The sequence below is a fragment of the Microchirus variegatus genome, assembly GCF_963457635.1.
Source record: "Microchirus variegatus genome assembly, chromosome: 2".
In the NCBI taxonomy this organism is placed as follows: domain Eukaryota; kingdom Metazoa; phylum Chordata; class Actinopteri; order Pleuronectiformes; family Soleidae; genus Microchirus; species Microchirus variegatus.
This window is the reverse complement of record NC_139803.1, coordinates 11,406,349-11,550,527: the sequence shown is the minus strand read 5'-3', so window position 1 is coordinate 11,550,527 and position 144,179 is coordinate 11,406,349. Positions and strand designations below refer to the sequence as shown.

General features: G+C 41.1%; 3 protein-coding genes across 3 annotated transcripts; all 3 read left to right on the top strand.

The window, feature by feature from the left end:
* Positions 1–23,653: 23,653 nt before the first annotated feature.
* Positions 23,654–78,859, top strand: LOC310939504 (homeobox protein PKNOX2-like; the record flags this gene model as incomplete). Its single annotated transcript, XM_083904274.1, has 12 exons — positions 23,654–23,740; positions 50,388–50,494; positions 52,913–53,049; positions 53,850–53,861; positions 67,845–68,016; positions 70,334–70,519; positions 70,645–70,780; positions 72,929–73,026; positions 76,981–77,100; positions 77,488–77,564; positions 77,917–78,092; positions 78,594–78,859. Exons 2-12 carry the CDS (start codon positions 50,411–50,413, stop codon positions 78,857–78,859), a joined length of 1,464 nt encoding a protein of 487 aa, XP_083760400.1. The 5' UTR covers positions 23,654–23,740; positions 50,388–50,410.
* A 5,999-nt stretch (positions 78,860–84,858) lies between these two features.
* LOC310944526 (pannexin-3-like) lies at positions 84,859–91,546 on the top strand (the record flags this gene model as incomplete). The annotated part of the gene is made up of 5 exons (XM_083910327.1): positions 84,859–85,042; positions 89,452–89,594; positions 89,816–90,030; positions 90,341–91,092; positions 91,488–91,546. 5 exons carry the CDS (start codon positions 84,859–84,861, stop codon positions 91,544–91,546), a joined length of 1,353 nt encoding a protein of 450 aa, XP_083766453.1.
* A 9,765-nt stretch (positions 91,547–101,311) lies between these two features.
* LOC310944723 (coiled-coil domain-containing protein 157-like) lies at positions 101,312–105,968 on the top strand (the record flags this gene model as incomplete). Its single annotated transcript, XM_083910531.1, has 10 exons — positions 101,312–101,559; positions 101,657–101,810; positions 102,469–103,153; positions 103,226–103,303; positions 103,390–103,550; positions 103,663–103,839; positions 103,924–104,092; positions 105,242–105,486; positions 105,562–105,626; positions 105,722–105,968. The coding sequence occupies 10 exons, from the start codon at positions 101,312–101,314 to the stop codon at positions 105,966–105,968; spliced, it is 2,229 nt and encodes a 742-aa protein (XP_083766657.1).
* Positions 105,969–144,179: the final 38,211 nt, after the last annotated feature.

The following is a 144,179-nucleotide window of genomic DNA, read 5'->3' as shown; positions in this document are numbered from 1 at the left end:
GTCACATCTTGTGCTGCTTTGCCGTGTGATTACAGCAACACGGCGTTCCAGTGTGTCTGTGCTCGTTGAACATCCTGTGTATGAAAAGCAGCCCATAATGTGTCCATGAGTGATTGACTGGACAAGACCTGCCCTGCCCTGCAGAGACGGTCCTCCAACAAACTTTCAGAGAAACGCTCCTCTCCACACAATTATGTGAGATGAGCGTTTGAACAATGAATGTCGCAGCATGGAGGAAGTCATACAAAGGCTTTAGTCATTAGGTAATGATTTTAGCATCAGTGCTCTGATTGCTTTCCTTTTTTTTTTTTTTTCCAGTCAGAGGAAATGAAAACCCAGCAGGGACACATTCCATAAACCCAGTCGAAGTCGCTGCATAGAATGGAGGAGTCAAATATGGCTCTGTTGTTTCAGCAGCAGGATGCACACACAGATACCGTGTTTGCTGTGGCTGAAAAGGCATCTAAAGAAAATGTGTAGGAACGCCTCGGCCCAGTTGTCATATTGTGCGCTTCTGCAAAACATAGATCTGTCGGACAAAAAAGCTAAATAAACATTAATCGTACATAAATACACTCTCTAATTTTACCGCTGATGATCCTCAAGTAGACTAACAAACAAACCAGATTAGAAAGCAAAACAGAAAAGCACACATAGGCTCACAACCTGGTCTAAAAGTCCACATTACGCAGTCAATATTTCACCCCATATGGTTTCATATGGTATTTTCTGACACAGAAATTGTTGTAATGTTCATATCTACAGATGCCTTTATCAGTACAGTTGTATTTTAAAGGTGCATTATGTAATAAATCTAAAGAAACTGGCCATAAAATCCTCTTAATATGTCACAGGGACTCAGGAATAATGTTCATATAACAAACTCACCAACAACAACAACAGTACAGGCAAAATATTTGCATTAAAACAAATATTTTGCAGACTGCAAATCATGTTTATGTTTTGAAATCATGTTTTGCCATGTTGCGCCACCTACCGCCGTCTACCAATCATTGCACTCAGTAGAGTCTCAGCTGTTGAGCAACCACGGGTTGCCAGTTATGTCAGAAAACGAAACCTAAAAGACCTCAGTATTCATTTGGAATTGGAACGTAGTAACCGTTTTTGGCCACATTCTTACATATAGCACCTTTAATTGCTTTTGGCTCCCTTTGTCACTCCTTCTTAAATAATCTAATCCTAATAATAATCAAGAATGCAGCTTATTTGGTTGGGAACTTACTTTTTATGACACAGGGTTGCCTGGCAATTGTTTCTTTATAATATCACAACGTCCTTTTTCATAAAAACAGGCTTGAAATACCATGAAATGTCCGTAAAATAACCCACAAAAGTGTCATACTGAACTGTGATCAGCTGCTAATACTTTTACCCCCGACTACTTGGTGAACGATCACCATCCATGGAACAATTTGACATAATGTAACATTCAAACCTCTTTTTTTCTTTACAGAATGTACAAATGCAGCATTTCCCATTGTTTACAGTAAAGATCATCAGTGTTTTCTTGTAGCCCAGGCTGAAAAGGTTTCTCCCATCCTCTTTTGTCTCTAGTGTTCATATTGTTGGTATGAATTGCTTTTGATTTCATAATTTTTTTTTGCACGAAAAGCAATTAAAACGTGTTATTTATAGACACCCGTGCTTGTTATTTGAGGATCAAGCACCAAATCAAATTAGCAACTACTTATTATATATTCTGTATTGAGAGACCTTTAACAAGACTCCCCAAAACCTCATTGTGCCTTTTGGTTCTTATCTCTGGTAGAATGTAGATAATCCTAATAAATGAGTGGAGCTTCACACGGAGAAATGCGAAGCCTTGCCAGTAAATCCTTGAACTTATTATATTTGAGAGTCTCGGTAACAGCTGAGCTGGACGAGGTTCAAAAATGATGGTTGATTTGGATTCAGCAGCAGATCATGGCACAGAAAATCCCAACCAAGCACTGTGTCGTCGCCTCGTGTGTGCTTCCCTTTTGAAAGGGAATAAATGCACCATTATCTTTCACAGTGGTGTACTGCTACTGCCATGAGTTAATCTGTTGACCGTAAATCGTTCCAAATACTAATTTATGTCTGTCAATTTTCAGGTTGCTTTTAGCGAAACTGCTGTTGTATTATAATTTGGCCCATTTTTTCTTCAACTTAAACGTCAAGTCTTTCTATACTGCAGGTAGAGGAGCAGCTGGTTTACCCCCCCCCCCCCATCACTGCAGTGCTGCTGCCAGCAGGAAAGCTGCTGTTGTTTCTCCTCCATGACTCAGACAACTTATTACGGAAGTTGCAACTTCACAGCCGAGTGCGCGTCGACACAAGCTATTTTCAACAACACGAGGTTTCAACCTATATAGACACTGTGAACAATTTAGCCATGCAAACTACTATAAATAAAAGTTAATATGCACATTTAAAATATGTACAGAGACTCAGGAATAATGTACATGTTAATGTACATTAACTTAAATTGGTCAGAAATCTATCACTCTGGGTTAGGTGGGGTCCTTCTCAGAAAGTGGTGCCACTCGACATCCATTGAATAACTCCTCCGCGCAGATATCGCATCTTAATGAATGGGTAGAGAAACTTTACAAGTTGCAATATACTCGTCACTCAAATTTGCTAAAAAACACACCCTGTGTGCAATATTTAGTAGGGTTCTTATGGCAGGAATTGACTCATAAATGTGTCTTTAATTGCTTTGAAATCAAAATAATTTGCTCTTTGTAGCTTCGGAATAAACCTTTCATTTTGCACTTAACACAAATGAAGGAGAGCGGCTCCGCTCACGTAAACCTGATGCACAAGCCGACAAAGAAGAAGGAGAGTGGAGAGTAGGTTGTGGGTAGTTCCCTGATGTAGTGTAATTCTGCAGTTTCACCATTAGATGTCGCTAAACTTTACACACTGGACCTTTTTTTTTATAAATTAAAACACCCTTTTCCTCAGGAGCTCTAAATCCTGAGGAAAAGGGTGTCACCGGACATTGCCACGGTGGCCGAAAAAAGCTTTTCCAACACTGGCAGTTGAGCATTATATTGACTGAATATATCTGACCTACTCAGAACACTTAAATGTTGATAGTTGAAGTTAAACCTTTAAGGTACTACTCAACCATTTGGTCGACCACACTTTAAGTCACTACATCTCATTGAAAAATGAATCAAGCTGAACTCACTAACACTTAATGTGACTTCTGAATGTTGTACTTTATGAATTATGCAAACCAGGTTTATTATGAACAGACGTCTCAACCGTTTGGTAGAGGCCTGTATCTGTAATACTGTACAGACCTCATTTTTCCTTTGCTTTTTTCTTTAAGGTGCGTACCTTAAAGGGTTAAAGTTAGTAAGATTTCTTTACCCGACAAGCTCCGTCTTCGATGCTCACTTCAAGCGTATTTTATGGCCGTGATCAAACCTCTTTGGAGATCTGGTCAAGCGCTCTGCCTTTGCTTGGCCAGACTGTTTTGGTATCGTGCAGCACAGCAACTATCCCCCATCTATGCAGTAAATATTGCCTGCTTTATATACAGTACGTCTATGGATTTGAACCGCGAGGCTTCCTGCCAAAATAGCGTTGTTTTGATTGCGACTATTGTTCTACGAAGCAGATGATTGGCTTCTGGGAAGAGGGGGCGGGACATTTGTCCTACTCTGTCATCGTTGGCGCTATGGATTGTTCTAGTAAAAATGATGTTGGTGGTTTGTGTCTACTTTACAGTGTGTGCGGTCACGGACTCTGTGCCACGAGTCTTCCTGCCAAAATGGCGTCGCTTTGCATGACAGGTTCGCGTGATGCCAGCTGTTGGCTGGATGATTGGCTTCTGGGGAGAAGGGGCGGGACATTTGTCCTACGCTGTCAATGTTGGGTGTTATGGATTGTTCTAGTACAATGATGTAGGTGCTTTGTCTCCTACTGTACTTGGTCTCTGGTTGAGCTTGCACAAAAAAATGGCCAATAAAACCCTCATACATTTTGTGGGCGGGGCTTACGAGCATTGACAGTATTAACAAAGAGAGGAGCTGCAGACAGGTTTGGTTGATACAAGGTGACACGCAAAAAAAAGTGTGCAGCAGAGATGAAAAATGATCCTCTTTGAAGCCTTTTCAAACAAGCGCCCTCTTTGATTATTGGTTGCGGTATTGAAGTCTCCGGCACTTTTGAGTCGGCGCTGAAAGTTGTGACCTCCAAAGGCTATTTACCGGAGCGCGGCTCCATTATTCAAAAATCCTCTCCAAGAGATATTATTTAAGTGTTCTGCCACTCACGTCTCATCTGAATGTTTCAGCCTATTGCACTGCAGGACACCATTGATCTGAAGGACAATATTTTCACTCATGCTGGAGCTGCTCTTTTATTTTGACATTAGACCCCCCCCCCCCAAAAACAAAATAAAAGTAGCTTTCTCTTCAAATCCATTTGTATACCTCGCTGTTAATCTCCGAGTGGTCTTCGCAGGCAGGCGATGAAACACTTGTCAGTGACTAAGTTCTCTGGTTGAAACAGCAGCTCATCAACAGACTTTAGCGAAAGCACTACGCGGTGGCAAGGACAGAATAATTTGCCCTAATGCTTTTTAGCGATCGCTCTTATTAGCTGCAAATGACTTCCTTTATGTAGTCCTGTCCCCTGCCATAAAAGTGCCATGATTTTATGACAGCACAGGCTTCAGTCAAAGTGCATTTCGTTTTTTTCGTTTTTTTCTTTACCGAGGGAAGGCTACATCTTTTATGGTGTTTCACAGGACTTGTCGCTCTTAAAATATTCAAGGAGGACCACACTGTTTTATTCCACTATAATATTTCATTAAGTCTTATAGCTTCTCGCATGTCTCAGCGCTGGATTCATAACAGTGCCCTGAAGATTCTGAAATATCCTGATGCTGTAATACAACTGTTGGCAAGTCGCTTTTTACTGAAAAAAAAAGCTGCTAATGCCCCATGATATGTTAACACTGTAAAAGTATTGTCATTGTAATTGAGTGTTAAAGGTGCCATATGTAAGAATGTGGCCAAAAACGGTTACTACATTCAAATTCAAAGTACCGAGGTCTTTTAGGTTTCGTTTTTTTGACGTAACTGGCAACCCATGGTTGCTCGGCAGCTGAGACGCTACTGACTCCAATGATTGGTAGATGGCGGTAGGTGGCGCCATATGCCAAAACATGATTTCATAACATAAACATGATTTGCAGTCTGCAAAATATTTTTTTTGATGCAAATATTTTGGCTGTTCTGTTGTTATTGGTGAGTTTAGTTTGTTATATGAACTTTTTTTAGGCCAGTTGTTTTAGATTTATTACATAATTTAAATTAAGTCAGCTGACAACATCATGTTGTTGTAAGACCGTACATTTCTTATGCTTGCACAGAGAAAGACGGCGCTCATGTTGAACTCGAATTTTCACGAAAGGAATTCTTCGCTTTTGATGCTTAAACATAACCACACACGAGTCAGGAAGTGAAATCGAATAATGCCCCGACGCCATCTGTCATTTATATAGAGTTCCTGTGTCGGTACTGCGTATAAATACTCGTATGTATTTGTGCACACGGTATATTTGTCACCTCTTAAGTAAAGTACAGGTCTATAACTAGTTTTATTGACACTCCAGTACATTATTACGGTACGCCCATTTATTGTAAATCATATTGAATTCATATTAATTGTCAGTGAAGTCAGTTCATCTGTGCTGTTGTGTAAATTTAAAGCAAACCTCCTGTTAAGACAGCCTTTGTTTTTGTTGCGGCTGTAGTGAATTACTGTAATGGTCTGCACAGTTTTACAGGGAGAGTTAATTAGCGTGGTAAATTCACTTCCCTTTTTTTTCCCCCCCCTACTTCTTTTTCTTTTTTTGGTCATTGATGCAAAGGACACAGCTTCATATCCAAACTAACACGTCTATGAAAAACGCCATTTGTGCAGAATCACACCCGTGGAGTGATTATTTCTGAACCGTCGGCTGTCCGGACGAGCCACGTGGTGCGGTGCCGGCTGTTTTTGGCTGCGTTCGCCGTCCTTGCTTTCTCCTCTCTCCTCACTTCATTACATTCAGAACATTATGACTTTCCTGAGAGCGCAGACGGAAACGCGAGTGCCTCCCACATTAACCTCACTTTCAAAGCTGCGGCGCACATGCAGACCGTGGCGATTGTCTTTTAAAGCCTCATTTTTTTTAACCCTTTCGCTTCTCTGTTTTGAAAACACTGCCGGATCTTCATCAAAACGTCTCTTTACTACAGCGCAGCAGCTGTTTCGGTGTGAATTTGACAACCTGACAGTCCTGTTAGAAATGAATCGGTACAGTGAGTGTGAGCTGTCCTCTGTTGTTCACTGGTCTCAGAGTATCCTGTTTTGCCCGGAGCGTAGAGTCTGTAAGTAATCATCATGAGTCAACTACAACAGTCCAGAGGAGGCTGGGACTGGGTAATGGGAGACAGAGGCTTCCTGATTCCAAAGACCGACGATAACGTGTGTACTCCTGAGTCACTTAAATGTGGTTTTAGTTAGATCTCAGTCAGTAAGATGACCCTCCTTTTTTTAGAAAACGTACAAATGTGGGTTGTTTATCATTTTGGGTTGCAGCACAAAAGAATAGTCATCCTAATGTTGGCGTGTGCAAGAGTCACGTGTAAGGCAAAGTGAGGTCAGTGAGATCAGACATGTCACGCTTCATTGAAACAAAACGAGCACGATTCTCACTTCCATGACTGACAAAAGCAGGTGTGTTTTTGCGACACAGAAGCAAAAATACAGGCAAACGCCTGAGGACCGAACATTAGTCCAGGGTGAAAAACGCCATGGTCCCAACAATAGAGGCCCTATGCCACTTTCTTGCTGCCAAACGTAACGGTGAAGTCGGAAACCGTGGAAGCACACGTTTAATGCATTTGTGAGTCGAACGATGAAGTGAAGGTATGAGGAGGAGGAGGGAAAAGAATTAGATTGTGATGAATGACATTGAATAAATTAGTTTAATTTGCAGCAGCAGAACACAATGGTTGATTGTCAATTCAATGCTTAACAGCATCTTGACAGTAGGCGGGCCGGATGCTGGGTGCAAGCGGTGTCTGTCATGGCTGACTTTGTAGCAAGGCTCTGCGAACGTTGCGACAAGCGATAACTGTGGTGTTTGAAAGTACAGTGAGAAGAAGGTATTTATGTATAATGTAGCCACTCATGTTCACAGGGTGTTGTAACCTGTTCATGCCTATCGGGGGCGCATACAGACCACACAGTGTTCTTTGAGGTGTGAAGAAGAAGAAGCTCGTTCCGTAGTAGACGTCGTGTTTTTACCTGCAGCCGTAATAAACAAGCAAGTAGCTTTACCCTACAGTCTGTGGACACAACAATTTGGAGTCATTTTTGGTTGCACCGTATCCGACAATTCTCATTTTCGGCTGTATGCAGATTGCAGTGTAGCAGAATACGATGACGCCCTGTTTTGAAGTTTTTTTAGTTTAGTTTAGTTAGTTTTTAGTAAGACGCCTCCGGTGTTTATGTGCGAGTACAATAGGGGTGGGAATCCTCACGATACGATACATGGCCCACGAGACCAATAATATCGCGATACGACGATATTGCAAGACAATTGTATGGAGATATGCCCCAATATTTGTGTACGTGCAAAGTTAAAAGTGCAGGAATTCTAGAACGTGATTACAAACGTGCATAAAGTCTTTGTATTGAACATGGATGGGTCATTCATTCTCCGCCATTATCATCACTATAAACTCCAATCTTCTTCAGCCAGGTAAATTCCGCCCAAGTTCACCTCATTTTTTTTTTACTTTACTTTACTAGAGCTCTTTAATCTGTTCAATAAGATATCAATATTTGCATGAGGAAGGAGGACGATATACCACCAAATCGATATTTTGACCCACCCCTGGTGTACAATTTGCAATGCTAAATATTATAGGGTATCTCTTCTGATTCATGGTGTAGTATCCCATGATTTGGTGTGCAGCTTGGATGGACACAGGGCCTCCGTGTCTCTTGATGAAAACCCCCCTGGAAATCACGTACAACAACAACACATAACAAGCGAAGTCCTGTTAAACTGCAGTTCAGGGGTCAGGAAAAGCACATGTGCAACAAACTACCAATTACACTCGCTCCTGATTAGTGTCACTTTCATAAGAACAGCTTCCAACTTTGTTCGCAAATGACCACTACCCGATCCTCATCTCTTAAATTTTATTTTTTTATTTTATATACAGTATTATCACTATATATCACTATTTCACAGTGTTTTTTGACACACACATACATATAGATCTATATATAGAGAGATATGCAAAGCATTTCCCCTGTTTATTCATTGTTTTATTTGCGTTTTGCAGCAGGGCTGGCTTCGTTGTTAATTCCCATTTTCTTTTTTTTTAAGTTTCCAAAAGCGTCCGTCTGTCCAACCTCGCGAGTGAAATTGCACATTGAACCCTGCTAAAGTTGTTTTTTTTTTCATGTCACCACACTCCCATCACGCAAAAACACCCCGGCGAACCAAACAGTCGCAGGAAAAACCCAAGTCACTGTGGAGTTTCTGTTTTTTTTTTTTTAAAGGCGATTTGCAGTGGCAGGCTTGTAATTTGTGAAAGAAAGCAGCGCTGTGTTAAGTATGTTTGTACAGTAGCGCGGGCTAACCACACACCGGGGCTCTGATTTTTTTTTTTAGAAGTGGTGATATTTAATGACTCTGCAACACGCGTCTAATTTACAAGCACCGCGTCTTTCACTTTAGCGTCCTCTCTGATTTGCTGCCGCCGACGAGACCCGAGGCATCGAGTCGTGTTGCCTTTCAAGTCGTAATGTAAACATGTCAGATTGTCTGGAGTGTGTGTGTGTGTGAGTGAGGAGGCTCGGGGAGTGGGCACACATGCACAATTATCATAACAGACATATTGCTGCTGTAAGTGAGCTTATGCGACAAGCAGCTGTTTTACAAACGGTTCCCAAGCAGGTTGTGTACCGTTATTGATTGTTTTTTTCCTTCTTAACAATTAATCACTAAACGCGATAAAGGCCTGTGCAGTGTCTGCGTTACTGTACGTTTAATCAAGGAAATATTGCTGAAACATTATCAGGCAGTGCAGGCATGATTCCACATGGTAATTGCGCCACTGTGAGCTAAGGGGGGGGGTAAAAAAAAAAAAACCTTCTTTTTCAAACCAAGACTTCTTTCCACTACAAAGAATAATTACTTTTCCCAACTCCTGCGCCATAATTGGTTACTACTCTTTTATCTTATCTATGTGCGCATAATTATCACAGTCATCATATTAGATTATTTCATGCATAATAAATGAACTCAAACTGTGTGTGGGGTAATTAGCATGTTGGGATATGTGCCACGATAAGAGCTTTTGCTCTCTCTCTCTCAAAGACAGCATTGTTCAAGAAAGTCATTCCTGAAAAGTGGGAGATGCAGCTTTTAATATCAGCCAACACATACATATAGTATTAAATGTGCGTTTGCATGTATATTCACTTCCACAGTGTCTGTTTTCATAGGGGAATTCCCTTTGTAGTGAAATGTACCTCGTAATTTATACGTCACTTGTGATTTAAGGGCAAAAGAGCAGACGTTTGGTTTGCATGCAGGAGACGCATTAAAAAAAAAGATAAACCTGTACGTTACCTGACTTTGGCAGCTGTGTTCCGCAAACATGTCGTCCAATCCAAACCACAGATGTTGCATTTAGTTCAGCAGGCTTTTTTTGTTGTCTTCTGCTGTGGATACAAGCATCCACTCGAGGTTTTCTGTTGGTACTCCTTGACCCAGAAAGATAATTATTATTAGACTTTAGTGACCCTAACCCTAGTCTGTCAGATTAAGTTATATAAGTCAATAAATGTCACTTAATTACGGTGGCCGACAGGGGCAAACACACTGCAAACCCCAAAACACCAGCAAATAAGAAAACGCCAGCAATTAACAAAACACCAGCAAATAACAAAACGCCAGCAAATAACAAAACGGAAGTGCTCTGGGTCTGTAAATAAATAAAATCTACAAGGCTTTGTTGAGAATAAATACAACAGTGACAACAAATCAATCACAACAAGGCAATAAAAGCAAGGTTACAATTGAGGTATCCTTTCTAAATGACGAGATGCAATTTTTCTTATTTGCTGGTGTTTTGGGGTTTGCAGTGCGTTTGCCTCTGTCGGCCACCGTACTTAATCTTTTTTTGTACGACTTTTTTCACACATCAAATGGAAAACATTAGCGGAGATTCTACGTGGGTTGGCGATGCATTATATTATATTAATATACTGAATAATCATGCTATTAAAGAACATTAACATGTGATAATTATTGTAAGTTAATCAGTGCCAACCCCCACATTAGGTACACATACAGTATATATCCATATATTATAGTTGCACTCAAAGTTTTATCGTCATATATGAGAAATAGTGATCAATGTGTGGATCTTTTTTTGAATAAAGCTCATCAGAGGCGTTAGTTTCAATGTTATTTTTAAATAAACTTTCCGTTTTATTTTAGATTATTTTATAATATAAATGTGAGAGGATTCGCAGATTGTTTTTTTTTCTACCGAACAGAAACGTGTGCAATATTGTAACGGCACCAGATTTTTAGCACGGCCATAAAACAACAAACCAATTTGCACGTTGTGAAAGAGGATATTAAAATTTGCGATGTGAGTCAATTAATTTACTTAGAAAGAATTTCTGGCACTCTGAAATTTAATAACTGTTATACTTGGCACTCGTCTCAGATTTCAAAGTCTTAAAAAAAAAAAAAAATAGGTCTTGCAATAGGTCTTGCAACTTCATCAAGTTATCATTTCGTTTTGAATCGCTGTAAAAGCAGTTCTGTCAGACGGTGAGTTCAAGTACGTATGGAGCAGAGGAACTGCGTGCTCTTCCAATTCACACGAGGCAAACGTGCTCTTGGATGCATTTCCAGTTTTAACGCTGCCCTGCTTGGAAACCTCTCAGTTGCCGTTTAAATAGGGCAGCCAATCAGGACCCAGATCAGTTTGCAGTGCAGCCTTAGCTGAGCGTTAGTGTGAACTGCCTATAACGGCATAAGGACTTTTCAAAATGCAGCGGCTTACATTTTTACAACCTCATTAAAAGGACTTTATTGAACACTAGTGAGAAGTTATGTGCAGTGTATAAATAGAGGATCATGATGTTCAAATTAGCAGTTCAAGTCTATCTATCTATCTATCTAACTATCGATCTATCGATCTATCTATCTATCTATCTATCTATCTATCTATCTATCTATCTATCTATCTATCTATCTATCTATCTATCTATCTATCTATCTATCTATCTATCTATCTATCTATCTATCTATCTATCTATCTATCTATCTATCTATCTATCACTAATTAAAACATACTGGTTTTGATTGAAAGGAGAATGTAAGGGCAAACTATTCCCACCGAGTCTCCATAGATACATTAGTCATTCACGTAACCCACGCTATTTCTAAATAAAAAATGCGGGTCGGATCCCCAAAAAAATTACAAAATATCAAAAAATTAACATTAACGAGTAAATGTCTGACAAAGCGTCTTGGGGGAATTAAAAAAACAAAGTTTAGAGGAGAATTAAATTATCACAGTCTATAGAAATATGGTCTGAAGGAATAAGCAAATAGCACACGCAGTCACGCGCCCACAAAAAAAAAAACACCTCCCACTCCCTGTGTAACTTCATAAAGGTTTATCTGCAGAGAGTGATGATGGTTCTGTGCTAAAAGCGAGATCCAAACAGCTGCCGTGCATGCGGATAAATGCGGCAGCTCGGGGGAAGGCGGTGCAGTGTCATGTCTCCTGTACTCTTGCTGAGAGAGTGGAGAAAGATTTCCATCCCACCGCTCCACACCGCTCTCCACTCCACTCCCCTCCTTTTCGCCGCTCTCCTCTGGTCAAGGTCTCCATACCCCTGGCGGCATGTGTGTGTGCCCGTCTCCCTGCTGGCACTGCTCTGGCATTGCGACAGAGTCATTGTGGTGCAAATGGGAGCGTGAAATGTGATAGCGCTGATCGCGGGTCAGATTTGTTTGTTCGGCTTTTGAAGGAGGGCAGTCTGCTTGGTCAAACTATCCTCTAAGTGAAATCATCCTTGTGTCCTAAGTGGTTTTGCGGTTTGGTTCAAGTGCTCCATGCTGACACTGAGAGATTGCGCGGCGATAGCAGGGTCTATGTTACTGCATGAGCACCTTAAACGCGTAATTTAGTAGCAATTTGTTCATTTGGCACTATTTATTTTGTAGTTTTAGACAGACAGAAACCGATTTAATACATATACTTCAATATACATCACAAACACATGTACTTCTTATAACTTATATCTACAGATATGATCTAGAGACCTACAACATGACATCTCAGAAATTAAATGGGTAAATCCGAGACGGATAACGCATAAATTAGTTTCAAACTTCCTTTTTAATACATGTTATTCAAAACTTAGACACATATATCTTAAAGGGGCAGTTTGGACGGGGTGTATAAAGTACTTGTGTGTTGAATCCAGTAGTATTTACATGATGTATCTGATGTATGATCTGAAAAATATCACTTAACTCTTACTGTTTGCTATATCTTAACCCTTTAAGGTACTACTCAACCATTTGGTCGAGCACACGTTAAGTCACTATATCTCATTGAAAAATGCTGAATGTGACTTGTTCAGAATGTTGTACTTTATGAATCACGCAAACCAGGTTTATTACGAACAGACGTCTCAACCGTTTGGTAGAGGCCTGTATATGAACTACTGTAGGGTCTAATTTCACATTGTATGTATATATATATATATATATATATATATATATATGTGTGTATATGTTTTCTCAGCTGTCCCTGTTCACATCAAAACAATGCGTAAATCTTGTTCCTGTCTCTCACTTCAAACTTGCTGGACGCCGTCTACTGTATTTGACACACTGAGTATTCATATGACTCTGTATCATATGAATATATATTCAAATTTATATTCCTACCCTGAAAACATGTCCCGTGACCCCAGTATGGGGTCCTGACCCCGTCTGGGAGTCATTGCTCGACTGTATTTATTTACAAATGAAATCTTTTAGATGCATCTTGTATGGCTGAATGTTGCATACTGTGCCTTTATTAAAAAAACAAAAACAAGATGTAAACAGTGTTAATGAATATTCCAACCGTCCTCCAGGCTTAGTAACATCAACAAGCATTTACTGGAAATCCAAGTTTGTGAAATCGGCAACACGAACAGAACGCGAGAAAAATAAACTTGGGTTATGTTTTTGAAAGAGTCATTACAGGCACTGAAGTAGAACCAAGAAACCCTCAAATGAAGGCCTTGATCAGCCATTTTACATAGCGTTAATAAGTTCACAACAGCTGGAGATCTGTGTGATGTGAACAGCTGCCTGTGGAGATTACACTTCACTTTGTGTGCCAGAGGAAAATGAAACTGACTCAAAGCTTTAAAGAGCATGACGCGTCCCACAGCGATGTGCGTGTCACGCGAGTAATGAACACCGAAACATTAAGAAAGGGAAAAGAAGGGAGGAAAAAAAAAAATGACTTCACGTGGATTGCCCGTAGAGTTGTTAACCAAGATCATTTACTTACTTCTTAAATCATATATCGGTTTCAGTAAAACAAAGTTTGTACAAAAGATTTAACATCAGTGGTCCGTTTTTTTAATCCAAAATGATAATAATTATCAACTGGTGTTGAAGGGATTCAAGGTTCCCGGGATCCAGGTATCTTTATTATCCCTGAGTGGCAATTTGGTTTACAGCTAGCAGTCACACAACACAACAATAAAATAAACAAAGAATAAACTGATAGCAGCAGGAATAATTTACATTTTGTTCTACATGGCGGTTGGCGTCGTCTAGGTGACGTCCTCAAACCAGCAGACCGCAGTTGAGGACCGGTTACAGCCCGAACGAGATCTTTTCCTTGCCCTAACCCCGGAAATAGTTATCGTCTCTCTTATTTCCTCGTTTCCAGTGGTTTAAAACACTGAGCACATTGCTATGCACGTGTTTAGACCTGTCATTGTGGTTCAGAAGTCTCTGAATTGCAGGATGCATGATCCTGATACAGTGAGGAAACATCCAATCCAATCCAACTTTATTCATAAAGCAACAGCTCAAACAAAGTGCTGTACACCAGCGACAAATAAAATACAGAAACATTAGACCAAAAAGACCGAAAAACATACAATAAAATGGACGGTACAGCAATAAAATACTCTAGATCACTGGTTCTCAAAGTGCGGCCCGTGGGCCAATGGCGGCCCGCAATGAATTACAGCTGATAGTTTTAATCCAGGAGCTACTAAGCTTGTGTCCAATGTTTATTGGACATTACTGTATACAGACCAATGAGTGTAAACAAAAATATTTACCTGGTTTCTATATGGTGAATTTTAGTGTATTATTGGGTTATAAGCTGGTAATAAGTAGGTAGCTAGTAAATATATGGTAACAGAAATGTGTTACTTGGTATTAACCTGTAATTAGAAGGTAAGAAAAATGCCCAAAATACTGGGTAATTATCCAGTAAATTGCAAAGCGTTATTGTATTAATGCTTAAATGACATTATATTAAAGCTTAAATTAGTTAATGCTAAACTGTAGAACTGAAATCTAAAATGATTACAAATGGGATTTCTTTCTGTTTTTTTTTTCCTTTGGCAGCCCTCAGTCCAATGTTGGGTTCCTAAATTGGTCCTCAGGTGTCAAAACTTTGAGAACCCCTGCTCTAGATATTTATAGAATGTATAAAAACAACACAAGTGGGACAATAAATATTGGAAAAATCAACATCTCATACTAGGTCAAAGGCCAAAGAGTAAAAACATGGGTTATAAGATCGGTTGAAGACAGAAACACGACAAATATCTCCCAAAGAATCTCTTAAAAAAAAAAACATTGTGCTTCTTTAACTCATAAGATTAACAACCAGGAGTGGACGCGTCTGTCGCTTAGAAGTACAGTATATGGCAAGAGATGAGGGACAGTTTGCAACCGCCATCTTCAATGCGAACCAAACGGATCCAAAAAAATACACTACACTCTTAGATGTTCTGTGGCGCACTGCTGTCCTCGCTACCCCTGCGGTCAGTATGCAAACTGCCAGACATTTAATACAGATGGCAGAGCACCTTTAAATTTAAAGACACTGCTCTCCTTGCCTTGGAAAAGCACTTTGTATTTAACTGCGCGGCTATAGAGCTGAGGGGGCCTGTGAAATAAGTGGTGCATTTCTAACGTGTGAAAATGCACAGCTGAGACTTCAGAGAGAATACGTGAGCATCAGTAAATTCTGCGGGCTCAGTCCGCGGGGACATAACGCGTTATTACGAGGGCGACTGCAGACACCGGCGCTGAACAGCTGAAGCAGCACCGGTCGGTGAAAGAGTTAACTTTCTTCCTCTGGGCTCTCACCGGGAGGGCAGAGTCGGAAAGAACGAGAAAAAAAAGAAAAAAGAAAAAAAGGTTAGCTCGCTTCAGACACTGATGGGGAATTCCTCACTGTCTGTTCTGCCTCAGCTCTCTCTGCCAAGTCCATTGTGCTTGTTTCTTGTTCAGACAATACGAGTGTTTACTGTAAATTCACTGGTTAAACCCAAAACCCAAACTACTTGACATAATGAAAATGATAGATTGTGTGACGGCTCAGGTTCATGTCGCAAAGATTGCCACACTGAAGATCTTCTTTACTAATTCCCTATGGAAGAAAAAAGGCCAGTAATGCCATAAAGTACATTAAGTAGTTTATCGTAAGCCGTAAATGCCAATTTCAGACATTTGCGTATGCAGTCTCGGTCTCCGTCCATCTCCATCTTTTGCGTATAACACTCAGCTGTCACTGTTCCCTCCTGCGTTTAAGTGATATCTGTACATTCTAATTTATTATTTATAAAGACAGAGGTCGGCTGCCACGTCATGGCACATCAAGTCCATAACGTAGCACGTCTTGCTCAGCTGCTGGTGAAGCTGAGACGTCAGGTGCTTCTCTGTACACTTGACTGTCGATGATGAATGATTGTTAACATTCGGCTTTAACACTTTTACGGTGTTTTCCCAGCTCTTAAGTGCGGATGAGTCATAAGGAGCACGATGGGTGACACTTTTCTTTCTGTCTTCCTCGTGTTGCCAGGCAGCTGTATGTGGAAGACCCTCCTTGGAGCAGGACAAATACCTTATTTTGACATTTTGGGTCAGGTTTCTGTCACGCCCGTTGGCCTTTTTTTTTTTACTTTATATATGTTCATGATCACTTAAAGGTCATTTACACAGCACATTTGTAATCAGGAAAGTGGAGAACTTTCTGTTTCTCCTTATATCAGGGGTCTCAAACTTATTGAGTTGACTTATTATCATGTTATAATGAAAACATGGCCCAAAACCTCACTGTCTTTTAAACACAGTGTGTAGCTGATGCATATGTTTGCTTCCAATGTTTTTTATAACAGTAATAATAAGACATTATTCATCATAAGTATCCCATTATTAAATGTATCGCATACAACATTCAATTACATATATAAATACACTTGTTAGGGCCCGGGCCACGAATGGCAGTGGCCTGAAACGGCTCCTGGTACGGATTTTAATTACAGTTGTCCACACTATTATTTCTGTAATTTAAAATAACTGTCTCTGTTTTTGATATTAATACATTAAGTTTGCATCCTAAATAGTATTATTAAAGGTGCATTATGTAATAAATCTAAAGCAACTGGCCATAAAACCCTCCTAATATGTCACAGAGACTCAGGAATAATGTTCATATAACAAACTGAACTCACCAACAACAACAGTAAAGCCAAAATATTTGCATTAAAAATATATATTTTGCAGACTGTAAATCATGTTTATGTTTTGAGTCTCCGCTGCCGAGCAACCACGGGTTGCCAGTTACGTCAGAAAAAAAAACCTAAAAGACCTCTGTATTTTGAATTTGAATGTAGTAACTGTTTTTGGCCACATTCTTACATATGGCACCTTTAAGTATACATGTGATATCATGATGCAATATTGTGAAAAGGCCGGCCCCCTCTTGACCACAATAGATGCACATTGGCCCCCAGGTCTTTGAGTTTGAGACCCCTGCCTTATATTAACTGCATTGGTCATGATGTCACCCATAGCAATCTGAACTCCCATTCCGAAGCCTTCACTATTCTGATTTGTTCATCAGCTGAGCTCTGATTGGATGATACCAGCTGTCAGTCACACTGGTGTCCACTCATGAGCCATACATAATTATATATCTATCTAATTTCCTTAGTTGCCCCTTAGTGACTATATTCCCATTTGCTGGTTGGCTTCCTAAGGAACCCAAAATACTTTTTTTTAATATAGTCTATTGTCAGGTTGGATAAGAAACAGGAAGTTGGTTGGATAAACATTCGCCGTGCTGTCGGTTGCGTTCAGACTGAAAAATGCCATCGACTCCGAGCGTCTTGCAGCACGCCGTCGACAAAACTTGCAGTTGTTTGTTGATCCGTGGCTGCACTTTCACCTCTTGACACACAGTTGGCACCTCGCTCTAAAATGGCTGTGCACCGCACAGTAGACTTGTGAGGAAAGGAGTCGCTCGCGGAACTCCCTTACAGCTGCAGTAGTTTTAAAGCCAATCTCGCAGCGCTGAAAGTTACACAGCTCCCTTTTTAGAATCTGATGACGAGTTCCAATTGCCTGTTCCAATACAACTTCCTGATTACTTGCATCCTTGTTAATGCATTTGTGATCTCAGTTTGAAATACACTGCCCTTCCTTTAGTGAAAAATATTGGCATTGGTGTTGATTTTTTTTATCCTCCTGTTGAAAAGCTTGATCCACGGTGTTAGCGTGAGACTCCAGTGATGAGCACCATCTAAGGAGAATATACTACCCTGGATCTCGGTGTCATTGAACACCCCCAAACATCACAGAACACTTTAATGTTCCTGCACCTTTATTCTCTTTAAACCTGTGATTCTTTTTCACATCATTAACCTCCAATTGGATAATCTCTTTTTTATCCCACTAGTCTGCACATTCTCCCCCCCCCCCCCCCCCTCTTCTCTTCCCGGCACTGCTTGATTCATTAAAGAGAAGAATCCACTGGTGGCGATAAGGTTTTAAACTTTCTCTTCCAAAAGTCTGGAGGAAATTAGACAGATCTCTTTTTGTTTGCTCAATCCATCCTGACTCATCACGCAGTGGTATTTTTAGCAGTTAATTCCTGTTTGACCCCCCCCCCCCTCCCCTCCCGTTTCCCCCACAATTATTCACTGGGGGCTATCATATTCTGTCAGACAAGGAGGAATGATCGATGTCAGCGTTCAGTTAGGAGTCGATTAGTGGCGCGGACACAAAGTCAGAGAACCTCGTGTCATGCTCGAAGTTGTAAATGTAGTTGTGTGTGTGTGTGTAACAGCTGGACAAAAGTGCTCAGGTTGATGTGTGTGTGTGCCGTGTTTTGTCTGACACAGCTGCCTGTGTCAGCTGCACGCTCATTAAACGTTGGGCAAAAAAACCCACGGTGACGCCACACCTGCTCCGGTTACACCCGTGGGAATATACCTGCCATTGTCGCTGTGAGCTCCTCGTAATTCCCGGGAATTAGCCTCAAACGGTTGAAGTTGCGCTGGCTGGGATTAAGAGATATATATATATACGGGAAGCGAAGTTTCACTCGCTGTTGAATGCATGGGAGAAGAACAGTGAGCGAACAGTGTGTGTGTTTTCAGCCCGCAATGAGTTTACATTTGCATTTCCTTTGCCGTAACCTCTCCTTGTATTAAGATCCTATTGTCCCGCATGTGTAAACATAGCCCTCATGTACAGCCAAGGTTGCTTCTTGTACAATAGTGTAAATCCCCCCCTCACCCCCCATAGTGTCTGATTCCTCACTGCTCAGGTGGCCAAGTGACCTGATATCCTGTTTGTCAGGAGAACAGAAATATTTCTAATTGTTGCACATCCTGCCGGTCACTGATCTGTGGCACACGCAGCTGCCGGGCATGAGGACTTATTTAGCCTCCATTGTATTGAAAAGAGCGTGAAAACAATCGTTCTGTGCACTGAAGTTAATCTTCATTCGCAAAAAGATGAATTTGAAGTGTGAAGTTGTCGGTAATGCGTGGGAGATTCCTGCTACTTTTTTTTTGCGCACATGAGCCTTCACATTATCATGCAAAATTAATTATTTGCCTCCTTTTTTATGTCCTCCTGACTCTTAGTGCAGTAAAGGAAAAAAAAAAAAGGTGCCTGTGTTTTATTGAAATGAAATTACGCCATAATGTCACTTTTGCTATTAGCACTGAGAGTCTGTGCATACCAATTGATCCTACTGTTGTCATAGCAACATGAACCACTAAACCTCTGCGCAGCTGTTGTTATGGAAGCTCTTGAACAGCTGGGGGGCTATAGCTGTGGAGGGATTGTGGGAAATGGGTCTTTTGGTCCTCCCTTCACACCTTGACCCCAAAGCTAGCGAAAAAAGACAAGGATTTGGGAATCTTAAAGACATCCATCTGGATTCCTCCCCTCGACTGCACAGAGCCTTCACATGATCGGAGTGAAAGTTTTAGGCAGGAAGTTGTGAATATTCAATCATATCTGTGCCTCCTCCAAACCTGCTTTGCCACAAATGCGAGCAGTGAAATCAAATGAGCCAAATGAGAGTAGATTCTCTCTGAGGGGCCTGAAGCATTGGAGCATATCCCATTATTGATATGAGCAAATGTTGTACACGGCGCAACAATAAAACAATCATTTCACAAGAAGCACAACTGAGTCCAATTCCTTCAGCCATATTAAAGCTGAAATGTAACCCAAGAGCAAGGTCTCACTCTCCCACTGTTTGAGCTCATGCACATTTCAATAATAATGTTCTCATTCTGTCTAAAATGACAATTATTAGTTGCTAATCTCGAAATGTTTAATTTACAGTGATGGAAAAGCAGCAGCGGCGTCGCAAATGACACAACTTTTGTTGCTGAAACTTTGTTTCCAGAAACAATTTGACAATAAAAGATATATTAAATCATAATAATTGTCTACAGGCAACACAAGTTAAAATCAAGGAAAAGGAAATGTTTCAATTTGTAAACATTAAAGGTGCATTATGTAATAAATCTAAAGCAACTGGCCATAAAATCCTCCTAACATGTCAGGAATAATGTTCATATAATATACTGAACTCACCAACAGTACAGCCAAAATAATCACATAAAAAAAAATGTTTTGCAGACTGCAAATCATGTTTATGTTTTGAAATCATGTTTTGGCATGTGGCACCACCTACGGCCATCTACCAATCATTGCAGTCAGTAGAGTCTCAACTGCCGAGCAACCACCGGTTGCCAGTTATGTCAGAAAACGAAACCTAAAAGAAACCTCGGTATTTTGAATTTGAATGTAGTAACAGTTTTTGGCCACATTCTTACATATGGCACCTTTAAAATTCAAACAAAATCAAGAATACAAATTCTAATAAATACAAATTAAATGAATAAAATGAATTAAATCAAAAATAAAAGCATGAAAGGCTTTCTGAAATCCAAAGTACGCTTTGTGAAGTGTTCCACAAAACGTGGAGCTCATGCAAAGCATTAAAAATAATCAAATTTAAAATCAATTTTAAAACGTACCAGGATCCAGTGTTAAGACTAAAACACTTTGTGACATGATCATGTGTCTTAGTTCCCTGCCCTGACAGTTTTATAGAAATCGCAGTGAACTAAAAATGTACAATATTTGTCTGCTACTGCTGCTTCATACATCATCTAAGGTGTGTGAGGTAGAAGAAAATGAAAATAAATTCTCTCAGTGTGTACCTGTGTGCACATGCAGTGGCTGCGGTGCAGTGAGTGATGGTGGGCAGATTGAGGAATGCTAATGTTTCCTCTGTGGCTTCTGCGAGGAACACGGTGATTAGACCTCCAGCCCCCTGGGTGGAGCCCCTCGCTCGCCTGGGCTCCCGCTCTGATTTACTTTTTGACGTCAACAGGAAGGTCAGTAGGGGTCCCATAGGGGTCATGGAGGGATGGCGAACGGCGGGCGTGTGTGTGTGTGCGCGCTGGGGGCTTTAGCACACGGAGACACGCACCTCCAGAATCTCAGACGGGCTGCGGGGACGGCCGAGGGAGGAAGGCCCCCTTGGAGCTTAGGGAGGACTTCGAGAAGGATTACTGAGCAGCTAAAATGTTTTCTTTGTGGATGAAAGAAACCTAAGAATTGCTCTCAACCAAATCCCCTGTTTTCTAATGGGGGAGGAGGGGGGGGGGGGGGGTTGTCTGACAGAGGAACTCAAACTACATCCTAAACATGTCTACGTTTTCTCGGGGCCTTGAGCTCAACATCATTAATAGACACGACTTTCATGAGCTCCAGGTTTTTTTTTTTTATTGTTAAAATATTAATGCTATGGCGAGATTACATCCCCCGGATTAATAACATTTCATTGAATTATGAAGGGAGGAATTCAATCACCAGTGTGGGAATTGAAAGACTCAGTGTGCACACACACACACACACACACACACACACACACACACACACACACACACACACACACACACACACACACACACGGTGAAATACATTTAAATTTTTCCTCCAACACTCCATGGTGTCATATACATTTATTGCACTGTAGCTCTCATGAATAAATGCATTGAAATGCTGTATAAGACTATCCTCTTTTTTTTTTTGCTGTATATTGAAATAAATACAAATATATATATAGAAATAGAAATAAACATAATAACTAATAATGACTATATCAATTAAATAACTGTTTATTTTGTTACCTTTCACACGGCTTTATGATCAGTTTCATCATATTTTTGCAAGATAGTGGCATAAAATCGTAACGATGCATTTTAAGGAGACGACTACAACCATATATTTCCATTTTAAAATAAAAACGGTTATCTCTAAGTAATCTGCTTCAATAATAATACACTTGAAAATGTGTTACATTGGTGTGTGCTGGTCGCCCTAGTTTCAGGACATAAGAAACAACAAAACACGTTTGTGAAAGGGCGATTTGCATCGTCGCAATTTCGCAACGGTTTGTGCTATCGGAAAAATTCCAGCGGTTTCTGAAAGCTAAGAAGTTTCACGTCAAAGCCCACATTTGGTTATTACGGTAATTTCCCTCGCGCTGTTGCAGGATGACGACAAATCAGCGTCTTTGTCACCAGAGAGGCCTGTTTTTGGACATTGAGACAATGTTTTATACTATTCAAATTTAAAATTTAAGACGCAAAATCTGGTGTTCGTGTACAACTACGGTGTTTTTTTTCTTCACTTTAAATTGTTAATACACTATTTTAACGTGCAGTAAATTGTAAATAATTAATTTGTAGTACACTACATTTGTAGTGTTACTGGCACATCTCCTTCACAGCTGATAGTCTATCAAGACTAAAATGACACATCACTTTTAGTGGTTTGAAAACTCCAAACCACTAAAAGTGATGTGTTTGCAGACGTCGTGCATAACCGTGACAAATGCGATACATTTTAAGATGAAAAAAGTAGTTGTGTGGATGTAGCCCTCAGTCTCTTTTCATTCTAACCCCCCCATCCTCACAGGGCCTCTGGTAGTAGCTACCTGCCACACACACACACACACACACACACACACACACACACACACACACACACACACACACACACACACACACACACACACACACACACACACACACACACACACACACACACACAGTAGTCCCTGCTGAGCTGTGCAGCTCTGGATAAATACCATCCCTTCAGAGGCTCAGTGTTAGCAGATCGCTGGAGGTATACGCAGCCCGCTGTGAGGCCCAGCCACACTCCCACTGTTCTGCAGGAGCTTTAAGTGAAAGATCAGGTGTCCGGCCCTGAATGCTCGACTGAACTTAAATCTGTTGCATGTGTGCCATGACTGTGTGTGCAGCGCCGTGTGCTCAATGTGGATCAGACCAAGCAGACAAGTCAACTCACTTCTCAGGAGGATCTATAGGTTTTTCGCTGTGACACTGGGAAGTTCTGTGACAAGTACAAGAACATTCTCAAAAATTGTTAAAGCAAAAATGTCATTCGTTGACATGGGTAGATGATGATAAATTGGGCCCCTTGCACAGCATCCATTTTGACATGTTTTAGTAGGAAAAAGCAATCACTCAACAATGGCTCTGTTCAGTTCATGTAAGCCAAGACGGTGTGACAGTGAGCCAGCGTGCACCCCTGAAACCGAGGAAGCCAAATGGATTCATTAATGTGATTATTTACACCTGCAATTTTCCCTACTGTGACCTGTGTGTGTTAAAATGGCCGCTGTGTGCAAAAAGGGGTCCATTAGACCACTAGGACCGTAATGGACCTCAGTGGACTGATGGAGTTAACCTTGGCTTGTAGTCGGGTGACAGAGAAAGGAAGTGAATTAAGCGAGTTGCCCTTTTACGCACACAACCACAGTGTCCAATTTTAACAGCAAAACCTACTCGTTCGGGATGGTGTTGGGTAGAGAGGACATGGGGATGTCTTATCAGTTTCTTTAAGCCGCTTAAGAACCATTCATTCTTATTTTCTCACTAATATTGATGACTTTATTAAACTGCACTAATGTGGATCATCGATATCTATCAACAGGTTTTGTGTGGAGAGGTGGATACTGGGCAACGGAGTAGACGACAACACACCGAGGGCTGCTGCATTGCTGTGGGCAAGCTAACAGTAAGTGTTCCCTCCCGATTGTTTTTTTATGCTGTATGCATGAACATAATTTGGATTATAGTCGTTGAAAGACTGTCACTAGCAACATACTGTATCTGGAAGCGCTAATGTGTTACTTCAGGGGGGCCAGCGCCGGGCTTTCATTTAATTTAAGAGCACACAATCAAAAGTAATTCATGCCATAAATGTGTTGGCATGCTATGACCCACGGTTAATGACCGCCCTGCTGCGGTTCACTCAAGTCGGCCGAGGCCAAACAATCATTTCAATCACTTGAGCATATTTTCTCTTTTCAAAATCTTGCATGAGAATTTGAATTTTTGTGCTCATTTTTTTCCCTGTAGCTTTGTTCCGTTTCTCATAATGATTTCTTGAAAAAAAACAACATTATTTATTCTTGTCATGAGGGAACTAAAAGTAAAAAGGCTGAAATAAAAGTTGATAACCTTTCCTATCTAATGATGGACAAGAGCAGTATAGTCGGTGTTTTGTCGGTGTTGTATTGTATTGCGAGTGATGGACCATTAATGTCCACTAATGTTTTTTTTGGATGCCCATGACTGGAACATGAGTTCTTCCCACAAAAAGCACTCTGTGAGGTACACTTTGCTTTGAAATCACCAAAGCAGAGATGTAGTGCTTGCTGCCAAAAGCTGCCTCATAGATTCTAAATAATTTGAAAACAAGAGACTGCTGAGTCAGTGAGTGTAATGTTAAATAAATCAACTACCATGCCAACAATTTTTGTCACGAGAGTAGCTTCTGTAAAGCTAATATTTCATAAAACAAAACATATAATAGGCTATCACTTTTAATTTGTGTCCCCTTGACACCAAGTCTATGGTAGTTTCTGTGGTGGTCAAAGTTCTTGTAATCTATCGAATGCAAGTTGTAAATGCTTTACTCGACAAAGTCAAAGTCCTCTGGTCCAATATGTTTGCATCTAATTGAATATTGATCTGAAGAAGTGAAAACGTTGTTGAACCTGTCTTTTGTTTGTATATCCCAAGGCATAATGAACTTCCTTCTGGTGTATCTTTTTTGAGCTCGAGTCATGATCTCTCCATAAAACAGAAGAGCTACTGTCCAAACCCACTGGTGTTTGCATTAGCCCACCTTTTGCAGTACCCCAGAGGTCTATTTGGTCCTCTGTATAAGAATAAGCCTGGAACCTGAGCCAGGATTTGTCCAGTTTATATTTAGTCTAATCAGGTCCCAAAGTACTACTGACTGTCTTGCAGGAGCCTTTGAAAATGTACAGTTAAATTATGTTCACTGCTGTCGCCATTATCCTGCTGTCAACTTCTTCGGCCAGTTAACTTTTGTCCATGGGAGCCTCATTCTTTTTGAGCCATGAAGTAGTGAGTCATCTGTTGATAATCATATCCAAGGATGACTGTGTTGATATATTGTCCTACTCTTAATTCTTATTTGGCCTGATCAATTAATGTTTTTGGTGCCTAAATGTGCCCCAAAAGCTGTGTTCAAATTGTTAGAAAAAGAACAACAAAGGCTTCAAAGTCCAATACCCTATAGATGGCCTGCACTGCATCTTGGGAAGGCGCTACAGCCCAAATAACAGCAACAACCAGCAACGTCTAGTCTGTAGCCGGAGGAGGTCTGGCTACACTAAGACGTTTGTCTCTTCCTACACACAGGCAGGACTAATTGCACAGCCAGTCTTCATGTCCCCCTTCTCAGCCCCTGAACATACCCCTCACTTCCCCATCCAAAAAAAACAAAACAAAACTCCACCACGGTTCCCCACCAAGGATTGTTTTACACCTAATTTTGTTAAACTTAATGAGATTTCACTAATTAAATCTCCTCCTGGTTGGAGATCCCCCTGCCCCCCCTCTTCACTTTCCCTCCTACATTTAAGCCCATGGAGAAATTGCTTGTAGGCCAATTTTAAACAAATACACTTTTTTTTTTGTGGGTTGCACAAGGTCAGGCCAGTGTTACTCTGCGAGAGTTCCAATTTCGTGCCACGCTGCTCTGCTGCACCTGTGATCGCCAATAGGTGTTCAAATCTGATTTCGCCTGTACGGGCAGAAAGTCGACTTCATCTTGATGCCTCTGTGACATAAAGCTGAGGTGCTTACTGCGGTTTTTAAGAGACTATTCTGTTACTGCTGGCAGTTTTCTTCAAAACAAGACTATTCTGAAACAAACCAAACTGCCTTCTACGGCAAATCCCCCAAGTGAATTCATACTGTACATGACAGACCCTCACTAACAAAATGCACACATTGCAGATACATGTTCCTAATAATAACCCCCTACATTAGCCACATTGCCATGCTAAAAGGGAAGTAATGAATGGTGGGGCCATCTCGTTTTAAGTGGCGAGGCCTTGGAGGTCATTGTTGACTGTAGCCGCTTGCCCTGGCATTGTGCACAACCCTCTGGGACTCTCGTGCTGACTATTGTGGGAGCCAGTCTCCCGTTTCCCGTTTGAGCCCTGGACACCTGCTGCCAACTTCACAGCTCTGTTCTTCAGCCAAAACGTCCATTATACCCCCCCGCTCCCTCCGCCCTATGCCCCCATGTCCACCACTGCAGTCCAGCTCCCCCCCCCATCCCCTTTCATACACACACACAAACAGACACACCCCACACAGGCTGAAAAGCCCCTTGTGCTGTGGGCCTTGGGTGGATGAGTGGGCAGTGTGCCGGTTGCAAGATGCTTCCTTGATGAAGGCCTGCGCTGATCGGGTTTCTGCCACCTGTCATTCAGCTTAGGAGGCAGGAAAGGGGGCAAGAGTGGTTGTGAGTGCTGGGATTGATTGGGCGAGGTGAAGGGGGGGAGGGTGCCATGGCAATCTGGCACGATGTCGACAGCCTGTTGTTATTTCAATGCAGCTTCTCAGACTTCTCAAGTTGTCCGTTTTGTACATGCAATGGTGTGGTCCCTAAGTCGAATAGAAGTGATATTTATGACTGATACTAGACTAGATACCCGCTCTGTTGGGACGTGACCGTACTCGACATGACGTGTTATTTACAGGACAAATTCCCGAACGTAATGCATCAACTATTTTTTGATATTTTGGGAAGCACGAGCTCTGGTCAGGACTTTGCTGCTTTGGGCTTGAGCCAGGTTCAAACACAAACACACTCAGTCACGCTCATGCTGTGAACATAATCTGTGTATATTAATCCTCGTATGTCTGCATTAATAGTTCATTTACTGCTTGTTTTGAATACAGTATATCCATATTAAAATGCACAAAAGTGTACACAAAACATTGGTGAACATCTGATTTATGGACATTTGATCATTTCGGACTGTGGCCATGTCATTTCAATGTACATAACCGGCCATTTAAGCCAAAAATATTGAGCTTATGAGTGATCCTTCCATGAACAGGGGGGTTGTTTAATAAAGACTCTGCAGGGTTCAGCACTTAATGGAAAGTCTTGGCGAATGGAAACGAGCATGGAAAACATGAATATAGCTTACTTACATACATAACTGACATTATATGGTCTGTATTTATATAAACCTGGTGTTATTCTAGTCTTAATGACCGCTCAGTGTCATAACATTACAGTTCTGAAATTCACGCACAGCAATACAAAGCTTTTTTTATATCATCCAAACCACTGGCACAGCTGTCAGGAACAATTTGTTCTTGGCCAATGAAACTTCAGCACAGGGGCGTGAGGGGATCTCCCGATCAAACTACCAACCTCAATCAAAAGTGATGACACCTGGAGTACAGATGTAGGAACTGTCAAATAACCAAATAACACAGGACCAAAAACACAACCTTACCCCGAATTGTAGTAACAAACTAATACAACCTGCTGTAATTCATTACAGGAAATTCATCTCGCGAACACAGCATGCAATTACAAATCAAAAGCTTGTGGAAAGCTGGCAGTTAAGTGTGCGGGGCCTCATTTATCCTCGCTCACGGAGATGAATTAATTTACCTTCCCTCCTGAGTTAGAGTAGCAGGTTTTTCACTGTTGTGATTTTGGCCCTGCCAGGCTTACGTGTGCATTCTGTGAGCTTTTAGTTAAATCAAGACATCTGGAAGTGCATATTTGTCATAAATACTCTTTTAACTCTGGGAACTGCGAGCTCGATGAGTTTGCCATGGAATCCTTATTTGAACGTGTGGTCCGATCAGTCATGTAGGCCGCCATTTTGAGTCCCGCAAAGGGTAGCACGCACACCGTGAAGCTCCTATAGCATACCGCTTAGGTAAATATCACACCATCTCTAGCTGAGACTAAGTCTGCAATTTGGCCCTGGATTAGAGGGATGATATAAGGTAATAAACTGATCTTGAGGTCTAAATCTGACTTTAATCAAATACGCCTACAAGCGCCTACGCCGTCTTCCTGACCTCTCTTTTTGGATTCACACTTAGGGTCTTCATTATTGTCTGATCCCATGTTTTCCTACATCACACTCCTACACTTACCCATCATCCTCCAATCCGTCCATATCCATGTCTCCCTCACCCAGGCTCTTTACCCCGCCACCCCTAATTGTAATTATGTTGATTTAACCTAGCCACATGCGGCTCCCTCCCTGCCATCTGAATGGAAGCTTATTAGTTGGAATTTTTTTTATATACATATATATTTATTTATTTTTTCCCATTTCTCTGGGTCCCTGTCGGCATTTCCAATTACTCTTGTCGTGCGGCTGTAATTGCCTCCATGCTAATGGCCGCCAGACAATCGTGCTAAATGAGGTGAGGCCGAGAGGCTAGGAGCCCGACTTCATTAAGAGCTAATGGGATTTTTAAGGGGGACTGAAGACCCAGCTCATCAAAAAGAGGGCAACGGAAGGAAAACAAAACAGATGGAGGGGGAGAGCCAAATCACCGCCATTCGAAGTTAGTCCGCTCCTTTTTCCCCGACTCTCTGATGAAAAAGAAGGTTACTCTTCTTCTACAATACTACTACCTAATTATAGATAAAGACAATATGACTGAAAGGACTCTACAGTGATAGCGACTGAACATGATAAATGGATAAGTTTGCCAAATTCCTCTGGCTGTCCAGTTGAACATGAAAAAGGAGTTATTTTTATGTGTCTCTGGCTCTCGGTAGGTGTTTCAAGGCAGCTTTTTCATTAATTGGCAAGGTAGCTGCAATGGGAATGTATAAATTATATATTTTAGAAGTGAGCGGACAGTCCGGTCCAAGTCCTCCCACACTCTTCACACTTCATTTAGAGAGGGAGAGACTCAGACTCACACAAACACAAGTGATGCATGCGAGTACACGGTTTGAACACAATGAGAGCACAGCAGTAATACGGTACTGCAAATCTGCATGGGTCAAAGGCCAATAAATGCCAACAGAAACCCTCTAGAAATAATTTCAAGCTGAGAAATCTGTTGTTGTTGTTGCCACATGACAATTTCGCTTTAATACCGGTGGAAATATCTGTTCTTGTACGCGATAATGTCAAATCGGCACGCTTTTAAAGATAATTATAACACTGGGAGTAAAGAAAAATGTAGATATGCCGTAGATTCCAAACAGAAAGAAAAGCTTATGCTACTAAATGCTCAGTACAGTTACATTAACAACATTCTCCATTTAGACCAGTAAACCAACCCTTCACAAAAGTAACGATCCCATTCTGATCCGTCTGCCCTTGAAATGAATTGAAAGGCGCCCATCCATCTTGGTGTAATCGCTCCCCAATGGAATACAGTTACACTGCGTGATCTGCAGTCGCAGGATCAGTTGCCCTACACTTTAATTTGCTGCGCCATCTTAAAGCTGACACGGTTTGTCTGCCATCGGTTTCAGCTCAGCGGCCTCTTTGGCTCCCGTAGATGAGTGGGCCTGGCAAATTCTATTACACGCTGAATAAACCAATGTGTTCACCAATGAGCAGAAGGCATTATGGAGTCAGTGGGGTAATGGATACTGTAAAGCAAGGGTACCACAATCACAACCCAGACTCAGGTTCACGCTGTTGTTGTCGTCAAGTGTCTGGTTTGGTGGAAGGAAGTGTGGGAAAGTATTGGTTTGTTGCAGTTTTACATCATGTCAGGTATTGGTCATCAAGCTAATCATTACACCTATATTGGTGAAATGATGATTGCAACACTCCAAATCCAAATTCCAGCATCATATCCAGGTATGCATTTGATATTTTGAGAAAACAAGTGTGATGATTTTCTGGTTAGGAAACATAACATAATTTTAAGCAACAATTATGCATTTTATACCACATGTCTGTGTTTTTTCCACTTTTGTTGTGAGTGAGTTGTCAGTAATGTAAGTTTATTAGTAAGTTTCATCCAGAGGACCTGGCTGTATGTTACAGTGATGCCAGCTAAACTATAACTACTGTATGTTTAGATTTCACACAGCATTTGATTCACAGGGTAGGGGAAATGCTGTGGTCCACAGGGTCAGCGTTCATTTAAATATTGCAACCAAAACCACCGTTCCCCACCCCAACCATGATCGAGGTACTTGTGCCTAAAACCAGCCACACTCATGGTTGTGAAGTCTGCTCTCTGGGGGTGACAGTTGTGGGTTTTGTACGTCTGCCATCTTCCCCCGACCGCATCCTGGAGACTGCTGCGCTGAATAAATGTAGCACTTCATAAAAAGTTGGACAGTAAAAAACCCAACAATTTCAATCCAGCTGATTATGTCCAGTCTAGATGTTTAACAGCATGAATATATTCCTATACTAATATAGTATACTATGTGAAAAAGTAGTTTTTTTATCAGAAGTTAAGGGCTTTGCAGTGATGCCAAAGGAGGTAATTATCTCTTTGGAGGACAGTATGCAAATAGGCATCCCAGAGTCTATCGAGAGAAGTTCAGGGATGGACACAGAGTGGAAATTAGGTCAAGGTTGTGATATTACTACTACTCCTACAACTACTACTACCAGTAGTTTATTTTGCTCTTTTTGACAAGACAGACTAAGCCTGAAAGTGGGAGAGATTCAAGTGATTAAAATAATATGTTTTTAAGACGAATGGCAGACCAAGAGGTTTCTGTAATGGGCTAGGGTTATAACACGGTGTCATCGTAGGAAAATCACAAATGTAAATGAACTAAATGGATATTGTCCGAGTTCCATTTAGCTTCGTCAGGTTCAGGACCTGAACCGAGCCATCACATTAGAATGGCTGTTCTGCAAAGGGTCCATCACCTCCAGCAAGGAAGTTGTTTTCTTCTTCAAATCGTGATTGTCTGTCTCTTTGTGAGCAGCGGGACTCAGGAAAGTTAAGGACAGATTTGATTTGATTGACTCTTCTTGCGATGTACTGTCGCTATTTGCCTGAGGAAGAAATGATTAGATTTCGGGCGATGATGATGATGATGATGATGATGCGGATACACTGTGGGTAACTGATTGGCCTTGGCGGAGGTGTACGCGCTCTTGAGTGCTTTCTCTCTTGTATACATCTGTGGCATAACAACAGCTGTGTGGCAGCTCCAATAGCCCCCTTTGTTCTCCCAGAAACACAGCGAGGAAACCTTGAAACACAATATGGAACAATATACATTAAAATGCATGATTTCTTGAACTGCTCTGGTAATGAGAATTATAACTCTGAAGCATTACAGTTGGGAAAAAAAAACCTACAAGCTAATAGGCGCTACATCACGTTGACATGCACGGAGCTCAGTCAGGTCTTCATTACACTGCACAGACAGAATGAACCTCCTGTTTCCTAAACAATCCACCAAGTCAGGCAGATGTGTCTAATCATTTGGGCTGCGGGCTGTTTTTGTCTACTAAAACGCTGCTCCGGCTGCAGTGATGGTGGGTTGATGGCTGTGGTCTATAAGGCCTGGCCCTCGTAGGAACAGCTGTCCTACAGCTGCCATCTCTTGTGCATTTTGGGGAGGAAGGAGGGAGGGAGGGCTGGGGGGGGCGGGAGTTTGAAAAACAGTCCCAAACCTCCTGGGTCAGAGCCCTGGTATGGCGGTCTCCCTGGCAACTGGAGCTGAGACCGCGGTGTCTCTGTGTGTGTGTGTGTGTGTGTGTGTGTGTGTGTGTGTGTGGCAGTCGGGGCGGGGGGGGGGGGGGGGGGGGAGAGAAAACAGCCTTGGCCACTCAGAAGCACCGGAGGTTAAGGGCACTGAGTCGATCCTCACTTTATCTGTGTCTTTCATTTTGAGAGACTGCTGGCAATGACTTTGGTTTCCCAGAGATAATATTGGGGGGCGCAGCCACAGTTGAGAACAAAAACTGTCATTTCATTTCATTTATTTATTTATTTGTCCGACCACCAAACAACCACATTTGGTCGGATGATTAATATTCTTTCTTTCACTCTTTTGTTTTCTCTAATGATTCTCTCTCTCTCGAAAAAGCTCAACGCGAGGGAATGTGAAGCTCCCTGAGCACAGGGGCAAGATGTTGTAGAAGGAGAATGTGAGTCTGGGAAGAAAGGAGTATGGAGAGGAGATGGAAAAGAAGGGAGCACTGGGGGATGAATAGGAGTGGGAAAGTGGATATGTGGAGATACTTGGCTTCAGCCCCATCAAAATAGCGGTTGTCATGCTAACTTAACCTTCCCTTTTCTCCGTCTGTCTCTCCCTCTGTGTCTAATTCCAAACCTCTCACACGCACTCGTTAAAAACAACTTTATTGAGAAACAAAGTGTTGTTCATTTACACTTTTCTACATTGCTTTGAAGAAGTATAGTTCTTTCTCTCAAATTTGCATCAATAGGTCATTTTAAAGTTGTTTTTTTTGCATCCACGCCACCTTTGCCACCTCTTTTCCCAGACAATGCATATATAAATACAGTGTTTCTCGCCGCACTCCCGGTGATTATCATATAGATGTTTGCAGTATTCCTCGCACTTAAAGTACAGATTATGGCGCCCACCAACCTTCTGTCCAAACACATTTGATGAAACAGCCTGTTGTGCCTGCGAGAAGCGCTGTACAGTGCATCACAATACGCCAAAGACAAAAGCACGGGAACAGGCGTTAGCGGTGACACATGAGCAGTCGGTGTGTTTTGGATGAACGAGGTGTGAGGGAGGTGTGTGTGTGTGTGTGTGTGTTTATTGACATCAGCCACATTATAATTTACTGACTGAAAAAGAAAATTTCCTCCAGTGTTTTGTAGAGCAGTGGGTTATGAAACCATTCGGAAAGAATGATGACTTTAGACAAAAAGGCCAAAATTGTGCTGGACACATTTCAGTATTTGGTGAATTGTGATATGAAGTTGAATATGTTTTGGAGCTTCTTCTTTTTCTATCTAGTGATCGAGGTTGCAGAAAAGGCCCTCTTGTTTATACATTTATTTAGCCTTAAAGGTGGATTATGTAATAGATCTAAAGCAACTGGCCATAAAATCCTCCTAATATGTCACAGAGACTCAGGAATAATGTTCATATAACAAACTGAACTCACCAACAACAACAGTACAGCCAAAATATTTGCATTAAAAAAAATATTTTGCAGACTGCAAATCATGTTTATGTTTTGAAATCATGTTTTGGCATGTGGGGCCACCTACCGCCGTCTACCTATCATTACAGTCAGTAGAGTCTCAGCTGCTGAGCAACCACGGGTTGCCAGTTACGTCAGAAAACGAAACCTAAAAGACTTTGGTACTTTGAATTTGAATGTAGTAACCGTTTGACCACATTCTTACATATGGCACCTTTAAATTAACCACATTATTCACACTGAGGACAAGGACCTGTTTCATAACCTGACCAGGATAAAGCAGCAGCAGCAGCACAGTTACAGTAAAAGTCCGGAACATAAAAGTGAACATTAAAACTTGCTCATTTGTATCTTAAGTTTATATGTTCATTTAATTTTTTACAACGTTCCTTGAGGACCACGCTAAATTATTAAACACGTAAGACATAAAAACGCTCTTGCGCGGGGAAGAGATGTGCTTCTCTCTTTGCAAGATGTCAGATGGTTGTGATGATGCTACTCTGCTGAAACGCATCCAAATCCTCACTTCTGTAAGATTAGAAAAAACATTAATGTAACTGCTTTAGGGTAAGGAAAGGAAGGAAAAGGAAAGGATCTTTGTTGTCATGATACAACCGAAGCTGCACAATGTTCTAACCTTCATACGTGTTTTGATGGTTGGGAGGAAACTGGAGAGCCCGGAGAATGCGCACACATTTACCCTCTACATAAAAAAAAAAGGTCCGGGACTGGGAATCGAACCCAGCACCTTCTTGGTGTGAGGGTAAATTATTTAACAGGTTGAATATTTACTTTTACAATCTGTTGCATTAGGTCTGATGATTTCTATCATATCTTGAATCCAGTCCTTGTGACGCCAGAGCTGAATTGATCGGATCTATACCCACACCTGTTCTTTGAGAGCTGCAATCTCTCATGTCTCATGTAAGGAGTCATCTCGCCAATATAAACATTTGTGGTTTTCACAGCAGGCCAAAGATTTCTTGCTTCTTCTTCCCCCCCCCCCCCCCCCCCCCCTTCTCTCCCAACATTTTGGACTTTGTTCACTGCAGCAAAGCTCTCCGTCAGACTGAGGTTTCTTAGCTACAAGCTTCTCCGCGGCGAAACGTCGTCTCTTGTCAGTGAGTGCGGTTCTTGTGGACGCTATTCGTCGGACACCGAACTCCGCTCTACGTGTTAATCTTTTGATCCAATAGCGTTTTGTCCTTGTAACCGATCCAGTTCTGCATGTTTTCCAAGTGTAGTGACACAGACGTTGACCTTCTTTCGTTTTTCTTTTTTTTTTATCACAGAGACCACAACCCACAAGCAAAACACACTGACTTTTTTTAAAATGTATTTTAGCAAAAGAGTAACTTTACCGCGTCTACTTTCCTTTTCTTGGAAGTGATGCTTGTCACTGATGACACAGCAGTGAATTTTTGGGATTTTGGTGCAGTGAATGAGTGGTTTACATAGTTGGAACAGACTGTCTAAGGGGGATATAAAGTGGTAAGTGCATTCTTAAGAGAGCGTACTGAAGCTGGTGCAGATTTTGTTCGGTTTAAGCGTTTTATGAAGGGACTAAAAATCAGTTTTTCCTGATGTTTGCAGTGTGCACGGTGCAGTCACCTAAGTAAGACAGTGACTGTCAGCACCTTCAAACAACCGCACTTCAACTTTATCACTGTCGAAAAAAAAAAAAAACACACACTATAATGAAAAAAGTTGAAAGTAATGCAATATTCATTTGAAATAGACTTCATCCATATGTTTGCTGCAGTGCGCTCTCTTCTGCCTCTGCCTGTAAGTGCACTCTCGTGGAAACCTGTAAGACACGCAGACAAATACTTAAACGTGATGGTTTCTTTCTTTCCTCTCTCTCCGGGTTGGCCGTACCCGACAGGGAAAACACCAAACATATGACGGGCTGGACTGGTGTTTCCATAGTAACAGACCTCATGTGAAAAGGTCACTGTCAGAGGTTTCTCTCAGGAAAAAGGCAGAAAGATTATAGGAAGAAGAAGAAGAAGAAGGAGGGAGTGGGGGCAAGAAAAAACAAAACGCTGTGTTTTAATGTCCGGATTCTTACTGAACATTCCTCTTCCTCCCCGCCCATGAATATTCTCACAATGATAAAAAAAAAAAAAATGTAGGATTTAAATAGCACAATTACATGCCTGCAAATGGTGAGAGGCCCATCTCCTTTTTTTTTTTATTATTTCTTTATTCTTATTGAAGTCGGGAATTGAAAAGGGAGAGTGGTCGACAGCCTGCGTGATGCCTGAGCTTTGTGTTTCAGTGCAGATACGTCGCCTGCCTGCCCCCTCAATCACTGGCAGACTCCTTTTCTCTCTCCCCTCCCCTTCAAGTCATTTTAATTAAGTCAGTCTCACTGGCATGGTAGGCAAAGATAATTGGAGAGGGTTTTTGGATGCCATTTACTCTAAATGATGCCTGTTTCTTCCCATTTTCTCGCCTTTTCTTCACTCCCACAGCTTCTCCCCCCTCCTCCCTGCTCCTCATCTCCTGGCAAAGAGTTACCTATCTTCCCCATCCCCTTTTTTCTCTCCTCTCCCATCTTATATTCAAATGCGAAATATGGATTAACCTCTTGTGTGTGGCGAGGGGGAAGACTTCCTGTGAATTGCAAATTTTGGCCAATGCTGCAATTTATTTGAAATGGCAAATCCGGCAAAGCAATTTGCGGGGGGGAACGAGGGTGTTCTTTGAACTTTCCTCATTTAAAAAAAAGTTTGTGTTCTCTCATCGCATGGGTATCATATACGAGCAGGGAAGGGGGGGTAAAGTGAGAAATGTCTGTTCCACAATTTAATGAAAAAGTACAATTGTGGAAAAAACAGGACGGGCTTTGATTTTTATCTTTACGTGTGTGAACGAGGTGACGGCGAGTGCTTTGACGATCTGGTGAAGCTCGTAGTTGTCTTAGTGTCTCCGTATTAGCGCTACATGCTTGGAGTTGTTATTAAAGGGATAGTTTGTGGGAAGTGCGGAGTGAAAGAGGCAAGAGAAAAACACAGATTTTTAGTCTTTGTCAGCTTGAGTCTATGCTAGATATGTTCACCATGTTGTCTCACTATTAGACAGTGTTTATGTAACGAGAAAATAATGTTTATGTCACTTCCATTGGCAACAAAAAGACATGATTTTATCTTACACTTCAACTATGTTGTTTTGTGACTTCTAAGTTTGAAAGCCTCTAACTCAGGGGTGTCAAACTCACTTTCACTGAGGGCCACATCAGCATAATAGTTACCCTCAAAGGGCCAGATGTAACTGTCATACAGAATAAATGTAACCAAATGTAATGTTAAATAAAGGTAACTACTCCGTGACATTGCTAAATAACTTTCTTTATTTATTACTTATTCAATTTCACTAGTCGCATGATGCATATACAATGATACAATTATGCAATCGCTATGCATTGTGGGAAATGTAGTTTATGGTTAACACACGCCTTAAATCAGCATAGACCTATTTTAACACAGATTTTTAAGACCAATTAATGACTTACGGGCCACATCTGGCCCCCGGGCCTTGAGTTTGACACATGTGCTCTAACTGTTTCTATCAATGGATTATATTGTCTAACACCAGGTAAAATGAATGTACACATTCTTAAGATAGCATATACTTAAGCTGACGTGAGCCTTTGTAAAATGCATAAAATCGTTTCCCCGATGTCGTCACTTGGAGGCACATTTCACTGATTTACACAGTCACCTGCATGTGAAACACTGATTACATCCCAGCCCCCTAAAAAGTTCCATACTATTTCTTTAAAACCCAATTACCTTATTGATTACAGCCTTGTTTTATGGCGCACTTGAGCACATCGGGTCTAAATTTACTCCGTAACATGCTGTGGGCCAGAAACGCAGGAGCACATGAGTCGTATCAAGTGACTTCGAGCTACGATTGATTGGCGAGACTGCGCACACACACGCGTGTCCTTATTAATCCGTGTGTTCGCGGCGCCGCCCGGCGTTTGCTGCGGTCCAGAAACACTGGATGCGAAACCGTGTGTAACTTGTCAGTGTGGGTGAGTGTTAAGTGTGCGTGTGGTACTCCCAGCCATCAATCAGGCAGGGCTGGGCCCTGCTGCTGAAAGGGGGCCACAGTGGGCCACCCATCCAGTCAGGGCGCTCTGGGGAGATCTGATGTCCACAGTGCTTTAATGCGCTCCAGATGTCCCTTCAGCTGAGACAGAGAGAGAGAGAGACGGAGAGAAAGAGGGGGAGGTGTCATGGGGAGGGGCGGTAAGGTTGGAGCACCTTAAAGCAGCTCAGTCCGGCTCACAGAGTGCAGCTCTGGCTCGTCAGTTGTTCTCCTCGATGGGTTTGTTGTTGAGGCACCTGCAGTTTTTGTCCTTCGTGATTTACCGCACGACAAATTAAACTGTCGTCGTGTACCCTCTTTGTTTATTTCTCTCAGTCTTACGTGGCTTTGTCTTCCTTTACATACCATTATCAGGCAGGATAAAACACTGGGTCACTGACATCAGGAAAAATCTGGCTCAGTGCACCACCTAAAGGATGAAGCAAGTAGAAGCCATTTATTCAAAACACAGAACAAACTTGAGTGGCCAAGACCAATTGTCATCTCTTAAGAGAGAAAAATGAAAACAAAAAATGATATCCTCAGTAGGCTGCTGACTCTTAGCCTTTACTCGCTGACCCGACATATTTCTGTTCCATTCTCAGTCCTGTTGCTATTTCTGACGATAATAAACTCACAGCAGCAATCGGGAGACCTTTAATAGTTTGCACAACGTAGTATAAATTTTCTCTTCACATTTTTGTAACTTAGTTTCTGTTGTTTCTATAGTGAAAGACTGCATTTGTAATACATTGGTCAGCGACTCGATACACAATGCAATGAACCACAAGACAAAATTAGTCAAAACGCTTTATTTTCTTTATGAAACGGAAAACATCTTTTCCTCTAATCTGAGACAGATATGATATTTTAAATTTGACCCGGAGACTTACAGTCTTTATTTTAGGTTGATGGAGACTTTTTTTCTTGTTGCCCCAAATAGAAGCATTGAGGAGCTCTGCAATCATACCTTGAAGGTTGTTGTCTTTTGTGGGGATTTAATTAAATCCGTATCAAATTAAATCTATTTAACACTTCATTTTTTCACCGATTATTAATGCTGTTAGGGTTGTTGTTGTTGTTATTATTATTATTATTATTATCCTTGCACTCGTCGTCCAATCGGAGGCCCTGGTGCTTCTGACTGGACGTGTTCTAAATATGTGTCTTCTGCTGTGTGTCTTTGGGCAGCACTGATAGGTGTTTGAGTTCCACATTTGAACAGGTTTTTTTGATGTATGTTGGTTGGGAAGTTCATCATGATTGGTGAGCACATCTGCTGTTATTTTTTTTCGCGGCAGATAGATTTTTTTGTCTCCTGTGGAAGGGAAACGGAAGGATGGCCACTGTGGACAATGGTGCTTAGATATTGGATGTGGATGAAAAGTGATGTTCATCACTGTAACAGCAGGACAATGACTTACATAACTGGCACTTTGACATACGTGCAGGTAGCAGAGAACATCTCACAGCCTCAAATGCATGGTGGACACCTTTTGCTGCTGGTTATTCGCTGAAAGGGAAAATTGTGGCAGGAGCATTCCTCTTTAAGCTCCCTTTTCGTGGTTGGCGGATCTGCGCTTCTTCTGCTGACACCCAGCGTCCTCTTGACCTACATCCCAACGTTGCATTCTTGTCTTTTGCTCCATGTCCTCCCTCTTCCCTGACATGCGACATCTTCATCTGCCTCCCCTCATTCTCATGTCTTTTCTCTCTCAGTCCTCTCACCCTTTTTTTTGTCTCCCCACTACTCCTGCATGCATCACTGTCCACACATCTCTGTCTGTCCTCCCCTGCCGTGTAGGCTCCCTATGGCTTTTCAGGTGGGTGTGGGGAGGAGGAATTTAATATGGGTTTGTTTGGTGTTTCCAAGAATTCCATTTAACTGCCGTCTCTCTTTGCACCCCCCGACACTAAAATAAACAGAGGCTGTCCAGCCAAGAGCAGCAAACACCACTGATGTTGGCCTCACTATTTGGTCTTCACATTTCAGAACGACTCCACTTCATTTCTTGTTTGTTTCCCCCCCGCGACTGTCTGGGTTTCTTTTCAAGATGAAGCCTCAGCTGTGCATCTGCACCTGCGCGTCTGATATCTAAAGGCTTTCTGATGGTAGACGGCTTAAATTTAAGGAGCGTTTGACAGCTTCTGGGTAAATCAATAGTTGTAAATCAACCCCCGTCGCCAAAAAAAAACCAAGATAAAATTGTCAGATAACATTTGTGTTGGACATATCACCAGTAGTGATGCAGTTCTTAGGTATTTGGGGCAAAAGAGCGATGTAATGAGGACATACTGACGTCTTTTTAATGTCCGTAATTTTTTTGTGGCCTTAAACCGAACAACGTTTATTGTAACGAGGAAATGGTTAAATCGTTTCCTCATTTTAGCTGAAAGTGCCACAAGCGGTCAACGCAGCACCATCAAGAAGACGTTATGGCACGTTTAAGTAAATTAATTTTGCTTCATTAAAATCTGTTCCATAATTCGCCCAGGTTGATCTAATAGAGAATATAATAATGTGGAGCTTAACCTATCTGTAATCATCGTGTCAAGAGCAGAACTTGAAAAACGGAAACTTCTCATTTGTATTACTCCATATATAAAGTGATGTTAAAAGTGATGAAGTAAAGTGATGTATGGCTTTTATTTTTTTATTTTTTTCCTGTATTCTTTGCAATAAGCAAACACAAATCAAGAGTGAGATGTTTATGGTGTTTAAGGAAGAAGTAAAAACGCTAACAAAATAACACTTACCCAATAAAACCGATAATGTCAATAATCGGCAATGTGGTATTTGTTCTACTTAAACCACTCACTGAAACATAAAGAAAGGATGGCGGACAGTGATACTTCATCCTAATATTACTGCAATCTTACATGATGACGTGACATGACAACACGCCAGCTTTTTTTTTATTAGACTTAATAAATAGAAAACACTGGTTTCCAAGTGTTTTGCTCAAATCTGGGAACCTTACATGAACTATTTAAGACCTCACCTTTCTGCCAACTGGCTTTTCCAGATTTTTTTGGTTTTGTTATGATTATATAACTTTTCAAATTTTGGTAAAAGTGAAAAATCTATTTAACATTTAATTAAAAAAATACTACTACTACTATTTCTACTTATAATCCCTCCTGGAAAATGTTAAATCTAAGTTAAACAGTATTATAGTGAAGGTGTAATAAATATGTTTCAGCTGTTTTAATTGAATCGGTTCCATTATTTTACGTGTTTGACTTATATTATATTCTGTATTCTATACGTGTTGTGTATGATCTAACTAAACTGTAACCTGCGAGGTGTCTTGGCCACATCTGCCCCATAAAAGAGATTTCTATAGCAAGGATCAAGGAAGAAATAATACATAAATAATAAAAAATATACATGTTTTTTGATACTAAAATAGCCTAAATGCATTTTAATGCTGTTATGGGTACATGCTGGTTTATTTTAACATTGTGATGCATTGTTCTTTTATGGAGAGGATGTAACCATTAAGACGCTATCTTTTCCTAACCCTTACCTTTTGTGCCAATAACTTAAAGGTGCCATATGTAAGAATGTGGCCAAAAACAGTTACTACATTCAAATTCAAAATACCGAGGTCTTTTAGGTTTCGTTTTCCGACGTAACTGGCAACCCGTGGTTGCTCGGTAGCTGAGACTCTACTGACTGCAGTGATTGGTAGACGGTGGTAGGTGGCGCCACATGCTAAAACATGATTTCAAAACATAAACATGATTTGCAGTCTGCAAACTATTTTTTTTTAATGCAATTATTTTGGCTGTACTGTTGTTGTTGGTGAGTTCAGTTTGTTAAATGAACATTATTCCTGAGTCTCTGTGACATATTAAGAGGATTTTATGGCCAGTTGCAGTAAATGCACCTTTAAATTCAGGTTATAATTTAAGTCTTGATCAGGAATTGATACCGTGACGCTCATGTCCTCATTCTAGCCAAGAGTGCTTGAAGCAGTTGAAACACTATCACATTGATATGCATGCAAATTAGTAATGTTCGCTCCTAAATGTGCGTTAACATATACTGCGTCTGTGGTTTTAGGGAAAAATACAATTGCAACATGTGAGCCTGGGGACTAGGTCGAGTTTTCACAAAATGCATTAGCTGTGTTTCCATAGTAAGATTAATATACTGTATATTATATATATATATATATACCTTGTTAGCTTTGATTTTTACAAACATATAAGGGAAATATTCTGATATAGGACGATTTGAACTCATTTTGTATCGATGTGACACGACTACGATCTAATCCGCGAGTCTCGTTGCCCCTCGCCGGTAGCTAAAGTCGTCCGGGAGTGTCACGGATGGTACTCACTTACTCTTGATAAAGACGGGGGAAAAGTGTACAGATGCTGTGACAGATTAAGCCGCGCACAATGTGTTTGACGCCGGCGAACACGACAGCTGAAGCAAAGCGCCAAAAGTGTCAGGCAAAGGCTTCAGAAGGGGAAACTCTATGAAGATTGCATTTCCGTTCCATGAGCCCGGCTGGTCCAATTTCACCGGGATTTTTTCTACCTTCAATGTTTTGATGATTATCAGCTTAGCAGAGGAAATGCTTCCTCCTGTATATGTGTGTGTGTATGTGTGTGCCAGACACTTTGCTGTGGAGCACCTTTCAACATTAAAATGGCTTAACTGATTTTATTGAAGGAGGTTGTATCTTCTGCGTTTCCAGCCTTGGGATTTGGGAAAGAACTAGAAGTTGATTAAGACTTAATTAATGAAGCGGTTCGTCTTCTGTACGTCTTTATATATATTTTTACTACCAGTTCCATCATTTTAGTGATCATTCAGTTTCCATCATAACTTCATTTTTGCGTGTTATACCTCAAACACACCAATGGCTAATTCACCAATGACCTCCCAATCATGTGTGGTCTTGTAGAAATATGGGATATAAAATTGTAATATCATTGGAAAAGTGATCGACATTGAGTGAATAAATCTCGAGATTCTCAATCCACTCGTCGTCGTCGTCTTTAAGAGCCTTGCACCATCCCAGACTCTGTTGCAGTGCTATTTCTGTTGGGTGGAAGTAAATGCACTGTTGGCACTATCCACTCTCCCCACCCACACTCATCCCAGGAGTGTCTGTTCATGTGCGTGTGTTTGTTTTAGGAAATGATGCAGTGCCAGTTTGTGTAAATTTATCTGTGACGGAGCCGGAAAACGCGACGAGGTTCGACGAAGCAGCTCTGAGAACACAATCGGCTCGCTGCACGCCACGCGTACGCCGCACAGGCAGTCGAGCGTGTCCGCGTTCTTATTTGTATTTATTTGTATTTTTTTTTTATATAGGAGGATTGAGGATCGTGCTGCAGCAGCCTGTTGGGAGCAAACAAACCTTCACTCTGGCATATTTGAGTTGCACGGAAGCTGGTTTCACATTCATGAGTGAGATCTGTGAGATAGATCTCTCCGATCACAACTTGTGGGTCATTTTAGCAAGAAAGTCAGTGTTATTGAGTGTTGTGACACAATATGTAGATATACAGTGCATGTCTATATGGGTAGTATTCGAAATTTGTATTTTTTTGCATGGGTTTTCTCCAGGTTCTCCTGTGTCCTCCTACAGTCCAAAAACATGCAGATTTGGGGATGAAGCAAATGCATGGATGGTTGTTGTTTGACTCTATGTGGCCCTGTGATGTCCTATGTCAACTGGGATTGGCACCAGAACTCCCTGTGACCCTCATGTGGAGGATACAGTGGTAGAAGATGGATGGATGGATGGAATTGTCAAGTTTTTTGAATTTAGGAGAGGTTGGGTGTGGCAGTGGCATTTTAGATCTTCACCAACCAGCAGATTTCATCCTGCAACACTGTGCATTGTCATGGATTTTGCAGTGTTATGAGGACATAACTGATTCTTCATCTGGCAGCATGTATGCTATGGGAAAAAAAACATGATCTTGAATGCAACTACAGGTTACTCACTGTGCCTGAACTCAATATATTCACAGCCAGGAACAGTTTATCAGCACAAAAAAAGGGTTGAAGTTGAGCTCACGTCTGTGGTTTGCAGAAATGTAAAATGGCAGCTGGAGGCTGAAGTGCAAACAAACTAAAACCTAACCTGACAGAACATAAGAGACACATGGATGCAGTCCTGTTTTTATTAAATTAGTAATAATAAATAGGTTAGAAACATGCAATCCTGGATACACATGGTTAAGGATGCAAGAATCGTTTACCCGCAACCACAATATCAAATATTTAATTCGTTTTATTTTACCCTCTAACAGAAAAAAGAACTCACCTCATTAAATTACTGGCTTTTAATGTTATTTCCCCCCTGTCCTCTGGGAATTACAAAAAAAAATGTCCTCCATTCTGTAATTTTACCACTTTCTCATCGACTTGAGACATTAATCTACTTTTTTTTAAAAAGCAGGAAGGAAGACAATCAGCCCCGGAATCTCTAACATCCAAACAAACATTTGCATAAATACAAAGAAAACACAAGAATTGCAGTCAGATTGGAGCACCGACACCATTGTCAGCAGTTCGAAAGGAAGAGATGAATCTCGCAAATTGTTACACCCGGGGGAAATCCTTGTGTCTTCATTATGGCTGTGGGGCATATTTGAATATGTGAAGGACGTTCATTAAGAAGTTCAGTGTGAAACAATGAACGGGAAAGGTTATAAATTTAAATTCAAGCATAAAATGTCATTGGAAATTGAGAAGGACGAGTCAGTGGAAGCATTCGAGTGAAATAAGTCCAGTGAGTGAGGGGAGGGAAATGTCAAAGGACTCGGTGTTCTTAACTATGTCAACAATCATTGGTTTAATTTACAAATCACAACAAGTTAGACGTTTATTTAATTGCCATTTTTCCTCTTGCTGGACTGCTGAGTGGAGCCAAGCCCAACTCCGGTCTGACTGAGCGTATACATGCAGGAGTAATCGGACTATGAATCGTATTATCCAAGTTATGTTAGTCTGACTAAGACTAGCTTGATTTTAGTCCAACTAACTTCTTTAAAACCTAATTATTGTCTTAGTCTGACTAAAGTTGGACTTTTAACATGCATGTTAACGCACTGACTGTGATGGAGCCCATTGACCTTCAAAAATTCTGACTTTAATTTGTGATCATTTAATGAACTGCCCTTTGTTTAATAGCTAACTCCGTAATTATAAGACTTAGGCGTAGGGACAGCATTTGACTGGTGAGTTGTGCTGCTCAGCTGATCAAGTCCCTCGCATTTCTGTGCGACTTTTCACATCACGGTGCTCTGGATGCACTGTTCACAACAAGGCAGCACCTAGCAACTCTAAAGATCTCTGTCGAGATATGAGGTCCCTCCCTCTCAAACCCTTAAAATGACTTCTTCCAAACAATGCGGTGCGGTAATCCACCGTGCCTCGCCACCTTCGCCTGTGATCTTCCTGAACCCCGCGGTTAAGCCGCCAGTCGATGCCGCATTGAAACGTCCTTCACCGAGCTCCACAATCCAACGCCTTCTCTATCTCGTGGAGGACGATGAATCCAATCAACAAGAGCGGATGAATAAATGATACTCGTATGAATTGCAAGTGTGGGTTGTGCGAGGGGCAGGGTGTTGTGAGGCGGTGTGGAGGGAGGGCTGCTGGCTCAGGTTAATGAGGTGGTCTGGGAGTGTGGACTGGACCCTGACTGCAGTATGTTTGGAGCTCTCTATAGCCCGGGGGTTATTTGTAGCCCTAAGACCACTGGTGTGACTATCTTTGCCTCTGGCTGTGAATGCACTCACGCCTTTGAGTGCACATGTGTGCAGATGTATGGTGTTCTTGCGTGGAAGGGCAGGACACTTTGTGTGTGTGTGTGTATTGCCCCCAGGATGACACAAGTTGAAGCTTTGCTATCTTTGTATTTAGTGTTCGCATTAATGTACGGTGTGTTTGCATTCATGCCCATTCCTGAGCGTGTGTGTACGGGGTATTTGCGCTCCGATCTGTGTGCTTTCCGACTTCCGTGTTGAGTGCAAGCACAAATGTGTAAACAGGCAACCCCACCCCCACCACCACCACCACCACTGTCCCAGTCTCATTACCATTCCACTGTTCCCTCCACCAGTTTACTCAACACCATCAAGGCCTTGCCTCCTGGTGTTTGCAGTGTAAATCAGGCCTGACAATAAGGCAATGATTAGATCCCACTCATATTCAAAAACACCTGATTTATTTATTCATCTTCTCCTCTTGCAGGGCATCGCGATGCATAATGTTTGACCAAGGTGACATGCTCACTTCCAAATGCTATTCATTGCGTCTGCAGGTCAAACCTTTAACTATCAAACAGGACAGATTAAATGGGATTTTGATGGGGGAGAATGTGCAAATGACGGCACCCAAAATGTTTTATTTGATGCATGTGATATCACATCAGGTGTCAGAATGGATACAAGTGCTGCAACCTGAAGCATAAACTGTGTTTAATTGTATATGCTGATGATACAGTATTATTTATGGAATAATTCTGAGAATCAGATCCAATCCATCACTTGTCAGCTTTGCACTGTTGTTGTTTTTGTTGTTGTTGTTGTGGCTTTCAATAAATTGGCATAGGGGATTGTGCTAATTTGTTTCAGAATTGTAGACTGCCCTTGTAAAATTATAAATTATTTTTCATCTCAGCAATGCTGTGGGTAATGAAAGCAAACGGACTGTCTAACTGTCTAAGGTGATTGGAGGATTTTACTTGTTTGATGAAAAACAGCATGCATAATTTCAAGCCCCAACCCCCCCCCCCCCCCCCCCCCGAGACCAGCTCGGTTGGTGATCAATACTGATTGATGTAAATAAATGTATACAAAGATAACAACGTGATTTAAGGGCAAAGTCTGGCTGTTCTGGAACAGCGCTTTAATGAGAATCCAGTTGAAATGAGGATCCACAGGATTCAAAGAAAGCTGTTAGTTCTCTTTCCATTAAGCCGTTTATCAAAACCATCTTCCATACTTTCTGTGAAGGCCATTCATTATTACGTGCTTTATGCTGTGCATCAATAATTACACACATTGAACACAAAATCATGTCCCAGTTAGTGTATTTATTTATGTATATGTACGCACATTTATATATCTACCTACCTACATACCTGCATCCTTTTACACCAGTTAGGGAAAACATATTTATTTACATTGCTTTATGGCTACATGGTAAACAGTATTATCATGAACAATATGATATAGATCAGGCATTTACACTTAGCATTGCACTCCATACTCCATACCAATCACACTGTCATTTCGAAAAGAGGTTTATCAAACGGTCAACTCAACAGCATCGTTATTTGCAGTTTCACAAGTGTGCAATAGAGGAAATTTGGTGCGACTGTGTCAGCTCTGGCACCTCTCTCCACCCCTCTCAATTTTGCAGACAGCGAAGTGTTGATAGCCCCCACATGAGAGGAGATCACATCTTTATGTAACACAAGTCTTTCCTTTAATGATCATGGTGCCAAACTACTGCCAGGTCACGATCTAGAGTGCAACACGCGTGCCCCAGGATGCTGCTTTCATGGGTTAAAATCACAAGCAGGAAGTATTCCCATTCTACATTTTAAAAGGAGTTCAACACTGTGCAGTGAATTCACCTTCAAACCAAAGCAGAGGTTGGAGTGTGGAGGCCAGAGGCAGTGATCCCATCATATGTAACCAGATATGGATTTTCATTTCAATGTGCCTGGTAAATGGAGAGAAACCGCAGCTTTGCCACTGACCAAGCTTCGCATCAATATCGAGCAAAGGGGCCTGTTCTGTGCTAGAGAATCGCTGGAAAATTGAATGGTGAATAGAAGCGTTTCTTACTGCACAGAATCCAATAAAGAAAGTAGGAGTGCCTTAAATCCAAATTCGGAAAAGCCTTTGATGTTTGTTGGACTAATTTTATGCCTACTTCTCATTTTCCATTTTATGCTTGCTTTGAATTTTGATTGTGACTGCAGGCACTTTTCAATTGATTTGCATTATGAACTGTGTAATAATTTAAAGGCCTTTGTTCGGGAACAAACACGCTATTTGTCCGCCAAACGAATTTTACAACTTATTGTGTAACCGTACACCTTTGGTCGATCCAGAGAGGGTGGTTGTGGGATCTTTTTAAAATGTTTTTATTATTATTGTGGCTGTTGAAATCAAATGTCATCTTTGTCAGTGTTTCTTGCAGTTTGTCTTGATTGTACATTCACATCTCTGCGGCCATTGTTCGTCATGTTTTTGTGCATTTTAGGCGTCTCTTTGTGTTTATTTATGGATGCACGATTGCCTGCTCAAATTCGGCGTTCGGTGGCTCATTCCTTCGAGGGACGGCGGAACTTGAGAGGCCGCCTGAAATACTGCGCAGTAATTGGAATTGCTTTATCTCCAGTCTCATCAATTAATGTGCAATTTTCCATTTAATCACTAGCACGCTCGCTGCATTTGCAATTAAAATGAGGACTGATAACAGAGAAGATGCCTTTCAGCTGATACCAGTTGGAATGAGAACAGAAACCAGGAGACGCAATCAGTGCTCACAATGAATCGTGGAGACACGCACACGGAAGACGAACAAAATGTAAACAAACACGACGCAAAACACTGATATATAATGTTGCCCTGAATACATGCACAGCACACACACACACAGACGCAGTGGGATATGATAACATGCACAGATGTGCAGTGAAAACCCTAAATTAGAGCTCATCAATGAAGCTAAACCAGCATTTGACATCAGAATGTTGGCAGCGGCGGGGTCGGGGTTCAGATGTTAGCTGTTTGACTCGTCTCAGACTTTTCCAGACAGAGACTTTAGCCAAGGTCTCGGTCTGAGTGCGCGATGAGCTCACCGTCTCGGGGAACATCTGCCATGTATCGTCCTGACTCTAAAGCATCACTTCCTGTCTGGCTGCAGGAACTTGAACACCACTCAAGGAGCCTTTTTTAAAATTTATTCCAGCAGTGTGGGGCACAGATGTAAGTTACTGGGTTTTACTGAGCAAAATTTACCATGAAATCACATGGATACTCAACTTAATCCCCGTTTTATATGACATTTGAAATTGATAAAACGGTTTACTAGTGTCTCTCTTTCCTTAAACCTGATTTATTCTCATCAAGCAACATTTTGCTCTCATGTTACACACCTGTAGAATTATCTTATGCCACTGTCTATTTACCCTGTAGCTCTCTTGTTAAATGGATGCACTGAAAGGTAAAGTCTCTTCAACTTCACAATCAATAATAAAGGTATTTTCTGTTGGCACCTCTAAAATCAAAGGTTAGACATCTACATTACACTTCATACAATATTTTTTGATTGTTATTATAGTTTCTTCTCATCATGCCACAACCTCATAACACTGCAAATCTCTAGCTTTAGTGGTCTGGTGGATTTACAGGTTTTTTTTCGCCCCCCCCCCGAGGCAGCAGCTTTTCACGGATGTTACAACTGGTGCAAAGATTTCACTCAGATGTTCCAGTTCTATTTCACTAGTTTATAATCTAGCCATTTTCCTGCAGGTCAATACCGTTCAGTCCAAGTGCACCGGTCCATTGTAATTGCAGCCTGCCTGCCACAACCACTAAAGGCTTTATGTGGCATTATGAGGCATTTTTCCAATAAGGGCAGTAGCTCAAAGAATCCAGTGAACACTTGGCCTATGAAGGAAGACGCTTTCCCCGATTCTTGATCCCCAGCAAGTGTTGAGAGCACCAAATTAAACCGTAGTGCTCGCCATTTTCATATTATCGTCTTGCAAAACAAAGACAGGTGTGATTCTGACACTAAATTGCACTATTTAAGTGATTGTGGTGCTTTTTGGCTGAAATATGGAAGTGACAATGGTAATTATCATCTCCTGGTCATGCATGGGGATAGGTTTCGGCATAAAATGATCAGAGCCTGGAAAAGATCTTGATTTTTTCCATGCAAAAACAACGGGATGTTGTTCTGTGGACATCTTACCCACTTTCTTACACGATGTCGGTGACCCTTTCACCCCCATGAGAGGAGTATTCACATTAAGATAATACATATTAACATATAGTACAAAAAATTATTTCCCTCCACAGGATCTACATATTTACCACCACTTTGCAGAAATGTAAAATAGCAAAGACTTTTCTCTGTTTGCTGAGACCAGGGCTTCATTTTTATCGTATGTTGACGCGGTCGAATTCTTCCATCCTCATAAAGTCTAACCTCACATTTACCACCAACTCCCGTCAACCTCCTCGGGTCAAATAGCTAATTTACAAGACATTTTCACGCAGTGCCTACACATAGGTTATATGTAGCTTAAGGATGCAGCACCTGCTGTGCTTGCCTATAGTATGTCAGGGCAATGGTAGGGGTCTGTGTGTGTGTGTGTTTGTGTGAATGTGCGAACACAATTAGCTCATTCACTGGGGGTGAAGGCAGTGGTTACAGCGGCATTCCACAGGGTACAGCTCTCAGCCCTGTGGGGTTCCGGCCAATAGCAATTAGCCTGTCAACAAGAGCCTTAATTAGCCCTCTTGATTGGCTTGGTAGCAGTGCAACAAACAACAGCAACAGCAGCAGCAGTAACACATCGAGACGAAGACCAAGGTGACTCTACCGCGATGCTTTGCTTGAAAGCCAGCTGTAATTAGTGAACAAGCATAGCTGTCTGTAATTGGTAAACAAGTAGTCGGGTTTGTTTGCGGTGTCATTATGAACCTGCTGGTATGTAAAGTGTTTCTGTAAAAGGCTCCATGATTGAGTTTGTGTTGTTCTGTTTTCGTTTTCTGCTCGGAAGCATTGTGCCGTTACCGAGTATTGATACATCATCCTGGGTTTCTGCTTCAGCTCGATGCAGTACATGTAGAGGGAGACAGACGGGAGATTGAGGGGGAAAAAAGTAATAATGATAATAATAAAATTTGTAAATTGAGAAAGGGATGGGAAGTGGGTGGAGAGGAAAGAGATGTTGGGTGACAATCCCATCTCGGATTAATTTAATCATAGCAGCACCTGGTGGCTGCTGCTATAAAATAAAGTTTAATCACTACTTGCTCGTGATTCATGTTTTTGCTTTATTTTTTATTTATTTATTTATTTATTCTGTTTGTTCCTTCTGTCTCTTCCCTCAGTCTCAATGTGAAGCAATCCCATTATGCAACATGCATCCCCAGCACCTGCAGTGACAATGATGGCCACCCAGAGTGTTCATCCTCCATCGTACCAGGAGAGCCAACAGGTCAGTGGTCATATGGCTCAAACACAAAGCAATGCCATGGGAAATATTAAATGTTTTATGTTATCTAGCTTATGCAGAAACAAATACACGTGTGTCATTTCTGTCAAAACATTATGGATTTTTATGAGCTGTGATACGTGTACCACCACTGGTACGTGAGGTTCCCTTGACTTCCCTTTGCCTCCATTGGCAGCAATGTTAAATCAGTAAATCATGAGTAATATTATGGTTTTAACCACAATTGCAAGAGAAAAATCATATAAAAGATGCCACCAACTGGTCAAACATAGCCTGACTCTCAGGCGATTACCCATCATCGCATGGAGGTGAGGTAGAGCAGGTTCCTTTGACTGCCTCACCCCCTTCCTCCTCCTCCTCATCCACACCACCTCTGTCTGCTTGCGCCCAGAGGATTAGTGCCAGGGGAGAGCTCCCGAGCTGCAGTCTGCGCACTTGGCAAATGCAAATGAGAGCTAGTTAAGTGTGAAGAAGCTAATTTATTTTCCATTTGGGGCTGGGATTAAGACTTGAAGCTTCTTCTCACCCCACCCCGGAAAAAGGGGGGGGGTGGTTGTTAGACTCATTTCCTCAGAGAGAATGAATGAACGAGAGAGGAAAGTGGGGTAAAGGAGAAGAAGATAGTGGTTTGTGTTTGTGAAGCATGTAACTTTTTTTTTTGGCCACCCCCGCAGCAAAGAAAACACCAGGAGACGTGAAACGATTCTCTCTTGATTCCACCGGTTTTTAATAATTAATATGGTTGAGCACCTTTTGAAAGTGAACAAAGTGCTTTGACAGGCAGAGCAGGTGCAGGATACTCAGAAACGGGAACCAAGGCTGCCGAATGCAAAGCACCGCATGTCAATATCAGCAAAAAACAAAAAAGAGATAAAAAGGTAGAAGTACGACTGCAAGGAAGACGTCACAAAAATTGCACATGTTGAAATGCTGATAGTGATTTAAAAGTCCGTGTTCGTGCACACTAGGTCACAGTGATCTAAGTTGACCAGCTGTGAACGCACTTTCTGAAGCGTCACCGCGCTGTTGGTAACTACGAATTGAATATTTGACGGTATAATTTAACAGGAATCTATATATGACCCGAGCACACCTTGTTCAATTACTGTAATAATCTAACGCGGTTCATGCATCTTGCCTAACAGCTTCATTACAAGGCCACTGACCTGTCAAGCAGCAATTATTCATTCCGGCTTCATCCTCATTTGTAGTCTGCCAGTGTTAACAGCACTCTGTACCGTACTGCTTTTGAAAAGTGATTAAAAAATTACTTAGACCCCACAAGCGGCTGTAAAGCTCGCGCTCATGGGATAATGTGATCGTCTGAGGGTAATCGCACGTCAATAAGGGTGTGTTACAGATTTTGGTACAATCGGTTTCAGGCAACTTTAAAGGTGCATTATGTAATAAATCTAAAGCAAGTGATTGTAAAATCCTCCTAATATGTCACAGAGACTCAGGAATAATTTTCATATAACAAACTGAATTCACCAACAACAACAGTACAGCCAACATATTCGCATTAAAAAAACCTTTTGCAGACTCCAAATCATGTTTATGTTTTGAAATTGTGTTTTGGCATGTGGCACCACCTACCGCCATATGGCAATCATTGCAGTCAGTAGAGTCTCAGCTGCTGAGCAACCATGGGTCGCCAGTTACAGTACCTCTCAGCTACAATGGCGGAGAAACATAACTCAAAGACCTCGGTATCTTGAATTTGAGTGTAGTAACCGTTTTTTTGGGCCACATTCTTACATATGGCGCCTTTAAAGGTGCATTATGTAATAAATCTAAAGCAACTGGCCATAAAATCCTCTTAATATGTCACAGAGACTCAGGAATAATGTTCATATAACAAACTGAACTAACCAGCCAAAATATTTGCATTAAAAAAATATTTTGCAGACTGCAAATCATGTTTATGTTTTGAAATCGTGTTTTGGCATGTGGCGCCACCTACCGCCGTCCTATCATTGCAGTCATTAGAGTCTCAGCTGCCGAGCAACCACGGGTTGCCAGTTACGTCAGAAAACCTAAAAGACCTCGGTATTTTGAGTTTGAATGTAGTAACTGTTTTTGGCCACATTCTTACATATGGCACCTTTAAATGACTAATTCAAACAAAATACATACCATATTTTATAGAAGCTTGCTTTTTATTTCATTTTGCTGGACTGGCTAATTTGATCGAAGGTAATTTGAGTTTGACATTGTTATAATGGCGGCTGGTTGATCGCTTTCACACCACAAGGAGATGAATCCGTGTATCATTCGTTTTTCAATTTCCGATATTGTGCTCAGATGAAAAAAAACAACAAAAAACATATAACATGCATTTCCCGTTTCTTCCGGTTTCGATTTTTCATCTAATGCGTGATTGTTTCTTTTTGTCCCCAGATGACGGGCACCACTCAGCAAAACGCCAAGACCCCACAGGTCCACATCCCAGCAGCCACTGCAGCAGGAAATACCTCTGTCAGTGCGACCCTTGACCCTCAGGCCCAGCTGGAGTCTGACAAGAGAGCTGTTTACAGGTTGGTTACCATGAAACACAACGTGGCACTGCAGGGTCGACAAAGTCCACCCTGGATGAACGATGCGCTAATCTGAACTCCAAAGTAGACGCTGGATCCTCTCAGGAGTACAGCTAGGAGGAAAGCACCACTGTGTTACTTTTTTGCCTCTTTGTGAAACAAATGTCACTATTTTGCCCCACATTTGTCAAGCTAGCTTTGGTAATCTGCACTATATTCTGCCCTTGAGTTTCCCTGCACTTGCTCCTCTATTGGAATAATTATAGCATTTTCTCTCTATAGCCCCTTGCTGGCTTTACGAAAATTGTAAATTGACTTGATGTGCCACTTGCCAATGAAGGCCACAAGCAGTGGTGCTGTTTTTAATGTGCTCGCTTAAATCAGCCATGACATGTAAGCTCTTGAACATTTTTACTTGAGGGCGCATCCTTCAATTCTCACGTAGTATCGTTCTTAAAGCAAAGATAACCTTCAGCAAAAGCTTTTCCCCCCCATCAAAGGCAAGCAGAGGCTTCCATTTTCTCTTTGAATTTATTAAATTAACTTGAGAGTAAGCATTTGATGTGGCAGCAGATGCAGCAGCTGGTATCTTATCATTAGGCCAAAAACAATGGGCACAAATGGCCAACACGCTCTCAAATACTTCACAGTGTTGTAATGGACGATAAACGCACAAATGCTTTAAAAAAAAATGATATCTGACATTTCTTTTTGGGTAAACAGTTGTTTTTGTGTGAGGTCTCAGCATGAATCCAGACCTTAATTGTAAAACACAGTTTATTTCTCTTTCACGCCAACAGTCATTTTCAAAGGTAAGCATCACACTCTTCAAATTGTAAAGACCTTATTTTGGAGTCAAACTACGGCTTGAGGTGGAGTCACTGGACACGTTTCACGTTCAAGTTGAATTCCTTTGTTTTAACATGTTTGTATAGGATAAGGCAGGGTTCCATTTAGACAGTGGGCAGTATACATTTTGTAAATACTGTATAAGATAATGATCCCAGTATATTAATTTAACACACACTCAGGATTCAATCATTTCACTTTTATTTTTTTATTGAAGGCTTTATTTACATTCAACTGGGAGTCGGATTCTGATTTCCACTGTGAAGCGTTTTGGCAGCATCATGAGACAGCTTGAGTGATGTGTTTGTCTATTGATGAGTTCTCTGATATCCCAAATATTAAAAATATAAAAAAGTTCTTTGACACTTTGTCAAAAATAAGAAAGGAACAGGAGCAGAACTTAAGGCAAAGCCCCAGTTGATAAGCGTGGGTATGCTTTTACCTTCCTCAAGTAGACATTTGCATGTAGTATGATAATATGTATGACATTCTAAACTTTTGTAAGCTGTGACTTGTGTTTTTCCCCCCCCCTTTACTTCTTTCACATACAGCCAAACACCCAAATTGATGTCCATAACAATTGTTGTATGCCTTTCTTTTCTGTGTGGAAATCCTCGTAGACATCTTAGGTGTAGAAAATAACAAAGGGAGAAATAAATCACTGAGCAGTGAAATCTACAACACCAGTAAAAAGAAAGAAAGAAAGAAAGAAAGAAAACAACACACTGCTTTCTCCTCTCTTAGCTTAGAACTAGAATATTGATGCATCCTTATAATGAGCTTGTATTATCTATTTATGAAGTAAATTATTCAAAATACAGGCACTTTTATCGTGCTGGGTGATCTCCTGCATGGTGTATTGGCTGCACACCAACAACTACCTAGTTTTGTTCAGCCAAATGCAAACTGCTGCGCACTGTCTGGCGCGCCCCCCCCCCCCGTCCAATAACTATGACGCTGCAGACTACATCGTCGGGGGCCAACGGTCGATGCCTCCTCGGGTTCCAACCGCGGGTATCCGCCACTGCTGTCTGAGGAGGCGCGAGCCCCCGCGCTCAGGCCGGAGGCGAGCTCCTGTAACGTCCTTAGCAGCTCCTCTGAGATACAAGGCGGCCTTTGATGTTCGCAGCCATGTTTGAAGCAGCTTGGTATGGGGGCTGGGAGTGGGATTTTAGATCAGTAAATCAAGCCCCACCCCTCCTTCCTTCCTTCCACCTGCATGTTTTTTTGTTGTTTCCTTGTCTTCCCTTCGCTGAACAGAAGATAGAGAAGAGGAAAAAAAAAAGTTCCCAGCAACAAAACAACACAAACGACTGTAACAAAGGCTTTGACATTATTTAATTTGCTTTTTGGAACAGCCATGTAAGCAAGGCAATATGTCACCTGTGTGTGTGTGTAACTGGTGTTCCGCATGTCATGGGGACCTAAGTCTGTTTACACAGCCACGTTATGGGGACATGTCTTCTTTTGGGGACAAAAAAGTCCCAAAAATGTAAATGGCTATATTTTAAGGTGAAGACCGACTAGGATTATGAAATGTCCTATGAAGTATGGAAACCAGTGTGTGTGTTCGCAATGAGGACATCTTGGAAAAGTGAGGACATTTTGTTTGGTTCGCACAACTTTAAAGGGGTTTTTCAGACTTGGTTAGGATTAGGTTTAGTTTAGAATTAGTAGTTTGATCCCCAGCTCCTTTAGTCTTTATGTTGGAGTGTACCAAATTGCTCCACATCCTAAACCCAACTTAGTAGTTTATTCGTGCAAACCTATATATTATGTATATTGTTGTAACCATGACAACTAACGTTTAGTACACCTGTCATTGGTGCACTTTAGTGCTTTGTAGCCAGGAGTCGTCACTTGTGAGGTTGTTTAGATTGCAGGAATAATTGTGCCGTTTCATGAATTTAGTGCACGCTGGCAGAACAAAGTCTGGTACACTTATGATGTGGATAAACAGACACAAACTGTGATTTAATCTGTCATTTCGATGAAACAGCCCTTTGAATCCTCACAGTTTTATGACCTCAGAGTGGCTTTTTTGACTATAACACATTTCTGTCTCCCGCAAATCCAAATAGTTGAAGTCGAGCAGAATTGATGTGGCAATAACGTTGTTTTTTCCGAAGGCAACAATTACAACAGCAGCACTTTAATCCAGCCATAAATGAGGCAAGCTGCTGTTTATTGTGTTTGGACGATCTTTCAATTAAATCTCTCTCCATGAGTCTTTTTTGCCAGATGAGTTATGCCACAAGTTGTTGAAACTCTTCTGTTTGCACCTCTTGTACATGTTAACTCTAACATCTGCACTCGAGTTAATTCCACAGCCTTTTCGCAAAACTGACCCAGTGTTTTCCATCAATTATGTGGAACTGTGGTGGTCCGCTCTTTTCTAATTTGTCCTAACATTGTACTTTATTGGTATTTATTATTATGTGTGCTGGAATCTTTCTTTCTATTGCACCACTTTTCATAAGAGTCCACCACTAATTATGTTGTTGTCTTGTACAATGACAGTAATGGCTTTATATTGTATTGTAAGCGATCTCTAACATATTGCTATATTGGCGTTGTGTTTGCTTGCACGTGCTCTATCTCACTGTTGCATGCCTGCACTATCGTTAAAAATAAAAATATTACTATCCATGCAGAAAGCCATACCTTTATTGCCCTTATTTGGGAGTTCTTGCAGCATGTTATTGACACTTCATCTGGGCAGCACTTTATTCTTGTGTGGTGTTCGACAACAATTGGCCAGAAATGAATGCAGAATTGTTGTCATTCCATATGAGGACTTTCTAGAAGTTCTGCACTTGGGTTTCTCGTGATGTTCAAAATGTCCTCTTAACCACCTCGAGAAAAATATCTGTACCTGTACTTGTAAAAACTGCATTGGCCCTCATTAAAAAATGGCAAAAGAAGTAGCTCATGGTCTACTTTGGTAAAATATCTGTTAAAAACCTCCATGATCTAGATTGTGTTTCTCCATGACATGAATGTCTCAGTTTCAGGATAAATCAAAGAGAAACTTTTATCATATACAGCACGTTAGTGGTCATCTCTTCTCATGAGGTTAAGCTTTTTGTCTGTGTATAAATCCCCCCCCTCCCCCTCACCAAAAGGTTCATGACAGGAAGTTAACAAAAAAGTCCTTGGGCAAGACGCTGACCACCCAGACTTCATGTTGTAGCCTCCTCCTGATATACAAAACACACAACACTGCTGTTGTCACATCTCGGGTCGTAATAACTATAACAAGTCAAATTTATTTCACATGCTAAGTTATGGTTTTGCCCCTTTAACAACATATTTGCTGTAATATGTGCAGCGCAGAGTTAAAAAAAACGTCCACTAAACCACGTTTTAAAGCGTATCAGAGTCTCCGCCGTTTACTTTTTACGGAGAGCAAATGCAGCTGTATATCACCGGTGTCTTTATGTGACACAACAGGGACAGCGGGGTAAAATTATACCATGATAACTTGACTCGCTTTGCGCTTAAATGGCGCTATGGAGACTATAGAGCCAGCTGAGTCTGTAAATGTGTGTGATGGCCAATTAAAACGTGGTGATCAACGGTGTCAGTGGCAGCGATCGGGCTCAGGGAGCGACGAGAGCCGAGGCTTCACCAGCATGTGCCGTCGATATGACTATTTGCAGCTCCCTAAGTGAAATCCTCGCTGTTCTGTTTTCAGATAAAGCGACGCAGAATGGGATTCTGGAATTATTTTCGTCTCGTCGAGGCGCCGATGACTAAACACACCTTGTTACCTTGTTATAAAACACAATTAAGTTTGACTTCTCAAGTCGTCGTCCCCCACAGTGAGTCAAATTATCCAAAAAGCCACAAATAACGCTTTTATTTTAACCGACGTCTGATCTCGCCAGCTTCTGAGCAGTGCTCATATGGGGGCTGTAGACTTTGAAAAGAGAAAGGCACAGAGAATCTCTACCATTTCTCTTTAATTATTTTTTGCTTGAGAAGTGTGTGTGGGCTTTAATGTTTCTTTTCGCTAATTGCTAGAATGCCAACTTTATGAGGAGATGTGTGCTTTCCTCTCTCCCTCGATCTGCCTTTCTGCCTACTTTGTTATTAGCAGCGGAGTAAATGTGTGATAGGGTAATTAGCCTAATGAGTTGTGGCATTTACTATAAAGATCCCCCTGGATTCTATGCATCTTATTAAAAAGCTGGTAAGGGTTTTGTTTTTCAGCTTGCGGATGTGTTCACAGTTGATGGCAGCTGATTCAGTTCAGAGATGTAAAAACATGCTCTTAATTGAAAGAGACAATATAATAGTTCTCCAAAGGTTTTTATTTTTTTAAAGGAACACAAATGTGTCCTTGTGATGCTTGAAAATATCTCAGGTAGAACAACCGCTCTTTACCAGGACGTGCCGCTGTAAGCCGTAATCATAATTGTTTCTCTGATTAAAGACAGAGTACGGGATTCTGTCACATTCAATGAATCTGTTTGTGTGCAGGAAAAAAATGATATTGGAAACGGGTCAAGTGGCTCAGACTGAATCACACAACAGCGTTTCCCACTCAATCAGCGACAACACTTGTGCACACGGCAAAAAGGAAGATGAATGAAATGGGCTGTGGGATCATGGGAAATTTAAATCTGGCGTGTGCTAACAGATAGTTCCAGTTTACCAGGAGAGTGAGTAGAATTGAGCAGCGTTGATGAGATACAGGTGGTGACGCCGGAGCTGTAGCTTTAGCCTCTGAAAAAATGACCAGGTTTAATTGTTAAAGGCGCCATATGTAAGAATGTGGTCAAAAACGGTTACTACATTCAAATTCAAACTACAGAGGCCTTTTAGGTTTGTTTTCTGATGTAAGTGGCAACCTGTGGTTGCTCGGCAGCTGAGACTCTACTGACTGCAGTGATTGGTAGACGGCGGTAGGTGGCGCCACATGCAAAAACATGATTTCAAAACATAAACATGAAATGCAGTCTGCAAAATATTTTTTCTTTAATGCAAATATTTTGTCTGTACTGTTGTTGTTGGTGAGTTCAGTTTGTTATATGAACATTATTCCTCAGTCTCTGTGACATATTAGGAGGATTTTTACGGCCAGTTGCTTTAGATTTATTACATAATGCACCTTTAAATTTGATAACGAATGATCAGGATTTTTCAAGGTTGGTTTCAAGAGGTACTTTTTTCAAAGTTAGCATGAGTTCCTTGGTTACCAATTAGTGACTGAAACAGCCACATTTTAAGATTATTCTCACTTACCAGAATCATGCACTATTCAGAATCAGAACACACTGTAAGAAAACATTGATTTCTGAGAAAATCCTCACAGGCAGTATATCTTCATACAGAAATATTGATAGTCACCAAAAAAGATTAATATTCATTAAATGTATCCTTGAACTATTCCACTGAGGACACTATTATGGATATAGTCACACATAACAAAACCTTATAAGCAGCTTATGGGACAGTTGTAGGATATTTGCCAGATACTATTCTGAAGTATTTTGTTTGCATCCGAATGTGAGGAAATAAAATGGGTATTTTTTTCTGTGTTTTTGAGAGTGGTGGGATACTTTTACAAAGATGCCAGTGTTGCAGTGCAGAGCCCTGTATGGTGCATATTATCATTCACTCCTCTCCATAGTGGGTCTTTGCTGAAAGCCTCTCTCATGCTGGTCAGCCTGGGTATTTTGCATTGAGACTGGATTTAAGGGTTTGTGTGCATCTGTGGGAAGGTTAACATGCTGTCATGCTAACAGTTCCCCACACTACAATGGATGGAAGAATTTATTCAGCCTTGGGTGTGTTTATGCTTGTATGTGCACTTGTTGTTAATGGAATAAAAGCAGTAAAAAAAAAAATTTGAATACCTCTCATGCCGTACGCAACGGGAGGGAAGGCTTTCAATTTGACACATCCAAAGACAGCATTAGCCACATTTGTGCTCGCCTATGTGTTTGTCTGCCTCTGTAATGCACCATAAAGTCTGTTTATCCTTGCTGCCATAATGCGTCAGTGCATCCTCGACCACTGTGCCGCTCCTCCAGCAGTAGAAAGACGCTCACTGTCTGACGGGCTTAAAACAGGCCGCCCCTTCACCATTTAGCAGGTCAGTGCATTGTGTTGCTCTGTTGCCGTCAAATGCTGGATGTGTCAGAGCTCAAGCAGTTTTATTATAAGCTGTTTCTTTCAGAGTTTATGCGAGTTTCAGAACCACTTGACTTGGGATATAAATGAAGTAAAGAGGTTTTTTTTTTTCGAAATGCAAATCAATGCGCTGGCATAAGGCTTTCTTGTTGGTTTTCTGTGCCTTTATTTAGCGTTTCAGTGGTGACTGAAAACAGTGGCTGGCCATCGGGGGGAAGAATGTCAAGTACTGCATGACCCACTAAAGCAGGGGTGTCAAATGTATGGCCCATGGGCCAGAAACAGCCCACCACATAAGATGAGTTTGTGAAAATTTCACAGTATGATTAAGCATACTGTGAAATATTACATTTTCAGTTTGTGTGAGTTTTGTCCCTTTGTAAATGGTTAACTTATGGCATAACATTGTTGAAATTGCACTTATTATATGTAAAACAAAGGGAAGCATTTTGAGTGCTTGTTGTTAATAGGTTATCATGCTATTATTTGACTGGTCTGGCCCACTAGAGATCAAATTGTGCTGTATGTTGCCTGCTGAACTGAAATGAGTTTGACACCCCTGCCCTAATGCTAAATACAGATCAGTTAAGGCCTACACATGCAAGCAAGAACAGATCGATTTCTTCTCTGTCCCATTTCAGAGTTCTTGTTCTACAACTATTTTGCGATTAGGCAGAAATTTGAAGTGGCCGTGACTTCTGCACTTGGGTTTCTTGTCAAGTATGAAATGCCCTGACCAGAACAAACTTTGTTCTTGTTCTTGCCACCTCGAGAAGAGGAACAAATTTCTCTGTGCCTGCAGTTTATGTACAGGCCTTTCGGCGATACCTAAGTGGAAACATCTAATATCTGATGTGGGGTTGCATGTTCCCCTTGGTTTAAGCACGACTTTTGCAATTTGTCCCATTTGTGGCAGTAGTTTGATGAGCTGAGGCATTTTGGTGACAAAGTCTGAGGCTTGTGAAGCCCCTCTTGACATCCACTCTTCCATCCCTTCCCGTCCGCATGTGGAAACTGCATTTTTGCAGCCTTTCTCTTCCCTGATAGTGTAAGAGGCAGCCGCAGCAGCAGGTAAAAGAGCAAATTACACTCAGATCTGCCGAGACAGAATGTTGTTCGATAAGTGTTGAGCTGGAGAAAGTAGAGAAGAGTAAGTGTGAAAAGTTGGTGAGTGGGTGTACCGTACACGTATGATGAGGCCAGTGGTGACCAGTGTCAGCAATGTAGCTGTGAAGTAGCTTCTGCTGCTGCTGCATGCGCAATAGAGAATGTTTATTTTGGACTATTTATCAGTAAAAAGCTACAAGACAATGTCCCAATTGTCAGTGCTGCTATGTGTCCTGGTTCACATAGCTGTTCTCCATTATTCTGGTCCATCATAAACAACTGCTGACAATCCTACTATTTTATGTCGAACAATATCTGCTATGAAAAAAAGTCTATTACACCAAACCAAAAAGCCGGTGGTGCCTTGAGGTCTTTGGACAGTACTATATATTACTGTACACACACACAAACACACACATATATATATATATATAGACGCGGGGCTGTTAATAATGTTATCTCTGCACACCTGCTTTGAACAGGAGGCAGAATCCTCCACAGGCACATGGAGATTTTGCACAAACCAAAGACTTACAGCCCTGGATGCACCCTCAGAGAGAAGAGAAATGTATGACCAGATAGAGAGTGAAAGGGAAAGTTTGAAAAGGAGACTTGGGTTTATTCAGATTGTGTCAGTGGTTCCTTGTGTGTGTTCACGTACGAGTATGCTGTACACAGGGTGTGCTTCAGACATGTAGCCCGAGGAAACGGGGGCCTTGTTGGGAGCGAACCCAGCAGGACTCTACCACAAACTGGCTGCTAATATACATGGGTACAGGAGGCCTGATTAGCTGGCAAACAGTGGGGGGGGGGGGCAGAGCAAGCAAGGGCGGGAACTCCATCTCCATCTCCCCTCCTCTCTCTCTTCAAACCACACTTCCCCTTGCTGAACCCCTTTGGTGGCCAGATTACTGCGAAAACAGGCAAACGTGTCACATTCCGTGTGCTGCCGTGATTCGGGCATCTTTTCGTGCACAGTGCTGCATCTGCAGGTTCGACAGAAAACAAAAAAAACCTGCACCATCCAGGCTAATATTGAGGCTGTAATATTGCATCTTTGGTCTGCAACAGCCTCATGAGAAAAAACATAATGCAATTAATGTTAACTAAAATGGTCTGATATGGGAATCTCTGGCAGTAATCCTACAGAGACCCATCACCTGAACTCTCCTTTATTGAGCTTTATAGTTAGTTCTTCAGCTCTTTGTTTATTTGTTCATCTCTCAGTGTACTTTTCTTTTTTGCCACAGCAGGCAGATTTCTTTGAACTGAAAAAGCTGTGAAAGGCCAGTGTACTCCAGCCACTCAAGAGCAAACAGCAGGCACACGCAGTCAGAGAGTTGGCAGGTGAACACAGTGATGCATTTACTGTTTAAAAACACCAGATAAGCATCTCCTTCAAGAGTTGATAGAGGCTAAGAAAAATCGCCGATATGAGAAATCAAGTTTGTACCTAATATCCACGCAATTCTGGAGTTGGTACACCCCGAGAATGAACGATGATTTATGGAAACCAAGACAAGCAACGTATAATTTCTAATAATTTCTGATGTTAATCCAATCAAGAAATCCCTTTCTTGCAGCACAATAAATGTCACTGAATACGATCAACTGTGACTTTACAGCAGTGTGCTTTCAGGTGTTGGTTTTTAACCACGACGGCTTGTCTACTTTTACCTCTTCCAAAGTGCACTCTCTAATCAAACATCAAAAAATCGAGCTGCACCTTATTTCCCTCCTCGGCCCAGGATTCCACTGACCATAAACCAGATGCCACTAAAGCTGCCACGTCCCTCACCTTCATGTTTAAGTCATCACATTCCCTGCTGGTCTCTGATTCTCCATTTTGGGCTTTTCGTCGGGGACCGTGCTGACTCCACTCACTGGCCGTCCTGTAAATCGCTCTTTTATGGCCCTTGTAATGATCCCCCAGTCGGCCATCTCCACTCCGTCGCACTGCAGATAGAACCTGCCGCTTTTGGCAGCCAACATGGGAGAGCTCAGTGTGGTGGGAGGAGGTAGTGGAAGAGTGGAAAACACACTCTCACACACACACACACACACACGAGGCAGATACATCCGGCTATGTTCTCGTTCATAAAAATGCATGCCTTTTCACACCCCATCTACCTTAATCCCAACTTCCTGTGTAAAGGTCACAGAAAGTGCCCAAGGCGAGGTTTTTTTTTTTTTTTTACCTCCACTTGGCGAGGTCTCACTGTGCTCAGTGGCATGTCATCAAGGGGAAGACATTGCCTCGTGTAAACCCTCATAACCCTGATAGCATTAGCCTTTTACATGATTTATTCCAAACCTGGCTCCGATAGCAATGGAGCACAGGGGTAGTGATGAGATTTCCCCTAGAACACCAGCTAATTTCAAACATGGACAGGGCTGCTTCTTAACTTATGCCTCGTCCTTTCTTTCAAGATTTTCCACTCTTTTTTTTAAGAAAACAGTTTAATGGCGTGTTTACGAAATCACCTGCTGAGATACGATGACATGTGTGGACGTGTCCATGGATGATCATCATTGTTGAGTGATGGGCTGCGTCTGGCTTCACATCCACTCAGTTTAGTCTCCATTTTTGCCAAAATCATGCTTCAGTTTAGCCGTAAATTTTAGTTAAAAAATAAAACGAGAGACAGTCAGCAGCTCCAGGACAAAATGCATGACTTGTCTCGCCTAATTACACATTTATAATTCATACAAACATCAGACTATGAATCTGGCCTGAACACTGACATTGGATTCCAATCTTTAATTTTCTTACTCTGCAATACTTTTTTAATGTGTGTGATGTGAACCACACATTGATGTGGGTTATAAGGTTTTATCTTGACATAATTATAACAGTCTTCACTCTCTTTGTTTATGGAACAACAGCTTGATCGCACACGGGAAACAGCTCAGTTTATTCCGCTGTCGCGCCAACTGTCACTTTTAATTTGGCGAAATCGGTTTGTTTATAGCGTGGTTATTTGTGTTTCACAATGCATATGTTGTGAATGTTGCGTATACCTGTCATAAAGAGAGTCTGAAGCGTTACCCACAATGCCCCTGTGTCCTCAGGCCCTGCCGCGTGCCACATCCCCTTGACAGCAGATGTCTATGAATAGACGGGTTAATTGCGCTGTTCTTTTCCCTTTCTTTTTTTTTAATGTCCGTGTGATGTCTGTGTTTATGACACAGATCAACTTGTTTCATGACTCGACGTGTCACTTTTGCGCGTGTCCGTATTCTCCCGCGTTTATAGATGCAAACACTCGTGGAAAAAAATATGCAATGTATGACATTTAATGATGTCGCCTCATTGGCAGAATTAATCTCTTTCTGTCATAAAAATACTACACAATGCGAGAGTAAATATCTTGTTAAGACACCATCTGCAGTGATGAGAGTGACCCTATTTGTTCTCAGTTATAACCCCCCCCCCCACCACCACAACCCCACTTTACCCAGCCACATTCTCCTCCACCCCAACACAAGTACACATTAAACAGACAAGGCAGAAGCTCTCCACTCTGCACGTGATAGCCCCCCCCCCCCCCTGTTTAGTATTCCTGCCACGTCTGGTTCAGGGAGCGGCATTAAATTGGGATCAGGCAGATTAGAGTATAATATAGACGACTATTAAAGGCTGCAAATGAGAGCCATGGGTTAGAGCCTGAGCAGGGGCCCAGTCTGCCTCCATGCCAGTGCAATATACCCTCACCATGACAATGACTCTGTGGGAGGTGAAAATTAAAAAAAAAAAAAGGAAAAAAAAATCTCCAGTTGATGATCATTATTAAACAAACAACCACCATCAATTGAAAAAAAAAAAAAAAAAGAAAGATAAATTGGACTTATTATTTTACATTATTAAACCATTATTTACCCAATGTTGGAAGTACAACCAGACAATCACCTGCTTTTATCACAGATATTTTATGTCCTTAACCCTTTAATATCTAAGCCGCATAATGGACTTTTTTGCTTGTTTTAACCATAAAAGGGCCAGAAAATGTCCCGTGAGTAAGCGATTTTGCTTATTTTTCCAGAATAACCTATCTTGCAGCTATTTACAATTTACTGCATGTTAAAGGTGCCATATGTAAGAATGTGGCCAAAAACAGTTGCTACATTCAAATTCAAAATACCAAGGTCTTTTAGGTTTCGTTTTCTGACGTAACTGGCAACCCGTGGTTGCTCGGCAGCTGAGACTCTACTGACTGCAATGATTGGGAGATGGCGGTAGGTGGCGCCACATGCCAAAACATGATTTCAAAACATAAACATGATTTGCAGTCTGCAAAATATTTTTTTAATGCAAATATTTTGGCTGTACTGTTGTTGTTGGTGAGTTCAGTTTGTTATATGAACATTATTCCTGAGTCTCTGTGACATATTAGGAGGATTTTATGGTCAGTTGCTTTAGATTTATTACATAATGCACCTTTAAGATAGTACATTAACAATTAAAAATAAAGAAAAACACTCTAGTTGTGCACAAACACCAGATTTTGGGTGTTTAATTTGGATTTTGAGTCCAAAAACAGGCAAAAAATGGAAACTTGTTTACAGGCGTTATTCCCACTCTCTCCTCTTTTGCGACAAATACGCTGATTCGCCGGCTTCCTGCAACAGCGCGAATGAATTACCGCAATAAACACATGTTGGCTTTGACTTGCAACTTCTTGGTTATGGTAACGAATGGTAAAGTGCGCTTGCGGTTTTAATCATTAATTCTGTTATAAAATTTCACAACGAATGATTTAAAGTAGAATTCCGACTCATTTGCCCTCCTTTTGGCTACGTTTCCAGTCTTTAAGGAAATCTGACCTGGCTCTAAAGGCTTTGACCAATCACAGGGCAGCACAGAGAGTGAAAGGACACTCCTATAGGCTGCTCTATTACGCCTACTTTGCATACACCTCGCTGTGGTGGAAAGGTAGCTACTTCATTATCGGTAACAACTGCCTCCTCCCTAAAAATAGGAAAAAGTATTTAATTTCATCAGAAAGTGTTGTCTTTCACGTATAAAAATGAGTCAGACAGAGAAGGGAAGTATTTTTAAGGCCTGTGGATGAAACTACAAATCTAATGTCTCTTTCCTACTGCCTCTGTGAAGGTTCTTAATCATCCAGGTCCATGGTCGTCTTCAGGAGTTAACTGGAAATAACAGTGACGAAAACCAGTTCCCTGGTTATAAATGTGTTTAGGTTCAGAACACTGAAAGTCAATCTTCTTCCCAACTTATCATAGAGTTCTGTCAGCCCGGTCATTAGGGCAGCGGCTTTCGTTCGAGTGGAAATATTTGATCATTTTGGCGTATATACCAGACGCAGCGGGTGCAACATGGACCATTGCACAGTGTATCTGCGGGGACCTTATGTGAGTGACATTCTCTATAAAAGGCAGATGTTAACAATGTAGGTGACACTGTGAAGCCTCAGCGCTGCCGCTGGACCGTGTCCTATCCACTTAAAGATCCCTTTGCCTGATCTCTTGCAGAAACATGTGCCTATACGTTCAGCATGTCCTTTAGAGGAATGTCATGGAGCCGTCGCACTTATTAAAAGCACAGTGAGGACAGGGGGACCTGAGGAGAGGAGCTCGTACTGGAGCTTGAAATTCTTCTCTGTAGTGCAGAGATAATGGTAGGAGAGTACCAGAGACATGTTTATATAAGATCACATCAGAGATTCACCAAAGATATATTATTCAGTCTAAGTCAGTTTCTCTTGAAGAGTGTCTAATCACATGAAGTAGGCTCTGCAATTGAAGATTATCTTCTCGATTCATTGATTAGTTGTTAGTTAGTCAATAAAATGTCAGAAAATGTTGATCGGTGTTTCCCAAACGTGAAAATGATGATGTTCTCAAATGTCTTGTTTCATCCACAAACCGAAATTATTCAGTTTTTAATGATTTCTTTGTTAAATGGGGCAAAGAATCCAGAAAATCAAAGAACTTGAGTAATCATTCTGGTCCTACATAGTCAAATTAATATAGATATCTATGGCAAAGATGTAATAATGCCATAAATTTAAAATAAGGTAAAGGTTGTGTTAGGATAAGGTAAAGACAATAGTGTTTACTCATTGACTTGAACTTGAAACAAATGGAAATTATTGGACGTAAAAAAAACATTGTTTTCAACAAGAATGAACCCTTAAGAATTACCTTAAAATAATTATCTAAAATTTTGGAGTTCCACTGCATGTGTGTGTTGTATTTTTGCCGGTTGACGAGTGGGACAGGAAGATATACTCCGCTCCAGCATTAAAAGTGTTATTTTCAGAATAAAAGCCCCCCGTTTTTGTAATAATTGTTCTGTTTTTCATCACTTTCCTATTTTGTCTTTTATAAAGTATGTTTAGTGTCATCCACTCAAAATCAAGGAGGGCCCTCATATCTCAAGTTTTTGCAAGGGTATTCTGGCGACCTTGAGTGTCTTGAAAGGCGCCTCCAAATATAATGCATTATTATTATTATTATTATGTGGGAGCTCACCAGCTGAGGTTAATATGAAGGAGAACCATTCAGTTGCTGTGCCAAAAGAATAAAATAAATGAACTGCACAACTGTAGTGAAATGTTAATCCGATGCTCCTGTCCCTGCTTAATGTGTGCCAACATTTACATCTAATGCATGCTTATTGATTTCATACCGAAGTCAATCTCCCTCTGTCTCTCTGTCTCTTCTCTCCTCAGACATCCTCTGTTCCCCCTGCTGGCATTGTTGTTTGAGAAATGTGAGCAGGCTACGCAGGGATCTGAATGCATCACGTCTGCCAGCTTTGATGTGGACATAGAAAACTTTGTGCACCAGCAGGAGCGAGAACACAAGCCCTTTTTCAGCGAGGATCCAGAGCTGGACAACTTGGTGAGTTTTTCTTCCTTTGGCAATGACGCCATGGAGATTTGCAAACAGTGCTGTTTAAAACTGTTAAAACTCTGACATATTAACAAAAGTCCCATTACACTCTAGCCATTGTCACAGTGGTTGTCACTGCCGTTGAGTTCACACAGTGCTCATTAAGTGTATCAGCTCCACATGACTCTCTCAACACAGCGGTGTTTAGGTCTTGTGTTGCCCGGCAACTGTCTGACACCACACATAGGGAAATGATTTGTTTGATATAGTGCTGCGACTAACGACTATTTTCATCATCGATTAATCTGGGGATTATTTTCTCGATCCACCGAGTAATCGCTCGACATCGAGAAAGCTGTAAACTAGGCTGTAGTATGACTTAAACCCAAAGATGCACCCACAAAAAGTTTCTGAAGTTCATTTCAATCCTCTCCCAAAAAAAGCTTGTTCAGTATTTTCACAGAATAGTTGCTTCTTGGAAAAATGGGCAAAATCACTTACTCACAGGACATTTTCTGGCCTTTTTCTGGTTAAAATAAGCAAACAAAAAAAGAAGCCCAGACAGACATTTTGAGGGTTGGGTGGAAGACGTGGAGCTAAAACCAGTCAAGACAAGAAAATGAAATAAATAAAGAAAGAAATAGAGTGCACTTCTGCTGTTACAGTAGTTTGGGGTGGCACGCTGACAAGTGCTGAACACTCAATTAAGCCTGCATCTGTGTGTTTTACGAGGCCCTGGGCGTGGGCAACCCTCCCAGAGGGCACTAACTCTTCTGCAGAGCAGCGACGATACAAAGAGACCTGACTCGCTGTGAAAGATGCACAAGTTACCGGTCCCTCGATTAAGCGCCCGCAGTTTAATTAGCGGATTGATAACGTCTCCAGCCTGATGTGCACTCTCCTGTCCACCCTTGAGACTCTTGAGTTGACCTTGAGAGGTGACTTTGACAGAGGGGCTCCAGTCGTCCAGTCAGACCCTACTTCCTGTTAAGTGTCAGTAAAACAGACAAATACTATCTATCCATCTATCCATCTATCCATCTATCCATCTATCTATCTATCTATCTATCTATCTATCTATCTATCTATCTATCTATCTATCTATCTATCTATCTATCTATCTATCTATCTATCTATCTATCTATCTATCTATCTATCTATCTATCGTCCTATCGTACTATCTATCGTACTATCTATCTATCGTACTATCTATCGTACTATCCATCGCACTATCTATCACACTATCTATCGTACTATCTATCTATCTACCTGAGGTTCTGTTTGCAAGTTTTATCTGTAATCTAGGTTTTTGAAAATACATTATTATTATTATTATTAGTAGTATAAATATGATTATTATTATTATTATTATTATTATTATTATTATTATTATTATTACAGCATGCCAAACTATAACCCTGGCTCCAAGCTGTTTCCTAGCAACGCAACTCCAATGAAATGGTCTGTTGATGGTCAGCGTCGTCTTCTACCTCGTCTAATATTCTGGCAGCTCCTCTCTGACCCCTGCGTTTATTTCATCCCATTATTATTATTTGAAAACGTCAGAGCCGAGTAATATTTCCTCTGTCCTTCAGCAACTTCACGGCTGTCCACACACACCACAAAACTCCCAGAGGAAACTTCTGTGGCACTTACTTCCCTCAGGCCGTGTGTCTCTCCCTCCCGAGACCCCAGATGCTGTGTCATGATCCGAATGCTGTGTGGAAGTATTGGAACATAGTTTGCAGTGACACAGCAAATTCCTGTAACTGCGAAGAAACATTTTACACGACAACTGCCATGATGGCAGTAGCGGGGCATAGGAAAGCATAAAATAAGTAGCTTTTCTATAGTTGAAACAACAGCTGCATCTCACGGTCATCATTTATTGAAAATGCCCGTGAGATGCAGGTGACGGGTCATAAAGGTAACGAGCGCAGTAAATTAAGGTAAATAAACTCGTAAACTTTAAGTTTTATTGCACGTGGGCATTGTTTTTGAGACCGAAAAATGTGTCAACTTAAATGATTAATAGTTGGCTGACAAATAAATAAATAATTAAGTGGCCAAAATCCATAGAGGGAGTTCCTTACGAAGCTGTAGGTTTGCTGATTTATCCAGGAGAGAGGATGACCTGTTGCTGTTGAGATCTATATCCATCGATGATATCATTTCAACGTTCAATGTTGTTACTAAAAAACATGTATAATCTGCAAAGAGCCTATAATTGTGTTTTAATAGCTGTATTCTTCCACGAAACACCTTCATAATGAATAATTATTGGAGAATTGAGTTGTGTATTTTGTGGTTTGTCTGCTTCCCTCAGATGGTGAAGGCCATTCAGGTGTTGAGGATCCACCTCCTGGAATTAGAGAAGGTCAACGAGCTCTGCAAGGATTTCTGCAACCGCTACATCACCTGCCTGAAGACCAAGATGCACAGCGACAACCTTCTGCGCAACGACCTGGGAGGACCCTATTCTCCGACGCACACCAGTCTCAGCATGCAGCAGGTCAGGGTTTTACAGTTCTTTTACGACATCCCTCATCCGAGTAGTACATCCCAACACCCAGTCACAAACAATAGTCGTCCCTCTTCACGTTTGCTCACTAGTGTCTCTCTGTGATCCCCCCCCAGGAACTAATTCAGACCTCCTCTCCATCCATGACCTCTGTCTCCAGCTCTGTTAACCCTTCAGGGATTGTGGTGCCCGCCGGGGGTCTGCAACAAGGCAACGTCGCCATGACTACCATCAACTCTCAAGTAGTTTCGGGTAAGCATATGATGACACACACACACACACACACACGAACACGCTCAAACCTGACATAGTCACATATAAGATTCTTTATTGCCTTGTGTTAGTTTATAAGTACAAGTAGATTTTCAAAGTTTGCAGTAGTGATTTTAAAATAAACTCGGCGATACGTCTGACGTCCATGATACTGGTATTAGCTCAGGCTGTTCTGCCCTGATGCGCAGTTTCATTTTACAGTCTGTGGAGCTTCCTCATTAAAAAGTCACAATATGATTTTTCAAGTTTCCATTAATACACTTGCTTGCTTTCACAATGCACCCTTTTCCCTCTCTCCAGTATTATATCAGTACAGAATATACTGCATAGTCCTATTGTCGATGGATATGGAATTTATCTTGTCTGGATACATGATAGAATTATCATGGCAGGTGGTAGCAGATTATAGATTACTTATATTAAGTGCCAATATGGAGTTCATTTACTTATCGGATATTGGACTAATGAAACCTATTCAGATTGTCGTTTTTATCACTTATAACATATGGAATGATACGATAATGTGAGTTATGCACTTTTGTGCTTGAGATGCTAACTGTTTCCTCGTATAAAACATAAAAAACAAGGTTCTTGGTGCAAAATCATGAATTTGGCAATAAGAAAACACTCATTGGACACAGAATTTCATGTCTCATCTTTTACATAGCAGCAGCAACAACGATATTTCGAAAAGAATCAGGTGTCAGTCAGAAACATGCTCGTCATAACGATAAACCCTTTTTTTGCAAGAAATGGAAATACAGTTACACTTGGCACAGACCATGGCTCCACTCTTTAGATGATGCTCCCTGGAATTGCCAAGCAGAACGCCCAGCCAAACAGCGAGTGCGATGCAGGAAATCCCCCGTATAAGAGCCAGCTTAAGCAAGACATGAAAAACATTTAAAAATCTGCTGATCTCTGATCTACAAAGATGGAGGCTGGGGTAGTGGTGGTGGTGGAGCTTTGCCAAAAACAGAAGTGAGAGACAGCATGAGTACAGCAAGAACTAAGTGAGGGAGAAAGTGTTGGAGTCTGACCTGTGGAGTCCCTCAAAGTTCTATTTTGGGACCGGTTTTGTTTTCCCAAATAAATGCTGCCAATAGATAAGTGACATTAAATTCCACAAGTTGGGAGTAAATTACATTTTGAAGACAACACCAACACACCAAGCTGGACCAAAATTGGAATTTATTGTGAAAACCAGTTTCACAATAAAGCTTTATAAAAACAAAACGGTATGATAATACACAACTCCTAATATGGACATCCTGTTGGTGGATGTTAAGGTCACATGTTCAGGCTTTACAAAATGTGGTTTTTTTGTGTGTTCTTATGTGTTGTTGAGTGATATAAAGTTGCAATAATTGTAAAAAAAATATGATTTATCTTTATTTTAAACTGCGACATATTTCCACATTTCACAAATTCAATCGGATTTTAAAGATTTTGAGCACTTTTTGCTCAGGTGTGTGTATATAGTTGGTCAAAATAATGTATGTTTTTTTAATAAAAAAAAAAAAGGATATAAGATACATATTCTTGTAGCCTCTGCATAAACTGTACGTTTTAACACAGTGATGGAAAAAAAGCAGCATAAATGCTCTGTGTTCTAAGGGTTAAATAATACCCATGTTAGCATTTGTTGACATGGACGTCTGACATTAAATGTCAACCTATGTCACAGCTGTAGTGACTCATGTTTAATGTACACGTGTATTTGTCACAGTCTACACGGCTGCTCGATTCTTTTAATGTCAAGCCTCTACAGTGGAATGTTAATCCTGTCCTCCGGAAATCTCTTTTAACGCGAAATAAATCAATGCCTCTGTCTTTGATCACTACACAGGCGGAGCTCAAACAGACTGTGATAAGAGTGTCTTGATCAAGCTTAATTAAGCCATCAGCCAAAACACTCTGGCTTCTTCTTCTTTCTTTTTTTTCCCGGGTTAAAGGGAACTAATGCACCTTGAATTTAATCATACACTTTCTTGTTCGCCTTGTTTTTATTCGAGGGGGCTGGCAGGAAGTTAGTAAAGCTCTGGTGGTTGTGCGGGGATGTGTCTGCCAGCCGCTGCCGGAAAAAAAAACCCACTTGATACTCATGATGGCAAATTATCCCTTCAGGTGGGACCCTGTACCAGCCGGTTGCCATGGTGACATCACAAGGGCAAGTGTTAACGCAGGCGCTGCCGCCGGGAACCATCCAGATTCAGAACTCACAGGTAACGCCGCCGGGGCTGCTGATGCTTTGGCCGACACTTCTCGCAACACATTCCCTTTCCCTGTGCCCTCACCACCCACTGACTCGGTTTGTTCTTATTAAACGGGGCCTCTCTCCATCTCCCGGAATGCCCCTGGGCGCCCTTTTCATTGTCTCTGTCTGAACACGACCCCCCGCTGAGGCACAAAATGGAAATTGTTTATTCCCATTATGTTTGGGGGGGCGCTTACATCTCACTGTCATGTACAAGCGGCTGTTTGACGGATGTCATTTACTAAATCGCTTAACTTCATTTATGGATCAAAATGTGAAGACTTAATCGGATGCAGTTGGCGCAGACGTCGGACAGTATTGTTCGACAACCTTTTTGACTCCTGAGGAGGAGAGTAAAGTATTATGGACAGGAAATATTATGCTCACAAATGTTTTATATCCTCCCTATGAAAAGGGTTTAGGGCATACAACCCCACATGAATGCCTGGAATTGGATTTTTTATGACACAAGGACACTTTTTTGCTTTTAGTATTTCCCCCATTTTTTTTTTTATACACTTAAGTGTCTTTTCTCTTTGAGTGGAGGTTGTTGTGGAGATAAAATGTGCCTCGTACCCATCGCTGCTAATCAAAAGTACCTACTGTACGTCGCTGAGGGCCACCGTGCGTCATTGAAATGAGGAGGTTGTAACGGTCTTCATCGACTCGGGGGGTAAAAAAAAAATGACATTTACAATGTGTCTGTAGCAGGGACATTATCACTGTGGGGGGGTGAGAGGGTCACTTTCCCTCCAGTATAGGGGAAATTGAAAATTTGCTCCACCCACAGATGTTAGAAATGCTTAGTCATGTGTCCTTTAAGAACTTAGGTTGTCACAGTGAATACACCGTATATATACATATATATATATATATATATATTTATGTGTATATATATATGTGTATATATATATATATGTATGTATATATATATATGTGTATATATATATATATATATCTATGTATATATATGTGTATATATATTTATATACATATATGTATGTATATATATATATGTATATATGTATATATATATACATATATATATATATATGTATATATATACGTATATATATATATATATATATATGTATATATGTATATATATATACATATATATATATATGTATATATATACGTATATATATATATATATATACATATATATATACATACATATATGTATATAAATATATATACACATATATATACATAGATATATATATATATATATATATATATATATATATATGTATATGTATATCTATGTATATATACACATATATATATACATATATATGTATATAAAGATAGATAGATACATCTTGTTTGTTGGTTTACTTTGTCTAACCCAGAGATGCAACAGATCTGCGACTGGCACATATTTGGGCACGTTTTAGATTTTAGAGCCCGGAGTGGAAGAAGGAGCTTGTTAAGACACGTGTCGTACGCAAAGGTACTCGTAATATGCGGCACATCAGTGGAGCGTGGCTCTCGTGCTGTGTCTCTTTCCCCTCGCTAACTGCTTTTGATTAAGTGTGATTTTCTTTTTTTTCTTCGACATAAAGCCGAGAAACCACTCTGCAATCAAATCTATGCATCCATGTTTTATTCATGAATCGTTTATTTAAAAAAAACAAAAAAAAACGAAGAATCAAAATCAAATTGGGACAATTTCTGAATCAAGCACCCGTCTATAATATCTATGTAGGAGAGAACTATTGTCTGGACTTTTTCCGTTTTTTCAGACCCTCATCTGTCAGGAAAGAGCCGATCAAGAGCAGAAACCCCTCCTCCAAACGCAGGGGAACTTTGGGCCACTTGAGCCGTTGTTAGGTCTGCTCACAGGACACTGGAGCTTTTCAGAGTCAGAATGTCTTTGTTTTGCCGCGCGGCAAAACGGAAGCGCGAGGAATCCGACCTGGATTATTGGTGCCGGGGGTTCATTGAGCGACAGTCACAAGACAGGACAGAGGTACAAATACTGAGGGGCTGAGTAATAATGCGGAGTAAAACTTTGTGGAAGGTGCATGAACGTACAAATGGACAAGATTTTTATTTTTTATTTTATTGATCCCCAAGTTAAAATAGCAATGCAATATAAAACATGCAACATTTAAGACGCTATAAATTAGTTGTCCTGACCACATATTGATATTTTAATTTGAAAATGTTGTACTTTAGAGCGATTTTGCAACTTTTTTGACTCCCTATTTGACTTTGTTTTGAAATTAGGGAGGGATTCATGCACAAAAGCACGTTTCTGTCCGACACGGCACAACACTAACATTTGAAAGTTCACTTTTTATTCGTCTATTCCCTCCCCTGTGTGTCCGGCCGTGACACTTTCTCATATCCAGTACGTAAATAAATAAAAATAAAAGGTGGTCACAGCGCTCTGTGTGCCGCACGCAGTTGTGGCCTCACTTTCAGGCAGGCTAATTCTGTCCCTGACAGTTTTAGAGGGGACCTCGGTGAATAGTCGGGACTCAGCCGAGGGCGGAGCGCGTTACACGCGTGCCGGGAATTGAACGTGGCCCTATCATTACTTGAGCCCCGGCGAGTAATCGCACTTGTGCCGTCAATTAATTCATCCTCACTTTCCCCCTGGAACAGTCGAGCTCCCAGTGTGACTGTGGATGTGAGTGGGTGTGGATGAGCAGTCGTGAGGGGATTGTGTGTGTGTTATTACATATATACTGGCATGATTACGCGTGGAGCATTTTCATATGTATTTAAGCCTCTGCAAATACCTATCAGTCATGTGACACACACTCACACACAAACTTGTTTTTTCTACCTTAGTGAGGACACACCATTGCCCCCTTACTCTGACTTTAACCCTTAACAGGTGGAATAATACACCTTAACTCCTTATATGGACATCCTGGGGTTGTGTGTTTATAGGTCACATATTCAAGCTTTAAAAAATGCATGTTGTTGTTGAGTCAAAGTTATGATTCATTTCATGTCGCAGTTTCAGTAGTGGTATAAAGTAGCGATAATTGTGCAGAAATCACGAAATAGACAGTTTTTCTGTTCTTTTTGTTGATAAAAAAACAAACCAAGTGAACTTTGAACTGTGACTTATATTCAAATTTCACAAATTCAGTCCGACTTTAAAAATGTTGAGTATTTTTTGTTCAGTTGTGTTTATATTGTTGGTGAAAATTAAGTTTTTTTCAGAAAAATTGATATAAGACACTCTATATTGCACATTCTTATAGCCTATATACTGTACATTTTAACATAGTAAGGGGGAAAATGCTCTGTTAACCAACACAACTAAGTGACTAACCTTAACTCAACCCTAACCCTAAAACCAGGCATTAACCCTTAAAAAGCCCTTTAAAGTCACGGAGCCCAGAAAAAATGTCCCCAAAAAGATATAGGGCTTTACTTTTTTTGGGGACTTCACAAAGATACACACACACACATTACTGTCAAAACTCAAAGATCGTCTCATCCTCCATCAGCCGCACTCTCACTAAACCCTTTAAAGACTTGCTCAGGTCGACACAAAGCAAAAACAAACACTTTGCACTCGCTCCTCACTTATCCACCACCAAACTTTTGCCCTTAAGGCTTCCCTCACCCACCAGTCTTTAAACTCAGTGAAGCACCAAACAAACCGCTGACCCTCTTGTGTTCCCACCCACAGTCAAGGGTGCTGCTTTTTTTTTTCTCTTCCTTCATATTTTAAGTATCATTACTCAAACTCAGTTACCATGGTGACACTTGAGGAGGTGTTTCTGCCCTTGCCACTGACAAGACGATAGGTAATTGGTAGTCTCGCTTTGTTTCTGTGGCAACAATAACTAAGCAGCGTCTTTCTCCTTTTTTTTTTTTTTTCGCTTTGATTTTTTTTTTTTTCATTGCTTTTGCTTTTTTTCTGCCTCCACTCTTGGTGTCTGTTGTGAAGGTAAACCTGGACCTGGCATCTCTGTTGGACAGTGAAGACAAGAAGTCCAAAAATAAGAGGGGGGTCCTGCCCAAACATGCCACCAACATCATGCGCTCCTGGCTCTTTCAGCATCTCATGGTGAGATGGAGTGGGTGCATGTGTGCGTGCGTGTAAGTAGGGCTGGGCAATAGATTTAGGAGTTTCCTCACTATCGATAAAGCAGAAGGTTCTATATCATGTTCTTGCAGTTGAGGTGTGTGTGTGTGAAATGTTTGTCTAATGTTGTTTTCTGCTTAGTTTAAAAACCACAACTTTCACCAAGGAGCAAAAACTTCACTCTTTAATGATCTGACTGTAATATATCTAGATAATTATCCATATGAACTGATTGGAAACTTAATTTTGATGATGTCTTGCCCAGCCCTACATATATAAACGTGCATATATGCATGTGTGTTTTTTACGTGCGAGTGAAAACACTGAACGTTGCCGTCTTTTTTTCTTCTCCCCACTCCCTTCTTCCAGCACCCGTACCCGACAGAAGACGAGAAGAGACAGATCGCTGCACAGACGAATCTAACCCTTTTACAAGTGAACAACTGGTAAGATGCTGATACAGCATCGCCATAGCTATAATAGCCGCCCCTTGTGGGCAACACTTCATGTTACTGCAGTGGAAATGTGAGGGGAGGCTTCACTGAGATTGAGCCTTAATAAACTGGAGCGCCTCAGGTTTGCTTGTAATGTGGCGCCATCTCATGGCCATATGCCTCTAGTACACTGGAGAAATGATAGATAGATAGATAGATAGATAGATAGATAGATAGATAGATAGATAGATAGATAGATAGATAGATAGATAGATAGATAGATAGATACTCACTCAACCTTCATTTACCTCCACAGCCTTTCACAGTAAATGATCATCTTTGACCGTCTGTATCCACAATCTAGGTTCATCAACGCTCGCCGGCGTATCCTCCAGCCGATGCTGGACGCCAGTAACCCGGACCCGTCTCCCAAAGCCAAGAAGATGAAGTCCCAGCACCGTCCCACGCAGCGCTTCTGGCCGGACTCCATCGTGGCGGGGGTTCTACAGACGCACAGATCTCAAACAGGCAACTCTGACAGTATGACAACTCTGCAATAAACAAACACAACTGAATAAAACAGAGGTTTTATTTCATGTCATTTCAACACATGAGCGCAGTTTTGTCTTTCGTCACTAGGTGGCACTGCTGTCACTTCCCAGATATTTTATGGGAGAGGATGTGAAGAACAGAGAGTATGAGATTGTAGAAGAAACAGAAAAACACTTTTGTCCTGCAGGAATCCTGAGCTTTATCTGTGCATGTGTTGAAAACTCTGTGAAATTCAACTCTGTTGAGTGTGAATCAAAGAAACTGTGCTAAACAGCATCACCCATAGCAACAGAATTCCTTTTTTTTATGTCAAGGCCCAGAGAAAAATATAGCTTCCAGTTGCTGGGTGTGATATAGTCTGTAATCTGTACTTTAGCTGTTGGCCATGCTGTTAACTTTCATGAACATTTAATATCTACCTCAGTTGAATTTAAACGGTTCTATTTTGCGTATTCACCCCTTTTTGTGTGTCTTTCTTCCCTCCCTCAGACCCACTGAGTATGGACAGCCTTCAGTCCCTGTCCTCAGACTCGGCCACTCTGGCCATGCAGCAAGCCATGCTGGGAGCCGACGACTCCATGGACGGCACCGAGGAGGACGACGAGGAAGAGGAGGAGGAGGAGGAGGAAGAGGGAATGGAGGAGGACGACGAGGAGGAGGACGGGGAGGAGGAAGACGACCGAGGGAGGCAAATGTCCGGCGGGGGACGCGCGAGGAGGGAGCTGAGCATGGAGCACAGTGAGGAACTGGAGTAGAGGGATCTAAACGGGGAGGGGAGTGCGTACTTTGGCCACCGTTGTCTCAATCTAGGAAGACTCTAATGATACATGATTCATTTAAGCATTCAAGGGCGAACTATGACTCTTCTGCAGAGCGTAAAAACACAAGACACAATGATCATGAATATAGAGAATGAATATTAGTTAAACAATGTGCTGTTTTTTTTTTTTCATGCATTGAGTGCCAGAAATGTTTGCGTGGTATTTTACAGCCAGCCCAGTTGCCAGGATCACATGTTGCCATTGTTTCTTACTCATCTTGTGTTTCTGAACCAAAATGAAGTAATCGATCCACTACAAAAACCTTCATATCAATGTTAACAAAGTGATGTGATGCTTTTTTTTTTTTCGGTTAACCATTTTCCTGATTATTTTAAACGTGGTTTCGGCGTCGGCTGCGTTAGCTCAGCCAGGTCACAAAGTCAAGCTCAGTCCAACATCGGTAATATTGTATGCATATGATGCTACATATATACTCAATTTAAATATGTTTGAATAGATGGACTGTTTTTTTTTTAACTGTGCATATGACAATAAACTTCTTGTATCTTGCATCGATTGGCAAAACTTATATTGTCACACCTGCCGACTCCTGCCATCACAGTGAGGCACGCCGCGAGCCCACCTCCGCCGCAGCGCCTGCTTTCGCTGCTGCTATATCTGATCCAAATTAATGTCAGTGACGCCCGCTCTGTTCCGCGCCGTCTCCAGCTCCTCGCCTCACTTTTCTGTGAAAGCCCCAGGATGGGTTGCGAGGTGTTGATTTCCCGAAACCTTGAGTCTTTCTTGCTCGTGGATGTGCCAGGACAGAGCTGTGCTAATTGCAATAATCGAATCTATAAAATCCTATTTTCCACAAAGGGTCGTCCTGACTGAATTGTTGTGAGTTTTAGGCACACAAAAAAGTATCTTGTTAGTGTAAGTCAATCACCATAAAAACACACACACACACCACATCATCGGGTTAACACAACCCCTTCCACCTTCCTGTCACATACTTGAGAACTACGACACTTTAGAAGTGTCAATGAGACACACGCGAAACAATCAAAATTTCATACGTTAAAACCTGCTTAATTCACCGTATTATAGGCTCATACATGGTTTTACAGTGGCTTATTAATAATGAATGGTTTCACATGGCTCAGAAGGAGTGTGTTGATAAATAAAATGACAGTTGACGCTTTTTCTGACTTGGTTACCCTGACATCCTCATCTGACGTAGCTGATGTATTAGGTTTTTGTGTTTGCCTTAGTTTTTTTGGTTCATTTTTTAGATAATCGTAAGTTTTCTTTGACCTTTGTTAACTTCCACTAGATTCACAGTCCCGTGAGCACGTTTTCTTAGTTCCGCTGCCTCCACAATCCACCGTTGGTGTCCGTTTTCTTCTTCATTACACAGTTTTGTCGTTTTGCAGTGATTTGAAACGGCAGATTTGAGTTTTTCCTGGTATTTGCTTTGTCTTAACTTACTATTGAAAAAATATGAACCAAAAAACTGAACTTTCACAATATATTTTGTGCTCAACACCTTTGAGACCTCCTCGCTTGACATACAACGTGTTGCACACAATGTCACGGGCCATTAAACTTTATTAAATTCCATCTCTAATCCACAGTAAAGTGTGGATGGTACAATTTTCGTTATACGGTCAGAATTCTACATTTTAACTTGTTTTAAAACTGCATAATTCTTCAAAATGTGAGCTGTCATTTCACTTTCAAAAATAAACACGGCACTCATACACAGAAAGCATAAAAGCTGTGCATGCATTCGCACAAGTGACTGTGTGTTTGGGATCATTTGCACCTTCGAACTGACTCATAGTTTCTCAGGTTAAATAACACTCATACGACGTGTTTCTTCGTCTCTCTCTCGTGAGGGAAACGCGTTGATAAAAGTTTTCAGGCATGATTTTTTTAGAAATACATTTTTGTTTCTCCTCCTAACAAAAAAAACAACGAAAAAGAAACAAACACGTAGTTAACCGGTGTATTCTGACTGCACATTATAGTATGTATATTGGATTTTTCCATATGTTAGCATTCTGATAATGAAGGTTTGCATATTTATTCTGTTTTTTTTTCTTTGTTTGTTTGTTTTGTTTTGTTTTTTTCCGGCGTGACCGAAAAGGAACAACATGACAATGACGGTTGCTTCACTGTAGTTTTTTTTTTGGCAGCGAGGCTGTTGGAGTCGCTGCACGGTGGCTGCACAAACACTCAACTTCGACCATCAGCTGTCAGAAGCGCTTGTGTTGTTCTTTTTGTGCGTGTGTGTGTTTTTTTTTTGTGACCCCCGGCCAATTCTGTCGCAAAATAAGAGCATGACGAGCCTCGCCAGTCGCCCCACATACGCCTCCCTCCCCTCCCCCTCCACATCTCAGCATCAAGAAAAATCCCCCCCAAAAAACATTGGCCAATGACTTTGGAAAAAACCCTGACGTGTCATTTACTGACAGACTGTTTTTTAATGGAAGGAGGACGAAAAAGAGAAATAAAAAAAAGACACTCTCTTTCAATTTTACGTGAAGGATTTTTGAACTGTGAAAACTATTTCCGCTTTGTACTAAAACACACACGCGAATGGAGTAACTCATTTCTAATGTGAAGATGTCGAGAAAAAACAGAAACATGTTATATTGAATGTTCTGATTGTTCATTGTGAAGTATGTTGCTCATTGATGTTCTTTTCCCCGTTTGCTCTCTCTCTCTCTCTCTCTCCCTTTATTTTTTTTAATGGATCTTCCAGAACAAGTGGCAGAAAATAGGAGATGATTTCTATTTCATTTGTACACTTTGTTGTCATAATCTATTGTGTTTCAATAGACCAATTTTAATAATTAAACATGTAAAGGTACTGCGTTGGATTCGGTGATGTCACAAACTGAAACTATAGACTAGATTGTATGTGTGTGTTCATTTAAGCAGGTCCTCACAGTTCAAAGTTCTTTTATTTGGGGTTAGATTAGGGTTTAAACACAACTGGAACAATGCATGTGTAAAAGAACTCGTATAACTCGTATTCATACGAATTAATATGAGAATACAAAGATAATGTGCAAAAATTATAATGTTTTACTACTGCTATTATTATGTTTTTGAGTGGTGTTTGAACAAGGGCTGCACGATATTGGACTTTTTGCCGATATCAGATATTTCCCGAGTGCTTGGGCCGGTAACCGATACCCGTATCCGCAATATAACATTGTATGTATTTTTTTTTCTTAGCACAATCTACGCCAAATTTGGAGAATTTCCCGACAACATGGCAGCGAACATATATTCGTTCATCCACTCTGACCGCTAGATGGTGACAAAGTGCTTCCAAATGCGATCCTCGGTATAAAGCCAGGATACGTACGCCACCTCGGCTGCATTCATACTGGAAAAAGGTGTGAGGAGAAAGGGCTTAAAGCCAATATCTGCTGATACCGATATCGTGCCGATAATCTTGTGCATCCCTAGTATAATCCCGCAATTGTAAAATCCAATGAAATGATATAGGGCCTTTCCATGGGGTTTGGTTTGGGTTTGGATTAATCCTTTAGTGCATTTTCTTTTAATTTGACTGTTTATATTTTATTCTGTATGTTCAAAGAGAGTGTGTGTACGTGTAAAACCGCTCAGGTCCTGCTTTATTCAAACATACAGCACAGTATTTCCAGATTACACAGTCAGGAGTCTAAACATCGGTCTGTCGTCCCACATTTTCCTGTCTCATGTGTCGCGTCCCGCCCACTTTTTATCACTTACTCTATCCTGTGATTACAACTCGCCCACCCCAACGCTCCACCGCATGTTCTGTCCAGCCTATGCCGCCACAAAAGCACCCAAAAGGTTGCCTCTATTTAAATGTGAATATTAATTACTGCTGTGGGTTGTATTGTAATGTTTCGACGCGGCTCTCGAGCGCCTTCGCATAATTGCGCCCCAGTCAAATGTTTTAAATATGTGTTCTACTGCAGGTCTGCGACTTTTCTGTCTGTGGTCGAAGGAAGGGTTTGAAACACAATGGCTGTGTGGGGCTTCAAAATAAGACATAATAGAGTTAAGGCAACAACTAAAGGAAGCGCTGCTAAAATGGTGGGAGGAAAAAAGAAGGGAAAAAAAAGTCTGTTGGCCTCAGAATCCTCTGTAATTATTCCACACTGGACAGCAGAGCAGGTCAGATGGGCTGAGCAGTCAGTGGGCTCACCTGAGCAACAGCAGCTGGAGAGGTGGAGGGATGAAATGTAAATATGATAATCTATTCCATGCATTAGCTAAGGCAGGGGTTTCTAATTTATCATGGGATGGCACCGGCTACAGCAGGAGGACTGCTCATGAATCATTCACCAATGTTGTGGTGTTTTTTGGGGTTGTTTTTTTTTTTTTTTTTTTTGCTGTATATTTAGTTCACCTCAGGCCAGCAAGGAGTTCAAGGTCCAATGAGCACAAAAATGATAGAATGCAAGGATAGACAAATGCAGTAAATCTGTGAAGAAGCTTGGTGTTTTGGTGTCAGAACATCTGTCTAGGAATGCAATGAGTGTCCGTTTATCGAATAACTGTCCAACCTGTGTGCATTGCCCCCAAATGCAAGCGTTCATTTTCAGTTGTTTAGCAATTGTTGCACTGTGCAGTACATCGAAGTGTAGTGTGGCTGCCTGTAAAAGCAATGGTTTGACTCGTTTAAGGCAACTTAAATTATGCGGCTGAGGCTGGTGAACGCAGTCGCGGTTAAAATGTCACGGCTTTAGCTGTGACTCCAGTCTGTATCTGTGACTCTGTGTCTTTTCCCGTCTTGACCCATGTGTTTCCTCCTCCTCTGACCCTTTCTGTCTTTGTGTGTTTCACTCAGCTCTGGTTGAAACCCTGGTTTCTGCCTTCATTTATCCATGTTCTTGTCTGCTTTTGGGGCCTATACATTGATGATACATGTTTTTTTAGAGATTAACTTTCATTTTCCTGATGCAACTTTTGTTTTATGTGATCTCTAACACCGATAAACTTGATGACATAGTGTTTAGCTCTTCGTAATGCTTTAAAGGTGCATTATGTAATAAATCTAAAGCAACTGGTCATAAAAAACCCTCCTAATATGTCACAGAGACTCAGGAATAATGTTCATATAACAAACTGAACTCACCAACAACAACAGTACAGACAAAATATTTGCATTAAAAAAAATATTTTGCAGACTGCAAATCATGTTTATGTTTTGAAATCATGTTTTGGCATGTGGCGCCACCTACTGCCGTCTACCGACATTGCAGTGAGTAGAGTCTCAGCTGCCCGAGCAACCACGGGTTGCCAGTTACGTCAGAAAACGAAACCTAAAAGACTAAAAAGGTATTTTGAATTTGAATGTAGTAACCGTTTTTTGGCCACATTCTTACATATGGCACCTTTAAATACCAAACATAATATTTCTAGATTCACCACTTTTTTTGCCATTCAGGGCTTGTATGTCACTACTAAGCATGTTGAGCAGTACGCTGTTCAGCAGTGAAGTTAAAAAATAGCTTTGCAATAACAGAGGCTAAAAAAGCCACTGGCATTGGTCGTTTGTTTGAAGTGGGCCACGACCGACGAGCCTCACAGTGTAGATACACCAGAGAAACACACACATGTACACACACACACACACACAACTGCATGGCCTAGGGTTGAGCGCTGGAGGTCTGCTGCAGCCAGTGCCATCTGGGCGCCTACATGGTCCCAGATGTCTTCTCTGTAATTACAGCGAGACCTGGCTCGGCCCGGTCCAGCCCAGATCCAACCTCTCATTTACAGAGGCCCTCCCTGAATACATAAAGAGCTTTCCAACACCACGCAGTCCTTTACTGGAACTCCTTGGATCTGAAACATATTTCATCAGTAGAAGCTGGAAGACTTAAGGTAAATGGAGATTTGGAGTGTCAAGGTTTTATTTATTGGTTTTCGATTAATTGTCAGTTGTCAAAATGCTTATCACTGGGCAGGTTTTCAAAATGTCCATTGCCCGGGCGGCGGCCAAGGCCATGCTATCTGATGCCCTGCTCCAGGACAGCCCTGTGATAAACCGGATGAGCCACCTGGAGCTGGAGCTTCCTCTGGACAAGGTCATCAAATATGTCTCTGTCGGCCTTCCACTGTTGCTGGTGTCCATGGCGTTTGCCCGTGAGATCTCGTTGGGTGAGCAACTCTCTCTCTCTGCCTTTATCCTTCAAAAACAAAAAAAACACACACAGTGGAGTGCATTTGTTTTATCCTCCGCTTTTGTCCATAATTATCCTCCACGTATTCGACGGCTTGTTTGCGCTCCTTTCGTGTCCTTGAATTACTCGCTATTCATTTGAGTTCAGCTCGCGACGAGGAGAGATTTAAACAACAAACGCGCAGATATGCAAACACGTGTCAATGCTTTCATCCACGGTGGCTGATTTTAAAATGGACTCAGAGGTTGAGACAAAATCAAAGCTCTCTTGTTCTGGAAAATAAACAAAAAAAACTGTGCTGCAGAAATGCTGAAGGGAAACCAAAAAAAGCTTCTACTTCTACTACTACTATTAAAGGTGCCGTATGTAAGAATGTGGCCAAAAACAGTTACAACATTCAAATTCAAAATACCGAAGTCTTTTAGGTTTCATTTTCTGACGTAACTGGCAACCCGTGGTTGCTCAGCAGCTGAGACTCTGGTAGACAGCGGTAGGTGGCGCCACATGCCAAAACATGATTTCAAAACATAAACATGATTTGCAGTCTGCAAAATTTTAATGCAAATATTTTGTCTGTACTGTTGTTGTTGGTGAGTTCAGTTTGTTATATGAACATTATTCCTCAGTCTCTGTGACATATTAGGAGGATTTTTACAGCCAATTGCTTTAGATTTATTACATAATGCACCTTTAATAATAGTAATACTTACATGCAATATCATGATATATAGCAATATAACAATTTGGAAGTATTAAAATGACTTCAGAATAAGTGTGATTGGGATCATGGAAGACAGGCAGGGGCTCAGTGGTAGAGCGAGTTGTCTTTCAATGTGACGGTTATGGGTTCGATTCCCGGCTCGCCTATTGTCCTTGGGCAAGAAAACTGGAGACAGGCACTTTGTACTGTATATCTAAATACTATTCTTATTAATATAATCCACAAGCACTGCAATCAATGATCCACAATGATCCTAGATCTGCAACGATAATAAAAAGAGATTATTGTGGCTTAAATGTAAGGAAGGAAGAAAATCCTGGTGTTGCATGAGTCCCCTGACAATATAAGCTGGTTCAGACTAAACCAGGCAAAACTATCAGCTTTTCTTGCAAGGGGTTTCATGATGATAATGATATGGAGAGACAAAGTTAATGACTGCTGGAAACCCTGTTCATTCACTGCGAATGGGGCGTTTCTGAACTGCATTGAAGGTCTGTTGCTTCTCCGTGCACCAGGAAATGTTCAACTCTGGAGCCAAATCAAAAACATGCACTGACGCTAGTCGATCAAATTACGCTGATACCTTTGTGCTCCAACATCACGATGTCCAAGCAGAGCAACTCTCGCTCCAAAGTCAGCCATGACAGGCACAGCTCTGCTGTCTTTCAGTAACAAGCCGTCCTCCAGATTGCTGATTCAAATAAAGGGTGAAAAAAAAGTGCAACCGACAACCAAAAGGAGTCAGTAGCAGAAGTCGAATGCTAAAGAGGGCCGACTCCTTTGACTTTAAACTGCATGTCATCCCTCCAGAGCTGGTCTGCAATCAGCCTCATGCTCCTGATGCTAATTGCTACGGGGGGGATGATTGAGAGCAGCGTTCACTAACGCTGGCATGCTGTAATTACAAAGAGAAGTTCTTTTCCGTGGCGGCTCCCCTCTATTTCAGTCAAATGAGAGGATATGTTGATTAACCAGAAGGGGGATGGGGGGGGCGTCAAACATGACATGGTGCTGGGATACGCAGCTCGACTGATGGAACTTGGCTTCGTGTCTGCTGCTGGGGCCGTCGGATGCACAACAGAGCTTGATTGCGCTGCTGTCTGGAGTCTGGTTTCCTCGCACCTGGACTCTCAGCCAAGAATTTTTTTTTTTTTTTTTTTTGTGCAAAGCACAAATGAGAAGATGATCTGCCAGTGTTGACTAGAGAGTGAGAGCAGGAGACAAGAAGCAGCGGCACAAATATTAGGCCCCCACTCTCGCTTTGCCAAATCGCTCACAGGGGTTGGCCACTGAGAGGGAGAATGTTTCACACGATTTAATGAAATGTATGCGTGTGTGTGTGTGTTTTTAATATAGGGATGACTTGTTAACACATTCGCCTACACATGCTCGCACAAGCAAACTGGGAAAAATAGATTTCCATAGTTAGAGCTGCATGAGAACACAGAGTGCTGTCAGTTATTATTATCACTCCAGCACCCATCATAATATGAAGCTCAGCAAGTGTAGCTCCTGTTATTGTGGTGCACAGCAAAAAGGGAAGATCAAAGTGTTGAGAAGAACGAAAAAGCTCAAGGCCATTCTTTTCACCAGCATGAGGCCTTTAATGGTTCGCGAGTCTCTGACAACTAAGAGGTCAGATAACAGACGTCTTCACAAAATAGTTTTCACCCCGAAACTGTTTCAGCAGAGGATCATGAACCATGACTATTTGTTGTCAGTGATTGTCTTGGATGTGGGATTTCAGTGTGTTTGACTCAGTCATATGGTGGTGCTGCCACGACCAAAATGAGCTATTTCCTGGCTATGAATTTAGGGTTGGAGATCTGGGAAAAACAGTTAGAGCAAAGCTGCATTTTTGGATTGAGGAGCACTACGCAGCATCTGTAACTTTTGGGACTTTTCAGTGACACTTACTTTCTTGGATACTTGTTCTAATGACACTGAGATGCTGAAAAATACTCTCAAGAGATCGCCACCATGGCATCACTTTGCAGCCTTTACTGTCGCTACCGTTCAAACGCAGCGCAGATGTTCACTCTGGTACTGGATCGCTCTGCATCAGCCTTTTTCTTGGCAGTAGATCTCCCAAGAACCATCTTCAGACATGTTGTTGGCACCTTTTCTGCTATAACGTTGGCGTTGTCTTCTACGTGTGCACGAAGAGGTGTATGCACAGATAGCAGTTAAAGGTGCCACATGTAAGAATGTGGCCAAAAACGGTTACTACATTCAAATTCAAAATACAGAGGTCTTTTAGGTTTTGTTTTCTGACGTAACTGGCAACCCGTGGTTGCTCGGCAGCTGAGTCTCTACTGACTGCAATGATTGGTAGACGGCGGTAGGTTGCGCCACATGCCAAAACATGATTTCAAAACATAAACATGATTTGCAGTCTGCAAAATATTTTTTTTTATGCAAATATTTTGGCTGAATTGTTGTTGTTGGTGAGTTCAGTTTGTTATATGAACATTATTCCTGAGTCTCTGTGACATATTAGGAGGATTTTATGACCAGTTGCTTTATTACATAATGCACCTTTAATTAAGACCATCCAATCATTATGATTGGATGGTGTTTTCACAGGCCTTTTTTTTTCATTTCTGTGACGATGCACTAATTAATTGGTTATAATTGGGGTGTGAAGAGGATTTTAAGCAATTTAAAAAAAAAAAAATGCTCCAGAAAATAATCTCCCACCCTACCTTTAAGCTTAATTAGGCATAAAAATGCACCGTATGTCAAAGAAAAGCTGGTGTTTTCCCATCAGGCTTTGCACCATTATCTCCATAATACTGTATATATTAATAACACATAGGCTTCTACATCTCAAACTGTGGTGTGTAATTTGCTTGATAGATATGTTTCTCGTCATATTTAAGATGTTGGGGTTAAGAGTGACCAACAAATACACACATATGGACCATGTAACGGTTGGCTATAATAAAGTGCACTATAAACATTTAACACCGACAGTAAATTAGTGGCAGCATGTTTCTGCAGATGTGGACGGCACAAAAAAGAAGCTCCATGTTTCTGTTTGAGGCTGAGCAGTAGGTGGGGCACACCCTTGGCCTGTTCCTCTGTGTTTTAGGGTGGAGAACCCTTGGGAAATGACAGATGGGTGCGGAGCACAGGATTCAAGTGGTCACACTATGTGGTAATATCAAGGTGAACTAAATATATGGTGCAGGGGCCCAATTTGGGTGTCACCCGGGTTTTTTTTTTGGTTTTTTTCAAATGCCAGGCTGCCATTTGGAAACACATGATTTCAACAGTGAAAGTCTGTAGCGCTGAGAGGAGAAAAGGGCGGCACGTACAGTAGCAGCGCATATGCAATTGTCCGATTGCGTATGTGTATGTATGTTATTTTCTGTGGTTTTGAAGGAAATTTCTGCCTTCAAATTAAGGTTATGAGGACATTTTGGGGCTGTAGGGATATTCTGGTTTTGTCTTCATAAAATCTGAGGGCTATTTAAGAGTTTGGGATCTTAATTTTAGATGGTTGAGAGGGGGTAAGTGAGTGTCCTCACAGCTACGGAAACCCAAGTGCTTAAAGATTTCTTTTAGGCAATTTAATGAAGTGGGATCAGATCGGCTGCAGATCCCGGGTTGCCAATAATGAGCAGACGGTGTAACAGATCAATATTTGCTTTACTCTGCAGGGCCTCAGATCAGCTGTTTCCCTCCCAGCAACTTCACCATCAAGCAAGCCAGCTATGTAGACACATACTGCTGGGACTCTCTCATGCATCATGAGTTCGACAGCGCAGGGAACTTCGAGGAGCGCTCTCTCTGGGTTCACAAAGTAAGCGGAGCGCTTTTGATCGTGCCTTTTTTAAAACGTGTTATGCCCAAAGATTTACTGGCTCCAGATGAATCGTGAAATATTTCCATCCCTGTCGTTTTTAGAGACTTCATTCAATAAGAAGTAGAGGATCTGATTTGTTGCTTCTCCACTCCTTTGTGTTTTTGTTCTCTCCAATTACATCTCCTCTCCATCACCCTTTCCCCTTATTGTGCTACCAGATGTTCCCTTACTCTCTTCTGGCCATGGCAGTGCTGATGTACCTGCCAGCTCTGATTTGGCGCCAGCTCGTCATGCCCACACTGGGCTCAGACCTGCTCTTCGTAATTGATGAACTCGACAAGTCATACAACCGCTCGATCCGGCTGGCCCAGAACATTTTGGACATGCGGCAGAACACCCAGAACCCCCTCACGTTTCAGGCTGAGCTGCAGAGGTAAGAGGCCTGTGTGACAGTTGGCTTGCGGTACGAATATTAATTTGCCCGTTTCTGTGAATCGCTTCCAATTAAACTGCTACGTATTGAACAGTTTTTTATGATTGTCTCGAATAACCTGGTCCCATTCAAACGTGAACACGCCACGTTTGCTAATTCCCATGGAGAAAGTGGGTGATTTAAAACCATAGACTGTGAACAGAGGATTGTTGTGTTTGGTTGGGAGGCTGTCATCTGAAAATATGTTGTAGCTTTTATGAACATGAAGGAGGAACATGTTGCTCAGTTTCCTGTCCATGTCTGATTGCAGGGCCAAGAAGAAGCGCTACTTTGAATACCCTCTGCTGGAGAGATACATGCAGTGCAAGCAGAACTCCTACTTCCTTGTCAGCATGCTGTTCTTGCGGGGCTTCCTCCTTCTTACCTTCATGACGGCTGCATGCCTCTACCTGGCCTACTTCCACCTCTCGGCCTTCGTGCAGGATGAGTTCAGCTGCTTCGTCCGCACGGGCATGCTGCGAGACCAGAACTGGATTCCTGAGCTGGTTCAGTGCAAAATGATCGGCCAGTTGGTGTTTCAGGTGATCAGTGTGGCAAACGGTGCCATCTACATCCTACTGGCTCCCATTGTTCTCTTCAGCCTGATCCGGCTCTTTGTTTGGGACACCACCTTCATCACAGTTTATGAGGTCCTTCCAGCTCTGGACCTCACCAAGCGCCGCCGGCTCGGCTGCCCGCTGAACGACCTCAACGTCCTCCTGCTGTTTTTGCGCGCCAACGTGACGCACGTGAAGTCCTACGGACAAGTGAGGGCGTTGTGTTCACTGGCGCCGCCGCAGGTCGGCAACGCCAATGCGGGTCAAGGCTTAAACGCGATGCTGAGCCAAGAGGAGAAGGAGGAGCGCGAAGAGGCCGCGATGGAGCTGGCAGAGGAGGTGGAGGAGGCCAAGGAGGAAGGGAAGCTCAACTTGGTGGATATCATGACTGTTCTGGGAGCAGCGCAGGGGAGAGTGGTAAACTGCAACGAGAAGAGGCCTCTAGTGGAGCAGGATATGACTCTGGGTACCGTAACACTTATCTACACACTCAAACGTATTCTCCTAGCAGCTATTTTTGTCTTCATTATTTGGGATGTACAAAAAATTATTAAGTGACTTACAGACTACAGGTTATGAATAGCAAGTGGTTTAACTGAACTGAATAATTCCACTTCCAAGTGGAGCCAAGGACACTGTTTGAGAAACATGTACTCCATAGAATCCAAGTACAAATGCTCTCTTACATCTTCTTTATTCATCATAACTCCCTTTGCTTTTTTTTATCCCCTCTCCTTTTTTCAAATCAAACTGAGTCGCCTATATTTCTAAAAGAGTCTTTTTAATAATCACTGGCAAAATGTGGAAGAGATAGATTTGTGGTACTTCCCAGCCCTAACTGCCCTCTTTGTCTCTTCACAGAGCCAAACCACCATGGGTACCATGAGTTGAAGGAGACAGCACCATTTAGTCATTACTAGGCCTCCTATGGACTGAATCAATGTGATAACAATGAGGGGGTTTGGCACACTCTCGACAGTAGATTTTCAAGAGTACTGTACTCACATAGACCGTGGACACCAATCATAGATTTCCACTGTCTGAAGACAAAAAATTTAAAAAAAAAAATTGATTGAAAAAGTGATTTTAGAATCACAGGGACATTTATTGTGGCTGGAAATTTCAGAGGATTTGGATTTTGGCAGGTTTGAGCAGCTGTGCATCTGTGGCTGCCTCATGCTTTATTACAAGCTGGTCCCATTTATTTGAATAAGCCAGGTAGTAGCAAAAGAAAGTATTTCTTAACCTGCAAAATACAGTTAGCTGTATATGAGGCAATATGAAAATGTCATGTCATGATTTTATAGATATATATAACACTTCTTTCTCAAAATCAGGGCCGGCCCAAGCCTCCATGGGGCCTTTAGCAAAATTTGATTTTGGGGCCCTCTGTCACTGCCAATATAATGATTGATGATTTTGATCATTCACAAACCTACTATACTAAAGGTATTCTACTTGTTCTACTCTGTGACGAATATGAATACACTTGTAAAACTAAATGTGAGAACTTTTTGTTGCATGGAAGCAGATGCCAGATTTGCAAACTTCTTGAAAAATCTTTCAATTAATATTTGGCAAAATCAGCAACTCCCCCTACTGGCGACACAGAGAATCGATACATAAAACCAAACGTTTTATAAATAAAATATTAAGATATTATGGTCTGAAAAAGCTTTGGTAAAAATGGGGAGAAAAATTCTAAATAAACTACAACAATCCCAATTTTTTTTTTAGTTAATTACTCTTGGGGGCCCTCTAGTGGTCACGGGGCCCTAAGCAGCGGTTAAAGTTCGCTTATGCCTTGGGCCGGCCCTGCTTAAAATACGCTGAAATCACTTTACATCCACTTTGTGGCACTTCAAAATAAATCACCAGGACTGTATTTGTGAGCGAGACAACATTTTTGAGAAATATTAACACCTGTCTCCATTTACGGTTAATTCAGATATAGAATTAGAATTGTCACGATTAAGTTATCATATGTTGTTGTTTTGTCCTATGTTGTTGTTTTTTCCAATCATGGATTCCACTGCAACTTATTTAATGAAGAGGTAGGTTAAGTTACCTCCAATTACTTCTCCCTCTGTTACTGAATATTGTAATTTATACTCATTTTCCTCTTTGCTTCCTTGTTGTTATGTTACTCAGCAAATGTAGTTGATGAAAAAGATGGAATCGATCTTTCTGTGAATTCTATTCAACGTATTTAATGCTCTGAATAAACAAAACATGATGTTACCGCTGACTGGGTCCTTCATCATGACATTACATTACATTACATTACAAGCAGCGTTTCTGACTAACAAGCTTCCAGCGTTGTGTGCCAGGAAGTCACGATGGAGTACCCATTTAAAGGACAGTAAAGTACCACTTGTCTTTTCAGTGCCTTTATTTTTAGAACCTGTAATTTCAGAGCTGAGCGGACTAAACTGTGTGGTCATTTTGGATACTAGAGAGTCTAGAGAAGGGGAAGACACCGCTCTTCGTCGCTTTAGTTGTTTATTAGGATGTTTTTTGTGTGAAATTAAATGATTTGTGCTCTCGTGACACTCACCTTGACTTTCAAACGAAATGCATTGCAGTCGGAAGTATCGCCTGTATTCCTGTTCCAGATAAAAATACATCAAGCAGGTGAATGATACAGGAACCGATCAATAAAAGGCACCTTTCAAAGCGATCCGAAAGGCAATAGGAGAGGAGCATTTTACTGGAAACAAATTGGAGACGATCACTGCGTACGTACGCTACCAGTCTTGGCAGAAAAGCCAACAGCTGTGTCAACGTGTGTGTGACGACTCTTCCGAAAAAGCCAAGAATGTGTACACGACCTAAAGCATGCAATTATTCTGATGTATTCAAAATAGACACAAAGGCGGGACTAGTTAGAAGGCCAGCTGGTGTGCAACGGGAAAGCGATGCACATTTGAGGCTTGTAATGACTCAGATACAAAAGCGGGAGGTGTGCAGGAGGTGTGCAACTTTAAAAAAAAAAAACTGTGTTTCATTAGTGGAACAGTACATCACAGGCCAGTGACCACTTGAAAGTCAAGGCTGTCAGATATTCTATACGCTGAAAAGCGTGGTTTGGGTTTTCATCAGGCTGTAAAGCTTTAAACAACCTCCTCACAAGAGGGATAAGCCCCACTTTCTCTCTCATCCATCTGATAACACAGCAAGTGAGTCGTCGTCTTCTCGGCTGCAGCCGTCTGCCTCAGGCCACTTGAGGGCATCGTCGAGTCGCGTTGAAACAAGACGCCGTCCCTGCCTTTTGTGTTTTTAATAGCAATGTATTAATTTAGAGCCCGCATCACAAGCGGCGGGGGTCACCGTTGGTGTTTATAATTCCTGTAATCGACACAAAAGCGAACGCAGTCTCATTCAAATCAGCCGTTATCAGGTGTTCACCAGGTCCAGGCTCCAGAGTCTGTAAAAAAAGCCTCAGAGCTGCAGCCAATTTCCCAGTTCCATGTTTGTGTGAGGAGGCTAGTGCTATTGCTGCTGCTGCTGTGATTGTAGTGCTGGCTATTTATTTGAAATGGAGGAACTGCTGTGATCTTCATTGATTTGATTATAATGTCAGCAGGTTTAAAAAAAAACCTCATCGCCTGTTTGCACTCTGTGTTGCACTTAAATCTTGGACCTGATATTTAGATTTTTAGGCAGAGTTACATCCAGACAAAACACAACTTTTATGCAGCACCACACAAGACCTAATTCTGCCTTATGAATCTATAGCTGGGAGCAGATAGACCTTCTTCACACAGCAGCCATTTTTGAAAGGTCACAGTGGGAAAATCACAGCTGTAAATTACCAAATTAATGATGGCTGAGTTCCATTTCGCTTCCTCGTTTCAGGGTGCAGACTGGTTCTCTGCACCCTGAAAATGTATGCACAAATAGCCCATACATTTCAATCAATCATATTTTTTTGTACAGCTCATAATAACAATAGTAGAAGTAACTTTGACTCGCAAGGCTACTTTTGCAGACGTAGTTAATTGATTTTCAGTCCAGGAGAGGGAAAAAAAATAATTACAAATCTGTACAAAACAATGTTAGCTCATACAACTACAATATGGCTAAAAAGGAACAACTCATTCCCCTGATTAATAAAATGTCCTTGTCTCATTCCTCAGTTGAACTGCAGCCTTCAGAATTAATGGAAAAAAAAACTCCACTCATGTTGCTAAGGATTCTGGGTATAGGCAATTAACAGATTATTTATTTTTAGTTTGTTTATTTCAGCAATGCACTGAGCAATACTCGAATGAAAAAAGGCTATTGATTTAAAAGTTTCTACCAGGGCAGGGTTTGATGGTCTCAGTTTACCTATTTTATTGTGTTTTTCTTTTCATGTGAAACCATAACAGAGGGTTCCGTTACCCCACAAGGCCACTCGTCCCATTTCCTTCTTATGAGTTCGAAACAGAATACAAACATGAAGCTGTGCAGCAGTTATCACAAAGTTGGAACTGAACTGATAAACACGGCGACGAGCAACTGGTATAATCTACGCGGTGAGCGACAGATGGTAAGTTAGACTTTTAAAACCCCATCCGACTGTGTCTCAGGTTATATACGACGTATTTCTTAATTTTAACAGGCGGATAGTAATAAATGCTCCAAGCTTTTTCCCTTGTTTTTTGTCACCCACAAACAGGGTCTTAAAAGTAGAGGACAAAATCTTACACAGAGGCAATCTAAATCCTAAAATAACCTATAAATACTAAGAACTAAGAAAGATGTTATTGGCTGTGAGACGCACACCATGGACTGATCAGTCCTGATGAGAGCTTCCTCAGGTGAGGACACAGTGATTACATCCACTAATCCTGTGCTTCACATGTTGATGTATCCCAATAAATATAGGAAATAATCTTTGTTTTTCTTCTTAAAATATGACCATGATATTTTAATTAACAATTAAGTCAAATTAAGTTAGATTAATAATTAATTGAGCATTGATTTAAAGAAAAAGTTGTCTAATGTATGACCAGTAACGCTGATCAATTTAATTGAATTCCAGGCTGGATTATGGTCCTAATCAAATTTTAGTAACAGATTGGGCTTAATATTTTGGTTTATCTCCTGACCTATTGTTGATTTTTGCTCTTGTTGATGTTATTATTCCATCTTATTTAGTGTGAATACAACAGCAGTGCAGGGATTGAGCGTGGACTCCTCTTTGTCATTATCCAACCTGTTTGCAGCCGTCTCGCTTTACTTGCGCAATGTTGCTGTTGCCTCCTTCTGTTTCGTGACATGAAAACAAATCATCGCAAGTCTTGTATTTCAAAGTTACATACTGTAGTTTTAGCATCTTGTGGGCGTTTTGGGGGGTGGTTCCTTTCACTCACCAGTGGTTCGCAACCAACATATAATCTAGTGTGGAGAAAATACAATGCATACGATATATTATATGTATTCACTTGATGCAGAAAGATTACCCGAGTTCACTGTGTTGCATGTTATTTCTGCGTGTGCGTGACTTTTCTCTGGGTTGTCCGCTTTCTTCCCACAGTCCAAAAAACATTCAGAATTGGCAAATTGGAAACTCTTAAGTGACTGTAGGTGTGATTGTGAGAGTCTATGGGTGTTTGTCTCTACTGTATGTGGCCCTGTGATGGATTAGCGGCTTCTCCAGGGTGTACCCCGCTTTCCGCCCTATGTCAGCTGGGATTGACACCAGTGACCCTGATGTGGAGGATAAAGTGGTAGAATGGATGGATGGGTGGAAGTTCTAGGCTGGAGTGAAGATCTATGACTTTTTCCCTTTTTAATTGCATATGTTTTGTGCTTACTTCATTACCACCTGACTAAAAAAGCAAGGATATAACTGCACTGTGTTGTGAATTAAAAAAAAATAAATTAGGATTTCTGCCTGTAAAGGCATTAAGGTCACATGATCACAAAGGCTCCGTGGTGAATGCAAAGTGAGCTTTTTACGTGGTGGCAGCATGCAAAACAGGAGCTGATAGGAAACCGTTAAGCGCGGCTGACGTGACCTTCAGTTCAGCGCGCCATTGATCCGCCGCGGCTCGGCTTGCTCCCATGGCCGTGTAATAAAAGACGGAGCCTTAAATGAAAGCCGATATCCACAGTGTGCAGAAAACACACACTCAGGCGGTTTAGTGCTGTTGTAGCTAATTAGGAGAAAGTTGGCTCGAAAAAAAGAAAAGTAGTCATCAGTGACCCCTCGCCGCGGAGAGCTCTACATCTTCACAAGTTTGTGTAAATCCTCACGCCGCGTTTCAATCACAGGTTTGCTTTTAAAAACACTTCCTTTCCTCTGATGATGGTGGTGGTAGACTGGTGTCAAGTGTTGGGTGTGCTTTGCTAATCAGATTGCACTATGCAAATATTCCAAATGGGCAATAGCCTCACATTTAAAGGTGCATTATGTAATAAATCTAAAGCAACTGGCCATAAAATCCTCCTAATATGTCACAGAGACTCAGGAATAATGTTCATGTAACAAACTGAACTCACCAACAACAACAGTACAGACAAAATATTTGCATTATAAAAAACATTTTTTGCGGACCGCAAACATATTTGTGTTTTGAAAATGTTTTGGCATGTGGCGCCACCTACTGCCGTCTACCAATCATTGCAGTCAGTAGAGTCTCAGCTGCCGAGCAACCACGGGTTGCCAGTTACGTCAGAAAACGAAACCTAAAAGACCTCGGTATTTTGAATTTGAATGTAGTAACTGTTTTTGGCCACATTCTTACATATGGCGCCTTTAATGAGTTTAATCTCTGCTCTACTAATTCCCTACAAACACAGATTCTTACATACAGGTTTGCAGATTATTTTACATAGTTACCAGTGTGATAACACACTCACAGATTAAGATCCAGTAACACATCTTTCCACAAACACACAAGTAATGTTGCTACAACACAGGTCCCATTGATGAAGCACTTGTTTGAGTCTAAGAAACTGGTGTAAGTGTGACATCCAGTGGCAGTGAATATGGTCTCTTTTCTGGGTTCCTCCTTGCTTTTTTTGTGAGAACTGCTCAGAAATCTCCTGAATTGCAGATTATCTCATTTTCAGACGAAGCCCATGGTGTTCTTAACAGAAGCCCATGTATGCAATTATTTTCTGTGTATTTAGCAGTGTTGCCTCACAGTAAAAAAGGCCTTGGATGCTCTCCCTGTGTGTGTTTTTTCTGGGTTCTCTGGTTTCCTCCCACCGTCCAAAATCATGCAGAGGTTATTTGGACACTCTGACCAGGTGTGAATGTGAGAGTGTGTTGTTGGGGCCCCTGTGATGGACTGACAACCTGTCCAAGGTGGGATTGGCAACCCTCGCCATCCTCACATGGAGATAGACAATGAATGAATGTTTTTTCCACTCACCTTGAGGATGGTTCAAATGGGAATCCATCTGTCAGTTCATCGCACACAGAGTGGCTTATCGTGTCATGGTTAGGAATGTTATTGGCGTGCCTGGTTTGCTGTTGTGGTTTGAACGGATCGGGGGCTGCAGAAAATAAGCCTGGTGACTGGAGATTTAGTGCTATTGTGTGTGTGTGTGTATTCCATCCATACAATAAATATCACAGCTGTCTGTGTCCTGCTGCGGAGTGAAAGCTTCATGTTGACTGATGACTTGTTCAAGAAAGAGAGAGAGGGGGGAGAAAAGGGGAAAGACCGATTATAAATGTGCCAAGTCTCGGCCCATCTGCATCCATTTCAGCCGTCAACGGTCCCGATGCATCACAGTCCAGAGAGTTTGTGGAAGGGCACTAATCTAGTTGTGTTAATGCTTTCTGTTTGAAAGTGGTGGACGGACAACTGCCCCTAAGTGCGCGTTCATGTGCGCTGGTGGTGGTCGTCGTTAAATTCAAAGCACAGTCTTCAGTAGGATCAGTGGGATAAATGGCCATTAAAGGCCTCGGAGACGCCGCAGGTAAGGATTTTCGACAGTGTTTTTGGTGTATGCATGGAACGCGTAATTTGGAAGTGATGGTGTAATTCAAAGAGTAAATATAACCTGTTACGGAGATTTTTAATTATTTAGAGAGTCGACCAAAGATGGAGTTTCCTGGAGTCAGAGATGAGTTAAGTTGAACATGGCTTCATTGGAAGCAACTCAGATCGGTCAGTCTGCCTGTGAGTCCCAGAGTTAGCATACTTAAAGGTGCTTTCTCTGCTGATACATGGAGCCGACCTTGGGGAGGACTGTGCAGTAGCGTCATCAGTCGTCTGCCCCGTTCCGGTCAGGCTCATCGAAAATATGAAGAGACGAATTCTGTAGACGACAGACTGGAGCGAGTGCTATACCGAGGTCGTTGTGATTACAACAGTTGCGGCAGGCGCCGTCCTGAATTGTTTAGGCTTGTGCTTGGGAATGGGAGCTGATAACTTTAGAGAAGGCCGAATAATGTTTTTCCCTTTCATAACCCACCAGTTACACGTTTTATATGAACCATCGATGTAAAGAGTTGTAACAACAGCTGCCAGCCTTTGCAAGGTCATGCCAATTTTTCAGAATTGTCCGTCCGATGAATGGTTTTCAGTCTCGCGTGTGCCCAGTGATGCCGATTCAGAAGGCTGTGGCTCCATGTAACCTTTAGCTGTTTGTTTTCATACCAATTATCCATAGATGCAATGACTCTCTTTTGGAGAACGGTCTGAAAACCACTGTTCATCACAGCCACTCTTAATAATGTTTATATTCATAACGCCACGATGACCAATTACTACCAACTCAGCAACTGTGTGTGTGTGTGGATATTAATGCCAGCATTTGCCAACTAGATGTAGAGACAGATTCCCAAAATGAACATTCACCGACTTAATTATTTATACAAACGACAAGTAATTCCTTGAGTTGTACGTGCATGGTAATTAATTTCAGTTAAAAGCAGCGGTGACATATTGTCTTTTCGTGTTTCGCTCTTCTCACAGAGGCCACCGCTCCTTGTTTTGTTCATTATACGCTTCGCTTCCTCACATCTTTCTTAGTTGCTGTTGTTGTCTGCCGGTGAAATACAGTAAGTAACCCCCGTGACTTGAAATCTATAAAGCCAGAGACTGACCCATCGGTCCATGCAATCCTGGGCTTTCTCAATCCTATATTTCTTAATTCTGCTTTTGTTGCATTTTAAACTCACATCAACATCTACTGTGACTCAGCTGCTTCGCACTGATGATTTACGAAAAAAAGTTGTCCAGAAACGCAACTTTCCACTTAGTTCAGTTTCAGGTTTAATTCACTGTAAATTACACTGCAAGCCAAACAGGCAGCGTGGTACACATTATTATTAATAATGATGACTAATATTTACATTGTGAGATTACATTTGGAATCAACCGCGAGGCCATTTCGGAGTTTACACTTGAGAGTGTAATTAACAAATGTGAGAAGCCACTAAAATATTCAAGACCTTACAAATGCATTCGACATGAGGCGATAAAAGGAGTAATTGATTTAGGTTAAAAAAAAAAAAAAAGTGAAAAAAAAAAGACATTAAGAAACATTTCCCTGACACAATAACTGAAGATGGGAGCTGAAATGGAAATAATTATTACTCAGAAGTGTGAATGTATGGTTATCTTTGTGCAAAAGCATTCAATATTTCATATCGGTCACTGTCGCAGTATTAACCTCTGGCGTTGTACTTGAGTGAGCTTTTGTGATATTCACAAAATAAAACTAATATACTGGATAAAGCATTTGTACAGTACACATTATTGTACAGTATTCTTAGAAAAAGGGTCACTCGCAGATTATCCATTCTCTTGCCCCTAACCCTGAATTAAACCAATCTTAAAGGTACATTATGTAATAAATCTAAAGCAACTGGCCATAAAATCCTCCTAATATGTCACAGAGACTCAGGAATAATGTTCATATAACAAACTGAACTCACCAACAACAACAGTACAGCCAAAATATTTGCATTAAAAAAAACATTTTGCAGACTGCAAATCATGTTTATGTTTTGAAATCATGTTTTGGCATGTGGCGCCACCTACCGCCATCTACCAATCATTGCAGTCAGTAGAGTCTTAGCTGCCGAGCAACCACGGGTTGCCAGTTATGTCAGAAAACAAAACCTAAAAGACCTCGGTGTTTTGAATTTGAATGTAGTGACAGTTTTTGGCCACATTCTTACATATGGCACCTTTAAACCAAACTTAAATCAGTTTGAACCCTCAAAAATACCCTGAAGTTGTGAAGACCAGTTATAATCTCTTACACAAACATCCTCTGTCGGATTTTAGTTAGATTTTTATCACTATATCCTCACGTAACCTTGTTTGTTTGTATCTACATATGTGCTACTTTGTCTTGATGAAAACTGCAAAGTTGATTTCCGCAGAAGAGAACTTAAACTTCCTCTGAGAGGACAAAGAAAAGCCGATGGCCACTGTGTCCTTTAAACCAAACCTCAGTGAGAATAACACGCATATGCACGTGCATATGACATGAAAGGAACGTTTTGAGAAGATTCTTTAATCTGTCTTTTATACAAACGTTCCTGTTGCTGTAGTGACGGAAGGCACAGAGGTTCACAAAGGACAGAGAATAAAAGAAGCAATCATGCAACTCTTTGGACATCGATCACCGTATAACACCAACGAAGGAAAATCCCGCGCTGAGTATAAATTCCTGTGTTTTACATAATATATAAATTATTTCCGAATAAATCTGCTCAGACAAACATGAGTCAGTCCTTGGATCGTCAGGAATCGATCGAAAACCTCCAGAAAGAGCTAACCGACCTCCAAGGTGCCATTCTGGATGTATTTTCTCGAACGGGAAGGGTGCGTTTTCCCTCCTGGAAGTTTCCAGACGAACTCTCTTGCGACCTGGACATGGTGGCGCTCTTGGAGCAGTACGACTTTGTGGATGGGGAGAGCTCGTCCAATCAACGCTCCCATATGGCCCTGCTGGAGCTGGTGATCGACAGGTAACGGCACATTCCCCTGACAACAATAGTGGCAATAAATAATTCAACTTCTGAATATATTGTATTCATATTTGTTTTTTTTTTTATTCTCTACAAGACTACTGCTTCTTCTACAAAGCTTCAATTCTTATGTTGAGCGTGTGTGGTGCAATGGCCAACGGAGAGGAGAAACCCAGCAGAACGGATTCCTGTCAGTTGGTCTTGTCGTCAGAAACTACTGGAGTAATTTACTTTATTTTGTCAGCCTCATGGTAGGTATATTTTTTTATTATTTACAAAAAAAATTGTATAATTTTTTTGTAACCTTCATGGGAAAATAACTCAACAAGACACAATAAAACTAAGGATAACATAAAAACTGTGAAATTTAAATCCAGTTCATTTTGAAAAGGATTATGTCGCATACGGGTAATGTCGCAGTGTCAGATAGGTAATCAGGCTCGTATGTTGTCATTGTGTTTTACCACATATTGCGTCATCATTTCATGCACCATAAAAGCATTTAAATGCAGTGTTGACAATAACTTTTTCCTGGTTATGAATGCGGTTAGATTGAGACACAGAAGGCACTCCATTGTTTTTTCCTTATGTCATAGTCTTAAAACATCTGGACCAGATTTCGACCACGTAAAATGTTGCTCAATTGTCATTGACTCAGATATTGGATAGGAATGGGAAAAAAAACTTAATTTTAGACCAGAACATGGTGCTGCAGTAATCATGTCAGCTCTGTGGACCTATAGTGTGCTCTTTAGGGTTAGTAGGCGTAATTTGGCGTAACGTTAACGATTTTTTTCTGTACCAAAAACGAGCAACATTTAACTGCGAGGCCAGGATGGGAATTCCAGCATTTTGGAGCCCTGATGGTGCTCGTGTTGTTGTTCATCCATGTTTGTCTCCTCCTTTCAGGTGACTCAAAACGACAAGACAAGTGACAGAAAGACAGAACCAAATATATTGGACAGCGATGAGACCGAGGCACTGGCATATGCGTTCCACCAGATGATGTCGAGGACGCCTTGTTTATCTGCCCGCTCTTCAGCGAGCTCCTTCAACCCCGTGCCCTCGAGGCCTTCCCATAATACCCCATCGGCTCCTAAAGCGGAAGACCGCACTGTCGGCTGCCAGACGACGGAATCGGCCCCCACTCCTTGCGATGGCTGTCGTCAAGTGCAATCTATTTTGAGAAAGACGGGGGACGCTTTGGTGGAGCTGTTCCAAAACGAGGGTTTGCCCTCTTCCCTGCAGCCTCTCTTAGCTGCTGTGGAGGAAACCCTGGAGCTGGGACATGACATGACAGCAGGGGATGTCGCCCAGTGGGCCAACGTGCAGCTCGGGGACATGCGGCGGCTTGGAAAACATCTACAAAACGTGCGGGGCACAGTGCAGCCTCTAAAAGAAAGACTGGCCGCGGTGGAGGCGGCGCGCGAGGGCTTCAAGTTTCGGTTAGAAAGAGCACAGTTGGAGTTGAAGGACAAGATGGAAAAACACCAGGCAACCGTTGACCAGCTGGCGGTCGCACTCGAGGAGGCCCAGAGAGTCACTGAAGCAACAGAGCGAAGGAGACAAGAGGAGGAGCAGCAGTTTAAGAGAGGTGAAGTAAAAATGCTCAAATGAATTCGAGGAGAGACTTTAGTCTTTAACACGTTTAATATTTTTGTAACAGAAAATGCGTCTTTGGAGGAGAGCAACGCCAGATTGAAAAAGACAATAGCCTTGCAGCAACACACATTATACGCTCTTGGTAAGCATGATTCAGGACTTGCCCTCTCACAATATTTGCATTTGTTTTACAGATGGCTTGATGAAATTGATATTATTTTGTGTTAGAATGTAAAAAGACCACACTGCAGGAGACGGTGAAGGCAGAGAACGAGGCCTGCCGTCAACTCCAGCACAAGATCCAGACACTGGAGAGTGTAGTCTCTGAGGCCCAGGTCCTTCTGCACAAAGAAAGTGACAAGTACCACAGTGCATGTCGACAGCAAGAGGTCAGTGTTGCAGCAAACACCGGACCGTGTGTTGCTTTTCAGCCACTGAGACACTGAGAGTGTCTGAGTGACAGGTTTTTTCCTGTTTTTGTTTTCTTTCTTGACCGTCCAGTCGGCGCTGATGAAGCAGCAATCTTTGTTGGAGAGAGCCGGCACACTCGATGGAGAGCGTGAAGAGCTGCAGAGGCAGCTGGAGGAGAAAGAGGAGAGACGGGTCGACCTTCGGAATGAGCTGCAACAGATGTCGAAGGAGAAAGAACAACTGCAGGCTCAGCTCACTCAACAGCAGGTATCCCGAGCTCTTAAAGTTCATAACAAGAACATGCACGAGGATGGACATACTTTATATAAATATATATCTTTTTTCCTACAGAACTGCACTCTGGAGCTTCAAAAAGATAAACAGAGGCTTGAAACACAAATGGGCGAACTCATCGAGAGTGTGGCTGAGCTGAAGGAGCTTGTTGAAGTTTTAAAGGAGAGGGAGAGGCTCCTGGTTGCTTTTCCACAGCTCACTTCTCTATCCCGGACCCAAACAGAGAGTAGGCAATCATTTTAACTATCTATCTCTAAATAAGGTACCGGCTGGTGCTTTTCTTTGCAGTGCACATTTATACCGTTTCATGGATCAAATAGTTCTGTTTTTTGTGTCAATTTGTATGAGGCTCCCTAAAAACAGAGGTGCAGCTTGTGAACAGGCAAGGCAGGCAACTGCTCGGGGCCCCGTGCCGATAGGGGGCCCCCCGACACTCAGAGCCTGAGGGCTGTTTTTACTGAAATGTGCAGTGACCAGCCACATCCCAGTCCCCCTTAAACAACAATGGGCGATTTGCAATGACATCTCAGTAGGAAACCTCCCTAAAGGGGCCCCACCTCACGTTAACCTGTGTGAAGTTATCGTTCTGCAAGTTGAAAAATGAAGAGGATTATTTACAGTGTAATGCATAACTTTTTTACTCAGTTTGTTATTTACAGTATTTTATTGTTCTTTATATTTATATTGTTTTATAATGTGGGTTCTTTACAGTGTAATGTATTTTTTTTACTTAGTTTATATAGTTTTTTAAAAGCTATTTACAGTATTTTATTGTTCTTTATATTTATATTACCACATAATTACAAGGTTTTTCCATGTTATTTCATTCATTTCGGGAAAAAAAAAGAATATTTTGAACTCGTACATTTTTTTTTGTTGTCAGATTATAACATAATGGTGATGAACACTAGTTGGAAGGGCCCCCTGGGAATTTTTGCTTGTGGCCCCTACAGACTCTAGAATCCCCTCTGCCTAAAGATACTTAAGCAGATGCATGCTCACTGAAAACAGGGCTGTCAGAGGTGAAATTCCTATCTATTCTATGTGCTATATTAAAATCTCCACGTACTTTCGCATCACATAGCGGTTTTGTTGAGTTTAAAGAATCCCTCGCTTGCAGCAGTGTTTTCACTGTGCGTGTGCCCGCCTATCTTCTACTGCTTCTCAGCAGGGAGGGGACATGAAGAGCACAGTCAGCCTTATGTAAGAAGCCGAGTATGTTTAAGTACCTGATGTGACCCCACTTCAGAAAAGCCTGAACCTATTCCTTTTACTGATGTAACGTAAAGTGTGAATCTCGTAATCCAGTCCTATTATTTGCCAACCACCCACTTTCCCTGACTTCTACATACCGTCTCTTTTGAAACCTCACAAGGTACAGGAAACGTGCTTCTGGATATGGAGCTGCAAGTGCAAGCGAACGGCCTCCGTATAAACATTCTGGAACGGGAAAACGCAAACCTGCGCAGCAGCATCGAGAATCTCAGGGAAAGAACGCAGCGCGGCGCCGCGCCGGAAGAGAACGACGCGCCGTGCGACGACGACGACGACGTGAAACGGCATGCTGCGGTGGCGGCCTTTGGCGCAGCGCACAAAACGACAAAGCGCAATGCTATGACGGTAGGATGACGTGGCAAATTATGTAATCTCATGAATATCATACATATACTTTAACGAAGCATGTTTTTTCAATAGGAGGCTTCACCTCAGCAGACATGGAGCAAAGAAACTGACCGCTCACTAACGCCAAACAGTCCACTGTAAGTAATCCACTCTTTAGATCAGTTAACTTGACATCATAAGCAGAACTAATCACATTATTTCACTTTGTTTCCCCTCCATCTTTATCTCACAGGCTGAGCGGCAGCGCTGAGTGGCAGGCGTACGGCAACAAACTGAAAGAATCGCGACGAGTTCAAAGCGGTCGCGCGTCCGTCGGGTCGAGGGGTCGATTGTCCACGACCGCCGTCTCACCTCTGCAAATTCGTGTGCAGACTCTAAACTTTGACATATCCCACTCCATGGCGACTAAAAGTCATATAAAAACGTTAAGTCCCTGTTTACCTCCTCACTGCAAAGGCTGGAAGCAGAGGAGGAAATAAAATATGCGAAGCGTATCGCAGACGTTCCGTTTTGCGCAAAGCCCACTTTGCATTTGCATTACCGTAATTACGCGACGGTTTGTGCCATCGGAAAAATTTCTGACAGCAGAGAAGTTGAACGTCAACGCCAATGTGTGTTTATTATGGTTATTTCACTCGCGCCGATGCAGGAACCTGGAGAATCAGCGTATTTGTTGCTAGAGAGGAGAGAGTTGAAAAAAAAAAACGCCTGTACATAGTTTCCATCCAAAAAAAACTGTTTAAATTAAAAGTTTAACACCCAAAACCTGGTGTCCATGTACAACTGCAGTGGTTTCTTTTATTTAACATGCAGTAAATTGAAGTTATTCTGGTAATAATAGGCAAAAGCCCTTGGTTAGAGGATATTCTCTGGTCCTTTTTGTGGTTAAAATAAGTAAAAGAAAAGTACAGAAGGACGATTTGAGGCTTAGGTGTAAAGAGCATTTCTAAAAAAATTTTTTTACTGCCATTCCAAAATGTATATTTGGTTAAAGGTGCCATATGTAAGAATGTGGCCAAAAACGGTAAATACACTCATTTCAAAATACCGAGGTCTTTTAGGTTTCGTTTTCTCCGCCATTGTAGCTCAGACCTAACTGGCAACCCGTGGTTGCCCGGCAGCTGAGACTCTACCGACTGCAATGATTGGTAGACGGCAGTAGGTGGCGCCACATGCCAAAACATGATTTCAAAACACAAATATGATTTGCGGTCCGCAAAAAATATTTTTTTAATGCAAATATTTTGGCTGTATTTTCTGAGTCTCTGTGACATATTAGGAGGGTTTTATGGCCAGTTGCTTTAGATTTATTACATAATGCACCTTTACATAGTGTTATTGAATGTTTTTTTTGGTGTTTGAACAGCAGTTACCGTCCAGAATGTTGCATTACTGCCTCCTTCTAGATTCCTCCACCTGTCCTTGTATACACATGAAATACTGTTGGATACAAGAACAAATAAGTGCATTCAAGTGGCGTTAAAGGGATATTTGTTTTATATAGCTGTTGTGCACTGGAGTTTACTTGCACCTTGCTAATGTGACAGGTGGGCGTCTTTGCCTTTAAGTACTGCATCACTGTCCTGTGTACAAGAGGGTAGTGCAATGTGTTTTTGTCTTTGTTTTGGGAAAACAGAAAAATCTCACATCGCATTTGTTCTGTGTGTCACCTCATGGACAGTAGTTTGGTTGACTTGAGTTGCAGTCTGTTCTTTTAACTGGGTTCATGTTCTACTGTCTGCTCACTTGACTGGATCTATGAACGGCATTGATTTCTTGCGGCCGGCTGCTTAATCTTGGAGTACTGTGGCAGGAGCTGAAACTCGGTGTGGCCTTCGTGTGGCTCAAAGGTGTACTGCAGATGTAATTCATAATCTCTAATCACAACAATCGCAGCCTTGTTCGGAATAAGTCATGACGAGATACCCGCACTAATGCATACCATTTGTAATATTTTGATCTAAACACCATTCAGTGTTTCTATTAAGAAGTAAAGCAATTACCTGGACACGCCACATTTCACGCCCACCACCACGGCAGCCTCTGAACTTTTGAACTTCCTTCATCATCGCTCACCACTCATGGTCTTTTAATGATGCGAGCCGTTTGTAATATCGCTTCGCCAGGTCATCAGCGTGTTTTTGAGCACCCTCGGTGGATGTGCCCCACATTTGTAATGTGATTACGGCCTGAAGAAGAACGCACCGTTTAGACAAGTTAAATATGCTTGAGGCGTGAGACGCCGTAAATTTCCTTTGAACCGGACATCTTTTACTGGACTTCTGTTTTTACCTCTTGAATTTGCATTTTTTTAACCAATATTAATGCTTTGTGACAAATGAAAAACCTGTAGTCACCTGTAGGACAGTAAAAACACCATCCAATCCCATTATTGTAGAGTAAATGGAGTAAGTGGTTTAGCAGGGTGCAGCCCTGATATTTTTATTCATTAAAGGTGCCATATGTAAGAATGTGGCCAAAAACGGTTACCACATTCAAATTCAAAATACAGAGGTCTTTTAAGTTTCTTTTTCTGACTTAACTGGCAACCCGGGGTTGCTCGGCAGCTGAGACTCTACTGACTGCAATGATTGGTAGACGGCGGTAGGTGGCGCCACATGCCAAAACATGATTTCAAAACATAAACATGATTTGCAGTCTGCAAAATGTTTTTTTTAATGCAAATATTTTGTCTGTACTGTTGTTGTTGGTGAGTTCAGTTTGTTATATGAACATTATTCCTGAGTCTCTTTGCGGCCAGTTGCTTTAGATTTATTACATAATGCACCCTTAAGTGAGACCAAAAACCTTTTTGTGTGCAGGATGACATTGAGAAGCTGCTGGGGAAAAAAAAAAAAAAGTTCAGACTTTATGTAACCGGTCTTTGTGCATTTTATCTTCTCACTCTTGGAGGAAAAAAAAAAGGAAAAGCCAACTAGTTTGCCAAGCAGTCGGTGAATTATGGTCCACAGAGACATTAATTCTTGCCTGGGGAGAGGACTGCGATAGATTTTTTTGAATGATCAATTACCCAATGTAATGGGTTATTGTTTTAGAGCTCATTCCCCTAAGCCAGTGCATTAATCTCAATCAATAGTCTATAAGCATTTTATACATGCTGTTTTACGTTAATTTCTCCTTTGCCGAAGAACGCTGACAGAGCGGCAGCTCCGATCCTAATGTGGATATGATGGCACATATCACTTGGCACTGTCGTTCTCACCCTGTTCTTCTTCATCATATGTATAATATTTTAATATGCATCGGCGTTGACTGCTTCCTTAAACAGGAAGAGAGACACAAAGAGATTACTGTCTTCATCCCTTCTCTAGAAAAAAAACCTCTTGGTCCAATAGATAACACAGGCGTGTACAGTGACAGGACTGTATTATCAGGGGTTTCTTTCTTGTAAATATTATGCTAAATGGAATATGATGTTAGGTAAGCCAGGATGACAGCGCATATTAATTCACCTGCAGGCTAATTGACTTTGTTTGCCTATTGTGCGCTCTGTGTAAATCCACAGCAAGTGACAGGGAGATGACAGAGGCTTCTGTGAAGCGGACGTTGTTGACGGCGAGAACTGTGCACGTGCATGTGTTGAAATTAAAGGCTTATCCTGTCCAGAAACACACATTTGCATTACTTTGATTTGTAGGTTATCTTTTTTTTTTATGCCCAGAATTGTTTCAGCAGCCAAAAATGTATTTTGGCTGCTTTTTTTTAAATTATCTGTTTATATGCTGAAAGGAAACATTAATTAAAAATCCTCAAAAATAATGAATACATTCTGAACTGGTTTTTTTTTTTTGTGAGAATTGCATTTCTTTAATAACAAAACTAAAAAAACAGACACTAAAAAAAATTGTAAAAAATGTAAATCAATAAGCGTTTAATTAAAATAGCTGTTTTCATTAACTGAATGTGTCGTTCCTTTCAAGAAGAGGAATTGCCTTTTGTCTCGATAAACTTTACTCCTCTGTCTCCGTTTTAAAGTTATTTTCTTCCTTTTGCAATAACCTTCAAGATAAAGTCATGTTTCATAAAAATGCCAAATAGATTTTGACCCAAACACGAGATAAAAAGTAAAAAGTCGACGCATCAAAAATGTCCCATTTTTCATTCTTTATTGACAATATTGTACTTGTATTCCTTCAGTAAGTCATTAGTTCATATATTATGATGGGCACAACAGCAATATGGGTAATATTAAATAATGTGATAAAGTACAACAATCTTAACCTGAGTACAAAAAACAAACGGTTAGGTAAAAAGTAATTTCTTACCGATTTCCATTATTGTGACTATTTTCTTTGTCATGAATAAATAATGATATTTAGCACATGCATGCATGTACGCGTCAGGGCAGCAGTTTTGTCTCTTCACTAATGGTCCAATCGCCCTTTATCTTTTTAATATTTTCTAAGGAACAGTGTACTTTATGTTATGCAGTTGAGCTCCGTCTACCTTTTTTTTTGTTGTGTATTCCATACAAAGCGCTAGATTTCCCCCTCAGGAAACATAAACTCCTCTCTCTGTTTGGCCTTGTATTTCTTCCAGTAAAAATGTACCAGGAAACGGCAGCTGTGTCACATTCTCAACAAACCGTCCCATCTAAATGACAAAATAGGCCCTTTTTTGTCGTAGCCTGTGGGACAAAATTCACCATCGGACTCCCTTTTCGTGACTGGAAACTTAAGTCCACAGAGGTTTAATGTCACGGCACACACAGGAGTTGTCGATCCATGGCTGCCTCTGCCAGCGAGCTATATAATGTGGTATTTTGGCACTTTTTTTGTGTGTTTTGAAACCCTTCATTGGAATTTATTTGACTTTAACAAAATAGTATTAATAGCTACTGAGCCCCCGAAGTGACATGAGGAAAAAAAAAATGAAATCTCGAGTTTCAAAGTCGAGATCTAGAGTTTCGAAAAATAATTTTTATTTTAAACAAAATGTAAAAAATGTATTTGTTTTTTTAAGAGTGGACAGTCAAACAACACAACACAATACAAATCTGCCGGCGCGGTTTGTGAAGATTGAATCTTAACTCCATGGGATGATACATCAGAGGACATCGAATTTGTCTTTTTGGTGAATCTCGCCTCACTATAGAATTCTTCAGTCTGCCTGCAAGTCAGACACTAGTGAATCATTTGTACTGACCTTGTTTGTCTGTTTTGAGGGATGACTGTGTACTTATTATGTTTGGATCAAATTGATTTGCAAAGAACAGGAAATGGGGGCTACTTTCTTTCTTTTTGAAACTACTGTGTAATGCAGCGTGGGGTGATTTGCCAACCTCGCGAGGGAGTGCGGTGGACAGACTGTGGAAAGTGTTGACCATGGTACATTAGTTTCGGCAGGAGGTTTTTCCTTGAATGGCTAGGTGAGAAATCTATCCTCGGTGCTAATTTGTCAAATGGTGAAAAGTGAAAAGAACAAATAACGCCCTTCTCCTGTCAGAATGTTTGCTGTTGTGGTGATTTATCCCATTCGAATAAATAGCTTTCTCATCCTTTGTCTCTTTAATTTGCGATGTCTCTGCTTCTCTGAAAGCTTTCTGAGAAAAATCAAAGAGCCCAAATGGCTGCACAGACAGTCTTTATAGTATAGAGTACACCTTTAAAAAGAAAGTAAAAACTGCAATATAATATTTGGAATTAAATACTCTTTTGTGGCTAGAACTAATGGATGCTTGTAGTGAAGAATAGTACAATAATATACTTTATCTATTTAATTTCTATATCAGTGAATAGTACACTGTGATTATTAATGAATCATTGGGGACATTAATCATTTTAATGTAGTGGTGAAAGCCAGTTGTTCCTCATTAATTGCGAGGCATTCATCCTTACTCACTCTTTCTCTGCACCTTCAAGTAAAGTAACACATCATATGGAGATAAGTCACCAAGTAGTTTGTTATTAATTCATGATTTTGTGACTGTTGTGACCTAAAGCTGCTGAGCTTATTGTGGCAAAGTGACACATTCTCAATTCAGGAAGCACCTCCTTCAGATACTAAGTTGGAAGGCTGCGTCAAAAATAAAAAAAAACTGTGACTCAGATGTCGCATTTTGAAGGGTTCTCTAAATGCAGCCGACAAGAGCGCCCTTCTGTTCCCGAGCACCTGTTTTGAAAGGAGATAATGGTGGACAACAATGACTGTCCACAAGGCTTCAACTCAGTCGAACAGCTCATGGTACAAGTGGCCTTACAGCTTTGGTGTTGGTTCTGAATATTCCATCAATACTTCCGTCTCTGAGCTTCTCTGAGTTGTTCCATGATTTTGTCATTGTTGTGTCACATCATAATCATCCACAGTAGGTTTTCTAACCACAATTTTCTTACCATAATATGTAGATTTAATGGCGCATTTCCAACATTTGTAGCACGGCTCTATTGTTGTTGTTTTTTGCCCTGATGCACTTTGAGCTGACTTTAGTCTCAAAAACAAAAAGTATCTCAGAATGACTTGAAATTTACCGTCATAATAGTCGGCATCGACCTGAACAAGGATCCGTTGAAAAAATTTGCAAACCTCTCAAGGAATAATTTTAATGAATTTCAAAAATTCAGTAAATGATCGATTTGCCCTGATGCACTTTGAGCTGACTTTAGTCTCAAAAACAAAAAGTATCTCGGAATGACTTGAAATTTACCATCATAATAGTCGGCATGGCCCTGAACAAGGATTCATTGAAAATATTTGCAAACTTCTTAAGGAATAATTTTAATACATTTTTGAAATTCAGGAAATGATCCATTTGCCCTTGAGCTGACTTTAGTCTCAAAAACAAAAAGTATCTCGGCATAACTTGAAATTTACCATCATAATAGTCGGCCTCGCCCTGAACAAGGATCCCTTTTCCATTATTATAGTACCTTGTACCAGGTACTTTTTCAGTATCTGCTCTGGCGAGGTTCCAGGCGAGCTGAGCTGATACTAAAATCAAACCGAACAATGCCAAACTGTAGAATTTTAGATCAGTTAAAAAGACTTAAAATCTCAATATTTAACAGAGGAATCTGTGTATTTAGCAACAGCACTGCCATATGATACTACCGTATGATGACCCTGCCCTATTACTGTAGTACTATAGGTACTACAGTAATGGAAAACGTTGTGCCTGATATCAAACCAAGTGCAAAAGTTTGTTGTTGCTTGTTTTGGCTGATTGTCCTTCAAGGTCATACATCATACACAGGTGCAACATGTTCACTGTTGACTTTGTAAGATTGCGATGTTTGCATATCAGTTGCCACGAGACAGCGACTGTCAACACATGCAGTAATGGATTGGAAATTCTGTTCCATTCCGTTCCAAGATCTGACAGCTTTTCACCAAACAGCATCCAGCGAGAGGAAGGTGTTATTAGTGTTGGGCAACCACAGCTGTCATCTCTCAGGAGAGGCAAACACTTAATGACAAGAAAATGGAATAGTGCCCCTTTCTCATCGACTCCACTGTTCTTATCATCTGTGCATTAAAGAATTGAATAAACAGCCAGCCGGACACAGTATCTCGGCAGGAAGGGTAACCGAGGTGCCATGTTTTTAAATAGGGATATAGTTTATAAATCAATTCCAAAGCTGTGCTTCCCCTCTGAGAGTGTCTTCCCCATTCAGACCTGCTATTAACGTCTGACCTGAGTGAAGCAAAGGTCATCCAAAATCTACATTTAACGACGCATTTCTGAGCATGCATGGACACAGAGCACACCAGGCAGCCCGAGCTTTAACCTCAGGTAGCCTGAGCTTCTACCCCCATCACAGAGAGAGTCCAGGCCTCCCGTCCCAGCTGACCAGCCAGCCTTGGTTTGCTTTCCAGATGATCAGGCAGGCTGAGCATTGTCAGACTTACTTTGATCCTAGGGGGAGAATCAACAGGAGCCCTCAAGTCCAACCTCTCCCACTCAATGGGGTTTCAGTCCATCTGCTCTCCATCCAAGCGAGACTCCCAGTGGGGAGAGAAAAAAGAGACAGTACTGTAAGAAATCCCAACAGACACACTTGAAAAGAGGAAAGTTTTTTTATTTTTAAAAAAGTGTATAACAAGAGAATTAAACCACATCTACTGTAGTGAGCAATCAAAAATGAAAATGGACAAAGCGAAGGATTTTGTTTGAACCACTATATAAAACAAAGTTCTCCCCTCTACTCCATGTTAACATATCAATTGACTTGTTATTAAAAAAGTGCCATATGTAAGCATGTGGCCAAAAATGGTTCCTAACATTCAAATTCAAAATACCAAGGTCTTTTAGGTTTCGTTTTCTGACTTAACTGGCAACCCGGGGTTGCTCGGCAGCTGAGACTCTACTGACTGCAATGATTGGTAGACGGTGGTAGGTGGCGCCACATGCCAACATGATTTGCAGTCTGCAAAATGTTTTTTTTAATGCAAATATTTTGGCTGTACTGTTGTTGTTGGTGAGTTCAGTTTGTTATATGAACATTATTCCTGAGTCTCTGTGACATATTAGGAGGATTTTATGGCCAGTTGCTTTAGATTTATTACATAATGCACCTTTAAGTCAGTCAACTTTTAGCATATTAACTGACCGTATTTAGTATGATGTTTGACACATTTTATTGTTCATTTAAAACATACCCCAGGGACATTATACGCATTATACATATTATCATAAATACAGACTTTAAAGTGATCGTGAGGGCAACATGAACACTCAGATCTTCACAGAAATGTGGGCAGGAGCTATACGTATCCGATAAATGGTGTGATTGCACCCCGAGTATAAAACAATGCCACAGAATTGCCAGATGGCAAGACCACTCTGATGCATGTCCTCCCATTTCCTATTATTTCACTCACCCCTCTGACTAATATCACAGCTATGATGATGATGTGATGTGATGTGACAGGTTTTACAGCAGAGCCAAAGCTTTGGTATATAATTTAGAGCAACTGTATAGATGACTTGCACTTGACATTGCTTTGCAGATGACTGTATCTCACTCTTTTTTTTTCTTTTTTTTTCTTAAATTACATGTCTGGCTCCTGTGATGATGGCATATTTAAGACTGACCCACTTACTGAGATCAAGTGATAGAGGTTTGTTGTCGCGTATATAGAATGACATTTGCTATTATCAGCTAACAATGGTCGCAGAGCTTCTCTTCCCAGTTTATTAAATCTACTTTGAGTGACTTACACACCGTTTGTGTGGGAGGGGGTTTCAAATCGACGGCCTTGTTATCTGTAGGTGGGCCAGTGTGAAGTACTAACCCAGATGTTCTGATGTTCTGCCTGTGCAGTATAATGCAGCAGATGTTCCAAGACCAGGATCAGTGAGCATCACCGCAGCATATGCTCAATGGGAGTGTAGCAGCTTTGCCTCAGTGAACTTTTAAATGTCATTTAGTACGCCTGTGAGTGTGTGTGTGTGTGTGTTTTCAAGGGTGTGGATGTTGTTCATTCATAGACTAACAGCCAAAATCCCTTTGCGCACCAGTGTGTTTTTTGCTATTTTTCCTCGAGTTTTCACATCAGTGACAGAATTCAGTAATTCTCCCTCCTGGCCTCCAGACATTGTAAAGTACATGATGTGGTGAAGTAGAATGTACTCTCCTTGCTTCTTCAGTGTTGTCTGTATCCAGGTGTTTGTTCTATGTTTAAATAATGTGTTGAGTTTGACAGACAAAGCGCTTCAGGCAAACAAAGGCCTCAGTTTGTACCGCCCATCATGTCATCGTTGTTCCATTTCAGTCACATAGATGCTGAGTAACTCTCTGCATGTTTTACAGGCTGTCTTGCAGTAGAAGAAACAAATAGGACATGTGTGTCCTGCTATGAGGGGCCGTGTAGGTCGTAATTGCTTTTTTTACCTCTCACATACACAATTTTACCTCTCACATACACAATTTTACCTGTGTGAGGAAGACCTTCCGGTCATGTGACGAAAAGCAGGAACTGTGAACATACAATTGTGTTTTTACCTCACACATTAAATGTTTTTACACATTAAATGTGAGAGGTAAAATTGTGTATGTGAGAGGTAAAATTGTGTATGTGAGAGGTAAAAAAAGGAATTATGGCCTACACGGCCCCTCATATCCTGCAGTGCATGCATGCATCGACATATTGCTTAGCATTAATCCTCTCACATGTTCACAGCTCGGCAGGAGAAGGCAAAGCGGCTGTTTAACATGTTGGACTCAAAAAAAATCATTCGGAAATGCGTTCTCGTTTCCCCTTTTCTTCTCGCCAAACTTTCAGCTCTGCACTTCGAGGCAAAGCATCACAACAGGACACTGACTGATAATTGCCAGTTATTCCATATGCTAACTAATTAGATACCAGTTTTGAGGAGCAGCAGATAAATACCAGAGGAAAGTAGTTATTTTTTGTGTAACAAAGCTCTCTCTCTCTCTCTCTGTACTCTCGATTGTACCCCTGGCAAGCTGCCACGTTGTCCACCCACAGTATGCGCATGGCTGCCTACCCACAATGCCAAACACTCAGTCACGGTGTTGCTCCGCTACCTACCGTTACCTCATCTCATCTGTCACTATCTGGGCCCTCCAAACAGCCGTGACTCACACTGATCGTGAACGGCTGCAGATGTTTTATCCAAATAGGTCACATCCCAACAGTCTCCCATAATTGGACCATTGTTGTGCAAAGGAACAGTTGTGTGTCTTATTAACACACTATCAGAGTCAATGCCTTTCATCCATCATAAAAGCCAGCTCTAATTAGGTTTGTAGGCTTATATTTATCTGATGGGCCTGGATTTTCATTATTTTCCCTCTTCAAAGCAAATAGATCTTATTAGCATGTTTTGTCAACGCACTGCTTTGTTCATTTAGAAAACGTAGCATGGTTTGCTTGCTGATAGCAAGGCCTGGGACTTTGATAACTCACTTTAACCTTTTCTGTGATGCATGTGTGGGTTGACATGTTTTTCAGTAGATCGTTGTATTTTTTCCTCTTTGAATCGGGGTGGCCTACTGTGGAGAGATTTGTTGAGCTCATTCACTTTGCCCTTTCACTCCTGCTGCACTTTTCTCTGTGTTCTGTCTTAAAAGAGCCCGTGCAGGACGCATTAACAGTGCATCATCTTGTCTGTCGGCGCCAAGAAACTACACATATGGCTTTTTTTTCCTCCTCTAATCAACCATCCATCTATCCGTTCATCTTCTACCGCTTTGTCCTCGGCATGAGGGGTCGCTGTGCCAATCTCAGCTGACATAGGACGAAACGCGGGGTATACCCAGGACAGGTTGCCAGTCCATCACAAGGCCACATAGAGACAAGCATCCATCCATCCTTTTTCTACCGCTTCATCCTCCACTGGAGGGTCGTGGGAGGTGCTGTGCCTATCTTAGCTGACATAGGGCGATAGACGGGGTACACCTTGGACAGGTTGCCAGTCCATCACAGGGCCACATATAGGCAATCCCCAAATCTGCACGTCTTGTTTCGACCAGGTCGATTATCCTGGTCTTCTTGCTGCAAAGGGTAGAGTGCTAACCACTACCGTATGTCATCCAAGGCAAAAATGCTCATTTTTTGTGTTTACGCTACAGTTTTAGTACATTGAGTTGTATGAAGAAACCCCTTTCCCAGTTCAATGAGTTCATTTGGACAGGAAAGCCAGTTCAGGAGAAAAAAGCTCACATTTCTTAATGCTTTCATAAATCTTTAAGTCAGACTTCAAATGAATTTTGCACCGAGATGCTGACTGCTGAATTCTCCTCTGAACAATGCGGGGGAAATGTTTAGCATACTAAATCTTGAGGTGACCAGGCTTTGAATATTAATTCACGGATCTCCAAGCTGTTTGATGCCCGCTCCATGTTTCCAAAAAGAAATACTGTCTGACTGAAGACAGTGAGGGCAGGCTGTCTACTAATATCGAGTCAAGTACATAAAATGCTAGTTGCTGCCCAGATCTCTTACATCTTTTTCCAGACCTTTACCCTCTCTGCTTGTCCAGTGCTGTAGGTGATAAGCTGAAATAGATATATCATGTCGAAATAGCTGATGTGAAGCATTTCTATTGCGCCAGGTTTATCCAAGACATCCTTGAGCACCACATGGGTCAAATTTTTCCAATCCAAACGCCAATAATCCCAGAATTTTACAGACAGTAAAAGAAAGTGAGACTGTGTTGGAGTTCAGACAGGCGGAGTGGGCACACAATAGTCAAGGGTATCGGCGATCCACATGCAGCAGCAAGGATGGAAGTAATTGGATGTGGCAGACAACAGGGGGCCAACTAGATGGAAAAGCCTGAATCAGAGGAACAAGCAGAAGCAGGGGAAGAGACTGAACAAGCATTTTTTTTTATTGTGGGATGTTTGATGAATGATGAGCAATAAGAGCACAGGTACAGGTTCACTAAGCAAGTTCAGTGTTTAGTTTTAGCATCCAGACTCCCAATTAATCACTCCCCATAATGTTTTCATTGACATATCGGGGAGTGATGAGCAAACATATTAACCCCCCCTAGTTGGAGCCTGCAGGTAGATGCTGGGCTCGAGGTTGGGCTTAAGCATGTGTAGCAAGAAGAGCGCAGGGTAGCAGTAGCAGTGGCATGCAGAGGGAGAGATGGGGAAAACATTGAGAGGGAGTGTATGTGAGGCATGTCTTATGGATATTAAAATGCAGCGTGAGTTGACTGCCTGAACTGGCCCACACCCTCGCATCATTTGTGCTCCTGGAGGTGACACTGTGCTGTGGAAGGACCTGCTCGTAGAAGTGTTGGAGAGAAAGCTCATCAAACACGATGCTCGGATCAGAGACTGTAGACGAGGCAGATGGAGAGCGAGATGCTTGCCAGTAGAGGTTGGATGCATTGGCGTTTGCAGCCCGATATCTATTCAGAGCCCTCAGCATGCTGGGTATGAAGGCCCTGGTATACTTCCACGCACAGTACGTGAAGACCCAACACACAATGCGCAGGCTGTGTGTGCAGCCCAGATTTTCCCGCCCCGCTGGTAGGTGGAGTATTAAGAACTGCTCACCAAGCAGAAAAAACATTTCGCCAACAGTAGAAGTAGTTATTCGATCTTCAATTTGGCGTCGCTCAAACCGACTGACACCCCGACTCCCCTGTCTGAACCAGACATGTCCATGGGAGCTGAAACATTGTTTTCGTCTTGTTTGGTAGGAATGCGTCCTATTCCCTGCACCCAGACTTGTACCGCCACCCAATGGTGAAGTGGGATATTACAGGACCCTGACGTACGAGTATACCAGGGTCCGCGATATGCGACACGCACTGCAGAAGTATACCAGGGCCTTAAGGGGAATGAGGTGGAGGAGAGTCTGGCTGTGACTTAAGAGAGGAGAACCTTGGGAATTTGAAGTGTACCTAGTTTGCCATTTGGACATGAGCTTGGGTTTTATTGTGACTTTAAAAAAAACCTGGGGGGTGGGCACACACACACAGCAGTAGACTCACTTCAGTAGACCACACTACACCACTCTTTGCACAGTCTACACTTTGTGGTGTTAACTCTCACAATATTCTGCTTATAGCTGTTAAGACATGATCTGGGACACATTATATCAGACAATAAACAACACTGTTCCAGTTCTGTTTCATCCAGTCTTTGTCAAGGAAATCCAAACTTGTGAACACACAAACATGTGGCATCATGGTAGTCACTACTGCACGGGAATACTTTTGAATTAGATAAGATTTACTGCCTTTTGGGGAAAAATCTACATTCTAATTGCATTAAACACTTTGCTGTCTGCTCGGTGACTCTTAACAATTACCTGCCTCATCTGCCTCGTGTTCTGTATCCTAAATTAATAACCACCAGTTTGGGATTTTGTGTATAGCGTTTCAGCGGTTGCAGAACCTCATGTAATTATGTAAGGATATCCTCAAATGCTCTCAACCACATGCTTATTTCCCTCTGCACACACCCTCCAAACTTTATTGAGTTGGCAGGGACAATTACATGGTGCAGTGATTCAGATGTTGCACTCACAGTGTCAGTGAGCATTAGTTCTTTTCAAGTATGACTAACAATTTTTTTTTTTTTTACTTTAATAGTTTTTCTCCTCGAATGTTGGAGAATCATATTGATTGGATGTATTTTCAGCAAAGCAGAGTCGCAGAATAATGACATTTACCATTTGGCAAAGCCGCCCATAAATTTGATGATGTTCAAATTTAGCAATACCATGTTATATTTAAATGTTTTTTTTCTTCTTCTTCTTCTTCTTCATTTTAAATTGTTAATATACGATTTTAACATAAAATGAACACAGATAAATGCCAGATATTGAAAGTTATTTTTGGAAAAATTAGCAAAAGCACTTACTCACAGGACATTTTCTGATCCTTTTATGGTTAAAATAAACAAAAAAAACAACAACAAAAATCCTCATGGACATTTTGTGGCATAGTGGTTAAAGGTGCTGCAGTGGTGAGCTGCATATTAGTAGAGTTTTAGGGACTTCATACCATTAGGACCAGCTCTTTGGGGCCCTCTTGTTATTGTATGTTTCTTTGGGGGCCCCAAAAATGCCACTGCACAACACTATACTCATAAAGGGGCTGCATATTAGGGAGCTTTATGGTTGTCATTGAAAATGCACCCAGAGGGGCCCCACTTTTTACTCAGGGCCACAAGCACATACTTTTAAGTGACTGCAGGTGGAATGACAGTAAAATTATACGGTGTATATTACAATGGTGCTGAGAAAACTGGCATAACCTTCAAGTGCACTTTCCTTGTCAAGTCTGCTATTGTGTCTGATCGATGCCGTTTTTTAAGAATCATTACTTAAAAAACACAACACGCCGAAATGGGTTATCCTATGAATAAATGACCCTAATGAGGCCAATTAGCTCTGCGTGTAGGCAGACACACATGGCTTCATTAGAAGTGTTAAGTGACATCCTCATGTGCAGGGAAAAGGTTTTCCAGTCAGTAAAGTGGGCCACATACTCGATTAACCTAGACAGAGAATGCTGGGTTCAAGATCTGACTAATTTTTATTTCATTTTTTTACCTCATGGATTAAGAGCTTAACTGCAATGTGAAGTATTTTTCCTCCTCTGCAATTGGAAAACTTGCTATCAGTACATTTGCAAACTGCACAGTACTTTTCAGATGGACTGAATTAGCAGAAGTTTATCATTCTAGGTAAAAAAAAAAAAAAAAAGGTATGCACGCGGAGAATTAATGTATTTGCAAATTGAGCAGAGGGAATTTGTTTTCATTTGCTGTCACTACTTGAAATTCCCTGCATTTATACAAATCTGCTGATGCCCAATTACGGCTTCTGTCTGCTGAGGTGAAGCTAGGCAACTGCCCAAGGAACTCGGAGAATGGCTGAGCAGCTTTGTGTGAGAGCCATGTCATTTCACAGTGACATATTAACATATTAACCGTTGAAGCGCACTTGTGCTTCAGGAAGTCAAAAAAAGAAGGCAATAAGTGAGACAAAAGACAACATGAGACACTAGTAAGAGAAATTCTCTTTGATGAAATACATTTGCTATTGCCCAAGGTCTCTCGCCTGCCACCTCCCCACCCCTGAGTCCTTTGAGTCATCCACTGTTTTCCATTTAGCGGTTTTGTCATTCAAAGTCCTCAAAGATATTTGGCACATCTCCTAATTAAACCTGAACTAATTGCTGCAGCTCTACAAGTTGTGCACTTGAAAAAACATTAATGTTCATTGTGTCTGCGGTGGCTTCTGTCAACACTGCCACTTCACTGCACAACGCAGGCAGCGTCGCAACACCAACAAAGTTGACGCTCTCTTGTTTTTAATTAGTGTTCCTGCAGTTTATTCAGGGCAGCTTGTGCTAAATGGAAGAATATAATTGCCATATTTAAAACCTATATTTAGGCAGCGCTTGTGCTGTGGATTGGCCATTTCGAACAGAACATTTCACAGATGGAATCAGGGCACGATGGATTTACTCTTGGCAACATGGCTGCATCGGTCTTTGTGCATGCTAATCAATGCTCACTACCTGAGGTAGTTCCATCAGTGCAGATGAAGCTGCCATGACAAAGGTGATGGAGAAAGAGATGTTTACCGCTTTATGCTTCCTTCCCTTGCGCCTACAATTTCCCTCTCTTCATCTTGCCGGGCTCCAGCGTCCCATTCTATGGCCAAATGGAGAGTGAAGTGTGAACTACCATCTGTGCAATGGGGGTCGAGAGGAGCTAATGGTTCCACACAAGGGATCGGAATCTCATCACTCTTAAAACCGCGAGGGAAGCCAAGCCTAGTCGTAAACGGACAAACCATTTACTTCTAATGTGCTGCTGCTAAGTTAAGAGCAATGAAGGGAAGGCATGGATGAAACCTGGGCCTTGCTTCAGTGAGTCCCAAGAGAATTTTGCAATTTTGAAAAAAAGTTCTTGTTGTATATACAAAAGTAGCCTTGTGTCTAAAGCAGAAAAATTAAATGACAGGTTCTTCAAGAGCTTTCATCAATCTCCAGTTGCCATGGAATGCTTTCCACTTGCAGCCTTTTATACGCAGATATGGTTTGTTGTCAATCGTGTTTTTTGTTGTCGTCGTCTCTTTTATGGCAGAAAAGTGTATCCCACTCTGACATTTTTGAAGGTGGTAATGTCATATTTCAGTCCTGACCGCTGTGTGTGATTTGTGTGGTGATGGCTGAAGGGGAAATGAGGACAACCTCCTGCATCAAGGTGAGGCTGCGGAATCTCATACAAACAGCTTAAGGTGCTTCACTGTCAAAACAGTGGGCTTTATTGTGGAAACGGATGAAAGGGGGAGTGCATTGTTAATATTTAAAGGCTCCCATTTTCATTTATTGAAGTCTGCCTGAGGATAAAGAAAAAGGCTTTGTTGTAACCATCATTTTTGGCATATATATATGATAATACCCTTGGATAAACACCTATCATGTATAAAGACGGTAAGCAATATGATTTTTTTTTACATATAATTGGCTTTAATTTGCGAGCATTAGGATCAATTTCAAAACAAAAGTCCTGGAGTAATGGCAGGAAGAACACAATGGGGGTCGATGATCGAAGTTCACAAACTTCAATAATGTGTGTGTCCACTATTAGCCTCACGCTACACCGGCGACGCATGGACATCACCAGGTTGTCAATCGTGGCCTGGAATGATCACAGCTGTAACGCTCGACCCAGCACTCAGCATGCCAATGGCACGCTCCCCTCATGATTTGTGTGACATCTGTGGCATATTGACAAGTGACAAAAGTCCACATTTTGGTGTGCCCTTCTATTGACCAGACCATAAGGAGTGTCTGTGTGCTGGTCATGCTTATTGACCACCACTCTCCCATGCTCCATGACTCTGGTGAAATACTCAATCTGAGATTGGAGTCAATAGGAGTGGCCAAGTGACACTGGACTACTGGGTTTGAGCAAAACAAATCATTCCATAAACAAATGCATCAAGAATCTGAGCAAACGTCATGACATTCTATTTTCTTTTCACCATTTCAAGTTGGTGCCTGTTGCTGCCTCTCTGTATTTTGCAAATATATTGGACTTTCCACAGTCTGACTATCATCTTGAAATAATGTGTGACATATTTAAGTCTCACCGATCGCCGTGATTGGCCATTAAACGGAAGTTAAAAAAGCACAGTACCTTGCCGCCAAATATGTAATATTCTTTCGCCAAATATGTACTTAACCTACAGTTGTGCTCATAAGTTTACATAACCTGGCAGAATTTGTGATTTTGTTTCACCATTTTGCAGAAGAACCTTTCTTTCACTCATAGATAGTGGTTGGGTGAAGCCATTTACTATCCAACAATTGTGTTTTTAAAGGCGCATTATGTAATAAATCTAAAGCAACTGGCCATAAAATCCTCCTAATATGTCACAGAGACTCAGGAATAATGTTCATATAACAAACTGAACTCACCAACAACAACAGTACAGCCAACATATTTGCATTAAAAAGAATCTTTTGCAGACTGCAAATCATGTTTATGTTTTGGCATGTGGCGCCACCGACCACCGTCTACCAATCATTGCAGTCAGTAGAGTCTCAGCTGCCGAGCAACCACGGGTTGCCAGATACGTCTGAGCTACAATGGCAGAGAGAAAACGAAACCTAAAAGACCTCGGTATTTTGAATTTGAGTGTAGTAACCGTTTTTGGCCACATTCTTACGTATGGCGCCTTTAAATCATGATGACAACATAAACTACCCATAGGACCCTGATCAAAAGTTGACTCAATGACACCTTGAAGTCTTTTTGGGGAAGTGTGGATGAGGCACTTTAGTTTCTCAGATGGTAAAGCTGTCCGTTCTTCTTTTGCAAAAAAAAAATATAGAAGCCTCCAGTTCCTGTAAATTCTTGGGCTCTCTTGCATGAACTGCACATTTGAGATCTCCCCAAAGAGGCTCAATGATATTGAGGTCAGGAGACTGAGATGGCCACAACTCCAGAACCTTCTCTTCTTTCTTCTGTAGCCCATGACAGGTCCACTTGACCTGTGTATGTAAAGAATACTGATGGGACATGAAACATAGCCAGTAGTCAATGTGAATGCTGTCGACTGACTTGTGAATAAGCTACTTTTTTGGGATTTGTATCATGTATTTGTAAATCTGGGCCTGTACTATACATTCAAATGACGTAATAGTTGGTTGTCTGGCATGTTTTAAGACTAAATGTTGCATATTGGATCTTTAAAACTGTAAATGACTGTAAAATGATGGCATATAACTCATTAGGCGCAACACACTTGAAAAACACAACATTATTCAACCAAAGAGAGTAACTTGGAGCGTTTTTCATAGGGATTTCAACTCAGCTTTCAGAACTCTATGTTCCAAATCAAATTCATCACAAGCTTGATCACGGGTATTTTGCTCCCTGAGATTCAATCAAATAGGCGATTTGAAGGAAAAAAAAACAAAAAACATTAATCAAGCTGCTGTGCCGACACCATGTCCTTGTTAAACTCCCTATATAGGCTTTTGAAAACAGAGATACGTAATATGACTCACAGCCTTTCGTAAATACTTTTCTGAACTCTCCTTTGAGCGTTTGTGGTTTTACATCCCTGTATTTTATTTCTTTGTCCCAACCTGACTCATTTTACCTATGGTTTTTGGTCTTCCCCTCACTATTGCACTTTTATTTACTGGAATTTTAAACTAAAGTACTCAGTGACCTGGGACACTTCTTGTCTCTGCCCAGCACTCAAACTAATATGCCTAAAAACACGCAGTAGTCTGTGCACGCTGGTTTAAACAGTAAGTTGATAATCTCCTCTGCAGTTGTTTGCTCAATTCTAGAGAATTACAACAACACGAAACAGCAATGATGTGAGCAGGTAAGAGCCAGGATTTCTTTCTTTCACAGTTTATAGTTGTTGTTGTTTTTTTTGCGCCCTCTATTTTGAAACACACAGTCCCAGAGTTTTTCAAATGAAAACATAGCCAGCAGCGATTTTAATCTTTTAAACTCGAAAGACACCCGTGTGGTGCGGATGGATCGACTTATCCGGAGCAAACTCTGTGCGTTTTCAAATACAAACAGAGTTGTGTGGATGTAGCTTTAGCCTTTTTTCGGCTAAATCAGTGAGAGCAGTCAGGCTTTTCTCTACACATAGTCTCTCTACACCTTATATATACTGTATATACGGTCTAACCATATATACCAGTTTTTTTGTTGTGTTTTTTCTTCTTTAATATTGTTTGTAGTTAAGTATTTGTTCAAGTCCTCGTTCACGAACTTGTCTCAGAAAAACACATTTATATTGAACTTATCAATAAACCATTATGTTTTGCACGCTGTAAGTTGCAACAAATATTGACGTTTGTGATGATTGATGTTTCTGTTAAGAACTCTGTGTGTGAGAGAGAGTTCTGTCTGAGAGTGAGATATAGATAGATAGATAGATAGATAGATAGATAGATAGATAGATAGATAGATAGATAGATAGATCCTGCAATATTTACTTATAATCTCTCTCAGCAAAGAAGCCACGATAAATTTCTTATCCAGAATATTCTCACATTGGCGATTACATACTTCCTGTCAAATTACCTCCAGTGATGATGTTAAGGATAATTTGTGCTGATAAACGGCGACACATCAATGCCATTTAATATGAATGGTGTGATTTTTTTGTTTTTAGGAAGTAATTAGATTGGAGTTTTCCATCTGTTTGTGTGTGTGTGTCTGTGTGTGTTTGGCTCATGGGCTTCCAGTGTTCAATAAACATGTTTTTATTCATGATTTTTTTTTTTGCATCTGCTGTCAGCTCCCGGCTTGGAAAATTACTTTGAGACGTTGTGGTTTTCATACAGGTGTTTGTACCTTGAAGTAAATGTTTTTATGCAAAATGAATGGGCTATAATAATAAATACTGTCGTTAGAATTAAGGCTTTACAGGGAACTGATTTACCAGATAATTTTGCAAAAAGTGATCATTTTGCACAGTATATCTAAGTTGCGAGAGTTGTGAATGGTCCTATTAGTTAATGTGTGCCAAATGTGTGAAAAGAAAAATGTGTTGCACAGACATTCAGTGTGAAAGAGGCCTTTAGCTGGATTTAGCTGGATTTTTCTGCAGCATTTCCTAAATTAGGGTTTGAGGCCATTTAAATGATCATTAGATAGATTTGAATCATGAGATAAAGAATGTGAGGAGAGGGGGCAAAAAGGGAAGAATCTCAACTGACTGACTGTGCCAAAACAGACAAAAAGAACAAGTTTGAGGAGAAACGCACAATATCACGAGTTTGACAAGGAGCCCCAAGCGTCGCCGTCGATGTTTTATGATAATAACACAGATAAGGGCGACCTAAATGCAGGCTGATGGAGTGATATTGCTTTTAATAAAGATATTAAGTGCAGACAGGTGAACAAGCAGGTGCTCAAGGAGACGGGCTGGCTGACAAGGACAGATAAAGACGGCAGAATTGAGCACACACACACGGAGCAGATAAACAAGGAAGACAAATACAAAGTGACCTGGTGCATATGGTGCAGGGGTCACAATAGAACGTGGGAGGCTGTCTGGGAAATATTATGTGAAGGGAATCGCACTGCGCTTTTTTACGAGACTTTAAAGGACATGGAAGAAGACAGAGCGCTCGGTCCATGGAGAAAACATGACATGGGGACAGGAGGCACACATCAGTCACTACAAACTACATTAAAACATAGTATATGTGATGGCAGAGAGGAAGAGGTGACTGAGTAGAGTGTATACAGAGCAAAATAAATCACAGTGGGACAAAGTGCCGTCACAAGACGAGTTGAAAACAGCACGACCGCCATGGACCTCAGCGATGAAATAAGTGAAATAATAAGCAATATTGAGCTCCGTCCGTTGGCTACAAATATTTATGGCAAACCCGCTACGATAACAGTCGGTAAATGAATGAAAGTCACGGGGTTGTGCCAGAAACTACGCAGAAATATGGCATGCGGCCAAAAAATAACACGGACAAAGAGGACATTGAAGTGTTCATCTGGGTTTTGGGATCTGGAGCTGAGGCAGATAAAAACGGTTGAAAACGGTTTTGTTGTTAAACAAAAACAATATCTATCAGGCAGATGATCCACTGTGGCGACCCCTAAAGGGAGAAGCCCGAAAGAAGAAGAACAATATCTATTTAAATTCTTTTTCATTAATGTTTAGTTCTGTTTCACTGACTTTTTTTTGGAACATTTGTGTCCTGGAGGACACAGAATAGACTCTGTGGTTTAAGTTGAAATGATTGTTGGAGATATAAGTTCGTGAAATGTAAGTACATTTTTTTGTTATTTGAATATAGACTGATTATATTTATATACACATAAGCAGAGGTTGTTTTTTGGACCAGTTGGAATACGATATTAGAGTTTGTAACTTCTACATTTGGTGTCGCACTTGTAGAAACTCAACTACTGAAAATATTACTTTTTTCGTCCTCGTCTGCATTTATGTGAGTGAATATATATTTCAGCCGATTTCAATTAAGGGGCATTAAGCTCATTTGACAAGGTTGTGTTCTCTACTACATCCTTGACTTTGACTGAAGCTGACATTGTTCTGCTTTGGCATAGGATGAATTAAAGTGACTTTCTTCTGTCTCTTCAGGACTATTTTTCCAATGCCCGTGGTTTCAAGGGCATTTTATTTCCTTGTCTTTTGCTCGAGTGTGACTCTACGGATGCATTTGTCTGCACTCACTTCAATAAACAGATTACACAGTTCACGGCACACCGTTTTTTTTTTGTTTTTTTTCATGACATGACTCTCAAACGGCAAAAAAAAAAAACTATGTCCAAATGATCTATAATTCTCTGGCAGGTGGAAAACGGCTTTCTGCCTCCATCTCCTCCTGCTAATGTTTTGCAGATGCAGCTGATGTTCAAGCCCTGTGTTCTTCTTACGGCTGGGGTCCTCTTTTCTTCAACCATTTGCTGATGTAGTTTGCCCCCGTTACAGTGTCATTTCTCCTCTGAGCAGCTGCTTTTTTTTATTGCCCCCATGCGTTTGGGGATTCTCATCACTGAGCATCACCTGTTACCAATCGCTGTTGTCCCTTAGTTTGTCAGCGCACTTGGTTATAGGCAAGTTAAAGCCGGTGAGTCCAGTTTAAAGGCAGAGATTAGACATAAAATGGTTTGTAGTCGCTGTGCCTGGAAAGTGAAATCAATGTGGAAGTGTGTGGTACCTTTTTTTCTCTTGAAAAGACGAGTGATAGTGACAGAAAGTGGGCTGCACATAGTGTAAAACAGCTTTGAGTGGTCATCGAGACTAAAAGCCAAAGCGCTAAATCCATATAATACATATAAATACAAAGAATTTTACAGCCTTCTGTTGGTTGTGAAATGTTTGAATAGAAATCTATGAGTAAGGGAACCAACTTCACACCTTTTAATGGTCTCAATTGCTAGTGTCAGGTCTTCTTCAATGTCACTTTTGTATATTATATTCCAGTTTAGAAGAATATAGATGACAAAGCAAGATGCATATTACATATTAGTGGGATCAGAGGCTGGTAATGTCGGTTAGGTTCTTCGTTGCAAGTGACATCTTATTGACATGGTGCCAATCGCAAACCTTTTATTATAATTGTTACTTTTGCAGTTTGATGACTATGTCCATTTATATCATGCTTTGTCCTCATATAGGTCTCCTCTGTTTTGGAGAAAAGTGTCAAAATCTTTCAAATCTTACCTCGCAAATCCAAAGGCTTTCAAACAAATGCTCACAAACAAAAATTCGCAACATCAGGATGGCTTTCGCTCAATTTAAGCTGATGAGGGAGCATGAAATTGATGTCTCTGATGCTAATCTTGGTGCTAATCCCCAAAGAAAAACTGGCAGTTTGTGCTTGGATGAAGGGACCGCAGCTCCTCTGGCAACTAAACGTATATTTGCCTGCCAACGTCTGAGGGAGATCCTAAAAATAACATTATGTAATTGTAGGGTAGACTGCATAATGCCCTTTATATGAGCGTTAATCTTCCGTAAACTGCTGTGACAACAACGTTGATTTTGTCAATGCCAACGCAGGTAATTGGATTACAGTTTTGATTTCAATCAGGTGCAATGAAGAAACTGATTAATTGAGTCTTAGCCAGTCACATTGCTGTGCCAATTATAATAACATCAACTCAGCAAATACAAAAAAAAAATAACAATCTGGAGCCAGAGATCTGTAGATTATTTTTCCAAACACCTTAAAATAAAAACAGAAATTACAAAACGAATATGTGTCATTTTGCCATTTTGACAGGTAACCGTAAAAAAAAAAGGTGTAAAAATGAAATTAATAATGGCTCAGTTCCATTTACCGTGGACACACACTGTCCTGACCACATGAACTGAACGGTTCATTTAATAAGTACCACCTGTGCTTTCCCTGCCATAACATCAAAATGGCTCCTGTGAAACTGAGAGCATATGATGCTGCCATCTAAAATGTAACACACACAATAGTTGTGCCGTAATGCATTATAGTAAGAAAACGAGTAACTCTCGCGTTTGCTAAACAGAACATTTTAGGCAGGACAGACACACAAAAAACAACACATAACGCTGTCAAATAAGACCGCGTGTGATGTGTTATTGTAGTTTCAGCACAGGCCGATGGCGCTGACTGCTCTAATTAGATATCGTCCCACCTGTGCGCTTGGCACGGCAGTATCTCGTGGATCACAAGTGAATCTACCAAATCTGGAAATTACCAAATTATGAAGAAGCACATTTGCTGGTTATTGTGATTTAACGGATATAGAAGCCCAGGTGCTACGATTACATTTTGGCATTATTCTTCTATTCCATTTATTAACCTCTCAGGTAAATCCCATTGAGATTCACATATATGTCATGTTGTTCATTCAAAAGTATAATATTAAATTACATGTCTACATACATGCATATAAATGTGAAATATAACAACTTCAAATTCATGGTTATGAATGTGGTTTAAAGGCGCCATATGTAAGAATGTGGCCAAAAACGGTTACTACATTCAAATTCATAATACAGAGCGAGTCTTTCAGGTTTCGTTTTCTGACGTTACTGGCAACCCGTGGTTGCTCGGCAGCTGAGACTCTACTGACTGCAATGATTGGTAGATGGCGGTAGGTGGCGCCACATGCCAAAACATGATTTCAAAACATAAACATGATTTGCAGTCTGCAAAAGATTTGATTTTAATGCAAATATTTTGTCTGTACTGTTGTTGTTGGTGAGTTCAGTTTGTTATATGAACATTATTCCTGAGTCTCTGTGACATATTAGGAGGATTTTATGGCCAGTTGCTTTAGATTTATTACATAGTGCACCTTTAAGTTTATCTCCAAGTCCAGGTCACTGTGGCCTATTTAATGTTAAATTACTTTGACCAACAAAAAAAATTAATTACCTGTGTGAATTGTGAGTCAGCAGAGGGAAAACAACCACTGGTCACTAAATCTAGTTAGTGGTGGATTCTAATGTTGTCAGTAACCAAAGAATTAGTGGGAAATAACATCTCCGTTGTGTCTCTGGGCAGTTGTGGAATAAACAAAAATCTCCCGCTATCAGAAAAAAAACTCACCAAACACTTAATTAGAAACCCTACTAATACTGCATGCTTCCACCTTATTTATTTTTCTAAATAACCTCCCGTTCTTGTTGAAATTGATTCCATTCGTTTCTGGTGATTTGTGAGATGTAAATTCACGCTGCCAATCTCCTGTCGTACACCATCCCAGAGGTGTTTACTGCCGCCACGGACAAGCTGAGACAGTTGACACGAGACAAGGTTTGGGTGCATGGTTTCATGCCGTTAATCAGAATCTGATTCTTCCATCTGCAGCCTCAGCGGGAATCCAGATTCATCACGGCAGGTTATCGTTTCTCTGTGTTCAGGTGTCAAGTGCTGGTGAATCTGTCAGATTTCTACCTGCAGCGCTCAACTGTGAGGACAGGAGATACACCCAAATATATATATATATATGATCAAATGTCCTGTTGGCATTTATTCAACAAATACAAAACAAGAGTTGTTTTTAAAGTTATTTATTATTTCAGTTTTCTCAGAAACCCAAACAACCTTGGCCATCTCTCATCTCCTCTCAGAATAAAACCACTCCAGTGTCAAGTGGCTCCAGGCTCTCACTTGTTTCTTCAACTCAGTGCTTTCCAAACGGCTGTGAAACATCTGTCACTTCCTCTTTTCCCCCACTTAAACTCCACCTCTGTTGCACGTGTTGCTTTGCCTCAACCTGTTCTACTGTCGTTTTCAAAGCGAGGAGCCACTCTATCCTAAGAAATAAAAAAAAAGCCTGTTCCTGCTGAAGCTGCACCATACACACTCCTCCTTTTAACCCTTTAAGGTACGCACCAAGAAAAAAGTAAAAGAAAAATAGTATTTGCATGTTTTAATCACTTATGATAACAATAATTTTATTTTTAAATAAGACCCTACAATATTTCAGATACAGTCCTCTACCAAACGGTTGAGACGTCTGTTCATAATAAAAAATACAACATTCAGGGAAGTCACATTAAGTGCAATTTATTGATCAATAAATTAAAGTAATCATTTTAACAACACACCCCCCCCCCCCTTAATTTTTACCAACATTAGCTAGCTTCTGTACCTTTACCATAAAATGACAAGTCAATTGTTTGGTAGAGCATGTTTTGAAAAGAAGATTTGATCCTTATAAGACTTATTTTTGTTGAATTAAGTAACATAATTCTCCCCTGAAACGATAATATGTCAACTAGTTCAGCTTGATGCATTTTTCAATGACATATAGTGACTTAAAGTGTGGTCGACCAAATAGTTGAGAAGTACCTTAAAGGGTTATAAGTGGGATGAGCAAACTTTTACTGAGCAACACTTTTATAATAAATCTTTCAACATAATGTGAATCAAATGTTTCCCAACCCCGATCCTCAGGGAACACTGTCCTGCATGTTTTAGATGTTGCCCTGCTCCAAGACAACCTGGCAGCTCGTCATCAAGCTCTGCAGAAGCCTGATAATAATAATATTATTAATAATAATATTCAAAAAACACAGTTATCGCAGCGTTATGTGACTTCATTGAGCTAACACTGCATGGCCATCCTGGAATACATGTGCTTTCATTTGTTTTGGCCAACATTCAGGGTAACTGCATGCGTATTTGGGTCAGCACATTAAGTGATCCAAAGGGAAACTTAATTGAGTTTGACAGCATGGCACAGATTCTTTTTTTTTCTACATTATTATAATTCATAATCACTTTTGGATTGCATTCTAATTGAACCGAATGGCGTCTACCAACACTGCATGGCACGGTTGTCTAAATTTGTGTGCTCGTTTTTTGTTGTTGTTGTTGTGCATTGCTACTCTCGGCTACCCACCGTGCTGGACCTTAATGTAGAGCTCTGACACACGGAGGAGAAATAAAGGTCAAAAAAAGGCAATCTCCTGCAGAATTGTTTGCGAGCATAATTCTCTGTGGTAGAGCAGGGCAGGTTAAGGTACAGGTAGCAGGAGTCAGTGCAGACAGACAGACAGACAGACAGTGGAGCTCAGAAGGTGGAGAATACTCAGCAGGCAAGAGCTGAACAGGTAGACACGGAAGGCAGGAGGCAATAAAACCTGAAACACAGCAAAACAAGGAAGTAGCTTTGGGGTTAACACAGTTCACAGGAAAAACATCTAATAAAGTTTAGCCTCACTATGTAGGAACAAATTGAGGAAAAGTCAGGATTAAAAAACTGCCCAAGGGATCACAAAAACATGTCCTCTGTTCCATTCGTAATCCAGTGTTTCACACATACGTATTATTATTATTATTATTATTATCTACTAATGTATTATTCTACCAAGAGCATGCACAGTAAATGTGAATAGTCAAATTGTGGCTGACACACAGATGTCTGCAATTGGATGATGTTAACGTAACCCAGATTATGGTGGAGATTATGGTGGACTTCTTTTGTTAAAAGAAGAGGAAAACAACCACAAGAGAGGGTTTAACAACAAGGTTCCAGTTGCTACATCTTCTAAGCTGCTTCAAGCACATTTTATGGCAGCGATCCATCTCTTTGATTTTTTCGGTAATCCAGAAAAAAACACTCTCCCTGATATCCATCTATGGATTCCAACAGCACAACTTTCTGCCAGAATTGGTTGATTTTGATTGTGTAAAATCAGAAAACTCGACGCTTGATGCAATAGTGTGCAGAAGCAAAAACAACAATACCATTATTCGTCCAATTTTTAAATTGCAATGCTACCGCAGGCAAAAAATTGACAAAACACAACTGCTGCTGCAGAAAAAAAATATCAATAAGTGTGATGCAACAATATGAGATATAGTATTTTAACACCTATTAAAAACCTACACCTCGCAGGTTATTTTTAGAGCAAATCATTTCTTTCGCCCGAACTCCGCACCAGCTGCACCTTTCTTCGCACTGTGCATTCACATCATGCTGCCCTGCGCCCATTCCAGACAACAGTGTGATTTCCGGTTGTGAGACATCCCACGCACACTCACAGACACTTGCTTTTGCCGTTGAACTCTTACTTTTTTCGTCGCATTTATCAGCGGATTCCATTTTGAATATTTGGTGCCTCTCGTCACAGCACAGCCGCTCTTCATTTCCAGTGTTTGTGATAACTCTGTGGCTGCTGAATGTTACGGCTTGAAGTGGGAGCAGTCACTGAATTGTAGGCAGCTGGAGGAGGAGGAACATAACATCACCAATTAAGGAACAGTGATGCACACACACTGATGTCCAACGCTCAAATGAGACGATCGCTTTACAGTAGCTTGGAACAAAACTGCCTGAGTCAAGTGACAACAAATCACGGAGGTAAACTAAATCATTTAAAGTGAGCAAAGCGGCTCGTCGACTTCTCCGCGACGGAACTGCGTGGATCTGAAGCGAAGATGCAAATAACGAGAGACACTAAAACACAAATTGCTCCCGACAGCTGTGGCTGTGAATGTTGGTTTGATGGAATAAAGCGAGTCCTTCTATTGGACACATAAGAATACAGCTGTACAGTGGTGCTTTCACACCACTGTTTACTTGGGTTGATACAATCGATCACTCTGTATATAAATCAATACGAGTAACTTTTTCTTGCCGTTAACCTTGACGAACATAGTCTGTGTTGTTATCCAGCTGACCCCATGTACTGTAGCTGGATTGATTTGGTGCGCGTAAATAAAGGTGATGATTTTCCGTACATTAACCTGCTTTATGTTCCAGTATCGTCCGTATTAAATCATCCCTCACAAGGTCCGCGCCGCAGTGGACAGACGATGCTTTTTACCTCGTGTGTTCCCAAAGCCAACCGAATGAAACCAACACAACTGGACAATGTTTCATTTCCAACAGTGTCCACGAAGCTTGGCTTGATTTAGGTGTCGGCGGTTGGGAGAGTTATGTCTCTTTAGCACTTCCTGCTAAAAAATGTTGCCGCGCTACAAACTGCAAACCAATACCGTGCTGCTGCTGCTCCTGCTGATACCAGCTCTTGTCAAGCCACACTGACCTCTACACTTAAGAATGATGAGGAGACAATTGGGAGCGCCCGCCGGAGGAAGTCAGACTGCAGACGTGGGGGCTTGTTAACTTCAAGGCTTCTACTGATTTCTGCTCGTGGACATTTTTTTCGAGAGAGACTTAGTGCAGTCGTTACGTTTTCTGCGACTAATCGTGCAAAACAATTGATTCGTGCTTTGATTTGAGGACGTGGAACTTTCTTCAAGATGTTTGTTAAGTGTCGTAAAAATGCAGCAGTGGTAAAAACACTGGTACGGATGCTGGTACTTTTCCTGTGTCATAAACCCCTGCGTCAAACTCGATTTGTTATCATTTCCTCGTTCCCATGGTTCCCGCCCCTTGCTGATTTAATTCATAAACAATATTCAACAACTTTTTTTTTTTTTGTTACTTCTATATATAGCCTTCTCCAATTAAAGCCCCAGTGTGAAACTTGCAGTGCTCCATTAGGAAGTCTGAGTCATTACCCAAACACTGCCAGCATCTCTTTGTGATGAAGAGGAAGGAGGAAGCTGTCTCTCTCTCGTATGCAGCTTTACTTTAGCATTATGTTTGTTCAGGGTTGTTGAGATTCTGCCATGCCACCAACGGTCGCGACATAAAACATGTCGTGTTGTGTGCACAGCGCAGTAGGATGGAGATAATAGGCCTTTAATCATTGTGTAAATCAGGGGTGTCAAACTCAAATGACATGGGGGCCAATGCACATCTATTGTGGCCAAGAGGGGGTCGGCCTGGGGGAAAAAAAACTACTGTTCACAATATTGCATTATGATATCACACCTATACTTAATAATACTTTTTATGATGCAAAATGTTTGTATTAATATAAAAAAAACAGACATTTATTTTAAATTACATAAATAGTATGGACAACTGTAATTAAAAGGAGCCGTTTTGGCCACTACCGTTCGTGGCTAACAAGTGTATTTTTTTATGTAATTTAATGTTCATGTTTATGATTTGAAATCATGTTTTGGCATGTGGCGCCACCTACCGGCGTCTACCAATCATTGCAGACAGTGGAGTCTCAGCTGCCGAGCAACCACGGGTTGCCAGTTACGACAGAAAACAAAACCTAAAAGACCTCTGTATTTTGAATTTGAATGTAGTAGCCGTTTTTGGCCACATTCTTACATATGGCACCTTTAAATCCAGGGTTTTCCAACACTGAATAAGGTCCCATGTCGGATGCTACAAACGCCTATAGCGCTGAATTATGGCGTTGGATTTTGACTCTAAATGAGGGCAGAAGAGTTGTCTGTTAACAGAGTTGTCTTCATATTTTTCTCTTTGTAGACGTACTACAATAACACAACTGCAGGACGCTACGCTCGGGGGGCGTGGTTAATTCCCTGATTCCACCTTTGCTTTAAAATGAGATCGGGACTTCGTTGCGATCAATATTCAATTTACTGTCGAGATCGTGACACTCCTACCTCTCATACAAAAGAGGCTTCTTCAGTTCTGCTCTGATAAAATTATCCTGGTGTAAGTCAGTAAGATTTGCATATAAATATCGACTGAAGTGAGCCTGTGTTTTTTTTTTTTCCACCACCGACGATTTAAAGACTGCATCAATCACAGCACAGCCTTGGAAAAGAAAAGAAAAAAAGTTACCAAACAAGATGAGGAGAAAGAGAGGACCAGCTGGGGCCAACTGTGACCAGAATAGGATCAGCTTTACGTCTCTGTGTTATTCGGCACAAACAAAACTTGACTGATTACTACCACAGAGATACCAAAGGCACACAACTGCTTTCATATCTGGTTATCGTTAGAGTTCAATGGCGTCTGTGCGAGTGCCCCTTGGACAATTCCATTAAACAATGTCAATATTCATTTTCAGTTAATTTAACCTTCTCTATTTTCAGATTTGACCGGATCCTTCTTTGCATCATTTCATCTGATTCTCTTTATATTACTGCTTCAATTCAATTTTGTAGAGCAGCACAGAGTGAGGTCAAGACCTTACATTATTATAATAGAATGTACCAGAGTGGCAGTTCACATTAAAAACACTAGATGGCACTGTGGCATCTCAAGTCCTCCGAGTTTCAGGGCAAGGGAGGAAATGGCGCGAGGCTAAACAGGATGTAGGAAGGACAACCAGGAAGTGGCTCACTATCAGATTTTCTTCTTGAAAACAGGTAAAATATGCTTAAAATGTTAAAGCTGCTCAAAATAATCAAATGATGTACACAAAGCTAGTTGTGTAGAAGTGTCAAATGCAATCTTTGGTCGTCTTATTTGCTCCGATTTTAACAGATTTGTGACTTGTAGTCTCTTATGAGGAAAACATGAGGTGAATGAAATGTAAAGGTTTTACGACAGCGTGGTAATATTTTCTTATTGTTTATGTTCCACATTATTTTTATGTGTGCCCAGCACAATTTTTTATTTATTTTTTATTTTATTAACTTTAAATTGAGTGGCACTGCATGCAGTTAATGGCCTGGTGCTGCCATTTGGGCTCTTGGAAGAGATAGAATATAGCATATATATTGCACCACTTCACTTGATGTTTCACTTGGCATTTATGTCTGAAATGTTTAAATGTTGTGTGAGTTAACGGTAGATGGTTTTTGATTTTCTTGAACGTTTTCAAGCAAGTTCAAGTTGCAAGGTGCTAAATCTCAACTAATGGTTATTTTATATAATCTATTACTCTGTAGATTATTTTCATGATTAACTGAGTAGTTGTTTGAAAGTTGTTATGAATGTTGATCGGTGTTTACCAGACCTCAAATTTATGTTCTTGTATGTCTTGTTTTCTCTACAAACCAAAATCATACAGTTTTAATGCTTTATTTAGGATATTTAGCAAAGAAACCAACAAATAATCAATTATGAAACTAGTAGACGATTAATTTACTCAGCAATTCATAATTAATGAATCAAATAATCATCAGCCCTCGCTCTGAGCCAACTTTGATACAGGACTTAGGTATTTTTAAAAATCCAGGCAAATTGTGGAGTCAGTGCCAAAGATCAACTTTCTTTTGTAATGCACTTTGTTAGGTAGCCACATTGCATGGTATTCACAGGAATTCCTCAATCACAAAGTGAAGAAAGTTAATCAAGTATGAATCGGGTATCTCTGTAAAGACCTTGCCTTGCAAAATTAAAGCTATTCATCACACCAAGTTGAATTAATGCTGCCCTCAGAGAAGTCGGAAATAAAGATCCCCTTTGTGTCTGGTGTTGTTTCCCATTTCGCTGGGCGACCTTAGCCATACAGTTCTCACAGTGAGAGAAGTATGCGTTTAATACAAGTGTGCGGCGCGCAGTAGAAATTGTGGAATGGAATGGTAGTCTTGAGGTTTCTCCAGTACCCCTCCTCAAACAGAAGAATGTGGGCAGTACAGGATGTAATGCACCCTATAAATAATAATAATAATAATAATAATAATGATAATAATAAATAAACCAATGCTTCAGCAATCAACTTTTGTTGCAACTTTATTTCTTCATCAGACACCTTACGGCAACAGCTCTGCGTCAGAAGGGAGATCCCTCGAGTGATCGTCTAGGACGGAACGGACGGCGACCGTGCATCTTGAGACCGAAATTATCTCAACCTCCAACCTCACAGAAAAATCCCTGATCTTCACCACTGGTATCCTGCGACCTTCAAGAGGGCATCGTCCGAGATTGTGTGGTGAGAGAAATTTCATTCTAGGAATTTATATGGAAAAACGTAATGTTCTAAAAAATGATTTATTTACTTATTCAACCCATCTGGTATCAGCGTCTCCTCTAACTATACAGAATAAAGCCAAGTGTGGTCAACCACTCAAATGTCATTGGCACAGGTTGAGACTGTGACTCTACCAATCAAATTTCATCAACCGATGTTGAATTTCATCCAAAAACATGTGTGGGTTTTGCAGAGGAAGCACATTTTTTCCCTCTTGCTTGCACAGAATTAAAGGGAATGGGTGACCTTCCCCCTTCTGCTACATAGCCACTGATAATAGTAGTAGTGCAGTGTATCATTTGCAGTGTATCCGTTTTTGTTATAGTTCCGACCTGAAATCCATGATTTCACAGGAACGTTTTCAAAAAAGTTGCAATGTATGTGGCTTTCATGAAATTGCAGAGGCAAGTGAAAATTGCCAAAAAGCACAAACTTTGTTGTGTATAATGGAAAATCAAAGGCTAACAGCAGGGCCTATCCTGTCTGAGAATTGTTGTATTTATTGATTTGTTGTGTTCAGCTGCTTGCTGTTTATGTGTGACTGCTGGCTGGAAACCAAAATGTCCCCTCAGGGACAATGAAGATACCTTGAACCTTAACTCTTAAAATAAATCTGCACTTTTAGGTTCAGCTTCATGATGTTATGGATGTCTCTAAACGAAAGTATCAAAATTAAAGTATAATTAGTTTATATTACTAATGCAATGTTGATGGTGAATATGATTATCATAGTCCTACTGACTGAGCCTCTCTGTATTTACCTTATCACCTTCATCTGCAGTTTATTTTTCCTTTTACATTGTAACCGCTGTTCAGTGATCAGAATCATTTGCTTCTCTCTCTCGCTCTTCGTTGAGCCGTAGCCATGTAAAGATGCCGTTTCGGTTCCAGACATCAGACTGATCTATGCTTGTTTGAAAATGCATTTTTTTTGGTGGATACGCAAGCTGGATTCTTGCTGAGAGGCGAATGGCAGAGGCTTGCAGTAAACACAGCCTGGTTGTGATGATGATGATGAGAGTGTCCTGCAGCACTGTTTGTCTGTGGAGAACAGAGAGGAGCTGATGGATGCAGTATATCCTGGTCTAAATGGTATAGTCCAGTGCCGTGACTGACCTTTTTTCTCCAGACCTATCATTTGAGAATGTAAGACCAATTTGGAGAACACTGCCAGGGGTGAGGGAAGGGGGTTGCAGGAGGGGCGGAACACACAGTGTGTACATTTTTCTCCGTTTCTTATTTGTTTGTTTTTTTAACCGTATTTAAAAATAATTTGCTTGTCCTATAATATATTATGTTTAATATGGAGTTCCCGCTGGAGAAGTTCAGGGGCCTGAGCATCAGCCTTTTGTTAGCCCAAGTTGGAAACAACATAACCCGAAAAGTCACAGATGGATTTGGATGAAATTTACAGGAAATGTCCACAATGGGACCAGGAACAAGTGATTACATTTTGGGCGTGATCCGTAGACGCACGCTATCACTATTTTTATCGCTATGTTGTGGGGGGCTGAGCTGCCTTGGCGGAGGTCTGCGCTCTCCGAGTGCTTTCCCAGTTCAATTATGGATTGTCCTTTTTTTACTATAGTCATCGATATTGTTATTGCAAATCCACAGGGTTTTTGGGACATGGCTGTTGATCATGTCTGCGGAGGAAATTAGATTATTGTACCAACTACGTTGCGGAGATTTGCAGTTGTGTGGATCGGCTGAATTCATATGAATTCCTGGATGCACTTTTAATGTAACAAACGGCGAGGACCATTACCAGAGACTGTAGGAGGTGTGACCATATGGCTTTATATGTTCTGTGTCAAAGAGTCAGAGGGCACAAGAGACACACGACTGACCAGAAGTCATCAAGGAAAGCGTGTGAACCGATCAGCCATGGGAAGAACCTACTTAACACTGTTCATTAACAGTCACACAGAGCTCATTTGAGGCCCTTTGACACGAGTCAACGTGTGGATGTCTGTGTCGGAGCTGAGCTGGCACCTCTGGTACCAGAGGTCTGGATGCATGTGTCTGTGGGGAGTGGTCCTGTGGGTTGTGTTTACTGCCACTGCAGAGGCATAAATCTTGCTCTTGTCACCAGCAGCAGCTATGTGTGCGAGAGATAAAAGGTGAGGCATAGGTATACCAGAGGTTTACCAGGGAACTCGAGTGAATGTGAAACTTTCTGATGGTACGGAATTACGGATGCTTTTTTTTAATTAGGGTTTGATTGATTCTTGAAAAGATTTCCAAAGATTGATATCTTGATTTGAATTGAATTTGCCTGTCATTTTGAACCCCGTTTTGAAAATGTATATCTGACTTCAGCTGAATTTTAGTTTTTATAATTATCTATATTAATAATAATTCAGTCTTCACAGTATACATGTCTCAACTGAGAATGTTAGTAGTTGGTGTATATTCCAATTCAGTGTTGATAATTAGTCCAAATTGATTAAATCAATTTATTTGACAAGTTTCACATAACATGACATGACGAGAGCTGCAACTGTTTATTTTCATAATTGAAAACTAGTTTCTTGATTAATTGAGTATTTGTTTGGTCCAATAAATGTCAGAAAATAGTGTTCCCCAAACCTCAAAGTTATGTTTAGATATTTTTAGAGTGATGAAACCATAAAAATATTCACTTTTAAAAGAAGCTGAAGAATCTGAAAGCTTGTTTTAACGATAAAATAAACTGATAATAGTCAATTATCAAAATAGTTAGACTAATTCATTTTTTTATCAATTCCATCCATCCATCCATCCATTATCTACAGCTTTATCCTCCACAGGAGGGTTGCGGGGGGTGCTGTGCCTATCTCAATAATGGAATGTGATAAAGATATAACATTGTTGTTCATTGTTTTTTAAGTATTTTGTTGTAAATTATGATGTCACATTCTCAAATGACTGTAGTCACTGGTGGGAAATTTAGATATGCTTCATGCCATAAAGTTAAATACAACAAATAAAATGCCCCCCCAAAAAAGCTCAGGACAAATACGGCTAAAGGACAAAATTACTAATATCAAATGAAATGGACAACTGGAATCCATCAGTCAGAGGCCAAGAGGCAATGAACTGAGTCATTGTGAAATAATTTATGATGAAATGTGACAAGAGGTAAACCTGTGGATGGATTACTGAAAGGTCTGCTGGTTAAAGGCACTGTGGTGGTGGCTGAATGGGGCTCGAAAGTCATTATATGCCGCAGTCAAATGTGCAAAATGTCGACAAAGATGCAAAACGGCCACAGAAGGAACATAAAACACCCACAAAAAGACAGAAATTGCCACATAAAGATAGGGGGGGAATGCAAAGCAGCCACCGAGAAACACAAACAAGCTAAAAGAAACACAATGCAACCGAGGAAAACACTATTGTTTGTGTTTTTGTTTATATATATATATATAGTTTGGGAGTCCTGTATTCCGGGCAGATTGCTTCACCTTCAGTAGAAGATGAAAGCAGGGGAAATCAAAGAACTCTTTATAACAATGGTACATTCAAAGAATATAATAATAATACAACAACTTTGTTCTTCACATCAGTTTGTTACTGCCAAGGGCAAGAAAGCATCATGGGGAACATGTGCAGTCTCTGTCTATTGAATTCAATCAAAGGCAGCAGAACCTGCAGCAAACATTTTTTTTTAATGGGGGAATAATAATTACTCGCATTTTCTTTTTGTTACTCAAGGAACATGAAGCACCCGGGACCAAATTAAAACATGATCAGTTTGTTTTGCTTTTTAATGACAGTTAATGGCCAGGAAAAGCAGTAAAATTGTTGAAATATGCAACTTTTTTTTTTTTACTAGCAGTCATTCAACTGTTTTATTTGTTTATTGGGTCATTTATTTTTAAATCGGCTCCCTCTTGGGTATGTCGTGCACATATTTTTGGATCAGGTTCCAGTTAAAACCAGCAAGCATGGCATGTCACAGTGTGGTAAGACAAATGACTGTGCGGAAAAAAACAAAAGCTCAGCAGTTATAGGAGGCTACACTCGAGTATTCACACCCCTTCACTTTGCACAGGCTTTGACTGTGTAATTCGGAAGGGCTTTACTTCGTAATAACCATAAATCTGTACTCGATAACCTGTTTTTGCATTTGAAAATATACAATAACTGAAATCTGTCTATTAAATTGCAAAACATAACGATAACAAAGGAGTAGTTAGGTTCAGGTCAGGGGAACATGGTGGCTTTGAACAGGTTCTATGAATAAAAGATTAGTCTGTGTTAATCCATTATGTAACTTAGGACAGTTCATTGGAAGAAACTGAATATACTATGAATAAGTATGTTTGTAAAAGTGTATAATTGCTTTAAAATGATATGCAAAAACATTTTGTAGCCTAAACATAGGTTGCGATCTTGCAACAACATCTTTTGTTGCTTTTTTTTCTGTAAAGTTGCTTAAAAATATTGCGTGTTGCAGGCTGCAGGTTGTTTGGGCTTGTTTCTAAAGTCTTGTTGCATATTTGGGCTTATTCCTTGCTCCAAACGTTGATATGTTATTGCAATGCAAGATAGTTAATCCGCTTGCTGGATCCGCCCATACAAGCAGGTGACAGCAGAGGTTTTCCATACATGCAACCTGCTTCTGATTCGCTGTGATCCTGATGGCAACCAGTACTAGCCTATCAATCAATCAGAAGTAGATTAGTTACTTGTGAAAATTTAAGAAATTTAAGTCATTTGTTTGTCAGAGCAAGAACCACTTTATTGCTGCAAGAACTATCTTGAAGTTTATCTGTGATTTCTTTTACAGTTTTTGACACTAAACACACTGAATGTCCTGGCTTGTCACATATAGTTAAAGTGAAAGAGGGGAAACCTGAGTTTGTTTCTGTTTTATGACATCTTGGTTTTGAAGTCCTGGAACCAAAAGAAAATCTATTTGTGCCATGCATAGTCTCGTGAGATGTACACTACAAGGTGACCCTCAAGAAGAATTGGGCATGGGACTCAGGCTCAGGACTGATCACCCTGTAGCTGCAGTGAGAAAAAAGGAGCAATACTGATGATGCATCCCAAAATTTAAAACCTACCCCCTAAGCTTCTTCTACCCGTCAACTATTCGCCAATTAACTTTTGTACACGCTTGCACAAAGGATATCAACACCTTATCCTGTGTTTTCAAATCTGTGGATTCAGCTTGACACTTATGTGTGTCTCCAAAGTTTAATTATCAGAGGTGTACTGCATATATAATGTACTTGTTGCAACAGTCTAAAATTGATTTGATTTGCAAATGCTCATATCCCATCTGTTCTGTGATGTTAAAAGCTCGATTAAGTCCCTGTTAACCAGAGAGTAACCTGGAGTTAAGGCACATAAAGCACACTTTGCCAAAAATGGAACATTTGTTGTTTTTTCTGTACAGTTTGCATTTTGTGTAAAGCAAAATATCAGGCAGAAAATATGTATTTTCAAAAACATTAACGCTATATTCCTCGGCAGCCATTTTACGCTACAGCATGAGCCTGGGTCTGGTTTTGTGATTTGGGGTGGATAGTTGCTTGAATAAGCCATGTTCATGGATGAATTTTGCTCATATTCACTCGTTTTCGAAGCGCCATTATTTACCCTGTCCTTTTGGCCCATGATTCCCTATAGCTGTGGCCACATACCACGCCTTCCTGGAGCCCCAGGGGTTTGTTTTTTTCCCCCTTTAAACTTATTATTCACACTATTTGGGGTGGTTAGTTGCTTGAATAAGCCATGTTCATGGATGAATTTTGCTCATGTTCACTCGTTTTCGAAGCACCATTATATACCCTGTCCTGTTGGCCCATGAGCCCCTATAGCTGTTGCCACATACCACGCCTTCCTGAAGCCCCAGAGGTTTGTTTTTTCCCACTTTTAACACATTATTCCCACTATTTGGGGTGGATAGTTGCTTGAATAAGCCATGTTCATGGATGAATTTTGCTCATGTTCACTCATTTTCGAAGCACCGTTATTTACCCAGTCCTGTTGGCCCATGATCC